At 35.9% G+C, this 137,677-nt stretch overlaps 2 protein-coding genes across 2 annotated transcripts; one reads left to right on the forward strand and one right to left on the reverse strand.

Moving 5' to 3' along the window:
• Window positions 1-5,476: 5,476 nt before the first annotated feature.
• On the forward strand, window positions 5,477-18,189 carry Gjb7 (gap junction protein beta 7). The gene is made up of 3 exons (XM_047558517.1): window positions 5,477-5,606; window positions 14,243-14,318; window positions 15,404-18,189. The coding sequence occupies exon 3, from the start codon at window positions 15,431-15,433 to the stop codon at window positions 16,211-16,213; it is 783 nt and encodes a 260-aa protein (XP_047414473.1). The 5' UTR covers window positions 5,477-5,606; window positions 14,243-14,318; window positions 15,404-15,430; the 3' UTR covers window positions 16,214-18,189.
• A 12,578-nt stretch (window positions 18,190-30,767) lies between these two features.
• Znf292 (zinc finger protein 292) lies at window positions 30,768-107,814 on the reverse strand. Its single transcript, XM_047557956.1, is given in 11 exon segments — window positions 30,768-33,640; window positions 33,643-38,866; window positions 42,028-42,169; window positions 44,749-44,885; window positions 51,437-51,639; window positions 64,347-64,482; window positions 66,873-66,951; window positions 67,140-67,216; window positions 67,218-67,295; window positions 107,208-107,404; window positions 107,605-107,814. Coding segments are annotated over 10 exon segments (8,163 nt in total). The 5' UTR covers window positions 107,376-107,404; window positions 107,605-107,814; the 3' UTR covers window positions 30,768-31,721.
• Window positions 107,815-137,677: the final 29,863 nt, after the last annotated feature.

The following is a 137,677-nucleotide window of genomic DNA, read 5'->3' on the forward strand; positions in this document are numbered from 1 at the left end:
GCTCTGCTGACAGCCAGCTGCCTTGTGGGGCAAGTCCCTTCATACCACTGTGCTGCCAGGAAGGGCTATACTGTAACTAAAATCAAGAGGACAAGTCTTACATTTTCACTTGAAAAGGACTGACAACTCATTTTATGTACAGAAATGGTGCTCAAATGTGACCATTCCTATGCCCCTTAGATATTTTGTACTCACAGAGTGTTTTTCCTCAATCATTTCCTTCATCAGTCAGAAGATAGATGGATCATCTTGGCACAGAGGCCCTCTATCTAATCTTACCAGAATAGGATACCTAAGAAGCACTTGTTATTTGACAGACTTGATGTCACAAATATCAGTCATTTTTGATTTTCCATTTCATTCTTCAGGTTTGGGAAATTTTCTGATATTATTTCATTGAATAGGTTGTTCATTCCTTTGGTTTGTATCTCTGTGCCTTCCTCAATCCCAATAATTCTTAAATTTGGTCTTTTCATGGTGTCCCATAGTTCTTGGAGATTCTGTTCATGATTTCTTACCATCCTCTCTGTTTGGGCAACTTTATTTTCAAGATTAAATATTTTGTCTTCATTGTCTGAGGTTCTGTCTTCCAAGTGGTCTAATCTGTTGGTGATGCTTAACATTGAGTTTTTTCTTTGGTTTATTGTTTCCTTCATTTCAAGGATTTCCATTTGGTTTTTTTTTTTTTTTTTTTTTTTTGAGAATCTCTATCTCTTTGTTGAAATGATCTTTTGCTTCCTGCAGTTGCTCTTTCAACTGCTTATTGGTATTATCATTCATTGCCTGCATGTGCTCTCTTAACTCATCCTTTGCTTCATGAATCATCTTAATCATGTATAATCTGAATTTTCTGACATTTCTTCTACCATACTATCTCTGGATTCTATTAATATAGAATCTTGATTTGTTTGGATCATTTTTTCCCCTTGTTTTCTCATGTTGTTCATGTATCTTCCCCTCTAGCAGTGCAGATCTGGGGTATTGCAGTTTCCTCCCTATGGGCTTATGGTGACCATATAGGTTTCCAAAACCTTTTCGTTAAGGGAGAGATTGATATTAGCAGTGCCCAGTTCAGACAGTATGCAACCCTAGACCAAATAACCCCTATGAGGACATTAACAATATTGTCATAATAAACAGAATGAGTTCAATTACTATCTTCAGTATTACAAATTTGCAATAAGGTCTGCAGTTTCTAATAGAGGAGAAAGAGGATGCAGAGGGGTGTAGGATGTAACTGTGAATAGGATGAGAAAAGAATATATAGAAGTTCTAGATAATAGAAAGAGTAAGAGTGTAATCAAAAGAAGTTGGTTGTTAGCATGCGAAAAGGGAGAAAGAAACTCTGAGGGAACAGGTAAACAAAAGGAAAAGAAAGAGAGGAAAGTAAAGAAATAAAACCAAGTTTTTTCAATAAGGAGAAAAAAGAAAATCTACCCTATAACAGTAATAGAGTATTCAAACCTTCCAGTCTTCAGTAGCCTGATGTACCTGTGTCAGGTACCTTCAGAGGTACCTGACAATGAACCTCCAGTCTCCAGCAAGCGTCTCAGGATGGGATTTGCCCCACCTAAAGATCGGAGCTACAGTTTCCAGGATTATCCAAGATGGCCACTCTGGCTTCCAAATGTGTTGGCAAATGGGGAGCTACAGCTTGGGGTATGGGCATGGTCAGCTGGAGGTCCTGGAGGCAGGGTGTGGTTGGTCAGGCAGGGGTCCTGGAGGTGGGGTGTGGTCAGTCTGGTTGTCTGGGGGGTCCTGGTGGCGGGGAGCAGTCAGTGAGGGCCCCGGATCACAGTTTTTCCACTTGCAGTCTACGGTCAGTTTGCTGACTGCTGTCAGACGATTGGGATGTGACCTTGGGCGGTGGGTGATGGATAGGTGAAATGCAGGTGAAGGAGAGGCAAGAGGCAGGCAAATGGTGGATGATAGGTGCCTGACAGTGAGCAATCTGCTCAAAAAGGTCTCAATATGCTAGCAGACTGCAGGTGATCTCAGTAGACAAATGGGGTAAACAGCAGGGGATCGATAAGCAGCAAAAACTGCCTCACCAAGAAACAGATATCCTCTGCTTGAAACTCGAGTTACTGAGCTACAACTAACGCAGCCTCCTTCTAGTCCACCATCTTGGATCTCCCCACCAATATCAGTCATTTTTAAAGAATGCTTATTGAATTCCTGGAATTGCTTTAGCTGCTACAAAATTCCCACAAACTTCTGGTATAACTGAGAAATGCTGTTCCACTTAGAGACAGTTAATTCTTTCTAAGTGTTCGTATCTTGCATTTCCAAATTGTACCAAAAAGCTATTGCTCTGAGATGTGGGGGCAAGTTCTTCCCATAAGCGTTTGGTTGCCCAGAAGAACAGGTGGTTTTGTTTTGTGTTTTCAAATCTAACACACTTCTCTCATTTGTTGTGTCATTTAGGGTGGGGGGCAGGAAATTTCACAATTCAGTGTGAGTGTTGCTTTCAAAGATAATGGTAGCTATAACATTTACTAAGTGGCTATTGTTTCATTTAACCATTATGAGGACACTATGAAATAGGGAATACCTTTCCCATTTTGCAGACAAGAAAATGGAGAATCAGGGAAGTCAATCATCTTGAGCAAGTCCACAAAGTTAAGTAAGAAACAGGTCTAGGATTTTTACACTGAACTGAACTCAGCCTATTGAATATCTATTGCAAAAAGTAAAATCTTGAAATAAAGATGACATCAAATTCTAATAAGTAACTCCCTTATACCTTGTTTCTCCAGTCTAAACATCTTACTCCCATTCTTCTTTTTATGATATGGTTAGGGACATCCTCATCATCCTGATCACTGTCTTCTAGAGTTACTTCAGTTTGTAAAAGGCCCTTTTAAAATCAGAATGAAGCACAATGCTCCAACTGCTTCTAACTAGAACAAAACATATCAGAACCCCAATGTCTCTTGAGAGGGAAAGAATGGTGAGAAAACATAAAGGCCAATTTCAGAGCACAGTGTGATATCTGTATGATTCCAGGTGCATGGTAGTGTTTATCCTTCTTTCACTGCAGCCAGTTGTGGTGTTAATGCTTAGAACCTTGATGATGATGTTCTATGGTACCAGCATTCAACACAACTCTGGTCCTTCTTTACAGAGTGATCACTAACATGGGTCTTCCTCAGCCCTAGCCTTGTGTAGTTCCTCTAGGGCGACACATTGGTCATTTGAAGGCACTGGCTTACCTTGCCTCATTCTGCTCCTGGTTGTGCTCTTACTGATTCTTACAGGGGTACATTCTCACACTGAAGAGGCAGCTATCAAAACTGAAATCTATCAAGCACCTCAAAGCAAACAAACTGAAATCAGAAAGAAGTGAAGAACAAATTTGTATTATTCTTCCCATCCTTTTTTCTGTTCTGTCTTCTCTTAATTCTGTTTACTCTTAGCTTTCTGATTTCAAAATGATATTAACTGTATTATAATACGCCACTATTTTTGCAATCTTTATTATATTTGTTTCTCCCAAATTAAAAAAGGTGGAAGATTCAAATCTGTGTCAAAAGTAGAGATGTTGTATCAAGAACACCTAATTCTAAAAAGATCTGACTTGCATCCCACCTCTCTACAGAGCCTCTCCCAATTGCACTCCACCCCTTCTGCATAAAGATCCCTTTCCCTGAAGGAATCTTTGTCTAGAAAATGGCACCTCTGCAATTCTGAATCGCTGCATTCTCCCTTTGTTTGTTTGGTGCTTACATTACTGGAAGGCTTGCACCCTCTGAATCATCAGTGCTCAGGGATCCAGTAAGGTCACCTTCAAGGTTGTCCTAACAACAAACTACTCCAGCCCAACTGTTCCTAGCAGGTGTTTCAGCACAAATAGGTAATGGTGTAAGGTCATGGCTAAAGTTTGGCAAATGCTAACTATAAACAAAGGTGTGGAAACTGAAAGGGGTGGACAGTTCCAGAGATGAGGCCTTGTGGTTTCACCATGAGAGTAACCTTTTGGGAACTGGACAATATTCTGGGATCCTTGGATCTCTGTAAAAACAAAACAAAACAATTAGTTATCCAGTATAACTAATTATTAAATGAGTTTTAAAAATAAACTGCACTTCTTTTTGAATTTTGGATTGAATATATGGATATATGGAAACACTTTTAAAGGCTGTGAACATTAAGAGCCACTAGAACCTGCACTGAAACTCTCATGGTCTATGATGTGAACCAGAGAGTCAAGGAAGGAGCTCTGAGACTTGGGCTTCACTCATCTCCTGCTCTTTTTCTTTTCCTTCTTTTCTTTTTCTTTTTTTCTTTTCTTTTGGTACTGGGGTTTGAACCCAGAAGCACTTAAACACTGAGCCACATTCCCAGCCCTTTTTAATATTTTATTTAGAGTCAGGGTCTTGCTAAGTTGTTGAGGCTGGTTTTGAACTCCCAATCCTCCTGCCTCAGCCTCCCAAGTCATAGGGATTATAGGCATGCTCTACCTTGCCCACCCCACAGCTCTTTTCTATTCTGGTCCTGAGACATAAAGCAAGCCACTAACTCTGTGGTTGTTTGCTTTTTTAATGAAGGCATTAAATTTCTTTTCATCTAATATCATCTTCAACTGTAAAATTCTGTTTCTAAGCTCTTCTGGTTCTAAGGGAAATCATTTCACTTTCTTTTTCACATATTTTTAATTTTAGATAAACTCATTCCTACAAATGTTTCCAGAAAAAGATTAAGTACTTTAGCAGGGTGCAGTGACACACACAGGTATTTCCAGACTACTTGAGAGAATGAGGCAGGAGGATCACAACTTTGAGGCCAGCCTGGCAAGTTAGTCTGTCTCAAAATAAAATGAAAAGGACTGAGCATGCAGTTCAGTGGTAAAATGCCCCGGGTTCAACCCTCAGTACCTGGGGCAGGTGGGGGTGGGACTGGGGGGAGTACTGGGGAGGGATAAAGTATTTTAAAATCCACTCCCCACACCATATATGTTCATTATATACACAGAAAATATTTGTTATCATTGATTCCTGTGTTTGGGAAAATGTCTTTCACTTTTATTCCTATTCTATTATTAGTTTTCCCCTCAGTAATAGTAGATATTGAACTTAAAAAAATGTTAACTAAAAAAAAACTACATCTTTCTACTTTCTGAATTTCTAAGACTAGGACATATGAAGTTAAATTAAACTCATTATAGATAGATTAACTAAATAGTTATTTTACTTATTGAGTTTTCATAGATAACTTTTAATAAAATCTTGGAAGATCATTTGGAGAGATGAGACACTCTCATTGTTCTAGTTTCTTTGTGTGGATGATGGCAAGGTTTTATAAAAAGGATTATTCAATGAACTGCATACATGAGTGACTTTGAATTCTTATTTCCAGCTTCAATTCTCTTTTAACATATGTTGTGAACAGCAGGACCCAAGAATCGTCATCTGAGTTATGAGTCAAAACAAATGATCAGGTTACACCTGTTTGGATAACACTACCTTGGAAACCACTAGACTCCATTTTCCTGAGCTTAAAGCACTAGATTGTTCTCAGGGAAATAGTGTAATTGACTCATGCTTTTTAATATCAAATGAGTAACCGACTGGATTGCTTCTAAATATCCACTTCTGTATCAAGAGGTAAGTTTATTTTCCTTCTGATAGAATTTGTATATTTAATGAGGAAATTACATTTCTTATAATTGGTCATACTTCTTTAAGTAATAGTCATTACTTCTTTCCAGAAAGTTTCAGTGAAAGTCTTCCTAGTTGTTACAAAACTTAACATACTGACATTCAGCTTTGTGCCATGAAAGATGCCCTTTTTGGATAAACTACCATGAAGCAAAATCACTCATTTGGAATGTGTGATTGACTTGAGGGCTTTGGTAGGCTGTGGCCAGGGGAGAACTTCTGGCCTGAGCACACAATATATGATGTAATAAGCAGGACAACAGGGCACAGAACAGCCCAGGGCCTTTCAGTCACCTATTTCATGTGTTCTGAGAAGTTTAGCACATTCCTAATGGGGGCTCCTTTAAAAATGATAATGCCCATATTTATACAGGGAATTAAAATACCTTGCAAGTGGTGTGTGTGTGTGCATGTGTTGGCCTGTGTGGGTCTTGATCTTTCTACTCAGTGTTTTTCATGGACTACCAGTATTGACAATTTCTTTTGTTACTATACTGTTGTTTACATGCCTAAAACCTAAAACCTAAAATCATAAGTAAAATCCTTAGACTTATGGTTCTTATGCATATATATTTACAAGAGAAAAATCAAACATCACAAAGCCAATAAAATTAAAGTTGAGTGAAATGATACTGTTTTGTTGAAATTAAATCACTATTCATTAAGGGAATCCACAACCATTTGCAGAAGCCTGAATCTTTTGAAACTGGACCTGCCATGGGCCAGATGATCGCTTGTTTTCCCCTCTTGTCCCCATTTAGACTGCTAGCAGGCTCCCTTCGTGCTGAAGACCAATCCATCATGGCTTCATTTGTCTTTATCTTGAATACTTCCCATCATGTATTATTTTTCATAGGTCAAGATAATTAAAATCTGGTACTTGGTTTCAGTATGATTTTAAGCACAATGTAAATATTTTGTGCAAAAGGTCAGGTAGTGAAGACTTTAGACTTTAAGGGCCATGCTGTGTGTGTCATGACAACTCAACTCTGCAGCTGTAGCATGAAAACAGTGATGAACAATAATATAGGAATTGGCATGGCTATCTCCCAAAAAAATCTTATTTACAAAACAGGAGGTAGGCTACTCTGGCCTGAGGGTTGTGTAGTTTGCTGAATCTTCATAAACATGAGTTCAGAAATGTTGAAATTTGGGGCTGGGGATATAGCTTAGTTGGTAGAGTGCCTGCCTTGCATGCACAAGACCCTGGGTTCAATCCCCAGCACCCCCCCCCCAAAAAAAAAAGAAATGTTGAAATTCTGTGGCAGTCCTTGGGTATGAGCCCATCATCCAGGGTTTTTGCTTTTGTGTGTGTGTTTTAAAACCATACAAATAATAACACACATATAAACCTCCTATAGATCCTTGAGAATATAACAACAGACCCTCAGGGGACTGTAGATCCCAGTTTATAAAACATTGCTTTAGGGATTTTCCAAGTAAGCAATCTCCAGAAATGAAAATGCCTTGTATTTAAACAGGGAATTATAGGGCTTGTGAGTCAAGTATGCAGGGCAGCACAGAGGTGGAAAGAAGCCCTCAAGAGGAAACTCTTTAGGGGTTAGATGATTTGTGTGCAAGTTAGAACAGAGTTATACATCAGCTAGAGAACCCAGCACTTCAAAGGGAGGTGGAGAATACCCATGCAGGACCTGGGTTCTGTTGCTGACTCAATAGGAGTCTTGAATGAATTTCTTACCACTCTGAGCTTTCATTTCTTTATCACTAGATTGGGGGTGGTACCGCACACCCGCTTACCACACACCTGCTTACCACAGAGGATGGAGGTGAGGGTTGGACTGAGATGTAGTAAAGTGCTTCCAAAATGGTCTAGTGCTATTTGAGGATGGTGCTGGTTTTATTGTTACTTACGTGAAAGGAGCTAAGTGTGAAGGCTGGTGGCTTTTGGCGGGTCTGTTATTGGCAGTCTGCAAGGCAATTGGAAATCTGGTGCCTTTCAAACATGAGTTACAAAACAGCACTTCCTGGTAATTACAAATCAGTTTCATGGCTCCTGGCAGTGCAAGGACTTTTTGGACAGTATTTGTGCCCATTCATAGTTCAGAGAGGGTACTTGGTAGGGTAGGCAGCTCCCAGAGATCAGCTCACTTGCCATTGATTGAACCACAAAAGAGGTGAAGCTCCTGTGTAGGAGAGAAGCTGCTGGTGTGGCAAAGGCTCACCCTGTAATAAGGGAAGAATGAAAGGGCTGTTAATAGGGGTGTTAGCAGTGTCCCCATAGTCAGGGGCTGTTGCTCAGTTCCAAAGGTTCAGAAACTTGGGGGTATAATTTACCTAGAGTTGAGTCTGCTCTAAGAAACCTATATCCATATTAAGCAAGCCCAGGTGAGCATATTTATTGAGTGCATCTCCAAGTTGGGAGTAGTGGCACATACTTGTAATCCCAGTGACTCACAAGGCTGAGGCTGGAGGATGGCAAGTTTGAGGCCAGACTCTGCAACTGAGGGAGACCCAGTCTCAAAACAAAAAATAAAGGGGCTGGTGGCTGGGGTTGTAGCTCAGTATAGTACCCCTGGCTTCAATCGTTCAATCCCCAGTACCACTAAGAATAAATAAATCGAGTGCCTCTCCAGTAACTAGAACTCTGCTATGTAGCCTCAAGAAAACTTCCTGTGCAGCATAAAGAATCTTGGCAAGAAAAGTATTACTCAGAAGGTTTCTTGGGAAATTGGAGTAATAAGAATTAAATAATTGTTATGCATGTTTAATCCAGGATGTAAAAAACAAACAGATGAATGAATTCCCTGCCCTTACAGTATGGTTATTGTGACTCATTTTCTGTACCTATATGCTATCATTGGATCCTGTTTTTGCCTGTTTTCCCCATGAATACTGACAGATGATGCTCTCTTTGGGATGAATTTCTTCTCCAAGTGGCTAATAGTTCCCCCTTACAGTCCTTATCCATTTCGTGACAGTATTCATGAAATTCCAAAATCTGAGTTGAGTGTGATTGTGCCTTTACTCCAGAATAACATATTTTGTAAGAGCCCATGACTGCATTCTTAATTTCTCTTGATCAGTTAGTAGAACTTTGGAGTAACTGGTGGAGGTGTTTTGGCTGAATTTTGGAGAGTCCTTCCAATTTTGCTGGTTTGATAAGTGTGATGATGATGATGGCATTTATATTGTTGCTATTTTCTATGTTCCAGGTGTTTTCCTAGTATGTCAGATGAACTTTTTGTTCTATTTATATACATGACAGCAGAAATGCATTTTGATTCATTGTACAAATGGATGTACAACTTTTCATTTCTCTGGTTGTACACCATGTAGTCACACCATTCATGTAATCATAAATGTACATAGGGTAATGATATCTGTCTCATTCCACCATCTTTCCTTTCCCCCCTGCCTCTCCCCTCCCCTCATTTCCCTCTGCACAATCCAACGTTCCTCCATTCTTCCCTTACTTCCTCCCTGCATGCCCCCATTATGTATTGGCATCCACTTATCAGAGAAAACATTTGGCCTTTGGTTTTGGGGATTGGCTTATTTCACTTAGCATGATATTCTCCACACAACTCCATCCATTTACCTGCAAATGCCATAATTTTATTCTTCTTTATGGCTAATATTCCATTGTGTATATATACGACAGTTTCTTTATCTATTCATCTATTGAAGGGCATCTAGTTTGGTTTCACAATCTAGTAATTGTGAATTGAGTTGCTATAAACATTAATGTGGCTGCGTTAATGCAGTATGCTGATTTTAAGTCCTTTAGGCATAAACCGAGGAGTGGGATAGCTGGGTCAAATGGTGGCTCCATTCCAAGTGTTCTGAGGAATCTCCATACTGCTTTCCTGAGTGGCTACACCAATTTGCAATCTCACCAGCAATATATGAGTGTATCTTTTCCCTCACATCCTCACCAACACCTATTGTTGCTTGTATTCTTGATAATAGCCATTCTAATTAGAGTAAGATGAAATCTTAGGATGGTTTTAATTTGCATTTCTCTACTAGAGATGTTGAACACTATTTCATGTATTTGTTAAGCGTCTGTATATCTTCTTCTGTGAAGTGTCTGCTCAACTCCTTAGCCCATTTATTGACTAGGTCATTTGTAATTCTGGTTTTAAGTTTTTTGAGTTCTTTATAAATTTTGGAGATTAGCACTCTATCTGAAGTGCATGTGCTAAAGATTTTCTCCCACTCTGTAGACTCTCTCTTCGCATTATTGTTTCCTTTGCTGAGAAAAAGCTTTTTAGTTTGAATCCATCCCATATATCGATTCTTGCTTTGACTTCTTGTGCTTTGGGAGTCTTGTTAAGGAAGTCTGGTCCGTCCTAAGTTGACGTGATGAAGATTTGGGCCTACTTTTTCTCCTATTAGGCACAGAGGCTCTGGTCTAATTCCAAGGTCCTTGATCCATTCTGAGGTGAGTTTTGTTCAGGGTGAGAGATAAAAATTTAATTTCATTTTGCTACATATGGATTTCCAGTTTTCCCAGCACCATTTGTTGAATAGGCTATCTTTTCTCCATTGTATGTTTTTGGCAACTTTGTCTAGTATGATAGAAGTGTATTTATGTGTGTTTGTCTCTGTGTCTTTTATTGTGTACCACTGGTCTACCTATTTTGGTACTAATACCACGCTGTTTTTGTTACTATTGCTCTGTGATATAGTTTAAGGTCTGGTATTTTGATACCTCCTGGTTCACTCTTTCTTCTAAGGATTGTTTTGGCTATTCTGGATCTCTTATCATTTTTTCAAATGAATCTCATGATTGCTTTCTCTATTTCCATGAGGTACGTCATTGGGATTTTAATTGGAATTGCACTGAATCTGTATAGTACTTTTGGTAGTATGCTCATTTTGACAATATTAATTCTGCCTAAACAACATGGGAGATCTTTCTATCTTCTAAGGATTTTAAAAATTTCTTTCTTTAGTGTTCTGTAGTTTTCATTCTATAGGTCTTTCATCTCCTTTGTTAAATTGACTCCCAAGTATTTCATTTTATTTTTTTTTTTGAGGTTCTTGTGAATGGGGTAGCTTTCCTAATTGTCAGATGAACTTACTCATTTATGCTTATCTGCTGATGCTATGTTTATGTAAGCTCCTTCCAGGAGACTAGAATTTGACCTGTATAAAATTATTTCTTCTAGATTTTCATTTGGTTTTTATTCCTGAATATACAGCACACAGGAAATCATGATTTTAAACTCTGCATTTATGCAATTCTTCTACTCCAAAGTCCCCATTCTGATTAGATAGTTACCTCCTATGAAGAGGAGCATTATAACAATTAGTAATTATTACTGGAGGATTGCACCCACATGCCCTCTATCTTCATTTCCAAGATACATTCCATTTGATATTTTTAATAAAATTATGAAATATTTGAATCAACATTTAAAATAAGCTATTCATTACTGTAATTCATCATTTAAATTACTCAAGTAATTAACCAAATAGTTAACTAGTCATCAATATTAATATCAGCTATGACAGCAAAGAAATGCAAGAATTATATCCCCATCTTTTAACTTTTAGTGTGGTTAATAGGAAGAGCTAAGGATCCAGTCCTTCTTCAAGGGAAGCTTGTGTGAGTGATTTATTCTGTGGCAAAGAGCAAAGAAATCAGAAGCTGAATACTTCACCTCAGGATCAACTCTGTTGCTTCTTTACAAATTTAGTTAATAAATATTAAACAGTCATATTATGCTGAATACTTTGGAGAATACAAAGAGAAAACATGATTTCTGACTTCAAGCTACAGATAAACTGCTTTGGAGAGAAAACACAAACACACACACTCAATACTTTTGAACTTTGTGTGTATGTATGGTGCTGGGACCTGAACCCATGGCCTTTATACATGCTAGACAGGTACTCTACCACTAGGCTACACTCCAGCCCCTTACATTTAATGTGTATTAAATTATGTGTAGTTAATGTGCATTAAATTTATGAAGTGCCAAGCCTTTGACACCAAGAAAAAGTTTTCAATGGCAAAATAATAATGATTATGCATTTCAAGCATGTACCATGTGTCAGACTTGTTTTGAGGACTTTATATGTACTAACTCTTGAAAGCCTCACAAAGCCACATAAGGTAGATAGATTCAATTATCATCCATGAACTTGGACTTCAACCTAGAGAGTTCAACACTGTGCCCAGGCTCTTGCCATTATGCTAAACCATCTCAGTTAAAAGTAAACTAATATTAGGTCACTTCTCTATTGTGAGAAAAGTCATTGTCTTCCATCAGCAAAAAATCTGAAAATAGGATGGGCATTATCAGTCCAATGAAAGTCATAATCCTGACATTGGATGGTGCCAGTTGTCTAATTCTAGTCAAAGATCAATTGCTTTCTTATTGCTTTTCTTTTATCCATCCATCCATCCATTCATTCTTTCATTTTTGGGCAGTGGGGTTTACAACTGAGGTATAGCTCCAATCCTTTTTGTTTTATGTTTTGAGACAGGATCTTGCTAAGTTGCTGAGGATGACCTTGAACTTGCAGTCCTCCTGCCTCAGACTCCCAAGTCACTGGGATTACAGGTGTGGGCCACCATGTGTGGTTCTCACTGCTTAACAATGCAGTCTGGATTTACTCTTATCTTCCTTCCTTCTCTAAAATGTCCAACAGGACATTTTCAAATGTTTTGTAACATTACATAAATATCCTCTTGAGCAATATGGACAAATGCCCAATGACATGTCATAGGAAAACATAATACTTTTTTTTTTTTTACCTTTTTAATCTACGGGGTTTTAATAATTCATAAAGACACTGATCTTTCGGTAGATTTAAGGATACTTTTTATTTAATGTAATTTTGCTTGTGTTCTGAAAACCAAGGACATTAAAGTATACATTCTCTGTTGAATAGAGCACTGTGTACATGTATCTTTGTTCTATCTGAAAATAGCTCTTTAACCTTCATCTTCTGGATGCTCTAGTTGTGTGGACTTGCTCTGTATTGTTCCCTCTGTGAGAGATAATGGGATTGGTTCTAACACGTGTGCTATTGTAACAATATCCCAATTTTCTTAACTCCCTGACTCTCATCACATCATTTCCATGATACTCCTTTGAGTCTATGGTGTTAACAAAAAAGTAATTAATTTTGCAATAGGAAATGGGACTTGAAAAGGTCTAACATTTTCACCAGAGAAATCACAAAGTTTTCACCTGATAATTTAGTGGCAGGCCTGGAACTCTAGCCCACATCTTCTACATTGTAGAAAGCTAAAAGCAGTGATTCTCAACTAGGGAGACTTTGCCCCTACCCCCCTCCCCCGGTACATTGGAAATATGCGAAGGGTTTTGGTTGTCATAAATGGTAGAGAGGAGAAAAGTTATCTGGCATCTGGAGGCCAGGATGCTGCTAAACATCCTATAATGCACAAGACAGCCGCTGAAACAGTTATCCATCCCAAAATGTTACTGCCAGTGTTGAGAAGTATTATTCTAGAGTAATGGAAACTGAACTTGAATCCTGGTTGGTATCTTACTCTGTGTCCTTGGGAAGTGACTTCATTTCCCAGACTCTCTCTTTTCATCTGAAAGAACATCAGACAGACAGACAAAACAAACAAACAAACAAAAAAAAAAAACAAAAAAAAACAAAGCATACATTTCAAGGTGGCTGTGACAGACTGCTTCAAAAGCAATGAATAGTGTGGAGCATATGATAGGCCTACTAAATAAAAACCAGGGCCCAACCCATGGAGTTCAATCATAAGACAAGATGGAATCAGTGACAGAAAGACAATGCCACTAAAATGAAAAGGTGGCTCCCCAGCTTCCTGTTGCCTTTTATAGAGAAAAAGTAAGAGATCCTGAAAGATTTAAGAGAACCAAACAGCACTGAGGGGGAGGTGAGGGAATAAGACTGGAAATAGAAAATAGTGAGAGGACTGAATAGGTGAGAGACTTCAGCAGTGACTCGGAGATGCATCTGAGAGATGTTTAGGTTGAATCAGAACTTGGTGAGCAGTTTTAAATAGGGTCATGAGAGAATAGTCTAGGATAAATATGAGATTTCTGATGTGGGTGCTTGGGTGTTGGTGGTACCACTCAATAAGATAATGAAATCAGAGGACAGGGAACATAATAAATTCATTGTAGACATATTAAGTTTGGGATGCCTGTGGGCCATTCTGATGATAATCAGAAGGTAATGGGGTATGGAGGTCTGGGGAAGAGCCAAATATTTGAGAGTAAGGGACTTGAAAGTCATTGTTGAATCCACAGAATGAATGAGTTTTCTAGGGAATGCATGTGAAATGAAAAAATAGCAGGGGACAGAATTTTAAAGAGTTAGACAAAACAATCAAGGGAAGCAGAACAACAGAAAAGTAGAACAGAGCTTCAAGAACACAAGTGCAGCAACAGTGTCATATCACACTGAAAAGTTAAGTGACCTCCAAAGCATCCAGATTTAAAGTGAAGTGTTAGTACCAATTGGTAAGTACAATGGCAAGCAGAAAAACTAGACTCAGTGAATTGAAGAGTAACTGTTGAGAAAGTAGGAATAAGGGATAAAGGAAGAAAGGTTGACAGATAATGGTATGAATATTCTCTTCCCCCAACTAAAAACAGAAAACACAAGCTTATTTGTAAGCTGAAAGGAGGACAGGAGAGGTTGAAGACACATAATATACAACAGAGAAAACAGGTAAGAATGGGATGCAAATCTGATTATTTTGGGGTGAAAAAAAAGGAGACTGCTCCCTCCAAACTAGGTAGAGAAGGTAAGTTGGTTATTTTAGTTAGCTTTTTCATGGCTGTGACCAAAAGACTTGACAAGAACAATTAAAGGAACAAAAGTTTATTTGGGTATCACAGTTTCAGAGGTCTCAGTTCATAGATGGCTGATCCATTCCTCAGGGCTTGCAGTGAGATTATACATCATGGTGGAACTATATGGTGGAGGGAAGCAGCTCAACACATCACAGTAGGAAGGAGGGAGAGGGAGGAGGAGAGGGGAAGGAAGAGGGAGAGAGAAGGAGAGAAGGAGAGGGGGAGAGGGAGAAAAACCAAGTCACCGGATACAAAATATATACCCCAAAGGCACAGCCCCCAATGACCCACCTCCTCCAGCCACACTCTACCCACCTTAAGGTACCACTCAGTTAATCCCTATCAGGATAAGTTTCTCATAACCCAAAAATTTTATCTCTAGACCTTCTTGCATTGTCTGAGATTTGGCGGGATAGCTCACACCCAAACCATTACACTGGGTGTAGATGTAAGTCTGTCTGGAGAGGGAGGAAGCAAAAGTTTCAAAGAAGTTCATATTGAATATTTTCACTTTGCATGTTCTATTGCAGGCAAGCTTGTGGAATATAGGAAGCAAGAGCATATAGGGGCAGGGAACCGTGCTTAAGGATTGGAGAAGGGCGCTAACAAACTAGAGAAAGTGAATAGGTTCAACAACCTGGCATGGGAAGGACATGTAAAGTTACCAGTTCACCTTGGGATTCATATCCAGATCTTTCCTGATTAGTAATATAACCCCTCTAGTTTTAGAGAGAAACAGTAGAGAGATTTTTGCCAATCAGAATTGTTTTAAAACAGGGTTGAGTGAGGGTAAAGCAATAAAACTAAATTCCAAATTAGAGTAGGCACAGGATCTCAGTTGAGCCTATGGATTGCATTATCAGTTGCATTATCTCCTTTGGGAGTTTGTCTCAAATAATTCCTCAAATAATGAACGGAATAGAAATATATGAATCACAATGAAATTGTTTTCTTTTACAGAGTCTTGCCTTCTTGTGAACTTAAGTCATGAGTTGGATGTTCCTCAGAGACCTCCTAAGTGGAGTAAATAAATATTCAACTGGGATTGGGCGCATCTGGCTGGCTGTCGTGTTCATCTTTCGTTTACTGGTCTATATAGTGGCGGCAGAGCATGTGTGGAAGGATGAGCAGAAAGAGTTTGAGTGCAACACTAGACAGCCTGGCTGTGAAAATGTGTGCTTTGACTACTTCTTCCCTGTCTCCCAGGTCAGACTTTGGGCTTTACAGCTGATCATGGTCTCCACTCCCTCTCTCCTAGTAGTTCTACATGTGGCCTATCGTGAAGGGAGAGAAAAAAAGCACAGAAAGAAACTCTATGACAGCCCAGGCACCATGGATGGGGGCCTATGGTACACCTATTTGATCAGTCTCATTGTCAAAACTGGTTTTGAAATTGGCTTCCTAGTTTTGTTTTATATGCTGTATAAGGGCTTTAGCATCCCCTACATTATGAAGTGTGATTTGAAGCCTTGTCCCAATACTGTGGACTGCTTCATCTCTAAACCCACTGAGAAAACCATTTTCATCTTCTTCTTGGTCATTACCTCGTGCTTGTGCATTGTGCTGAATTTCACTGAACTGAGCTTTTTAGTTCTCAAGTGCTTTATTAAGTGCTATCTCCAAAAATATTCTAAAAAGCTCAAGTCCTCAGTGTGTGAGTGCCACAACCTCAGATATGTTAAATATGGTGAGATAGGGGTCCCTCCTCTACTCCAGAATCATGATGAAGGCTTGGGCATAGGCACACTCCAGCAGCCTGAAGCAAAGTAGTTTGCCATACACAAGAGAATTAAACAAAGAAAACCAGCATCCCCCCTAAACAAGACCTAAACTAGCTTGGAAAACTAAGGGTGCGGGTTTTGATATTATCTGAAATTAAAGACTGCTTCAATATGTTCTCAGTTGTAAGCACTACACACAGGACTCATTGTTTTGTGGTAGGGGTCTCTTATGTGTATACATAAGTTGTTTTCAGTTAGTTAATTGCAAATTAGTCTAGAGAAATACAACCAGCAACATTCTTTCAAAGTTTAGATCTATCAGAAAAGCAACTATGTATTAGCTTTCTATTTTTCTGTAACAACCTCACTACAATTCATGCACAATGAAAAATAAAAAAGTGGCCTTTCTGACAAATACAGTGGCCTTTGAGCTGACAAGACACTGGCAATCCCCCAATTGGCAGCCAAGGCTCCACTCACTTGGTCCTATTTAACCTCTGTAGAGAAGGACTGTGGTATAGCAGCTGTAACGGGCACACAGAGGCACACCTAATGAGAAAGCCCAACCTGAGAAAGCTGAGAGCCCACAAGTCCGCAGTTTAGGTATCCTTGGATAAAAGTGGACCAGAGGAGAGGTGAGAAAAGCCATCATTTAAGAGATCTCCAAGTGAAGCACAAATCCTACTGGAAAATATCCTACTGAAACCTTCAGTCATGGGGAAGGAAGTACCATAGCAGTACACTGATAGGGAGCAAGGGAAGTCACAAAAAAAGAGTATGCCCACTTGATAATCATTTAAATCTTTTCTTTAGTCACAAAAACACAGAATTACTTTGTAAATTTCCATATTGTTAGAACTTTTTATGACCAGAAATTTATGATGTAAATATATATATGACACAATTTGCTTATAGTAGCACATCTTTAGAATAATAAAACATGTACTATGCTATGACAGTGGATCAAATAATGTAAAAAAGAAAATGCACTATCATTTGTTTTGAAGACTGGAATTTTTTTCTTTTTTCTTTTTTAATTCATAATATATTCTTTGAATTTGATACTTTAACATATGTGCATTGCTCAAGAACAAAAATGTTTTGCAATGGTATTTGGCTGCCATTGATATCTTCACTTGACTTTACTGAGTATTATTCTATGAAAAAATTTTTTTCTGAGAATTTTAGAACAATATTTTCAACACTGCTTTGTAAAGACAGCTCAGAAATCATTCAATTCTCTTCGGAATTTCTTAATAGAAATTATAAAATGTAATTTTAACTAAAACCAATTATTCATGTCTTCTATGTCCTGACAGCCTCAGAATAAAATGTCTCCTTAAAATTCATGTGCAGTGAAGGTTATTTGGGTTATTATGTAGTCTACAGACCATCTGACCAATAGTGGTCATAATGTCTATCTTAAAGTCTGTCTTGGACAACAGAAAGATGAACTTTGTGGTTTCCCTCTTTCTTCAATTTATACCACAGATCACTGGGACTTAAGAACTTATAACCCCTTGCAAGCACAAGGCCCTGGGTTCAATCCCTAGTATCACACACACACACACACAAAACAAAAACAAAAACAAAAACAAAAAACTTACAACCATATGCCTTACCATTTAACATGAAAACATCTAGCCTTCATAATTGCAGGTAAAGGGCTGGGGATATATCTGTTGGTAGAGTGCTTGCTTTGCAAGCACAAGGCTGTGGGTTCAATCCCCAGCACTAAAAAAAAAAAAAAAAAAAAAAGGTCTACATAAATGTAGGTAACCATGGGTTCTTTTTTTCAACCATAGGCAGTCAAGAGGTTTAAGATTTTGAGATCTGAGCCTGACACAGAATCTAGAAAACATGATTGCAGGAGAGAAACTGAATAAAGACAAGGAGCTTTTTAACTCCCCAAATTTGACATGTGTGCACAAACATTTGTATAAACAGGGGGGAAACTATGAAGAGATCTTAAGACTAGTTTCAACAAGAGAAAGAGCTTTTTTTTTTTTTAATTCTTACTGTTTTACATGTTACTTTTGTTCTTATATTTTTATTAAAGAATTAAAAAGCCCACAGTGCCCTGATTCTCCTTGTTCTAGCTTACATCCTGTCACACCGTTTAACACTTTGCTTAATACTGATGTCAACTTATTCCTAGTTTAATTTTGTTTGCATATTTTAATACTGCACAGAGCACAAAAGAGGATATTTCAGGTTTTTCTTTTTGTAATTGATGAGGAAAGAAACAGTAGTGAAACGTGGAGGGAAAAATGTCAGCGCACAAATGAATTATGACAAAAACCTCAGGGATGTGTCGGAGAGGCCTACCTGAAGATCTTTCTCTAAAATAAAATTGGGAACCAGTTGTGGTGGTGCAGGCCTGTAATCCTAGCCTGTTGGGAGGTTAAGGCAGGAGGATCCTAAGTTTGAAGCCATCGTTGGAAACTTTGTGAGACCCTATCTCAAAATAATAAATAAATAAATAAATAAAAGGACTGGGGATGTAGCTCAGTAGTAAAGTGCTCCTGGGTTCAATCCCCAGTCAGGAAATTAAAACAGGGATTTTTCTCACAAGGAAACTTCCTTCATCTACAAAAGATAATGGGGACTGTGGGGAGTTCAGAGAATTAGTCACAGATCCATCTTGTGTCTACTGTGTCAAATAATCTGACCAACTTTCCTATTCGGAGATGATTTCCTCACATATTGCTTGAAAGCAAAGTGAAATGAGTTCTGGTGCTACATAGGTCAGCATTTCCACCTATTTTAAAGGAGAAGTTTCAGATCCTTTCCCAGCTACAGAGATTAAATTTTCTATTATTATTTTTTAAATTAAAAGAAGCTGGGTAAGGCAGCACACACCTATAATACCAGCTACTCAGAAGGCTGAGGCAGAAGGATTGCAAGCTGAGTACCAGTTTGGACAACCTAGTGAGAGCCTGTCTCAAAATAAAAATAACTGGGGATGCAACTCAGTAAAAATAGGAGGGGGGCATTGTTAGATAAAAGTTTTATATATATTTATATATGATATATACTCTTTGCTGCAGTTTGGAGCCCCAGGAAACAAATATTAAGCAATACAAATGACACATTCTTGTGATAAAAATGTCATTAACTAATTTGATGATCATCGACCCTCTGTGACTAAAAGAAGTATTAATCACTAGAAAAACCAAGAGCTTTCAATTGTAAAAAGTATTTACCCCGAAAAAGAGTGGAGTAATTTGAGATTTAACTTTCTGAGGAAGATAAGCAATCCTGATAAACCAACCTTCCTGATGATTGCTCCTAATTATATTAACATGAGAACATTTTAAACACTATGACTAAGTTCAAAGACTTGGTCTTATATTCATCTCTTCATGCTCCTGCATCCCCACAGGTTAGGTCCCTGGTACTTAAGAGCTCAATGTTTCTTAGAGAAAAACTTTGTGCTTCCCTTGCATCACCCATATCTCATCTACCTAATATTTTCTCCTCTCCATGTGAAAAAAAGAACCTTGATTTTGTTGGGATGGCAGTGTGCCTGTTTAAAAAGTACATTTCCAAATCTTTGCATATTGAAGTAGCAATATGACTATCTTCTTGCCAGAGCAACAAGAGATTTTTTTGGCTGGTTCTTTGGGGAAAGTCATTAAAAACAAGAGGTCGATGCAGCTTGCATATGTCTTTTCATTTCCCACATTTTCCTACTGAGACATCATAGCTAGAGCTGCAGTAAACATCTGTCATGGGGTGACTTTGAGGATGGAAGCAAGAACTGATGAAGGAGCAGGATGATGGGCTCATGGGACATTGATGCCATTATAGAATTACCCTATTGACCCTGAACTGCTTATCTCCTGTCTAATTATTTTGGTATAAGAGACAACTAACTTCTACCTAAGTCATTGCATGTTAATCTTTTACTTTAGCCCCCAACAATTCCTGATGAAGTCTTTATTAATGACTATGGTAAGACCCAGAAGGCATGCATATATCTACTGAAGGCACAAGAAATGGCTGAGTAACAACTGAACCATGATTAAAAAAATCTCAGTAAGGTAGAATTTTGTGAACAAGTTAGGTGAAATGGAACAAACAATCATTCTGCATCAATCATTTCGGTATGAGACCAGGACTGATATTTCACAGCATAATGTCCTTGGAATTTAAACTGCCCACTACCTTAAGATAAGCTAAGTGTGGCATGAGACTAATTTTCTGAAAAAAGATTAATTTGAACCCATATTAGCAGATGCTTGTATGCAGACTATAGGGAAATTACTTTTCAAATGGTTATAAGTCAAAGAACTTATTTTATGTTCAGAAGTCATAATGGGTGAGAACCAGGACTGATGGATAAAAATCAGAGATACAGATTTTTTTTTAGTCTAACACAGGAATGCCCTATTAATTCAAAATGCCCCAATGAAATTATCCCCTGATAAAATAGTGAGATCACCTATACTTAAAGGAATGTTGAATATTTCTGGATTGTATGGGAGGGTTAGTTAGATGATCTCCACATTTCCTGCAAGAGCCTATGATTCTAGTACGTAGAATATATACTGGGAAATGGCAAATTGAGACTCTGTATTGCCTATATCACTACATAAACCTGAGTCCACTGAAAGATCTCTGATTTGTAGAACCACCTTTAAAGAACAAAGTTCATGTATAAGAAGACATCTCATTACAATAAATGATTTAGGCAGTTCCATAAACTGGTTAAAATATTTACCTTTAGAATCATGGCATTACAGTGACATGCAAAATACTCACTCAATATTTCATGAGATTTCATTTTTCTTTTCTCCATCTTGAGAAATTCTACTTCAATCTCTGGATCAAATATTTCTGCTTGTGAGCAAAACATAAGGTAAAATGTGAACAGGTAATATCTATCTGATAGGGCTTCAGGATAGGTTAAATGAGATGAGCTATGCAAAGCATGGCACGTTGAGGTTAAACAATGTTAGATGTTATAATTAGCTATACATGAATTTATTATGTCAATTATCCCTATATTATTTGCTTATACATTTGTATCTCCTCCTAAATTGTGAGCATCTTAAATGCTTGCAAGAACCACATCCTTCATCACTTTACCTTCAGGGCTTAACCCACAGTGGTTGCTTAGAAACAATGAACATATTCCTGAAATGACAGGAACTAACTATATTTTATAAACTCAAGTGTCATAATACTCTGGAATTGAAAGAAATCTTAAAAATGCTTACAAATGAGATGACAACCTAGAATAATAGTGACTTGCCCAATGTTACATGAACTGACAGCAACAATGTAGATTTTAAAAAACTTCCAAATAAGTCTTCCAGAGTTTCTTGTACATAACTTTTTCAAAGTGCTTTGTAATATTGACCTCTCCATGTAACAACCAATTGCGTTACAATCATTTTATTAGATAACTGAACATGTACAATCAATACGGAATGGCCCTAACTTGTTTCTATCATTTAGATTGGATTAATCATCTTAAAATAGATCAACAGCTAATGTGTCATAGACACCTCACAATTTTTCAACAATATTTTAACTATTCAACTGATCATAAGTAACTTAATATGACTATTACATATTATCCCATGTCCTTATAATGCATAAATGAAAAATAATGGAAAGATAACTGCTGGTTAATTTCCAGACCTTAACTCTATACATTTGCAGTGTTACCATGCCATCTTGTGGTCTCTTACTCCTGTGTAACTCAGTACTGAACTGTCATGTAAGGCTTATAAAACTGATATTCTTGTACACACTCACATCTTTAAAACAGATTTTTACATGTAGTGTATAAGTTAACTGTACCTTCAATGAAGCCCAACTTCATTAGAATCAACGAAGTGTGTGTCTACACCTATTTATATCGACTACTACAAACATTTTCCTTCAAGTAATATTCTTGGATTGTTAACCTGACTCAGGGAGAACACGTAGGTCTCTTGGAATAGTTAAGTCAGGTGGCACCACACAAATAAAAACTGAGTTACCTCCAATGCCACCTAATTGTTTAAAATTTTGTGACAGGGTCTCATTAAGTTGATGATGCTGGCCTTGAATTTATGATCATCCTGCCTCAGTCTCCTTATTGGCTGAGATTATAGGTGTATACTACTGTGCCCAATTTAGCAAATTCCTGACAGTTTTGGTTAAATGAGTTGGTGTGTAAAGAGCTCAGAACAGGCTTTCCAGGCATCTCAGGATCTGTGGGGTTGGGTACTCTGCTACTGCACTCAGTGCCCACTTCTGTGTACATGTTTAAGTCTTGAACTCTGTTAGAGCATTTCTGTCCTTCACTTCCAAGTAGCCCTTCTTGGAAAAGGTGCCTATACAGATGTTATAGCTTGTTAAAAAAGAGGGAGGACTGCTCCATGGCAAATCACTTGCCTAGCTTCTGTGAAGCCTTCAGTTCAATTCCTGGTAGCAAGAAAAAAATCAATAAAAAGGGGAAGAGAAAACAAATTAAGTAGGCCACAAAAATGCTCAGTTCCAGCCCAGTTTGTGTGTGTGTGTGTGTGTGTGGTGTGTGGGGTGATTGAACCCAGGGTTTCACATGTGCTAAACAAGTGCCCTGCTGCTGAGTTACACCCCGGGGATCAGTTTATAGTTTTAAAATTAATTTTCAGGTTTTCTCTTGCTAGGGATATAAGCTTTGAGAGATGGGGAAAGAGTGAAGCTTTGTAACTTCCACCTAAATCTCAAATATTATACATGACCAACTACTATTCTGTGCTGGAAAGGACCACATCCATCATTATCACACAGTATTCTTGGCAATTCTGATTTTTCACTTCTGGCCCAGCAACTGTTGCCTTTCAAACTGCTGACTCATCTGCTGTGGCTGGGAACTGGTTTGGGATTAAAATCTTACTGGAAAAAACCTGAACTGCTTTAATATCTCATTTTATACTGGTAACATGCACTTTTTTTTTAAAGACATCAACATATGCCATGATGTGACATAACATCTTATTCACCAAAATGAGATGTATATTGCACTGCCTCCAATATTCATCCAAAAACCTTTCCCTGTGATCCTGACACTCCTCAGCGTTGAAATGGCAACTCTATCACCAAGCAGGGTTGTAGAAAAAGCAGTCTAACCCAGCAGTCAGGAGATTTACTTTGTAGGTTTGCTGTTATAAGTCATTAAATTTCCCCCATTTATTTTTATAAAGTCACAATTCCAATTTTCCTCTTCTTCCACAGGGCAGGGGTTTTTGTAAGGATTACATTTTAGAGTGCACAAATGAAAACCCAATTACCATCATGGGATTAGAAAATTTTTGTGGATGTATATGCTTGCCAGAACATTATGTAATTCTGCAGCTGAGATGGTTTTGTATTAAGTAGGTTTAGTAAGTATATATACACATACACATACATGCATGCATGTTTTCACAGTGTTGGGTATTAAGCCCAGGGCCTTGTGCATGCTAGGCAAGCATTCCACCACTGAGTTGTATCTCCACCCTAAATACATTGTTTTTTATGTTCTGAAATTTCAGTAAGTAAATGTAATGAGATTAGTTGCTTTTTAGGGTTGGAAACAAGGACTGCTAAGAATTACTTATATGGACATTTGGATTGTATGATTGTCAAAATGTATTGGAAGCAAAATTAGAGGTCGAACTCCCTGTATACCCACCTCCCCAGCAAACCTTAAGTGTCAAGGTATTAACATCTAACTTCCACTTAAAAAAGGGCCAATGTGACCTGGCAAAAAGGGGGCATTTCCCTCTGAGGATGCCTCACAGCCTCCTCTTTCCAATGAAGAATTTCCTGGGGAAATCTGCTCCTTAATAGTTTGAAATCCATCATGTGACCACAAAAGTCCGATTACTTCTTGAAAATCCCCTGCTACAGTGGGAACTTGGCACAAGTGGGCCATTGTTGCCACCATTCCTCTTATCCAACCTACCACCCTTGGGGGATCTAGGAATAGTAGAATAGCAAGTAGCTGTGTACAGGCTACTTGCAAAATTAACATTTCTTTTGCCATTATCATAGCTATTTTGGAGAAAAAGAACCTGGTAGTTATGATGACAGCAAACAAAACTTCTGGATATAGCTTTTAATTACAGCCCTCCCATTATACACTGACCACAGCCGAGTGCCTGTCAGAATCCACTCAGCTTCAGCAGTTGCTTCTCATTTCCACTTTTTTCGCTACTTTTCTGGTTTAAGCATTCACAATTGCAGTGCAGATCTCTAGCAGACAGCTCCTTTGCTCTTCCATGTTCCCTACCTTTATCAACACAACCACCTCCTTCTTGGTTTCAGAAGTTCTTCCTTTTTTCCTTTGAAATCAATATTAAATAATAAACAAAATTCACATAAAATTAAATGTGACTTTTAAAGAATATCAATTACAAATAAGCTCCTAATACAAATAAACTCCTAATACATATAAGCAATCTTCCTAGTCACCTAGAATTTTTTTTAGAAATCAGGACAGTATTTCACAACACTTCTAGAAGAAAACACCAAGCAAACTATTCTCTCACTTGAGGACCTATATTCGTCAACTCAAGATATGTAGAAGCTCTGGAGTCAGTTTGCCTGTTTCAACTCTTGGTTCTGCCACATACTATCTGTGGAACACTTAGGTAAGACACCTACCGTTTCCTCATGCTTCATTTTTTTTTATCCTAAAATGTGGATTAGAACACTTAAGTCTTTGATTTGATACAAGAATAAATGGAAATAAATACAAAAGTTCTAATACCTAGTAGTCAACAAAAGTTAACTTCTTATTATCATTAACAGATTCAATACATGGGACCTATGATCGGGAAGGCCAGGCATAGCAGATTCACTGCAGTCCTGGATGTGAAGAATTCAATTGTAAAGATTATATTTCTTGTTGGACACTAAAGAAAACACCTTTCTACTATTTACACTTTGACTCCTACTATTATACTTTCTCTCCTCTGTTCATTATACTCCCTACATAACTCTTGCCTTTTTCTTGCTTCACAAATTTATATACAACTTCCTTTTAACTGAACCTGGATCTGCCAAAACAATGATTGAGCCAAGAAGATACTGAAGAAACTGCCTTCACCATCTCCGTACATGTACCACACAGCCTGGATGCAATGTCTAACTGTGTAATGCAATACTCTCACTTTTGTTCTTGGGTCAAGGTTCCATCTACTGCTCTACTTCAAATTCTACCTCTTTAACAGGTAGAAGTACACTATTTTCTATGTTCAACTAAACCTACCTAGAAAATGAACTGCCTTCTTAGGATAAAGTGCTAAGTTATGTCTAGGACATGATGTGATACTTCCCATTGACTTTTAGATCTGTCCATTTGACTTTCTACCATTTTCCCAAAAGCTACCAGCTTTTTATGTATGCATTTCTCCTGGCCTGGAGTTTGCTTTCTCTTCCAATTTCTCCTGCTAGGTTTGTTTCATCAGCATATATGGTTATATCTCATCCTACTACATATTCTTGTAATACCCTGCACACCATTTCCTTACAGCAAGGCAATAACTGTGTAATTCAACAAGAGCTTGAGTCAGAATCCTGTGCTTTATTACCCACTTGAACATTGAAAGAATATATACTATTGCCAAGTACCTATTATGTGCAAGGTACTGTTATAGGCACTGGGTAGAATGGCAGGTGATCTAACTAGATTCTGTCCTTGCACAGCCTATCATTTAGTGGAGGGCAAAGACAAAGCAGAAAAAAAGGAAATTCTAACTTGTGAGAGATGCCATGAAGGAAATCAAGTTTTTTAACACAAAGTCAATCATGAGGCCAGACCCAATTACCTGAAGAGTAAATTGTAACACACAGCATTCCATAAAAAGAATGTATAAGGGCCCTGAGATGTGATAAAGCTTGACCTGAGGATCTCAAAGGAAACCAATATGACTAGAACATTATGGACAATGGAAATTTGAGTATTGATGTTTAGAAACAGGCTTGAACCATAGTTTAAAAAACCCCATTCTATTCAAAGTGTGGTATGAAAATGGGAATTAACTCCTCAAAATTACTTTAACAGCCAGGAGTGGTAGAAGGATCACTTGGTCTATGAGGTTTGAGGTCAACTTGGGTGACACGGGAGAACTCCATTTTAAATTAGATAAAACAAAAATGTAAAGATCAAACAAGTTACTTGGTGAGAATATTCTGGAAAATAGGGAGAATGTTAGAGAGGTGATGGTGATTTGTAATCATGTCATGACATGGGGAGAAGCAACATTCCATTTGGAGGTAGAAGTGATCATAATTGTGACTAAATATAGAGAAAAGACATGAACTGGTTATTAATTATGGCAACTTTAAACAGCCTAGCTTGAGAAACACAGGCAAGAGACGTCACTTCTACAGAAAAGGAATACTGGTAGAGGAATAGACTGAAGGTGGTTGGAGATAACTGTCTGAACCTAATGTGCTCAACTCTGAGGTAGGCAGTTGCATATGCAATGAAAATTTCAGTCTTAGAAATGCAAATCTGAGTGTGATAGGTTCATTAATATACTAACCTTCACAGAATGGACAAAATCATCCAAAAAGAGGGTAGAAAGACACAATGACTCAGAGGCCAGGTACTGGAAGATAAAGTAGGGATGAAATCAGAGCCAGAATAGCCAAAAAGGGTAGAGAAAACTAAGAAAATGTTAATGAGAATCATCAACCCTATTGAATTCCATCAAGGCAGTGAAGGAGGGCATGAAAAGAACCAATAGATAAACAGCATAGAAGAGGCTGGTGATCCTGGTACTGAGGATTGAACCCAGTACCTCACACCTGCTAGGCAAGCGCTCTACCACTGAGCCACAACCCTAGCCCAGCTATAAATTGTTGAAAAGAATCTGGTAATAAAGATAGATTTAACTGGGTGTCTGGCATGCGGCTCAGGAGGCTGAATCAGGAGGATCCTGAGTTCAAAGCCAGCCTCACCAACTCAGCAAGGTCCTGAGCAACTTGGCAAGACTCCATCTCAAAATAAGAGATTTTTAAATTTTCAAAAAGGGATGGGGATATAACTCAGTTGTTTAGCACTCCTTGGTTCAATCCCTCATACAGGGGAATAAAAAAAGAAAAAGGTTGATGAAGCAAGAGAGTAGTTAACTGAAAGTTCTTGAGAGGTTAGGATGGGGATGGAATCTAGAAGAGGGGATTGGTTTTTTTGATTAAAAAGTAGAGTGCAAATAGGTTTGTATATTTGGTGGTGAAAAGAAAAAGGCATTGCCAAATTATTAAAAATTTTCAGTAAAATGCAGTTAAAAGATCAGGCAACATGGGAAGCATATATCATTTAAGCTTGTGGAAGCAATTTAAGAAAACTAGGAAAACTGCCAGGCAGTTTTCAGTGTATTTGTTTTGAGACTATCAACCTTCCTCTCAGAATAATTTTCTTCCATTCAATTGCTCAAGAGTAAACAAAGTTTTAGAATTTCTCCCAGGAGTTCATAAACGAGAGCGTGGGGGGCATGGTTTAAGGACATTCACAAAGGAACGTGTAGAACAATAGGATCTGGTCTCCAAGCAGAGAACAGGAGTGTGATGGTGAATTCTCAGCAAGCTACAGTTTCAATGAAGCAGAATGATTTTTTAGTGGGGGGATAACTTGAACAGGTGAGCTAGAAGTTTATAGAGAAATGGACTCCGAATTCGTGATGTGAAAGTGATGTGGGTTTTGATTATGGCAAGGGATAGGGCTCCCATTTGTGGAGGAACAGATCACTGCAATGAGCAAGGTCAGTGAAAAAATATGGTAGTTACTTTCTTCATGGAGTGGTAGTGATGGGAGGTGAAGACAGTAAACAGTAACAAATATAAAGATTAAAAACACTTGTAAAAAGTGGGTGTGTACAAATTTATTTTTTTATTTTTTAATTTTTATTTTTTTGCGGTGCTGGGGATTGAACCCAGGGCCTTGTGCTTGCAAGGCAAGCACTCTACCAACTGAGCTATCTCCCCAGACCTACAATTTTAATGTAGAGTAACTCTGGGTGTCTGATAAGGTGGAACTTAAGCTAAGTACTGAATTAGTCATTAAAAATACAGGACTAAGCATTCCAGTGACACATAGTAGGTGTAAAGGCTTTGTAGTGGGGAAAACAGCCAAGTATGTGTTCAGTGAAATGAACACACAGCAGGAAATGGTAAAGTGGGGTAAGGATATCTGTTGGCAGGGGATTTAGGCAAACTGTGAGACTTGATTTTAATCAAAGGTGAGTAAAGGATGATATTCAGAATATTAACAATCAACACAGCACAGGAATCAACTGGAGTTTGGATAAATACATCAATCAGAATAATCACCATTTGTAAACAGATACAGCCGAACTGATACACAACTATTCATCATCAGTCCTGGCTGCATGAAAGTTGTTTGGGTCAGCATTTTCCCCAAGTCTGTTCGAGATATTAATTCAGTGGGATATATCTAATATTAATTAACAGCAAAAAAATTTTTTTTTTCATGGTCCACTAAGACTGGAAAATTTGCAACAGATAACATACTTTTTTTTAAAAAAAATAAGGCTTTTCAATATTTAATATAGTAATGTGCACTGGAATTTTTAAGAGGAAGCTATAATTATGTAGTTTAGAAAACTTCTTTGATCACATAATTTACTAGCCATGCCCCTGATATCATACTACAATAAACATTTTTTAAAAGGCTTAGACTGCATGACATTTTGCCATCTCTCATAAACATTAATCTATTTCCCCGCTCCATTTACATTTAACAATACTTATCTTCTGGTTCCCATCATCTTTTTTGGGGGGGAGGGACAGGATAATTTCCAGTCTTCCTACTATTAATCTCCAGTTTATGCAATCTTTCCTCTATACAGTGCCAAATATCTTTCAAAAATTAGTAACATTAAGTTGTTCAATCTAAATGCATTCAGTAACCATTTTTTTGGGGAGGATTAAATATCTGTGTCTGTTTAGCCCTTTAAAATAATTTAACTATAGTGAATTTAGCAGCTGAAAAGTTCCAAAATAGTTACATTTAACATAATGATGTACTGAATAATATGGTTTTTAAGTGTAGTATTAAAATTCTTTGAGTTGAGAAAAGGAAAAAAATACATTTTAAAATGATGAAACCTTGGGAAAATTTAGGTTGCAGAAAGAAAATATCTTAAAAGACAAAAGATTAAGGAAAAGTATACCATGAAAAATATACACTTTATGATTCCTTTTTTAATACTTAGGCATTACATTCCATATTGAATTTTACCAACATGCTACTCTACAAATTCATATTTATTTTGTATAATTTGAATTTTGTTTCATGCTAAAAAGCCCACTCTTCCATAATTACTTTCAACATACAATACCTGAAATTAGGAAAAAAAAAAAAATCATTCAATGTTGGCAAACCCTTTCCCCTAAGATGTAAGGGAATAATTACAGAAATATCTAGTGGTCCATCTTCTTAAGCTAATAAGCAAAAGAAAAGCCCCAATACATTGGCATTTTCACTTAACAGTGGCTCATCACTACGATTATCAGAAATAAACTTATTTGTTACTAAATCAAGCAATTTTACTAAATGCCCACCTTTAAGAGCTCGGTCAGCTTCTAAGAAAACTATGAAAATATTCAATTAACAAAAAAATTAATATTAAAATTATTCAGATAAATTATCGTATAGAAAAAAACATGTATTAACCACCCATGAAAACAATTTTTATTTTAATAAATAACAGTGGGCTTACCAAAGGGTAAGGATTTTAATGTGTCAAGTTTTATGCATATTGATAATAAACCTTAAGGTAGTGAAACCAACTACTCAATATAATCCACTAAGCCCTAAAAATTAAACTATAATACTTTAATGATAAAACTTAAAAAAATATTTTCCAAAAGAAAATAGTTCACTCCTTGACCATGCTTATTTATTCAGAGTACCAGCAATTTCAGTTAAGTGCTTCATTTTTCCTGCAAATCTGATGCTGCACAGGGAATATACACATTTTTTGTATCATCACAATATCATCAATATCTCAGGCCAGTAATATTGTGAATGCAATTGCTTTATAACAAACACAACATAAAAAAAAAATCAATGCTAATATTTATGGCAAACAAAAGTAATAGTAAAGAAGGATGTCTTTTTTTTCCAGTACTGATTTTAGTTGGACTCTAAATGAAGGTCATTAACTCTCCTGAAATAACTTCTACCTCTGGCTGTGAATCCACAGTATAAATATGGTGAATAAAGCTAAAACTATAAGAGATAAGTATATACTGAATAATCAAAATAATCAATTATAACAACTAATACTGCTCTTGAAGAGTGATCTAATGAAAAAAGTATCATTAGATATGGTGAGAAAATACAGACAAATCTGTACAATCTAATGTCTATAAACAGTAAAATCAAAACATCCAACTTCCTTATAGAAAGTGTTTCATCTATGTAACTATAAATGTTAAGATTCTTGCATTTTATAAACACAAGATGGGCTCACTTTGATGATACCAATTTTAAGATTTATAAAAATGTTTAAAAAATTATTTCCACAAAAGTTTATACAGTTTAAAGCTATACACCAAGCTATAAATCTCAGAAAAATGGGAGGAAAAAACCTTTATAAGATCACGTGTATAAAACAAGAAATGAAATGTGATTTTATTTAAGGCAATACTGGGCTACTTCACAAATCACCACCTCAAATATTTACACTGCTCCACACTACTAGTTTCTATCACATTCACAAAGGATTTTTAAAATACCAATGTTTAAAATCTTCAATGTAGCAAATTTTTAAATTCACATTTCCATCATATTTCATGGACTCATAGTAACCATATCCAATTAAAAGTCATGGGGGAAAAAAAAAAAACCTGTTGCTATAGGAAACCACTAAAGAATCTGCTTTAATTTCACACAAATACCACCCAAAAATCCCGGATGGCAAATTTACAAAGCAGAGCCAAGTGCTGATATAATGTGCCCACTTTGTGAAACATTGTCTTGAGATCATCTTGTAAATAAACGTTTCATGTAAAAATCAATGAACTATGGCAAAGTTTCTAGTTTTAGTTCAAAAAGTTCTTAATTTAAAACAAAGAAGTTTTAAAAATCTGATCACTTAGTTAAAAATTAAAATTCCAAATATAAATGTATCATTTAATAGTTTAGACTTACAGACTGCTGGTGGCAGCAAATGATTTACAATAATAAATATATACAAAAAAAAGGTATCTACAAATAAAGAGTACTGTTATACATGAGCAGTGACCTGGTGAAACATACCAATCACACAGATAATTCAGTCTGGTTCATGAAAAGGGCAACTGGGAGATAGAAATTTGAGGTTTAACTCAAATATTTACAATAACTGAAGTATTGATTCTGTTCCTCAAGTCCCATAGGGATAAAAAAAAGTTTTACATGACAAATGTCATGTGTTTTTTTTCTTTTGTTTTGCTTTTTTTTTTTTGGCCAGATTAATTCACATCAACAAAAAATAATAAAACTTTCACAATTACAGCATGCTTGATGGCTTCCTATTTAAAATACAACTATAAATGATAAATTTATAGTACATTAGTTATCAGTACTGCCCTCTGCCTGTGGCTTTACCTATACTGATTTCTTTCACTACAGACATATCTGGATCATTTGAATGTACTTCAAGTTTTTTCAGACTGACGGTAGGTTTCATTTCCTGAAGTTGCTTTAGGACAAGCTCAGTGCAATCTTTAAGAGTCTTGTCTAAAACGATTTTTACATTATCACTGCACTGAAGCTGCGACGGATTGGCAAACTGTACAAAGATTTCACTTTCTTTACAAGAGCACACATGATTTCCACTAGACGTAACTGTCTTATCAGTATTTTTTCTTGAATTTGAATGGGCTCCTCTTTTAGTTCCACTACTTGGATGGTCTTTGTCAGTACTTTTCTTCTGCTTCACTGCAGACTCCTCAAGAAACTTCAGAAATGATACTTCAAATCCCATTGGTTTAAAGGAGCTCCAGTCAAAGGATGCAGGATGCTCCTCAGTGGTTTGAATCGCAACAGCAGTTTCTTCTTCTTTATGCATGTTACTTAACTTAACTGTTAGTTCTGGTTCAGCCTTTTCAACTCTCCTTTTCTTATTTTGTGAGACATTTTTTTCTTTATTAACTCTCTTCAGATTACTTGCTTTTTGTCTATCTGACTGGGAGAGGTTATTTTCTTGAAAATCATTATTTACATTTGAAGAGGTATTAGCCTGGTTCTCCACAGTTGTGCTGTCTTCGTTTATTAATTTTGTAATAAACAATTCTGTTAGCTCATCCATTTCATCTTTTTCATTTTTTTCAACTTCCTTCTGTGGAACAGTTGTTGCTCTTGAGTTATCATTGTTCTCTGATACACATGTGTCAGAATCTTTCACATCATTTGCAGCACCTTCTTGCTCAGAAGTTTCCTTTATTTGTGAGTTGCCACACTGTTTGAAGACAATAAGAAGATTGCGGTGTTGTGATGTAAAAGCCTTAGATAATTTATGACACTTATAATGCCTAATTATATTGCTTTCACTTGTAACAACTGAAGTACATCCCTTTATCATACATGGATACTGGGTTACAAACCTGCTTGTACACTCAGATAAGGCATCATTTCTAGCCTTTATAGAATACACATGCTTTCCGCGTTTCAGAGAATAAGGTTTGTTTTCTTCAATTTGCATAATCTTTGTATTCTTGTTTTCTAAATTATTTTTTTTCTTTCTTTTGGTCTTAGTCATTTTGATTCCCTCCTTTCCACATCTGCTATGTTTTGTTCCCCGATATTTAGATTTTGATCTTTCTTGGTTTGCCTTGCTTGATATATTTTCCTGGCCAGGTGTTAATTTTCTTGGCCTAATCAAATGAGCTTTATGTTTGTCATTATGCTTGTTAAAAATGTGTCGGAGGAGATTAGACCGAGTTGCATATATACGGTCACAGCCTTCACAATCACACTTGTATATGCCATCTTCTTCAGTTTTATTTGTCCTTGATCCAATTCCATGGTCTGCCTCAAGATGAACAACATAGTTCAAATACGTTGTAAATGAAGATTTACATTCTGATTGGTCACATGGAAATTTGCCAACATCCACAGAAGCGGTCATGCTTTCAATCTCCTCAGGAGTCATTTCATGAAGTTTCATGTAGTGTTGTATTAGGCCAGTAATTGCTTGGAAAATTCGAGAACAGTCACTCACCTGACATCGAAATTCTTTCATAGTTTGTTTAGTTTCAGTTTCTTCAATTTCTTTACCAGTTTCATTTTCCTCTTCAACCTCTGCAGAAAATGCAGGAAGATCTGACTTGTGTACAGCCTGATAATGAAGAATCAAGTTTTGCTGTATTGTAAAGGCAGCAAAGCATCCCTGGTGAACACATCGATACGGTCTGTAAGGACTATATCTTGTTGGAAATTCAAGGGACTGGGAAACTGGCTTCTTCCGTTTTTTTCTCCTCCTTTTCTTTTTATGCTCCTAATTTTTCGTCCTTTAGTTTGTATGTTTGTGAGAGAACTGATATTATATTGGTCAGAAGTAACTGCAACCAGTTGTGAAGAACTTTCTGTTTTTTCAGGACTTTTTTTTTCTATGAGTTGTTTTTCTGGGGTCACTGCTACATTACTGATGGCATTTTCTGTTGCTGATCCCAATTCTAGAGCAGGCTGGCCTTCCCTTTTGTTTTCCTCTGTCATACCTGGCTGTTTTTTAACTTGTGTAATTCGTGGGGCTGACAAATTTTCATTCTGAGATTTTCTTCCATAAGGTCTTTTTATTTTTAACTTTACCATTTCTTCTGTTGTAAAATGATGTACCAACTGACAGTGTGCCCGGAGATTAGAGTTTCTTGTAAATGTTTTTGTACATGTAGGTACTACACATTTAAATGGAGCAAATTTCAACTGATTCTTCTTGATTTCAAGAATCATCTCTGGAGTATATTGATGGATTTTCCCATAGTGCTTAAACAGTGCATCCTTTGTCATAGCACTGTAGTTACAGCCCTGGTTTTGACACACAAAAGGCTTATTAACTTTGTCATTAAACTGAATGTGTATCACTTCAGAAATTGGTTGAACAACTGTGACAGTTGGAATTGGTTTAACAGGAGCAGGAGTCAGTGTCACTGATGTATTTATTAATATACACTGGGATGGAGTGGACAGGTCATTTTCTAATTTTAATTTTTGTAAGCCTTCTAAAATTTCCTGTATTTGATCTTCTTTATGCAATACTTCAGACTGCGGAATGTTACTTTTGGTTGGTATTACACTTACAAAAGAGGAAAACTGAGAAGAATCAGGTAATTTGTTATTTTGTACAGGATTCACTGAAGGAAGCTGAATGTTATAATTAATTTGAGTATTCTGTGATGTTTCACCAGTACCCTGAGACCCACTTTTTACCTCAAGTATTTGAGAATTCATAGCAGTTTTAATAATTTCAAGAGTCTTTTCAAAGTTCTGTATAACATTATCTTCAGATATCTGCAAATCAGAATTCACTGAAGTTGTGCATGAATTCAAAGCCATCATTTGGGAATCACCGTTTTCAGTTTTTATTAAAGGGGCTAACACTGAATGGGACTCAAGATTGGTTTTGAAGTTCTCTTTTACATCAGTCATAAACAACTGATTGTCAACATTATTTAATTTCTGTGTTAGATTTTCCACCAAACTCTGAGGTTCACAATTTGGAATTACATTTGAATGAAGATTAGTGGCAGGGATCTCAATACTCTTTGCTATAAGTCCCATTGTTGTTAAGTCACCGGGTACTAAGTTTGGGGAAGCATTAGGTGCAATTAGTGGAGGAGCAACTTTCTTTCTTCTCTTAGAAGCACTATTTCCCTTTTTATTTAAATGGCTGGATCTTGTGTTCTGAGGACCACTTATAACTGACACACGAGAACTGTTACTGGTAAAAGTTTGTGATGGACCAGAAGAATTAGGATACGAACTAGAGCACAAACCATTTTCAACAGTCTTCAGTAGTAAGTCGTTTGTTGGAAAAACAGGCAAACTGCTACACTCTTCAACGGTGGAAGTTTTGGAGTTTGGTGTCCGATTCGGGTTTGTCAGCAGGGTGTTTGGATGGCACACAGTCTGCAACAAGGGTGGTACAGTTGGATTTGGCATCACTGTTGCATTTACTTGTGCTGTATCTGAGACACAACCTGTTGGAACAACCTGAGAAAGCATTTCAGCACCCTCAAAGGTACTGGGAATGCCAGCAGTTTCCAAAGCCTGTTTAATAATTTCACTTCCTTCTTGACTAACATTAGTATTAAAGTTATTCACACCAGATCGAGGAAATGTATTTGGTAAAAATGTTGATGAGCGATTTTCAGCAGCAAGAAGTTGTAGGAATGATGGATCTTTAAAACATGCTTCTGGATTGAAGGTAGACTGTTGTGGCTGCTGCAAATTTACTGCATTTGTGGACAGAATCATGCTGGCAAGAAGAGAAGGCTGTCCATTACTCTGTAGAAGTTCTTGAGCAATTTCTGCTCCATCCAGTGGTTTACAATAAGATCGCTTAGATAAGTGTCCACCCAGTGACCTTGGATTAGTAAAAGCCCTGTAACACCTGCTACAGATAAATTTCCCATCTCTGATAATTGCAGGCCATTTAGCCCTTTTGTTGTGCTTGGGTTTTCTTTCCTTCCCATTTGGGCCACGCCCCCGGTCTTTTTTCACTTTTTCCGGTGTAGACTGCTGGGCGCTGGTGTTGCTAAAGTCATTTGCAACATTTACTTGTGAAGGGAAAACTGCATTTTCACCATTACCCCCCTTTAGAAAGGAGGAATTAGTGTTTCCTTCAATCTGTGAGGAATAATGATTTGTATTATTTTCCAGCTGGGAAAAAACTGAATTTGTCCCACTATCTGCTGGTGAAGGGAAGAGAGACATTGAACTACTTTCTGCAGGTAAAGGAAGGAAAGGATCTGAACCACTGTCAATATTCAAAGGCAAAACTGTTTTGGTTAGATCTTCCATTTGTGCTGGCAAGGTTGAATTTGATAAATTTTCCATTTGAGAACATAGCATACCACTTTGTTCACTTTTATCCTGAGAAGGTATATTTGGATTTATGACACTTTCCATCGAGGGCAACAATGGAGTTGACACATTTGCTAAATGGGCTGGAAAAACTGAAGGTGAGACATGTTGCAACTGGGCTGAACAAGCAGGATTCCCATTGGCTTTGGTCTGTGGTGTAAAAAATGCATTATTAGAGCTCACCTGTGATGGTAAAAAATACACAAACTTTCCATTATTAGATGTATTTAAGTTATTAGATTTTTGACCTTTTTTACTTTTTCGCTGCATTTTAAATGCAGCATATTGGTCAGGGTGTGCAGTCTTCATGTGTTTCCCAATACTCTGTGAAGAATTATAGGTTCTCGTACATCCCTCGACCTGGCAGCTGAATTTCTGAACTGGAGGTTTTGGAGGCACTGATGGAGTTCCTATTGAACTACTTGAGTTAGGTGTTGATGGAACGAATGTGATACTTTCTAATGTCTTAAGAGGTAAGTTATAAAGGTTGGGTGGTGTTTTAACATTACCTTCACATTCAAACTTAGAAGCTGGTAAACCGTTTTGAAATCCTGCCTGATTCTGCACAGAAAAGGTCATCAAATTGTTCACTTGTCTTTCTAAATTTTGTGGATTAAGGTCGCCTACTTTAAGGGTTTCTGAATTTACTAGATTATTCTGAGCAATCTGGCCTTCATTAAAGCAATCCTGTTCTTTTCTCTCTTGGAAACCTGGATGACACAAATCATTACAAGTATCTTCAACTGGTGTATTTACATTTGTGACCAGTGGCTCACTGGTGGCTTCCACAGTTGAGTTTTCTTGCTTCCCAAAGTTATCCTCCAACCCCTGATTCAGAGATACTTTGATGGACACAGCAACTTCACTGGCTTGAAGAAGAGGAGTAGGGGCAGGGTTTTCCAAACCATTTGGTAATGGTCCATTAGCTTGCCTGAGGTCAGAGGAAGAAATCTGGTTTTGTTTGGTCACAACTGACTCTGCTTTGCTTTTATCCCAAACATTACTTCCATCTGCTGGTAAGCTGTTTTCAATGTTATTCTCTGAAGGAAGCACAGATCTTTCTTTCTCAGTATTCTCTTCTGTGTTCTGATTCACTCTGGAAGGCTGAACAGAATCTCCAGATGAATTAAGCTGGTCTTCAGGAGGCAGTGTTTTTTCAGGAGTACTATGATCATCCAGATGCTTTTCCAGCTCGCTCTGAGAACGATAAACTTTACCACAACCTGTGAATTTACAAGTGTAGGTATTATAATGTTGTGCTTCATGATCATATAGTAAATAAGCTTCTGAAAAAATTCTGCCACATTTAGGAAACATGCACTTTGCTCTAAAGACTTGATGTTCCTTTCGATGGGTTAAAAGCTCTGCATAACTATTAAAACCAGCCTTACATTTCATCTGAATGCAAATATATGGTTTACTGCCACAGTGCATTTGTAAGTGATCATTGAGATGAGTTACACTTACAAAATGTCTTCTACAGTACTGGCAAATAACTTTTTTGCTTTGCATTTCAAGAAAGCGCTTGGCATCTTCATTGTCCTTATGCCCCTTTACATGAGCAATTAAATTTTTAAAGTACTTGAAGCCCTTTTTACAAAAAGTTACAGGGCAATTAAATTCATTAACAGGTACTGGTTTCTGAACTGGGATTACTTCTGGCTCGTAAGACTTATCTTTGTCATCATTCTCATCATCTGAGCCATCATTATCATTAAACACTATGAAATCTGTTGAATAGAGACTATTCTTTTTTATAGGCCGCTGTTCCTGCTTAGCCACAGTATTAGTCTTCTGATTCTCATGGGTGGTTGCAATCTTAGGAGGCCTTCCCAGTCTTCTTAATGGTTTCATAGCTGCTAGTCTCTCTTTACTAGATTGTTTAACATGCAATGTGACATGAGGGACAAAAGTATCTTTAGAATTAAAGTTCTTTGCACATATAGGGCAACTGTAAATTCCATCTTTGTAATGTTTCTGAGCATGTCGTACTATTCTGTGACCAAGGAATTCTTTGTCACATAGCACACAATACTGCATATAGGCTTGCCAATTCCTAAACCTAGCAGATATAAATCCCCTTTCTCTTAATTGCTTTATCTCCCTCTTCTTCTGTTTTTCATCACCAATGTCTTTAAGATGGCCAGAATTAGCACCAACTACACCAGAAAGTCCATTCATAGAAGTTTCTTTACTTTCCTCCTGGTAGTCTACTACTTTCTCATATACTTCACTATCATTTAATTCATCGATTGAAGACACAATGGATGCTTCTTCTCCCATTAGTGCAAGACATTGTCGTTTTAAAGTTTTCCAATCCCAGAATTCTGGATCAAAGGGCCATTGAGTTTTCAAAACAAGTAAGAGTTCACAGCGTAGAGAATTTGGTATTGGAAGATTTTCTTCATCATATTTCTGGTCTGGCTGGTTATATAACATTTCCACAGCATAATATGCATCTACTGTAGGTTCAATAAGAAATTCACTCAGTTGACAAGCACGTTTAACTTCCAGATCATCAGGCAACAAACATGAAATGGTCTTGCAAATGGATATTTTCACTTCAGTATTTTCTGTAGATTCTAAGCGAAGAGCTTTTACACACAGTTCTATACAGGTAGCAAGTCCAGCTCCTTCAGTCTGTGAAAAAGCAAACAGGAAATGTTAACTTAATTAACACCAAAGATTTATTTAATTTAGTTTTTAATAACCAGATGTGCTTTTCTCAAATCTGGCAAAAGCAACATATGAAAAGATGTCCCTTATAAAGTTCTGCAGCTTAGTCTAGTGTGTGTGTATAAAATGAACTGCATAAAAAAGCAGAAACCACCACCACCACCTTAAGTAAAGCAAACTAAGAAAAGACCTGGGTATGAAATCATCTACTCTAGGCAAATTTGGAAGTTATTTAACTTCTATGACTTTTCATATCCCATTTATGAAATAGGTCAAAATAGCACTTAAACTTCATAAAATTGCTGCTATGAGTTTTAAATGAAATTAAATATTTAACGTACCTAGTACAGTTTAGTGTAAAGTTTGGTACATAGTAATAATAAATGTCATCTTTATCATAAATCTTACTTTCTAATTTTATACTTGCAATCCTTCTGAAACAAAAACCCTCTTAATCCAATCACAAATGGAGAATGTCCTCAGATCCCTAACTTGTTAGTAATGAAAGAAAAATTTCACTTCTAGCAAAGTGATCATTAATAGGGGATTCCTACTGCTAGTATAAATCTGAATGTCACATCACTTACCTTATGGCTGACCCAGCTTGAGAATTAGGAGTAGGAGAAGACAGAGCTCAATAGTTTTTTCTTTTGAATTAGCATCCTGAACTGTTATTAGATAGCAGTAATGAAGAAGGTAAGAGTCATTTGAATGATACATAAAGAGATAAAAAATGGATTTTAAAGACTAAAAGGAATACTTACATTAAAAAAAAAAATGCCAATCAGAGGACATGGTCACATGTACTGGGAGAGAATACATGACATACAGGATCAAAAGGCATGAAGGAAAAGTAAAGTGATAGGGTTTTTCTTTTTATAGTTCAAGAAAGAATATATATTAAAATGAAAACTCATCCATGGGGCAAAAAGGGCATGATGGAAGAAGGCTAGGACACTGAACTGGTCTTGATTTTAGGGAAAAAAAGGGGACAAAGATGAAGAAGAAAATAGACAAGAAGGATAGATATAAACAGACCTATTTTATAAGTGATGGAAGAAAGGGAAACTGAGAAAGAGACAGGAATATATGGGTGTTTCTACTTTCACATAAACCTATATAATTATTCTATAATACTCTGAGATAGAGCTGAGGTATATAATTCTTATAGTAACATCTGCATCTATTTCCTGCCCTATGGACTGGTAATAATAGACAACTGTTATGATCGATAAGAAAAGAAGATGATGTGTGCTCAGTGAAGCTGCATATGAGAGAGGAGGGCACAAAGAAGTCTTGGAGGAATCAAAAGCCAACCTAACCATTAAGATGATCTGAAGGGCTACTGAAGGCATAAATGTCAGAAGGATTGGTATGTACATAAAGGATGACAATTTCAGTTTTCCAGAGCTGTAAAGAAAATTTAAGAAATGATGGAAAAAAGAATGAATTTAAGAAAGAATTCAGAGATCAGAGGACTTCTGGATGCCTCGGGAAAGAAAAACTATTTTTTTATCATATGAATGCCAAACCCTTTATCCATTCATGACAAGAGCTAATTAAGAAAATATACAAACCCAACTAAAATTATCAGAGGGGAATCCCAGTGACACCTCCAGACTGGTCTGCTACTGAATTCAAGGTTGATTTCAACTCATTAAAGGAAATAGCTTTCATAAATTTGCTTTCAAAAACATCTTAATTCAATCTGAAACCTGAACAAATAATGTCAACAACAAAAAAAACTATATCAACATTTTTATGCTTTTCTGAGTTTTTGTCTTTGTATGTATCCGTACTGGAAATTTCAGATTATAGGAAATACTGGTTATATAGTTAGTATGTTTTTAAGGCTGAGTTTGACTTCTTAACAGTTTTCCACAATACAATATGATTACAGTAATTAATCCATAAAAATCATAATACGAGCTTAAATTTATGAGTCAAGGGAGCAGAAAGCTAAGTGGAATGAATTTAGAATAGCTTCAACTTCCTTTCTGGCTCTAGAATAGCATCAAGCAAGCTTCTGACAAAAGCAAAGTTTGTCTTCGGTATCCCCTTCCATAGCATTTTTTGTTCATTTTCTCTGGGTGCCTAATATCTTGACCTAAAAAGTTACCCAGGGTTTTCATGTTGCTTTTAGCTCCCTATAGGACATTCCTTTCAGGCCACCCATAGCATTACGTCTTTTAAAAAATTTTAAAGGTTACCTAGGCATTTCAGAATTAAATATAAATTTAACATGCAATACAAAAAAGCCTTCACAATCTGACCTCTCTATTTTAGCGGTTCTCTGCCCCTCCCCCAACCTGCCTATATTCTAGGCTGTAGTTCCCAAATATTCCATTCTCTCATTTGTCTTGATAGCCACTTCATATGCTTTTTATATGACAATGAATTGTAGTGCTCTCTTGTCTAACCATTACTATTTGAATATCAAAACACACAAATGGGTTAAATGACCCACTTCTCTAATTCATTCTGCACCCACTTTATATCAGGGACTGCTCAACAATGTGCTCTCAGGAGTCTCAACATTTCACTACAGCAGAAAGGCCTATGTTACAATGTAATTGTTGTTTGTCTTCATCAACAGACTATGAAATCTTTAGGGACAAGGCTGTATCTTTCAAGTCTGACTTCAAGGGGTCTAGGAAAGACTAAAATTTGCAAGAAACTATCTGCTCTGATTCTTTTGCAGAACAATTAAGATTTAAAAAGTAAATAATTATTTTTAAATTAGTATCTGAGTGGCTACCTGACAGTCTTCAACAATTCCTGAAATTTTGAAGAAAGAGGGTTCCCAGTTAACTCAAATCACTCCTCTTTATACTTTCTGAATTTTCAGAGACTAGTAGCATTAAGAACTAGAGACAAAATAAAAGAATGAAAAAATGCAGGTATTATGTATATTACTTTTTCTATAGGCTAGCAGCAAGTGTTTCATTTTCAATTGCATTTTTAAGTTTCTCTGGATCAAATGTGTTGAAAGATTAATAAAAAAAGTCCAAAGTACTAAATGAAAGGAGGAAAAAAAATCATTGAAGTGACAAGATAATAAATTAGTCTTTTATTAAAGATGATTTATATATTTGAAATTAGGAAGAGAGCTAAATTATTCTTACCTCTGAATTAATAACTTTAATGAGGAAGAAAATGTGATATACAGTCTTCGTTAACAAAGAAAGTTGACGACACCGTTCCAGGTACACTTGTATAGATGGTTCTACCCTTTGCTGTAATTTACTCCAAAAGAGTGTGAGTTCCCTTTAAAAAAAAAAAAAAGTTCAAAAGATAATATTAGATCAGTAATATAATAATCGATGGAGTACGTCATTGCAGTCATTACATTTGAAATGAAAACTAGTTTTAGACTCTAATTATACAATTATACATGTGGAATTAAGTATAAGGGCAAGATTAATAGATCTTCATTTTCTAAAGACTAAAAAAAAATAGGATATAATTTTTCATTTTATTGATCAATATTTTTCAATGCCAGAGTAGTACTTACCTTTTACTTGGAAAGCACTTAACATTTAAACAAATTTTATAAATGGGAACTTTGAGCCACATCCGAACCTTAACTATGTAATATGAAAGTGCAAAAGGTGTGTGTGTGTGTGTGTGTGTGTGTGTCTGTGATTGTACAGATAATGTATCAGGGGCATAATGACTTTTTAAAAAGCATTCATCCAAAATTAGGGGTGAAATGGCTCAGTGATAAAGTCTGTCTAGCATTTGTGAGGCCCTGGGTTTAATCAGACCATCACAAAAAAAACAAAAATGAAAACATTTATCTTCTAACAAATTTAAAATCAACCAATAATGCTTCTATTATTAATGAATAAAAGACATTCTGTCATTTTGTCATTGATGACAAAGAACCCAGAAGAAACTAGTTGGTTCCAGTAAAATAATGAAATTCTGAAGATAAAAATTAACCTTGAAATTTATTTCAAATGCGATAACAATACACTTTTCATAGAAAGTCCAACTATAAATTTGTCTCTCTTTTACCTTTCCCATGTCTCTTCTGTCCTCCATAGTTAATTCCACAATGATTTTACTTCAATTTTTTTCACCAGATGATCTCAAAACAGTTCTTTCCTATTATAATTTCCTCTTTTTCCAATCCTAAGAACTCTACTCTTTTTACTACCCACTTGAATGATTTGCTCACTTACTGGATTTTCACATACATATCAAGGATTTAGAAAATTATATAAATGTTAACTTTAAGCCACATCTGAACTTTTACTATATAAATTTTAACTTTGTGTAACTTTGTTTCTCCAGTCTTGTAAGACAAAGTAAGACGTTTTCACTTGAATCTCTTTGGAAACCTTAAATTGTGTATAGCCATGTATCTTGCAATGATGTTTCAATGACAGGTCACATAAGGAACTGTGGTCCCTTAAGATTACATAGCCATGATGTAGTACCACTGTAGCCTTCTTAATGAATAAGTACACTCTATGATATTCAAACAATGCTGAAATCACCTCCAACCATGCATCTCGTATCTCGTTGTGAGCAATATGTGACTGGATCTGAAAGGGGTGACAGACATTCTTCCCAGTTCACCATCTTCTTAATTTAATGCATCATTATTATTGACTCTATTAGTCTCTGCTTTAAACATCCTTGAGACTGATTCATTGGTATTTCTTTCACCTCATGCCACATTAATAAGGAAGCCAACAACACGTACCAGCTGGACAATTTACTGGCTTTCTAGTTGATTTTCTATCCCAATTCTGTACTGCCACTTCCTTTCCCCTATCTTTTCTCACTGTTCATTCTCCAATTGCCAACTGCTTGTTTTCAAGTGTTTCTTAAAGATAAAATTCCAGGTTGCCCTTTTACTCAAGAGTTTTTGTTAACAGGCTGTTTTTGCATATCACATAAAATTCAGACTTTAATGCCTTTTATAAACCAATAGAACATATTAATTTCTTAGTTATCATTGATTTTCATGCTTTATTTTACCTAGGAAATCCACATATCCTGCACATTTTATTTATTATCCCTTCAGAATAGTTCTGCCTTTAAAAAAAATCAATTCTCTGTATTTCATATATGATTTTACCTTTATAACAAAACTACACTGCTCAGAAAACCATGATAATTTTGAACTTTAGTATCTTTGATTTCACAACCATTTGCCTTGCCTGTTCTATATTCGTTTGTATGTCATGTGTCACTTCATAAATATTCTTGAATGTCAGAATGTTACAAACAATTTTTCTTTTGTATTTGTACAATACCAACACAACACTAAAGACTATGCTGTTGACTAGATAAATTGTCAGTCTTGGTTAACACAAAGGCCACTGGTCTTCTTCTACGTTAACTTCAGTAAAGATCTTTTTAACTTACAGCCTGCCTCCCAAAGGATTATATATTAACAAGTTATGCCCACTTGTAAGTGCACCATACCAGGCAGCATGTACTGAAGGGGAACATGAAGTTAGCAAAGCTGAATGATTTCTCATATACAGAAAATGAACTATTTCCATATATAAGAGGTAGCAAGGAAAAAAATACATTGAATCACAGATTGTTTTATATAGCTAAATTTTTTTAATGGTGGCATTAGAACAAAATAAGCCTTTCAGAGTTCAATATTTAAAAGTTTGATAACCAGACGGTCATTACACATATGCTTGCTTAAGGAATTGTGTGGTACTTAACACAAAAAAGTTTTAAAAGTTAAAACATGAACTATTTGATGATCAATTTGCTAAGACAAAAAGACTTCAAAAATAATCCTATCTGAATTCTTGATACCTATTTTGTAGTCTATTTAACAAATTTTTCTTTAAAAAAGAAAATCAACTCACCAAGCACAGTACATATCTCCTTGTTGAAGCTGACGTGATAAAAATGCAGTACATAAAACAAGAGCACTTTTTTCATCACCTTCAGATTCTAAGTTACAGATCATTTCTAGTGCATCTTTGCAATCAACTTCTGAAATCTACAGAGAAAGGAAATAGAAACATGAAATAAAATGGCTTTCTATTAGGGGACACACACAAGTATGTATATACATTAAATATAAAATACACTTTAAATTTTTCATTAGGTATCTACAAATAATTTTCATTTACTCATATACTATCAAGTCATAATTGGTCATTACTAGGACAAAAATTGGGCTGTATTAAAAAAAATCTTTCCTCAGAGTTAGTAAAAACTAATGCAGCAATTCTGAGAGAGTATTAAACACAGGAAAATAGTTATTTTAAGAATTACTATGTTTAATAAACAAATAACTTAATTACAAGCACTTTTTAACTCATTAAGTCAGATCCATGATACTTAAAAAGAAACACTGCAATACTTTCACTTTTATTCACTGATCTAAATAAGCATTAGACCCAGTAAAAAGAGAGGGTTATACCAGATACAGACCAATAAACTTAGGGTCTATTCAGCTAAGAGAGGGGGATATAATACAAAACATTTTATAGTCATACTACTTTTAAAATAAGTTCACCTCATTTTCCTCTATATTTTCTATAAATTTCCAATATTTTGCTTTTCACATAAACTTCCTCCATTTCTAAGTTTTCCAACAGCCATACATATATACATATATATAATATATATACCTTAGACAAAGGCAACTTGCTTTGTTTAATGATACACTCCCATCTATAAACAATTAATACTACCTCATTACAATGATATGGACCTATGATCTCTACAGGCATTTGCTATAAGACAAGGGGTATGATGAACAGCATACAAGCCACAAATCATTGTGTTCTACAGAACAGAAAGATTAATACAGTTAGTATCAGATTCAGAGTGAAGACTGAAACTGTCTTGGTACATCTTGGTGCAGTGATCTTTCCAGTACTTCTCTGTCAATTTCTAACAGATCTTCATCTAGAAGCAATGCCATTTAATCAAAAAGAATATATACGTTTATACAATAAATATTTTAAAACAGCTACAATATTAAACACATTGTCAGACATTTAACATACATTATATAATTTTAACTTTCCCACTAGATATTTTCATTAGTATTTTATATGTAATGAATGTGGGGGTTAAAAGTTATACATAATTTGTGTAACTTAAAACAGTTAAAAGGTACTGCCATAAAACAAACCATGCCTAACTCACAAAGACCCAAGCTCTTGCCATTTCATCACATTATCTTTTATTAAAAGTTGTATTGGCTGAGGTTGTGGCTCAGTGGTAGAGTACTTAGGTAGCATGTGTGAGGTACTGGGTTCGAGTCTCAGCACTGCATATAAATAAATAACAGTTCATTGACAACTAAAAAATTTTTTAAAAAGGTTGTATTAACTTTATGATCTAATTATTTTTTGAAATTTGAAGCTTCCTTCATAGTCTACTATATCATGTACTATTGTCATTACTACTTTTGCAGGGCTGGGGGTTGAACTGAGGACCTTACATATGACAGGCAAATGCTCTGTCACTAAGCTGTACCCCCAAGGCCAAAAAGTTGTGTTAAACTTTAAACAGTTACCCTGATATATGTTAGTTAAGTCAACCCCCAAAAGTTTATATTTTTACTTTTTCATAAAATGTTAACAATAATAACTACTATTTATTAGTGCCAATTACTTCAGAAACAGCACTGCTATTCCATACAAGAGCTTGTGTGGAACAGGATGAGTTGTCCCTTATCCAGTTTAGATACCTGGTGTCCAGTTTGGAATCTGGAGTGTTTCAGATTTTGGATTTTTAGATATCTGCCTTGGAGTTAGGAATGAAATCTGAATATGGAATTTCTTTATGTATCATAAAAACGTTATACACATAGCCTGAAGGTAATTTTCTATAATATTTTTATAATAACCTGTGTTTGATCTGTCACATGATCAGGTGAGGAATTTTCCATTTATGTTAGTGTTCAAGAGTTATAACAGATTTTGGAGCATTTCAGATTTAGATTTTCTGATTAGGGATAACTATACTACTTTTAGAAAACAGGCTTAGGGGTTAAGTTACTTGCTCAAAGTTATACATTTAATGCCAAAGTCAAGTATTTCAACCCAGGTTTAGCTTCATGGTCTGTACACTTTCCCAAATTCTATATGGACAAGCATACTGAGGTCTTATATTGCTAAATATAGATTTATTTGTTCAGATTTAAAACAAATCCTTATTTCTTAAAAGTCTGATTTATTATGAATGATCAGTTCTATTGTTCTTCTCAAACCTAAGTAATTTCTGTTGGATGTTCAGGTGGCACCAAATGTGTATACTATTTATAAGAAAATTTTATTTCTCCAATGGAATTACCCTCATTAGCTTATTATACTATTTAAAAGTAGTGTGTGATCACCAATGTGTACTTATTTATGTGAACACGTACGTGTACATGTGTGTATATATAAAACCCCAAATGAAAAATTTGCCATATTCAAATACATAGAAAACTTCATTTTTTTTTGTAGCATACTAATGAAACAACTTTTACAGTACATTTGAGAGCATCTGCTTCCTTGATTTACCACAAGACCCTCTTGAAAATAATATGATAAAGATAATGGCAAGAATGATGAAACTATATTTAAACTAATGAATGGATGGATTTAAAATGATAAAAAGTAAAATATGGCCAGCAATAAACAAGAATTGTTTTAAAAAATCTAAGGCAGCACAATTCATGAATTGCCAATATATTAAACTATATAGGTAGGAACTATCCTGTATTGTTTTGGGAAATGGGCAAACTTTTAGATACCAGAAAATTTAGAACTCCAAATTAAATATTTAAAACCAATTAAAATAATCTATTTGTTATAAGACATACTATGCTCAACCTCTTTGTAATACAGAAAAATCATTTAAAAATATAAATACCTTTTATATTTAAAAATATAAATAATACCTTTTATAAATATGGCTATTTATAGAAGGTATTAAAAAATATAAAACACTTGGTAATATTTTATATATCCTTATCAAGTGTACTTTAAGATGTTTTGGTTCCAATCACATTTCAAGAATAGTTTTAAGACTATTTGATGTGCTTATCAAAACAAAATCATTTTCAGTATAGAAAAGAACAGTATCATAACTAAGAAAATGCAAATGAAACCATGAGTTATTATTTTTCAACTCTTGGGCTAGCAAATATTTAAAAGGCTAAAAATCTCTAGTGTTAGTAAAGAAAAAAAATGTCATAACAGTTCTTTTTTTAAGCATAAATTGTCATTATCTTTTTTTTTTTTTCCATCATACATTCAATTTACTGTTTTTTTATATTTGAGCATTACTTGAGTTAATAAACCATCCATATTTTTTTTTTTTGGCTTTTTTTTTTTATTTTTTTATTTTTTTTTATTATTTTTTTTTTATGTTTACATAGGGTAATGATGTTTATTATATTTTTCCCCTCCCCCCCACCCCTCCCACCTCATTATCTTTTTTGAATGACAGTTTGACCCTACTGATTTAAAATGCATAGATTTTTGGATCCAACAATTCCACTTCCAGGAATTTATCCTACCAGTATACTTCCAAAAAGGATGTAAGAATGTATGTACAACACAAGCTAAGTGTCCAGCGGTCTGGTTAAAGATACTACAAATCCATATGATAAGATTATGCATCCATGAGAAAGAATGAGGATGAAATGAAATGAGAAGATGTCAATGAAAAGGAGGAAAGTGTCTAGCAGCCAGGCCATGAGTACGTGGTCTTAAGTACATTAAAAAATATGTACATGCATAGGAAAATGTAAAAAAACAAAAACAAAACAAAACAAAACAAAAAAACCTCCCACGATACTTTATATATCAAATTTCAAACTTAATGATTATCTTGGGATGTGTTAAATGAGAAAATGATTAGAAAATTAGACCAAAAAAAAAAAAAAAAAAGGAAAAAATAGATGATTAAAGATAGAAAAGAGAAAAATTTACTTTTATGTTTATTTTAAAGATAAAAACCAACAGAAATATTGGATCTAAACTCAACAAAACACTGCCAACTTTACTTTTAAACTACCTATACTAAGCATTCAGACCAGAACTCTTTTCTTCCAGAGAAGCCAGATGAACACTCACTTCTCCCAGCCCCTCCCTTTGACATCTAGCTGCTACTTCTATCAAACTCAAAGGGTCCTTGGGAATAGTCAATCCCTCACCTACTGGATCACTTGCATGAGGATTCCTCAGAAGGACCTTCAATCCCTTCTAACAAAATCTGTCCCCTGAGGAACAGGTTCAAAAAAAACTCAAATGCTTACAAGACAGATTAAAAAACTCATGCTTATAGAACCAGTCAAAAGTAAAGCAAATGAATAATATGGAGAAGAAGGGAGAAAGGGAAGAGAGAACATATATGTGTAAGTATACCCATTCTAAAAGGGGCAATGTCTTTGGGCAACTGTTCTAAAGTGCAAAAATAATGGGCCTCAGAGACAGCCAATATTAATTCACTTACCTCACGAGGTACATTTAAGAGCAAGCTTCCAGTATTTGTAATGCAAACATAAAAGAGTAACCAAATAATCTTTAAGGAAAGGGGACTTTTAAGCAAGAAATTTATTCATACCCTAACCTGTTCTGCACTATCAAGCTTTTTTTTCCTGGATGAAATACTCAGTAACCTTAGCGATTTTGCTTCAGAACATGAAAACAATCTTAATTTACGTGCTTAACAAGAGAAGGGATTTAAAAACAAAAGTTCTTTCGAATGACATTAGAGGAAGCTATGGTCCTCACACAGAATTTCCTAAGTATCTCACAGAGCAGGTTGGGTTGCTGCTACTCAACTCTGGATAATTAAACCAAAGGGGAATTGAGGTTTAGTATTTCAAGATCTGATTATTCAGAGAGCTAGAAATACAAATTTTTACTTGAACTTACAAAATCACAGACTTCAACTTCAAAGTAAATCCAACAACCATCTGTTTGGATACTTTCCTACTAGAAGGTATGCTTCTTTAGGGCAGGGTCTATCCCTTACTCACCTTTACTCCCCAGTGCCTACAAAGCACACATTGTGTACTTAACAAAAATGATGCTACATACATTTCAAAGACTTTTTCAAGAAATTTTATGAATCTGTTTATTTGTCTAGTTACTTTGAACAAAAAAACCCTTCAATCTTCAATTTTGCTCTGATGTGTCTGTCTATCTATCGTTCATTCTTTCTTTCTTTGATGGTACTGGGGATCAAACCCAGGGTCTTACACATGCCAGGCAAGTGCTCTACCACTGAGCTGGATCCCCACCTGATGCACAGAAATTTAAAAAGCAAATTACCTGGAAAAATCATAAGAAAGAAAAAGAAAAATCATAAGAAAAAACAAATCCATAGAATAGTCAATGCCCAAACTAATAGAATAATATCCTAAAGAATACAGTTCTACTCCATCCAAACACTAGAAATTACCAAACATAGAACTCATCCCAGTATTCTCAATATCCTCACTACATCCAACATCCGTTCTTATTTTGATCCAAGCCTATTACCTGCTTCCTCACTTTCTCAAGTGAGGAAGAAAAATTTCAATTTTTCTCAAGAAAAACCATACATCCACTATATATTTATAATGTCTAACCTCACCCAGGCATTCAGTTTTCTGTTTGAGGTTATCTTACTTCTAAACTTTGATTATAATCTCTATGTCCTCAGGGGATCATACATGCTCTAATTGTCTTCTCTGCCACATACCTCAGCAGTACCCTTAATACATCTTAAGTCTATCCTACAATCCATTTTTTGTTCTCTCTCTACTGCTCTGGAGGCAACCAATATATCTATTAGAGATACAAGACATGTACACAATCAGAGCTCACAGAATACTGTTTAGTGTAGTATTTTTTTTCTTTATCTAAACTCTTTAAATACAAGTTGTTATACATCAACTTTTAATTCTCCTACTATACCTCCAACTTCGTTTTCAAGTTGTCTTTCAAAATGCAAAATTCCCATTTGGATAATGAGTCTACTCTCAGTTATAAAACATAAATAAATTAATATTGTGACCTATACCAAACTAAAATATAGGATCATGTCTCACAAAGAAAATATAAATTTTTACATTAAATATGCAAATAAAATATTTACTTTTAAAAAGATTACATCTCTTTATATATTATATATTCTATGTATAAAGAGAACTTATGATTTCTTTTAAGGAATACTTTCCCTGTTAAATTAGTCAGTTAAAAAGATCTGCAAGTATCCTGAAGCCAGATAAACCTGAACTTATGGTCGAAATACTGCCAAATATAAATATTCTACTAAACTATTAAGCTACACCATCTTTTTCTTAATTTAGCCAAAGCATTTAAAAGATCCACATTATTTCAAATAGAAGCTAGAGGCAATCGGTTTACATATAATTCTGAAAGTTGCTTCAAAGAAAGTTGCTACTACCAGGGAGTATACAACACAACAATAAGATAGACAAATAATGGTCCCTTAACTGTTTACAAGAAAGGGAAGTCAAAGACATCTATTCTAATTAAAAATTAATTTCTCCACTTCAAAAAATAATTACTAACAAAAAAATATACTCACCTCTTCGATTAACTTTTCATTTGGTGATGATGTGCAAAGACAGACAAGGTAAGTTTGCTTAAAACTACCTTTTGTACCAATCTCTGGATGGTCAGAACACAGCTTTGCTAGAGCAGTTGCTTGACTTAACTGATTTGTTTTGATTAGATGTTTAATTCTCATATCCAACAAGATGGGACCCTCAAAAGCTAAAAATTCATTCACTTTAAAAAACAAGACATAATAGATTATTAACATTTGATAATAATTCGTTTGCAATACAAATACTTTTAAGGAATATTTTTTGTAAGATAGAAACTAAAACTCTTTTTCTTGCGATTTTTCATTACTGCCAGTAAGGCTATCACAAAATACTTGACCTTATAAGCAAGAAGAGATTATACTGCTAACTTTTTAAAGTTGCATTCCATTTTTTTGCCCCTTGGTGTATCATTTGGAATGAGTTAAATAAACTTCTTCATGATAAAAATAATTGTGCATTAAATTCTAATAGCTGGTATTATTAAAATCATACTAAATTCTTCTTCCCATAGCAGTTATTCTTTAATAACCGAAGTTAGTATCCCTAAAATTTGTAATACTAGGGCATTACATAATTAGTCGGGCAATCACAAAGGATATTTGGATATTCTAAAAGAAGACATTCAACTAATATGTTGTTCAGTAATGATGATGTGCTTTTAATTTTACAATGATGAAATCTATCTTTTCTTAATAGATGTTCTAGAATGAATTTAAGTATTTTCAGAAAATAATAAGGAAAAGTTTGTCAAGAGACAAATCCCTTAAAACTTCAGTTTGTGTTATTTTTAAAATAACACAATTGATAAACCTCAATTGATAAACCTCAATATATGCCCGAGATTCACTTATGCATAATAGATTTCCATTCAAATCTGTGAATTTCCTAAAGTTTTCTTGGTTATCTACATATAAGAATTTTTATTTTTTCAATTTATGAAAGAGAATTTAAGTTTCAACAAGTATAAATTTTAAAAAATTTCCCTAAGTTTTCTTTACCAGGATGGAAATTATGTTGAAGTATTTATTTGGTGATGGCTAGTCTGAAATGTTTGGAAAGCTTTTTGCAATAAAACTTAAAATGCCCTATAAATAAAACACATTATTTTATCTTCCTGTGAACAGACCAGAAGATATCTCTAACAAATCATTTGCCAATTAACAGATGGAAAATGACAGATGATTTTTTCTTCTTTAAACATTCAGTACTCCTCTCTATTACCTTTATTTTTCTATCTAATTGTACTCCATTTTACTATGAAAAAAATTTTTGTATAAAGTACAATCTATAATCATGGCTCCTCAGTATTAAAACCATGAGCCTATGAGCAATTTAACACAGGATCTCAAATTTCATTTCTTTGAAGTCTAGAACTCTGTAAACATCTTCTACTCTTTTACATTAGACTAAACAAAACAATTTTAAAAACTCAACACAGACAAACCAAACACCTAAATTAATGGGGCCTCTAGCTATATATCTTATTGAAATAAGAAGCAATACTTTTATTTTTTAGAATCACATGATCCTATCAGAATAAGTATATTAAAAATATCTTTTACAATTGTTTCACTATTAAAGCAAAATCTGTGAAGATTTTAGATGAAAGATTTAAGAAAAACAACATTAAAGTATGGTTATTTTGGCAATGAATAAGCAATTGACTTTTTAAAACAAAACACAGCTTTAATTTCCTAATACAATTCTCTCAAAAGGAAACTCTACAGAGATGAAGTATGAGAATTATTTAAAATAATCTCATTAAAAAACTCATAATCAATCTGAAAGATCATGGCAAATAAATGTGAAAGGTGACAAGTATCTAACAAAAACTGATGGCATACAGTCTGTAAAAATCTCATACAGCAGCATATGTTAGACTGACAAATTGCACCTCATAATTTTTGTGCTAAACAATGAATTCAGACTATAATTAATATTAAACATTTCAATCACAATTTTTTTTTTTTTTTTTAACTGATGGGAAACCACTTCCACACTTAGGGCAAAATGAATTCCCAAGAAATACAAACTATTAGAGCAGAAGGGACTTTACAGATCATTTTGCCAGCTCCATCATTTGGCAGATGAGTAAACTGAGGCTCACAGAAGGCAAGTGACTTCCTAGAGTCTTAAGGCCATCTAATGACAGAACCAGAACCTGAATAATGGGTCTTTTGGCTTTATAAAATGTGGAACCAGAAAAAAATATTCTGACTACTGTGTTAAAGGTTCATTATAGCAGTAAAGAACTGTGAAACAGAATTAGCCTTTAAAGGGAAATAATTACATGTTCTAAAGCTCACAATTCAAACGAACCAAAAGATTACCACTCTAATACTCAAATCAGTCTCATTAAAAGCTCACTTCTCTCCCTCCCTTCTCTTCTTCTCCCTACTACTCCTTCACTGATTTTCTTTTTGCTATTCTTCTGCATCTTTCAACACACTCTCAAATCTAGGACACATTTTTTCCTTACAGTTCCTTTGCAACAAAGATTACCATTTTTAGTGCTTGCCAGACTTATGAAAAAGTTTTATGATCTTTATAGTTGAATAAATAGATGCATCAAATTGCACTCTTAATCTGCTTTTCCCACTCTCACCCCAGGTAATCAAAAAATATTTTTAATTTTATTCATGTGTGCCTTTCTATCTACTTTCTCTACATGTATGTGCTTCATGAGAAAAGCAGGTTTTACTATATTCAAGACTATCAAGAGGGCTGGATGACACAAAATGGCAACGTAAATACATGTAAAGTAAAAATAGCTTTTCCCCCATAAAATACCACTTTTATACACTAAATAAGAAAATATTAGTTTGTACATTAAAGCTCAACAATTAACTTTAAATACACTACAATTTATAAATTTTTGAGATAAATAAATCATTGCATGAACACTGTGTGCTATGTAACACAGCTCATCCTAGACTCTTGAATTCCCCCCCAAAACAAAGACAACTTACTCAGTGTACAGTTCCATGACCAGATTACATATAACTGCCTTTCTAGCAACTCTAGAAAGCATACAAAAATCTCTATACCACAGGATGTGTCACTTCTACATTCCAATCTACTTGGTTGTGTTTAAGTCACTAACTTAAGAACTGACTTAAAAATGCTCTCTTATGAATACATCAACCTATATATCCATCCCATTATCTAGTTCTGCCATTCTACTTGATATTCACTTTTCCTCTACTGCCCCCTCTCATTTTCTCTCCAGACCAAATCCCTAATCAGACCACCTAGTAGCTGTCTGCTAGTTTTCTGCATCAACTCTTCCCCCTCTACCACTTCTCCACTAGCACCCATAGTACTTAGATCAGTTTTTAAAGTACGTATTTGATTGTTTTCTCTTTTAAAAAAACATTTGAGTGGCTTTCCCTTGCTTTCAAAGGTAAATTTCCAAATTCTCACCATAGCCTATATGAATCTTCATCAACTATTCCTCTAAAAAAATATATAATTAGTACTTTCTCTTACAAACCATTTGGGAATCAGTTGAGAAAAGTAAATAAAAGGCTCCAAACTGGAAAGGAAAAAAGAAAATTGTCTCTTAGCAGATGACATGATCTTACAGGTAGAAATCCCTAAAGATTCTATTAAAAAAAAAAAAAAAAAAAAAAAAAAAAAAAAAACTACTAAAACTAACAAATTCAACAAAGTTGCAGAATATAGAAACATACAAAAATAAGGTGCACTTCTATATGCTAACAATGAAAAATCTGAAGTGTTCATTTACAATAGCATCAAAAATCATAAAATACTTAACAAACCTAACTATAACATGAAAGACTTATACAAAAAAGACTATAAAATGCTGCTAAAAGAAATTAAAGACAACATAAATAACTGGAAAGATAGTCTCTGTTCACAGATTGGAAGAATTAATAATGTTAAGATATCCATACTATCCAAAGAATCTACAGATTCAACACAATTCCTATTTATATCTCAACGGTAGTTTTTCATATTCAATCACAAGAAACCCCTCATAGCCAAAATTACTTGTCAAGGAACATCAAAGTTGAAGGTACCACATGTTCTGACTGCAAAATATAAATATGGAGTAATCAAAAAATGTAACACTGGTGTAAAAATATACATTGAGACCATTCAATAGAATAGAGACCAGAAAGAAACCCTAGCATATTTGTTCAAATGATCTTTGAGAAGACTGTTAAGACAATTCAGTGGAAAAAAAGAGAGTCTGTTCAATAAGTGGTGCTGGAAAAACTAGGTATCAAAAGATTGAAGTTCATTCAAGTGCACTAAAGACCTAAATGTTAAGACCCCAAACTGTAAAACTTGTAGAAGAAATCAGAGGAGATACTTTATGACATTTAACTAGACAATAATTTCTTGTCTAGTTAAATGTCAAAAGGCTTACTCAACAAAAGCAAAGATTAGAGAAGATCATGCTATGTGAAATAAGCCAAACCCAAAAAACCAAAGGCCGAATGTTTTCTCTGATATATGGATGGTAATTCACAATGGCGGGGGGGAACGCTAGAGAAGAATAAAGTTACTTTAGATTAGGTAGGAGGGAGTGAAGTGGGGGGAAGGGGCATAGGGGTAGGAAGGATACTAGAGTGAAACAGACATTATTACTTTACGTACACATATAACTGCATGACTGATGTGATCCTACAATATGTACAATCAGAAAAATAAGAAATTATACTCCATTTATGTATGATTTATTGAAATGCATAAATGTGTTCTGTCATGTATAACTAATTAGAACAATTTTAAAAATTTTTAAAAAGACAAATGGGATGATATCAAACAAACTTTCATGCAGTGAAGGACACAATGAACAGAATAACATGGCAGCCTATGATATGGGAGAAAACATTTGCAGATTATAAGATAGGTATTAATATCCAGAATATATAGAAAACTTTTGTAACTCAAAGAAAAAAAAATGATCAAAAATTATCTATGGACTTGAATAGGTATCTTCCAAAAAGATGATAAAAGATGGTTAACGAATCATCAAAGAACTACAAATCAAAAGCATAATAAGAAATCATCTTATACTCAATAGAATAGCAACTGTGAAAAAAAGTGTTCTTGAAGATGTGGAGAAACTGGAATTTTATGCAATGTTAATGGAATTGTAAAATGGTATAACCTCTACAGAAAACAGCAGAGCAGCTCCTCAAAAAAAATAAAAAACTTAACTACCATATAATCCATCTATCCCATTTTGGGGTATATGCCCAAAAGAATTGGTCTCAGAGATACCTGTATTCCCATGTTTATAGCTGCACTACTCTTGACAGCTAACAGGTGAAAACAATGCTTAGACAAGTTTTAAGTTTTAGAAATTTCCTTTGAAAGGCAAAAGGTTCTAAGGGTGGGAGGCTAGAGAGAACTGCAGGGTTCAAGGTTCGAGAAAGGATTAACAGAATTCAATTTATGCAACTACAAATTGTCCCAATACAGAAGTAGAGGGGAAAGTGCCTAAAAAATTCAATGTGACCATCAGAGGGAGTGCTAAGTTTATTTGCTTTGTGGTGCTGGGGACTGAACCCAAGGCCCTTGCACATGCTAGACAGGCATGCTACCACCTTTTCAAAATTTTATTTTGAGACAGGGTCTTGCTAAGTTGTCCAGGCTGGCCTCACACTTGGGAACCCCCACCTCTGCCTCCTCAAGAACTGGAATTAAAGGCATGTGCCACCACACCCAGTTGTAAGTTAATATTTTAGAATGACATATATGATAGAAGGAATAGCCGACTCAGGACCAAGGATCCACTTATGAGTGTCAGAGACCTGGTACTAATACATGTAAAATGTTAGTAAAGCTAAAACCTAAAAGCTAAATACCTGCCCACCAGAAATGCTGAGAATATTAAAACTACAGGTGGTGGTACTTGGGAAAGACCCACTCCTTAGGCTTATATACTCTTTATGGTGGCAGAGAACAGGAGAATTCTTCTCATTCTCAGTTTTAGATATAAAAGAACACAACAAACAACAAGTGGAAAGCGATGGGAAAAGTAATTTTCAAAATGAGGTTGATGGTACCTTTGCAAAACTGTAGAATGAGGAGATATAATCCTGGATAAAAGTTTTAAAATTAAGTATATTAAAAGGAGGAGAGGGAGAATGGAAATACTGGGATGTGATATTGGCTAAAATATACTGTTATACTGTGTGCACACACAAATATGTAACAAATGCCACTATTATGATTAACATAATACACCAATTTAAAAATATGGAAAAATAAGAAAAAAATTGCTTGTGACTGTTAAGAAAAATAAGTTACTAGTAAGAGCCAAGAGAGATTCATTAAACATAAATTAGGTTATACTTTTCACAGAAATTATCTTAAAACATCATAAACCAAAGATAAAATGGAAAACCATAAAACATTTAAGAAAAAAATAAAAGAAAAATCTATACGATGTTGAATTTGGTTGTGAACAAAATCATGATTTATAAAATCAAAATTGATAAATTGGATTTAATTAAAGTATAGGATTTCTGCTTTATAGGTCACTATTATGAGAAGGGACAAGCCAGAGTGAAAGAACAGATTTGCAAAACATATCTGAGTAGGACTGCATCCGAAATATACAAACAACTGTTAAAACTCAATAAGAAAACAACCCAATTAAAAAATAGGCAAAAGAGCTGAACATCTGCTTCACTAAAGATATACAGATGGCAAATATGAGTATGAAAAGATGTTTAATATAATTTATCATTAGAGAAACAGAAAATTAAAGCAATCTGCTACCACTATGTGTGTATAAGGATGGCTAAAAGACCAAGAAACAGACACTACCAAACACTGGTGAAGGTCTGGAGCAATAGGAATTATTCACTGCTGAGGAGGTTGGGACAGTTTAGGAGACTGGGATATGGGATAGCCTTGGGTGGAATACAGAATGTGACCAAAGAATCTAACTGTATTCCCTGTATGCAAAAAGTCTCATTGAAAGGGAAGAGAAAAATAAAATAATTTCTAATAAATTTAGAAATGAGAGGATTCTATACAAAACAGTACAGGCACTTTCAAAGATAGAGAGTTTCTTAGAAAGTTAAGTGCAGTCTTACCATACATAGTAACCCTACTGAAGTGAAAACTTAACATCCACAAAAAACTTGCAAGCAAATGTTTATAGCAGTTTTATTCATATCACCAAAAATATTAGCAAACAATATATCTTTTAATATGTGAATGGATAAACATTCCTACAATGAAATACCATTCCATATTAAAAACAGATGAATTATTAACCCATATAAAGATACAGATGAACGTTAAATGTATACTGCTAACTAGAAGAAGCCAGAATGAAAATGCAAAACTACAGAGATGGCAAATAAATTAGTTATTGTCAGATTTTGGGGGGTGGGATACTGGGGATTGAACTCAGGGACACTCAAACACTGAGTCACATCCCCAGCCCTATTTTGTATTTTATTTAGAGACAGGATCTCACTCAGTTGCTTAGCATCTCACTTTTGTTGAGGCTGGCTTTGAATTCAAGATCCTCCTGCCTTGGCCTCCCCGAGCTGCTGGGATGACAGGTGTGTGCCACTGCGCCTGGCTATTGTCAGATTTTTAAGAGAAGGTTGAATAGGTGAAACACAGTTGATATGGGTGGATGCATGATACTATGCATTTGTCAAAACCCATAGAACTTTAAAGTATAAAGGGGAATCTTAAGGTATACAAATGTTTAAACTTTAGGAGGTTGGGACAGCTCTGGATGGAATACAGACGAAAAAATCTAACTGTATTACAAATGTATGAAAAGTCTCACTGAAAGGATAAGAAAAATAAGATGTGGACCCAAATGATTTTAGAAATGAGTGGACTGTGCTTGAAAAAAGGAAAAGGAACTTTACAAAAGCACTGTATTCTAAATGACAAAACTGTTTCTCACAAGGGTACGAGTTATCAATTCTGAAATCACTCTTCTCGTACTCTAGGATTGAATGGATGACCAATGGAAGGAGAAGCCAGACTGAAAAGGCTTCCAATTACACGACCTTCTATTGCTGTTAGTGGTTAGAGATAAGCAAAGTGGGAAGGCTAGAATGATCCTTATGGTAATGGAGTGCAGTAGGAAACAACAGAATGAACTAAAATTTGATTCAACATAGGTAATAGCTGGTAACTCTACAAATATTTATAGATATGTATGTATACATGGTAGTACACAAACATATTTCTTTGATCTGTCCACTGAGAGAACCTAGAAGAAATGACACCAAAATAGAAAGAAATATACTCAGGTACCATATCTTGGTTTCTAATACCATTCTCCAAAAAAAGGAACCAGGGTTCCTTGGAAAAACGGCCAATTCTACAACTGAGTCAAGAAATGTGTAAGACAAGCCTGCAACATCTTACAATGACAGGAAGCTGGAAAATAATTATAACAAAAACCATGAAAATAGAGTTATGTCAATGGGATTCAGGAGTCAAATGAAGGAGCTCCCACTAGGGAAAGCTGAAATAACTTGAATGACGAAATAAAGTAGTTCAGGGTTATGACCAAACTATAAAATAAATTTCCATGACTCCATATTGTTATAAATAAATAATTGAGTAAATAAATAAATGTGTGTGGGGGAATCTGTGTGGAATTCTATTGATGTTGATATATACTACTCCCTTAAAAAGATGGAAGATAACTTCCCACCTTTAGGTGTGGGCTGACATAGTAACTTCCTTCAAAGGGCACAGCATGAAAGGCAGTGAGGAAGAGTAACTTACAGTGGAGAAATCTGACACGTACTACCTCACTAGGTAGTCAATGTTCACATCAATGGGGATAAGTCATGTTGATAATATGTACCCTTGACATAATGTGAAGACAATGGCACTTTACCTCTGTGGTCTTTCTTCCCAAACCCCAGTCTAATCATAAGAACAATATCAGACAAATCCCAACTGAGGGACACTCTACAAAATACCTGACCAGTACTCCTCAAAACTGTCAAGGCCATCAAAAACAAGGAAAGTCTGAAAAACTGTCACAGCCAAGAGGAGCCTAAGGAGACATGACGACTAAATGTAATGTGGAATCCTGGATGGATCCTGGAACAGAAAAAGGACATTATATAAAAAATAAGGAAATATGGATAGTAAGGACTTAAATTAATAAATATCAATATTGGTTTATTAATTGTGACAAATGTACCATACTAATGTAAGGTATTAAATAGTGGAAACTGGGTGTAGGTTATATAGGAAATGATTTATAATTATTTTGCAACTCTAAATCTATTCTAAAATAAAAGGGTAAATAAAAATAATAAATTAGGTCAAACTAACTTCCATATTAAACATTTTTACTTAAGAGAACTTAATCAAATACTGGTTATGGTCTTTCTGCAAATGTTTATTTAAAAAAAAAAAAAGCAGCACTTACGGGCTAGATGTAAGAAAAAACAGGTACATTTGATAAAATAGTAGTTAAAGGGTAAAAGGAATGAAAGAAAGTGAGAGAATTCTATAAGTATCCAAGAGCCTATTTCTGGATATGACCTTTTTATGGTTATAATCAAAGACGTGGATGCCAAGAGGGTGTAAGTAGTAAGGTTGCTAATAAAAGGAAATTGGGAAGGACAAAAACCTTGAATAACAAACAGGATTCAAAAGAATCTTGACAAACTGGAGAGACAAAATGGATAAAATATAGTAAAACTTAACAGAAAAAGTAAACTTGTGTACTAAAGGTAAACAAATAAAAATAAAATTAAAATGTGAGAAATATGATTTAACAGTAGTATTTGTTTAAAAAAATATTGTGTATGTGATTTTAGTAACCTCTTTGAGTTGTGAGAATAACATGGTTACCCAAATGGTAATGTTGTCTAACTTAAGTTTAAATAGGATGAAGGGAGTGAGGTATCACTGATATAAAGCTCACCAAATCATATTTAAAATACAGAGTAAGTGCTGAGAATTACACATTAAAGAAAATAAAAAACATAAAACGTACTTGAAGATAAGAAAACATGACTGTAGGTTTAAAATCATGCCACATCAGGAAGGTTTTCAGTCTACATTAAAAAAGATAACTAGGCATGTATGATGGTAGTCCCCAAATTGATCAATATGATTTTATTTTTCAGTGATGCCTTTTTAAAAAGGAGTTAAAATTGGGTAGGAAATAACTGAGTACTAATACCTTTTCAATTCAGAGACTATGACTACAGAAAGACACGTTAAGTAAACAAAAAATTTCTCAGATATTCAAAACCATCTACTTGACTTATATTGGTTTAATTATTAGTTACCTCATTTAAGGAATGCTAAAACATTAAAGTAAAACCAGCATCTTTAATTTTGAGTCCTACCTACTCACACTTTTCCAAACTAAAGAGCATTTTCTTAGTTTAGATGGAATTTAGCAAGTCCAAATTTAAACAATTAAAAAAACTGAATTAAAACCAAAAGGATTAAGTGGATTATCCAATGTTCAAATACTACCTCAAAACATCAACGGTTTCACTAGTAACAAACTATAAGCACAAGCTTTATAGGCAGACTCATTATTCTGTCAACTCAGGGGTGCTTAACCACTGAGCAACATCCCCAGCCCTTTTATGTTTTTTAATTTTGAGACAGGGTCTCACTAAATTGCTTAGGGCCTTGCTAAGTTTTTGAGACTGGCTTTGAACTCATGATCCTCCTGCCTCAGTCTTCCAAGTTGCTGGGATTATAAGCCACCATGCATGGCTTGCTCTTAACTTTTAATTTAGATAGGCTAGATTTAAGCTAAATCAAGGGGCAAGATACAGAATACAAGAGCGATAAGTTCCCCCATTCTTGCACCACCAAATTTGAAAATGTAAATAAAGTGGTATGCAGACACAAAAAGTTAATTCCTTCAATTTTTTCCCAGAAGGAAATAAACATATGCTTCTGGTTTATGTAATTATTCACCAAAGAAACATTCTAAATTAACAGAGAACCAAGTAAAGATTATGGTTACAAAGTCTCTCAAATAACACTCTCTGGTTGCTTCAAAAACTCTGTTAGAATCTGGCTACCTATAATCTGCTTTGTAGAAACCCCTCCTGGCTCTAGAGTTCAAATTATTCCAGTGGCTATGTCAGATGAAGATCAAGAAACAAAGCAGCAAAGAGACAGGCAGAAACATTTGTTAACAGATACAGTGTTAGGTACATTCAAAACAAGTAAGGAAATTAAGCAAGTAAGTTTTAATCTCTGATAAGGTAAAGGTTCCTTTTTCCTGTTTTAGTAGTAATGCTATTTGGAAACTGACAAGGGAAAAAATTACTTAGGTTAGGTGCAATTTTATTTCATTAGGCTAGGTGCATCAGGTTGAAGCTGAAGATCTGGTTCTGCATCTCATCACTACAATGTGATACTGAAAAGACAACTAATCTTTTTGAGCCTCTTATCTCATCTATAAAATACAGAAAAGAAACAATAAAGATCCTAACTTTATCACAGGATTATTGTGGAGATTAAATTAAACCTTGCACATAAAAGCACTTTCCAAACTGTTAGAAACTATACAAAGTAATTTGACATACTATCACACCCAACACTTCCAAAAGCTGAGAAGATTAGAAAGCACAATTTGATGCTAGAAATAAAACACACTGGTGTTAATCTCTTAGGGATAAAATCTAAAATAGCAAAGGCAGCAAAAAAAAAAAAAAAAAAAGCAAAAAACAACAAGAAAAAAAAACAAACAAAACCCAACTAAGAGTCTTTTTTTTAAATCATTGTTACTGTTATTTTAAATAATCAAGATTGATTTTTCATTTCTCCAAAGTCTTAAAAACACTATAGCAAATCTGTGAATATTCATGAAGGAAGGAAATGTTAACAATAAAGTTCTAGTGAGAACCAAGAAACAGGTACCACTGCTAGAACTATTGGGATAGCATGCGGAAAATGGTAGAAAGGGAAGATGGAAAGGAATGACTTGCCTGAAGAAAAGTTTTCGACATAGGCTGGGATTTTTTTTGGTAAATATCAAAGTACCAGAAGAGTTCACAAGCAATTAGCTTAACACTCCCTTCTCCTGGCCTTCATAACTTGCAGTCACATCATAAAATTATATAGAGTTTGCAATCAATCAACAAGAAAAACAGCAATAAATAACAGAAGCAGATAGTGTTAAATATAGGTTTATTCCTGTGGATGTGTTAATTTCTTCTTACTTATTTCTCCAAATACCTTGAGAAAGGTTAGGGTGAAATCTGGGCACACTTTTCTAAATCTCAAGAAAAGTACCCCGAAGACAACTGTGCTTTTTCTTCATGATATATATAATTTAAGTATATAATGTGTGTATATATGTATGTGTGAGAGCACAGGCATGTCTGTATATTTTAAGTAATTTAGCCATCTACTTCTAATAGGAGGCCTAACAGTTTGAGCTTAGCTGGAATCCAACAACAAAGCACCATAAAATGAGAGTAATAAACTGTGAATGAGTACTAATCTTAGAGACAGAAGACCTGAGAATTCCAGCATTGATTTCTTATTATACTCAGGAAAACCATTTAACTACCATATTTCTCCTTTCTCCATCAGTCAAATAATTTATCAAATAATTTATGTAGATTATAATTTATCAAATAATTTATGTAGATTGCCACAGGTCAGGATGTTACAGAGGGAACAACCCCTCTGTTGAAAAGACACTGAGAAAAAAACTGCAGTTTGTCATTCTAAGAGTCTACAATCCTATAAATACATCTTTCCCACAAATAAAATAAAGGTGAAGTGCCTTGAGTACCTCAGATGAAATTTAATTAATGGACCTTTTTTTCGGACATCTTGAGATGAATTATATCCAACCAAACTTTATTTATTTTCTCTAGTCTGTAATTCTTTTTTCTCTCTCTCTAGAAAATTTACCTTTATCCTTATCCAATGGTTCCTGGGAAAGAATAGTGCACAGTACCGGGTTTTTCCACACCCCAGTCTCTTGAGCTAGAGTAGCTAAAAAATGCAATTCACAGCTGCCATTCTCCATCAGCTTTTCATGAGCTACCTATAAATATTAAATAAACATCCAAAGAATTACAACAGATTTTTTTTTAAAGCAAGCTTATCAGGTTTTAAATATAACACTAAACTTTTGGAAAATAAGAGTTGTATTTTAAAAATTTCATGTCACATTGCAAAGTTGTGAATGCCTTTACTTCTGACATTTAAAGATGAATCACAAAGATAAGAAATCAATTGTATATCTTAAATAAATATAAAGTATTTATGGAAATAAGCCCACGTAATTGTTCTCAAAATCTAAACCAAAAGTAAAAGTTTATTCTCAAGGAAGCTATCAGAATATCAACATAAAAGACATTACACATTTTATATCCCTTTTTTTCCTCAAACCTCTTCTACTAGTAATAGAAAGATCTGTGTCATGGTGTAAATGACAACATATACACACCATGAAAGGAACTTATGAAAATAACTAAATTCATGATTTTTCATGTATTCATTACATAGCCTTGGCAATTTTACATTAAAGATGATACTGAACCTTGCTTACTAGTTGGTCCCAAGTGTTCATGCACTCAGCATATCCTTCAATCCACAAGACCAATTGTTTTTATTCATTCAGAAAATGTTTATTGAGACATTCTATGAGTAAAGTATTGGTGAAGAGAGCGATTAGTTCCTGCCTTTATGGGGTTTATCCTCTGGTGGGATAAAGAAGTATTTGAACAAAATAAAACACAGGGAAAATAAAATAAATGCTGTTAAGCGAGTATAAACTAATCTTGAAAAAGTCTTAAAATGAGAGCAAAGTGTCATGGAAACTCTTAAAACTTCATGTTATATTCAAACAAAAATAAGATTCCTCAAAATTATAAAAATCTTCTCATTTTGACAAAGTTCAAATACTTTAAGAAACTTTCTTTGAGCAGTAGCTGAATGTACAGGGTTTTTAAACATTTATTTCCTGGGGCTGGGGTGTAGCTCAGTGGCAGAGAACTTGCCCAACATGTGAGGCCTTGTATTTGAACCCCAGCACCATCAAAGGGGGGGGGGAGTGATTTCCTTCTTAATAATCACTATATGAAAAAGTAACAACTAGTACTTTTGTTTCAAAAGAGAAAAGTTCAAAAGTTTATCTTAATTTGGCAAACAAAATTAGTAACATAAAAAAATTTAATAAATTTGGTGGTAGGGTATATCTATCTGAATGTCAAATAAGGAAAAGTTATGAAATAATTATTTACCTAAAAATAAACACCTGGAGGTGGGGTTATGGGAAAAAAAAACAAAAACAAAAAACTAAGACACAAGTTACTAAGTACTAATATGCCAAAATAGAAACTGCATGATCAAAAAGTTAGTTGCAATATGACAAACAGGACAAGACAAAGTCATTTCAACAAAGTTATTAAGCATCTATTATGTGTAAGGACACCACGTGGAATGCTACGGTATTAAATAAGATGAATTCTACCTTCAAGGAGCTTGCATTGGATGTACATTTTAATATTTAATGTTTAAAATAGAAAATTTTATTTCACTAGTTTATTTTACATGCTTCTAAAATGTAAGGCTAATCCTCTTTAATATACTTCATTATGTTTAAAGAAACATAATGCTAAAAAAATATTTTAAGAACTTTGGTTAGAGGAAGAGGGAGAGGAGGAGGGAAAGAGGGAGGAGAGAGGGAGAGAGGGAGAGGAAGGGAGGGAGGGAGAGAGAGAATAAGAACTATACCTTTTGAAACCAGCTACCAAGAACATACTTTTTAAATTAAGTAATTAATCAAAATTCACTTGAAGCAATAATATAGCCAGCACAATCTAGTGCTTCAAATAAAATTTAATGTTAAATTGTGTAGTATTATACATAAGTAGAATAACAACATTGAGGGACAAAGCATATGTTTTCACATACACAAGGAAAAGCATGAACTTTGAAGGAAAAACCTTGGTAAAACTATGATATAAGCTGTATAAGTTTGGAGCAGATAAAACATTTTAGAGTATGAGCCTCAGTTTCCTCACCTTTAAAATGGGGAAAAATACCTATTCCCACAAAGGTTTCCGTAATAATTAAATGAGACATGTTAAATTCCTTTAAAGCATAGTTCATATTTTTGGCAAATAGTCAAACTGTTCTAAATCCAAATAAGAGTATTTTTCTTTTGTCTTCCTTTACTGCTCTGGTAAAGTCCTAATTATGTGATTTAAAGATTTGCGCAATAATCACATAATCTATCTAATGTATATATTCATTTAGCAAACATTTATTGAGCATCTATAGTATGCAAGACACCAGGGTTAATAAAAGCAGTAATTGATATATATCACTACCTATATGTTTTATAGTTCGGGCCAAATAATTTTTTAAGAATAAGGAAAACTGATATAAGATACACTCATATTAAATTTCATAGGTTAATATTCTCACCTGTACCAGTGTTTGAAATTGTTCCCACTGTTTATCTGATAACTCAACAGGCAGACACAATAAAAGTTCAACACAGCTTCTGAAAAACAAAAGGTTGGTAAAATAAAAATAATTATTAAAATTCATTGTGAAGTAATACCAGTAATTCTAATATCATCAGTGGACTCCCTACAGATAATCTATTTAAATTAAGTTATAAGACCTGATGAAGTTTTTTATTTAAAAAAAGCTAAATACAGTTTTTTATTTACTCAAAGGTCTACTCACAATGCCAAGCGTTCCAGAACCAATGCTACATTTTCACATTCAGAGGTAAGATAAGGTCGGGCGTTAACAAAACTTTGGTATAGCCACTGTGTATACCTCCAATAAAGGTAAGGGGTCTTCTGAAGTTTTCCATTTCTCTGCATATTCAAGGAGTGTCTGTTTTGGAAAGAATAATAAAAAGTATTCAAATGTACATCAAAACACACATTGACTCCTCAATGTGTTTTTTTTTTTTTTTTCTCCCTGAGAAATCTTTAAAACAATAGTTTATGCTAATTAAAATATTAAAGTAAATAAAGTAGTCTTATTTCTAGTAGCTCTTTGTAGGAGAAAAGATTAGTGTTAATTCCAGCAATTGCCTCATTTCATCAAGGCTAGTTTTAAATAGTGCAAGCATTATCATCTACTTTCTTCCCTGGTCAGAATGTCATTTTTCATCCCAAAATTGCTAAGATTTAACTTATTTTAAAAAGAAGATACCTGGGAAAGCAACATTTGACCAGACATGCAGTGAAGAATTTAAAAGAACATTTGTTTTCTATTTTTTGTGTAGTGAGCAATAGATCCGCTACCTAACAACAATTCAACCACATATGGTCAATGAAGACATGTACTTTTTTCGGTCAATTAAAAAAAAAAAGTACACAACAAATTTTTGTTTGTTTTTGGCAGTAATGAGGATTTAATAGGAACCCCTTCTCTACTTCTGAGCTATATCCCTAGTCCTTCCCCCTCCCCACTGCCCAACTTATAATTTTAAGATAAGTCCTAAGTTGCTCAGGCTGGCCTCAAATTTGCAACTTGTGTCAGCCTCCCAAGTAGCTGAGATTATAGGCATATGCAACTGCACCTGGCTAACACAACTTTTTAAATGATAAAGCTTGTCAAAAGTAATCTAGAGGCTGGGGTTGTGGCTCAGTGGTTGAGCCCTCACCTAGCACACATGAGGCACTGTGTTAGATCCTTGGCACCATATAAAAATAAGTAAATAAAATAAAGGTATCGTGTCCATCTACAACTGAAAAAAATTTTAAAAAAAGGAATCTAAAGACCTCACATATAAAGCCAGTATTAAAGACAACAAAGAATGATTATAAGGTCAATTGGTTTTTGTTTATAGTGTTGAATTTTTAAATTGAGAACATTCATCAGCTCTCAGTGAAGTAAATATTTCAAATTCTACTTAATTTGGATCATCGATTGATTCTGTAATACTGGAGATAGAATCCAGAGGTACTCTATCACTGACTTATATCACCAGGCATTTTTTTTTTTTTTTTGAGACAGTGTCTCACTAAATTGCTGAGGCTGGCCTTAAACTCAGGATCCTTCTGCCTCAGCCTCCTGAGTTGCTGGGATTATAGGTGTCCATCACTGTGCCTGGCTCATAAGAAACACTTTTTAAAAATACGTTTGTTTTACTGAACAAAGAGAAGAAATTAGTAACAGGAGGTATACAGAAATATCTGTTAAGACACTATAGCTATTAAAACCATGAGTTACTGAAAACTATGTAATAGGTTCTCCGGTTAGGCGCTAAATGAAGTAGGACTCAGATGGATTTTTTTGAAAACAATAGAGAAGGCTGCTATAATTGGTCCTCTTCATATTTCAGGACTTAAAATACATTTAATCAAACATAAGGAAACTCATGTGTCTTTCCCTTTAACGACTGGGTGGTAGTAAGGGGCAGGAGGAGAATATCCTAAAGGGCTTGTATCCAGAAGGGTTTGTATCCTCCAGCATATAGAAATAGCTATTAACATAAAAGCATGGAAGAAGGTGGGAAATACATTCTACTAGCAAACACTCAGAAGAAAGCAACACTTGGTGTTCCCTACTAACTTCCAAATAGCAGTAGGAAAAGATCAAAGAGAATAAGGAAGAAAGGAATAGATAAATCTGGTTAATAAAGGGCAATATAGTAACAACTCAATTTATCAGTGAGATCTGATCTCTCCTTTTGTTTCCCCCTAAACAGGTGAGAGCAAATACTGATAACCAGGATAATTAGAAAAAAGAAAGAAAAGCTGCAGCCACAGTGTGGGATGTAGAGTTGGGTGGGGCAGGGGACATTCAATTAGATCCCAAACCAATTCCAACAGCAAAAATTTCTGGAAAAGTTGAAGTGAAAAAACTCTCTTTTTAGGGAAAAAACAAAAAACAAATCTTTCCCATTTGAGCCTGGAAACCAAAATGCTTCAGAGCCATACTTTCAACCTCACCTCACAGTTCCACTAAATTCAAAACCTTCATTGTACAGAGTAAACTCTTTATGGGGATAAAAAGAACCAGGAGTAAGTTCCCTAGTTTCATCCAAAATTGAAATACCCAGAAATCTGAAGGTAAATTCCTTTAGGAACTTTAAAAAAAATAAAAAAAAATTATTTGTTCTTCTTATATACTACTCCCACCCCTGTAGAAACCAGTGAATCTCCACCTCCGGCCCCCAACTGTGAGTCAACAACTGCATATCAGGGAGAACATTTGGCCTTTGGTTTTATGGAGGATTGGCTTATTTCACTTAGCTCATTTCACTTAGTATGATAGTCTTCAGTTCCATCCATTTACTGGCATATGCCATAATTTCCTACTTCTTTATGGCTGAGGAATATTCCATTGTGCATATGTACCACATTTTCTTTATCCAATCATCTGTTGAAGGGCACCTAGGTTGGTTCCACAGCTTTGCTATTATGAACTGAGCTGCTATAAACATTGAAGTGGCTGCAGCCACTGTAGTATGCTGATTTTAAGTCCTTTGGGTATAAACCTAGGAGTGGGATAACTGGGTCAAATGGTGGTTCCATTCCTACTTCCATAGTGGTTGCACCAATTTGCAATCACCAGCAATGTATGAGCGTACCTTTCCCCCCAACATCTTGCCAACATTTATTGTTACTTGTATTCTTGATAATTGCCATTCTGATGGGGGATGAAAAATCTCAGTGTAGTTTTAATTTGCATTTCTCTAATTGCTAGTGATGCTGAACAATTTTTCATATATTTGTTGACCAATCATATTTTTTGTGAAGTCTGTTCAGTTCTGTTGCCCATTTATGATTTGTTGTTATTATTTTTTGGTGTTAAGATTTTTGAGTTCTTTATATATCCTGGAGATTAATGCTGTATCTGAGGTACAAGTGGCAAATTTTCTCCCATTCTATAGGCTCTCTCTTTAAAAACTTTAAAAAAAATATTTTTAGTTGTGGATGGACACAATATCCTTATTTACTTTTACATAGTGCTGAGGACTGAACCTAGTGCCTCACGCATGCAAGACTCTACCACTGAACTAAAACCCCAGTCCCTCTTCATGTTCTTAATTGTTTCCTTTGCTGTGAAGAAGCTTTTCAGTTTGATACCATCCCATTTTTTGATTATTGATTTTACTTCATGCACTTTAAGAGTCTCGCTGAGGAATTTGGTTCCTAAGTCAACATGACGGAGATATGGACCTACTTTTTCTTCTAGTAGGCACAGGGTCTCTGGCCTAAGGCTTAGGTCCTTGATCTACTTTGAGTTGAGTTTTGTGCAGGGTGAGAGATAGGGGTCTAATTTCATTTTGTTACACATGGATTTCCAATTTTCCCATCACCATTTGTTGAAGAGGCTATTTTTTTTCTCCAATGTAGGTTTATAGAGTCTTTATTTGAGACAACTGTATTTATGGGGGTTTGTCTTTGTGTCTTCTTTCTGTACCATGGTCTTCATGTCTGTTTTGGTGCCAGTATCATGCTGGTTGTTACTAAAGTCTGGTATTGTGATGCCTCCTGCTTCACTTTTCTTGCTGAGGATTGCTTTGGTTATTCTGGTCCTCTTATTTTTTCCAAATTTTAATTTCATGACTGCTTTTTCTATTTCTATGAAGAACATCATAGGAATCTTATTAATAGAAATTGCATTATATCTATACAGCACTTTGGTAATATGGCCATTTTGACAATATTAATTTTGACTAAGCACACGGGAGCTCTTTACATCTTCTAAGGTCTTCAATTTCTTAGAGTTCTGTACTTTTCACTGCAGGTCTTTCATCTCTTTTGTTAGATTATCAAAAAATTTTTGAGGCTATTGTGAATGAGGTAGTTTTCCTAATTTCCTCTTTCGATTCATCATTGGTGTATAGGAATGTAACTGATTTACAGGTATTAATTTTATATCCTGCTACTTTGCCGAATTCGTTCATTAGTTCTAGAAGTTTTCTGGTGGAGTTTCTTGGGTCTTCTAAATATAGAATCATGTCATTGCAAATAGGCATAGTTTGAGTTTTTCTTTTCCTATTTGTGTTCCTTTAATTTCTTCTAATTACTCTGGCTAGAGTTTCAAGGACTATGTAAATAGAAGTGGTGAAAGAGGGCATCCCTGTCTTGTTCCAATTTTTAGAGGGAATGCTTTCAATTTTCTCCATTTAGAATGATACTGGCCTTGGGGTTAGCATATATTGCCTTTGCAATGTTGAAATATATTCCTACTATCCCTAGTTTGTTTAGTGTTTTGAACATGAAAGGGTGCTGTATTTTGTCAAATGCTTTTTTTGCACCTATTGAGATAATCATGTGATTCTTACCTTTAAGTCTGTTGATGTGATGAATTTTCAGTTTTCTTGATTACCCTATGTTGAACCAACCTTGCATCTCTGGGATGAACCCCACTTGATCACGTTGCACTATCTTTTAAGTATTTTTGGTACATGATTTGCCAGTATTTTATTAAGAATTTTTGCATCTCTGTTCATCAGGGATATTGGTCTGAAGTTTTCTTCCTTGATGTGTCCTTGTCTAGTTTTGGTATCAGGATGATAGTAGCTTCAAAGAATGAGTTTGGAAGGGTTGTCTCCTTTTCTATTTCATGGAATAATTTGAGGAGCATTGGTGTTAATTCTTCTTTGAAGGTCTTGTAGAACTTAGCTGAGAATCTGTCTGGTTCTGAGCTTTACTTTGTTGTTAGGCTTTTGATGCTGTCTTCAATTTCATTGCTGGAAACTGATCTGTTTAAATTTTCTATGTCCTCCTGATTTAATTTGGGTAGGTCACATGTCTCTAGAAATTTTGTCAGTCTTCAAGATTTTTCTCCTTTATTAGAGTATAAATTTTCAAAATAGTTTCTGATTATCATCTGTTATTTCAGCAGTGTCTTGTAATCTTTGTGAACTTTTAATGAAGGGCAGGGATCTAGATGTTAGAGGAGTGAAAAATCACTATTTCTGTAAGGGGGGGAGGTTCTCAAAGTATTCTCTAAGTAGGTATGAGGTTCCTAAAATGTAATTCTGAATGAATGACAGACACATAGCTGGACAATATGGAAAATTATTTAAGGCTGCCTACCCTATTCTCAAGATGATTTAGTTTCATTGTGAACAGAGAAATTAAAGGTTCATACCTATTTAGTCAAATCATTATTTTACATACACCAATCCACATTCACATTTGCAAGAGAATTCTAACTTTCTTCTAGGTACCCCTCAAACAAAGAGTAAATATTTCTCACAGATATTAAATGGTTATACTCTCCAATCTTTCTGACCAGCTATATCATTCAAATGACAGTGACGGCAACTCATGAACTGCAGGAAGATGAAAACTTGTATTAGCACTATTAGTTCCTGGTTGAAATCAACATGAACCAGAAAAGAAAATACAGAATCCAATGATGCAACCATTCATTTCAGGGATGTTAAATTCATTATCAGTCTTTCAGGTTTGTGACAAAAACATAAAGGTATGGCATTAAAATGCAAAAAAAACCCAATCCTTGATTTTTATATTCAGTTCCTAGCACAGAGCTCTTGAAACCCTTGAAATGAGTCATAAAGAGTGCCTTTTATATGTTGATGAGATAGCTTCTGGCTGAGGAGCACCCATATAGCTTCAGATGGGACCAAGCACCAGCATGATATGATTAGAAGCTTGGGACTTTCAAAGAAAGGGGCTGGGAAGGTGTTCAATCCCTAATGAACTATGATTGATTCAATAATGCCTATGTAATGAAAACCTTATAATTCCCCAAAACAATAGGTTCAGAGGGCTTCTTAGCTGGCAATCACATCCATGTGTCAGAAAGGGTGCATACACTAACTCTAGAGGCACAGAGGCATTTGTACTTGGGGTCTTCAAGTCTTGTCCTATACATACTTCTGGCTCTTTTCATCTGTATTCTTTACAATAAATTATAATAACAAATATGGCATTTTTATGAGTTTAGTGAGTCATTCTAGCAAACTATCAAAACTGAAGAGGAGGTTGTAGGAACCCCCAACTTTGCAGCCAAGTGGGACAGAGGTGCAAGTAATGTGGGGCCCTGATTATTTCAACTAGAGCCTGATACAAGGGTAGCCCTGTGGAGGAAATGGGCAAGGCCTTAAGTCTTTGGGAGTCTCATGTTAGCACCAGGGAGTTAAGTGTGGGAATTGAATTGAATTGTAAGACAATAATTTGGTTTTGCAGAACTAGAATTTGCTGGAAAAAACTGTAGTTTATGTCAAAAGTGAAAACTACAACAAAACAAAACAAAAACCAAACCACACACACACACACACAAGAAAACTCTTAACAGAACTTATTAGATACAGTGGTGCATTCCTGTAGTCCCAGGTACTAAGGAGGTTGAGGCAATATCATTGCACAACCCAGGAGTTAAGGGTCAGTTTGGGCAACACGATGAGACTTTGTCTCAAAATTAAATAATAAAAAAAATTTTTTCAATTTAAAAAACTATGAATTGTGGGGCTAGGGGTGTAGCTCAGTGGTAGAGAATATAGTTGGCATGTATGAGGTCCTGGGTTCAAGCCCCAGCAGCAATAAAAAATTAAGAATCTGAATTGATTAGAAAAATAGTTAAGTCATGGAATACAAGAACCAGAAAATACCTTTAAAATTATCTTCTTTCACCTCATTTTATAGATGGAGGAGGAGGGAGAAGCAGATACTGGTGAGACAGCATTTACGTGGTTACGTGTATGTAATCTAGAAGCAATGCATACAGGAAGCTGGCAGAAGGATGTTGAGAGACGGTATAAAGAAGACAGCTGATGATGCACTAATACTTATTAGATGTAGGAGAACAAATTACCAATATAGGTTAAAAAGTGAATATCCATAATCAGTTTGAAGATATGACAGTTGACATTCATGCAAGTAAGTAGGTCGACAGTAGAGCTTCCCTTATTTTAAAGGCACTAAGATCAGTAGAACCCCTGTGAAACAGAACTCACAACACAAATGGTTAAGAAATTGTGCTTTCTTCAATTAAAAAAAGAAGAGTTACTAATTTGTATCTACTCTATTGTCTTAACCTGTACATGACTTTCAGGCAAGAATCCAAGAATGATTACTTATTTCAGAGTAAGTATAGACTTTAAAAATCATTTAATTAGCCAGACGTGTGGCACACACCTGTAATCCCAGTGACTCAGGAGGCTGAGGCAGGAAGATTGTGTTTGAGCCAGCCTCAGCAACTTAGCAAGGCCCCAAGCAACTTAATGAGACCCTGTCTAAAATAAAAAAACTAAAGGGGGATGGGGTGTGCTGGGGATATGGTTCAGTGGTTAAACACCACTGGGTTCAATTGCTGTTCTACCATTACTATTATTAGTACTAAATACTTTAAAACTTTTACAGTGCAGTCATTAAAGGGTACAGTGACATGTACAATATAAATAGGTAAATAGCAAACACAGGCAGCCTCATTTGCTGTGCAACATTCTGCCCACTATAAACAAAAAACCATTTGTGGCAATGTAACAGAACTATAAATCTAAGAAGTTACTTTATAATTATAAAGTACCTTTCACCTATAATTTTTCAATTATTCCTCAAAATTTTGTGAGGTAAGCACCATTTTCAAATTTGCTAATAACTTCAGCAAAATTAAACAACTTCAAATGGTTAGACTTTTACTTGAAAGGAAGAAAATGCAATTCAAAGCAGAAAAATAATAAAAAAGGTTTATCACATCAGAAATTAAGAGAAATAAACTGGGTGTGGTGGTGCTACTTGTAATCCCAGCAGCTTGGGAGGCTAAGCAGGAGGATCTCTAGTTCAAAGCCAGCCTCAGCAAAAGCAAGGTGCTAAGCAACTCAGTGAGACCCTGTCTCTAAATAAAACACAAATAAGGGCTGGGGATGTGGCTTAGTGGTTGAGTGCCCCTGAGCTCAATCTCTGGTAACCCCCTCCCCCGCCCAAAAAAAAAAGAAAGAAATTAAGAGAAATGGCAGATTCCAGGATTGGTTAGTTTAGTAGCTTAACAATATAATACCTTTAAGAATCCACCAATCTCTTTGCCTTGCCACCATTACATGGTACACTCTCACTGTCACACTGGGTGTCAAAGAAAGGAAGTGTAATAGGCTTTTAAACCAGACTCAGCAATAATCAGAGACAAGACCATCTCTACAGGTAACTTTTTTAGGAATAAGAAAGCCTTTCCCAGAAATCCCAAACCCAACTTCTATCAATAGGTTTCCCTTCAGGTCTCACTGACTATAAGTACATCACACACATATGTCAAAAATCACTCAGTCATGGTCTGGGAGTGTAGCTTGGTGGCAGAGAGTATGCTTAGCAAGCGCAAAGGCCCGAGTTAGATTCCCAGCACCAAAAGTAAAGAAAATTACTCAGTCATAACTAAACCCCATGATTGACTTTTAAGCAAATTAGAATCCACTCTCCAAGGCTGGATACTGCCTAGGGCCTGCTTCTCCAAAGTGCAAAGTCATGTGAAGGGAAGAAAATGTGAGAATAAAATCAGGACTCTATTAAGAAAGGAGGAGGAACCAAAGTACCACACCCCCTCAAAGAATGAATAAATAAATAAATGTGCATCTATTTACATTTCCACACTCATGAAGATAAAAACTTTGGCAGGAAAACTGAAGCTGCTATATGAAGAATGATTGGTGGAATTAAGGATGCTTCATCTGGATAATAGTTATTAATACTTACCATGTGTTAGGTACTGTTCTGAGAGCTTTATATGTATTACCTATTAACAACTAGGTAAACTATAGTAATATACTTAATATTAAAAATGAACAAAATGAGACCATAAAAGGTTAAGTAACAAATTCAAAGAGCACAGAGTTTAGTAAGAAGGGCCCTATTAGACTTCTACAAGCTCAAAGCCTCTGCCCTCTAAGTGTATTACTGGGCAAACCTGGAATAGAAGAAAGAAATACAAACAAAAGGGAGGTTTAAAGATGGTGTTTTATGCCTACCACAGTGTTTGCTCAACCTCTTTTTCGTTATTTTCTACTGACTTTCCCCCCTATGTGTTTTCCATTCCCAATAAAAATGATAACAAAGACAAACTTGTGTATCTGTTTATAGGGCACAAACCACTCTGTATTTGAAGTTTTTTGCTCCTTAAGAGTCCATTTTTACCCATTTGGAAACAAAAATTCACACTTTTGGCTCTTAAGTTGACTTCTCATTATTTTTATCAGCAGAGACTAAAACATAATCTCTGGGGGGGGGTGAAGATAGCATAGATTAACTTTCAGTAGCTTCCTTTAGTTCCCCTAATGATTATTAGGAAAGAAAACAAAGAGAAGACCACAGAGGTGTTTAATTTAATGAACACATGGATTAAATTACATTATTGTCCTATGTAAAGTAAGACTAATGAAGCCTTGGCTATGTTTATAGTGCTCGTGCTACAACTTACATCTAGGATTCTTGAGAATATAGGTTCACAAAGGTTCTGATCTCATGACTGCTCTTTACTGAGGATTTCACAGAATTTTTGTCATTTATAACCATAGGTATTCACCATATTAAAAATGAAAAAGGACACTCCATACAAATGGATATAAAATAATAAACCCATCACATTAACACACACGAAAAGGTATTTTAAATTAAAAATGTGTTTTCTGCCTGACATGGTAGCGCACACCTGTAATCAATCCCGGTGGCTCAGGAGGCTGAGGCAGAAGGATGGCAAGTTCAAAGCCAGTCTTGCTAAATTAGGAAGACACTGTCTCAAAATGAAAAACAAAAAGGGCTGGAGATGTGGCTGGGTGGTTAAGCAACCCTGGGTTCAATCCCTGGTACCAAAAAACAAAACATGGGGCTAGACATGTAGCTCAGTTGGTAGAGTGCTTGTCTCACATGCACAAGGCCCTGGGTTCAATCCCCAGCACCACAAAAAACAAACAAACAAACAAACAAAAATAAATAAATAAAAGTGTTTCACAAAAATAAAAGAGTGAGGAGAATGGCATTGTTTTACATTTTTCAAATCTCTTCAATGTCTAACAACAGAAATGACTGAGATTTTTGTGCTTCATCTTTTGCAATACCAGGCATTATGTAACTTTTAGAAAACCCTTAAAAGAAGGCAAGTGATGTTTTATGGTTTTGACCTTTTGAACCTGAGCCTTTGATGGATAGGTAAATTAAAAAAAATTTCTTTTAAAGTTTTATATAAAAATGGTATAGTGGGGTACCAGGTAATTCTGAAATGGTGTCTCTCCTCCACTTAAAAAAAATGGCATAGTGGGCATACACTTTGTACTAGGCACTTCCCAAACCTCACTAAAACTATGGTAATTTTTAAAGTGGCATAAACCCACAAGAAACAGGAAAAAAGGAATGGAAGAAAGAGACACAAGATTTCAAAAATTAGGGGTATAGTATGCGCAGAGCCGTGGATTCACAATTCCCATGAACAATCCCCTCCAACAAAACAAAACAAAACAAAAATCAAAAAAGCCTGGAAAGCATATGTAAGATTGGCACTCCAAGAAAAGTGATTCCAATGTAGACTTATCAGAATTTAGAAGATGCCTCTGGAAATGGGGGTGAAGGTGGAGCTCAAAATGAGAGCAACTGGTTGAAAAGTCTATTTAAGAAGTCTGCCCTAATTTCTCTCTTCACATCGTGGAGACCTAAACTATGCACCTACTACTCTACACCTCAAGCAGAGAAGTTTTTAAAGAGATGTTCTGGGCACAGCTAGGGGAACTATGTCTTATCTTCCCGGCATTAAGTCAACTTTACATGCGAACCACAGAGCCATCTCCCTTCTCAACTCCTGTTCTCCAACTCATTGCCAAAAAATGGTTAGTCTTCAGGTGTGAGCTCAAGCTCAAAGAAAAAAAGACCTAGATTCTGACACTAGGTCTTGGCCACCAGCTAGATCTCCTTATGGTGAAGGTCACAACAAACTCCACATATGGTCTTGGAGTTTTCAATTGGTTCTTTAATGGTATACCTTTAACTGTGAACATCCTAGGACCACTAGACAGTTAAGGAAAGGTTCCCATACGTGAAAGAGATCCAAACAAATGGGAAAAAAGCAACTTGGAGTGAGTAGAGACTGACAAAATTTCAAGAAACTATCAATATCCTCAGAGAGGTGAGAGAGCATATTACACCTTCAAACAAAAATATCACATCATAAGGAATACTTATAGGAAAAAAAAAAAGACAAGGGAAAATAAAAAACAATATAATTAAAATGAAAATTTCAATTAAGAGAGCTAGAAGGTAAATTGAGGAAATTTTTTAAGAAAGCAAGGTAAAAGTGATAGAAAAAAAGGATTTGGAGAATAATCAATAATTCCATAATTAATGATAGGAGTTTCAAGAGGTCAAAACAGAGAAACAGAGGGGAAGAATAAAAGAATTAATTCACAATGTTCAAGTTAGACCATAAGAGTATCAATTTCAAGAATGACAATACCCACTGGGTATTCATCAATTACTCAAAGTTAAACTGCACCAAGTCACTTTTTCATAAAATGTCAGAGTTCAAGGACAAAGAAAATTATCAAAGTAAGTCTGGCAGTGAGGGAATGGCACCTTCCCAATGGCAACATGGAAGCAAAAGGAAAATAAAGCACTGCATTAAAAACTGAGGAGAAATTATTTCTATCCAACAATTATAAGTACCAAGACAGAAAAGTCATTTTCAGACATTCAAGTTGCAACAATTTAACTTTCTAAGAATATCCCCCACCCTCCAGGATGCTACTGAAGGAGAAATTTCACAAGAAGGAGGGAATAAGGCAGGAAAGGAATGAGAATGGTATTCACAAAAAAGGAAACTTAACATAAAAGAGAGTTAAGGAAGTAAAACCCCCAAGCAGTAGCTGTGCAACGAACCTAAAGAATTACTAGAGCTTTAGTAAAAAGATGACTTTAGAGAAACCTGCATTTGTACATTTGTACATTCCTTACAAACACAAAACATTTACAAAAACTGACCACAAACTAGTTGTTACATGAAATAACAATATATTTCACATTCTCTGAATGCAATGCAATAAAGCTAGATACTATTAACAAAGAATACCCCTACAAAGAAAAACACAAACTTGAAAAATTTTAAAAGTAATTCTAAGTCACAGATAGAAGTAATCACAAATTGGAGAATACTTAGACCCAAACTACAGTAAAACACAACATATCAATGTGAGTAGGCTGTAGCTACAGAAATTATAATAGGGAATTTTACAGATGTAAATTCGTGCATCTATCAGTTAATACTATCATTTCTGCTATTCTTAAAAAAAAAAACCAAATCTGTTTCAACACAATATGAGCAAAACATGAATTTGTTTGCATTTTTTCCAAATGTCTGAACATGAAGCACATAGTTAAAAATGCAATGGTTTGGTTAAGGTTGAAATTTTAAGCAAATTACAGTGTCATTTAGGACATAAATCTCTAGCTGTCTGAATGTTCTCTCTGATTTAACTCCTCAAATTTACATAATCAATTTTAAATCAATGAAAAAAATACTGATCAATATATATTAAACATTGCTTAAAAGAGCAACAGTTCAAATCATTTTACTTCTTCAGGAAAAATTAACAATTCAGAAGTACTTATTAGAAAGATAGTTAAAATATTCTTAAAATAGAAATGATCTGAAAACACTCAAAACCAAATTGAAGATGGAAAATATTACAGTTCAAAGTTAGAAATGAATGTGTAATAGTTTCTCCAATGTTATTTCTTTAACTCCTAATGAATCTAATCTCCTCTCTCATTTGTTGGCCATCTAGTTTTGTTCTTCCAAGAACTGTCTATTCTTCTGCCTAATTCTCTATCAGATTATTTCCTTTTTGTACCTTCAAAATTTTCTATTATAGAAATTAACCTTTTATTCATCATCAGTTTCATAAATAATTTTCTGGATCTATTGTTTTGCCTAATGATTTTGTTCATTTCATCTTTAAATAATGAAATATTTTCATATTTCCTTTTTATACCTACTGGGTTTCTAGTACTCCTTTGGATGCAGTCTCAGACTCCTAGAGAACGCTTAAATTCTCCCAGACTATCCTGTAAGGTTTCTGTTGTGTCTGAGCATGTGCACCATACAAAGGCAGCTTTTGCTTTTACATAGTTCCGATAAGACAAATTTTAATCACCACAGTTTAGTTAAACTGAGGTTCAACTATTAGTTACTTTGGTATATTACTTGAGTAGTGGCATTTATTAAAGTTTATGGCTAGATGTTCCTTCCACAAATCACTATGTAATTTAAATTAAAAGACGTCCATTATGACCAGTAACTAATCACATCTCTTTTTTCAAAGTCAGTCAGTGGACTGGTCACTGATTTGTTAACTTGGTACACACACACATACACACACACACACAGCAAAATGTGTAGCTGTTTGTCTTCCTATCTCCCAGGGACAAGTTCACATTTTACAAAAATGAACAAAATCAAACAAAGGAATTAGCCAACAAAGATGAAAGTAAAGCAAAGAAACAAAAAAATGATAAAGTTGGAAATGAAAGTGGAAAGTGGTTGTGAAAGAATGAAGATGTCCCAGAGGAAATATCTTCACATTAAAGAATTTAACAAAATTGGCAATCTAAAAATGTTGGGCATTAATAGAAACTTAGAAAAAGATGTAACTTTGGGGGTAGGTGCCGGGGATTGAACTAGGGGCACTCAACCACTGAGTCATATCCCCAGTTCTATTTTGTATTTTATTTAGAGATAGGTTCTCACTGATTTGCTTAGTGCCTTGCTTTTGCTGAGGCGGACTCTGAACTGGAGATCCTCCTGCTTCAGTCTCCCGAGTCACTGGGATTACAGGCATGTGCCACCACAACTGGCTGGATATGATAATTTTGGTACTGATGGATGAAATTCTTGCTCAATACTTTGAATTACATGATGAGAAGGCACACACCATTGAAACCACTCTTCATAAATTATTTATGACATATATGATTACACAACCAGTGCGACTCGGTACTATGTACAGCCAGAGGAAGGAGAAGTTGTGCTCCATTTGTGTACAAAGTGTCAAATGCATTCTATTATCATGTATAACTGATTAGACTAAATAAAAAATAAATTCTTTATGAGATAGCATGACTTAATTTTCAATTTTTCTAGTGTTTTCAATTATTTAAGTAATTTTAGGATTGGGGATGTAGCTCAATGGCAGAGTGCTTGCCTAGCATGTCTAAGGTTCTGGGTTTTATCCCCAGAACTACACAGAGAAGAATATCCAAATAATTTTAAATATTAAGCAATGTGCTATTTTATAACGTGTATTTTCAGTGTATAATTTTACTGTTTTTTCATATCTCTGTACATTTATGCCAGTGGTAAGAAAGTTTTAATAGTTTGATAAAAATATTAAAAGTCATAAGAAAATCATAAAATTTCCAATTGATAACACTAAGATCACTTTGTAGTTTCACTTCTCAAGGTCATTTTTATAGTACCTCTGAGTATCCCTAGCAGTGTCAGTATTTTCATCTTTAAACGATCCCAAAGAGTTCTGTATGTGTTATAAAGTGTGTGTGTGGGGAATCACTATTTTTGTTTATTCTTTGGACAGATTATACCAAATATCCTTTTCTCTTAACCTTCTCCCACTGAACTGAACACTATTTTGGCATACACCAACTTCCTAATCTGTACTAGAATTTGAATTCTTATCCTCTACTTATTCTATTTATATATTTTTCTATTCCTATAATTGCTGACATACTGTAATGCTCTAAAATTTGGTAAGGCAAATTCCCGTTTCACTATTCTCCTGCATAGCTTTCTTATCTATTCTTCTAATACTTCACTTTGTCTTAAAGCATTCAAACAATGTTACATAATAATAGGAATAACAGGTATCCCTGCCTATATTTGGTTTTCAATAAAGGGAATTTCATTGCTTTGTCATTTAACATTACTTCCTATTAGTTTTCTTATAATTTTTAGATCATATTCTTCTATTCCTATTTTACAGGGAGTTTTACAATTGGGACTAATGGTTGAATTTTATCAACTGCCATTTTTAGCATCTACTGAATGGGGTTTTAATTTTTATATATTATATAAACATTTTCAGATTCAGAACCAACACTGAATCTAAGCAACAATATCTGCTATGGTATAAAGAATTTTGGAATTGTTTTTCATATATTATTGAATTCTATTTCCTATGTCTTATTTAAATGTTTGCATATATAATGTTTGCATCTGTTAGGTTTCTATATTAAAGCTATTTTGGCTAGGTAAAATGAATTTGGAGCTTTCTATTTTTATGGATAATAACTGTTTTAAAACTAGAGTTGTCCCAACTACTCAGGAGGTAAATGCAGGAGGACAGCTTGAGCACAGCAGTTCCAGACCAGGCTGGGCAGCAAAGCAGGGAGGGAGGGGTACTAGGATCTACTCAAATATTTCTTTGTTCAATTTTTTGGTAGTCTGAATTTTATATGGAAATCCACTATTTCTTCTAAGTTTCAAATTTGCTGCTATAGAACAGCATATAAATTTTCTTATAGTTCTTTCAGTGTGTTCTGGATCTCTAATTAGTGTCTCTGTGATTCTATTTTTATTGCCTTTATTTTTTTTAAACTTGGTCAGACTTGCAACTTGTTTTCTTAAGAATGCAGCGGACTCTGGATTATCTAACTTCACACACACACACACAAAAAAATCACTACATGTCATTTTTTTCCACTCTTTTTAGAGTGTAAACAACAACTTTAATCTCTAAGAATGAATTCAGGCCAATATTTAATGAAATAACTGATTTTATTCCTTCCATATTTATCATTTATTATACTTTACCTTTTTCCCTATTTGCACTACCAAGTTTATTTTTCTTATCCACACTTGTTAGAAGTTCTGAATTCTGATGATAAATACTGTGTTTTTCAAAACACAAGGCTAAAAGCAAGAGGACAGCAAATTCAAGGCCAGGCTCAGCAACTTTAGTAAGACCCTATCTGAAAATAAAAAATAAGAAGACTGGTATGTACTTCAGTGGTAAAGCACCTGAGTTTAATCCCCAGTACCTAAAGAAAACACAAAACCCTGGCAACAAAGTATGTTCATAAAGAATTAATGAGTAAACTCTATACAGCTACTGTATGGAATATTACAGAAGCAACTGGAGTAAAATGAATCATTTAGTAAAATATTAAATGCAATAAAGTACATAATTCCATTTTTAAAAAACATAATTGGCAAAGGCATCTTCTGCATATGTTTATATGTGTGTGGGTGCAGGGCCACAAGAGCTTAAAAATAATTACAGAAAGGCACGAACAGTTAGCAAGAGTTTCCTAGAGGGGTTAGTGAGTATGGAGTAACATCCATAATAAAAGCATGTAAAATGATCTTTTTGTGAAAAATTAAATAATGCATATATGAAAGCACAGATACTAGCTGTTATCAAATAATGATGGAATTCTAAGTGACTTATCAAAAAAAAAAGCTATTTTCACTTGATGGGAAGGGAATCTAACCATTAAAAAAAGCATCTTGATTTATATTTACTATTTTAAAATCACAGAATTGTTGTACTGGATCCAGACTACTAAGATATCAATTTTACTGAACCTCCTCATATATAGCAAAAGTTTCAAGGAGAAACTACTGCTCATCCTGTGATGAATTAGGTCCTCAAACCATAGAAACAACTATGCTGCAAACATTTTCACCCAGTCTCTTGCCTGCCTTTTAATCATACCATAAAGAGATTATAATTGTCTTTGCAGTCAAATATGTTAGTACCTTTCTGACCTATGAATTGGCAAAAAAACTATAAAACTTAAAAAACAACCTGTGCTGTAGAATGCTTATCAATACAGACTTCTAGAAATTAATCCAAATATTTCATATGGGCATACCCTTTAAAGCAAAACTCTGGTTCCAATCCCTAACCAAACATTGTCAATATGTGCAAAAATACCGATAAACTGTAAACCTTTTTATCTACAAAGAAAATATTTCAAGCCCCCAGTGGATGCCTGAGGCTGCTGATGAAATCAGTGTAGCAAAGTATGAATTTCTGTTTGCATTTTTCTAAATGTCTGAACATGAAGCACATAGTTAAACAGGCATGCTATGTTTTTCCCAACATATACATGCACAAATTTAATGCCCTTTTCACCTTAACCAAGCACTTACCACACACTGTGGCCACTGTCATGTGAGATATGACAGCAAAGTCAGCACAAATTTCTTTTCCCTTTTCACAACCTTGTGAATAGAATATTGTTCTTAGCATTGACTTTAACAACCTCCACATATGAACTTTTTTTTTTTCTTATTACCTAGAGAGATTTTATCTTTCTACTTAAAACAAGTACTTTTTGGTTTCTCTCTGGCAAACCCAAATTGTCAAAATTGCCAGCATTACTACTCTTGCATTTGGGGGCCATATTAAGTACAATAAGGGTTAACTGAACACAGGCACTGCTTTACCATGACAGTTGATCTGATAACCTAGACAACTACTAAGGGACTAACAAGTTGGTAGTATATATAGTGTATACACTCGACAGATGATGCACATCCTGGTGGAACAGAGAGGGTGTAAGGTTTGATCAGGCTATTCAGAACAGTTCAAAAGACTTATGGTTTATTTCTACAGTTTTCCACTTAATATTTTAAATCATGGGAAGCAAAATTATGGATAAGGAGTGACTACTATAAGGGTATAGTGACACTATCTGTACTTCAAAACACTGTGTATGACTAGTAGAAGATAACTGAAGTGTGACCAGTAGGAGATCATTTAAGAAATTATGGCATGTGCATTCTATGGAATGTTATATTGAAAAAAGAATGAGGTTGCTTTAAATATATTGCTATAGAATGATGTCCAGGATAAATTATTAGGTAAAAAAAAATTATGGCACAGAATGTACATGATCTCACTATTCAAGTATAAGCATTTAAATGAATCATATTTATATGACTACATAAGAAAAAGTGTGCAGGGCTGGAGTTGTGGCTTGGTGGTGGACCACTTGCCTGGCATGTTTGGGGCACTGGGTTTGAACCTCAGCACCACATAAAAATAAATAAATAAAATATTTAGTTAGTTATTGTGTTCCATCTACAAAAAGTGAAGAAGAAAAAAAGGAAAGAAAAAGTCTAGCATAGTCAATTTTGTAACTAGTTACCCATGAAGTGAAAAGTGAAATAGGATAAGGAAGACAGTACCTCTGTATTACTCCAATATTTAACATGAACAATGATTTAAAGGAAATAGTTAAAAAAAAAAAAAAAAAAGACTATCAATAGTAAACCTAGAGAGCGATTACAAATGCTTTGGAAGAATGTTAATGATTAAATCACATTTCCATGGATATGTTAGCACAGTGACCCTGCACCAACCAATGACTTCACTGGTTTCTAATATATCAAAAACTCTATATCAGAATCCAATTTCTAAGGGCTGGGGATATAGCTCAGTTGGTTGAGTGCTTGCCTCGCAAGCACAAGGCCCTGGGTTCAAATCCCTAGTACCGCAAAAAAACCAAAAAACAAACAAACAAACAAAAAACAAAAATAGAAAGTTTTATGTCACAATAAATAAATAAATAAATAAATAAATAAAAAGTAAAACAAACATCCTTCAGAGATTAACTGGAATTTTTCTGCTATTTTCTTAAACATGTATATCCACTGACCTAAGAATTCATTTCCTGGTAACTCCACCATACATAAGCACAAACAATCTTCACTGATGTAAGAACTTTAAAATTTAGGATTCCTCCCAACCTCTGTCCTGGGGCTTAAATGTGGGGCTTTGTGCAAGCTTAGGATATACTAAGCTAATTCCTCAGACCAAAATCCAGACTCTCTCATATCTTGGCAGTTTTCACTACTAAGACAATGTTTAGCTGTACCTGTGAAGGTACCTGAATGAAGAAAGCTGAGAGTTAAAAAAAAAATGAAAGTTGAATTTATTTAGTTATTATGAAGTATTACAGGTAGAGAGTCTATAAAAATGGAGGGACTGTCTATATCTGAAACCTAATATTTATTTCACAGATTTTCTTCTAGATCCAAAGACTTGCGCTGACACATACGTACATGCATATACACACGTGCACACAAGAATGTGGAATATATCAAAGGAACATGTATCTACCAAAAGAGCTCCCAATGGCCAAAGCTTAGGAATAACTTGAACTATAAGAGTACATTATGACAGTAAAAAAAAAAAAAACCACTGAATGAGAGAATGAATGAATGAATGAATGAAGAGAAAGATCACCCATATAAAAGAATTTCAAATAACTTTATCTAGTTTCTCTAGATAAAAGAGCACAGACAAAGAGCACAATATCCCATTCCTCATCTCTGGGCTAAACGTGATGGTTTCCTTTCAAAAGTACAATGTGGAAAGGGGGCAAAAAAAAAAAAAAAAACCTGTAGTGGAGAAACCTGACGACAAGCATACTAAATTAGATGATCAAGGGTAATGACATGCTAAGTCATGTTGGTAATATGTACCCTTGATCTGATGGTATGACAATAGTTCTTCACCTCTGTGGTCTTCTTGCCAAAAACCCATAAGCCTGTTTAACTGTAAGGAAACAAAAAAATCAGAAAAATTCCAATTGAAGAATATTCTACGTAAAACATCATCAGTACTTCTAAAAACTGTAATGTCATCAAAAACAAATTTAAGAAATCATCTCAGTTCAGAGGAGCCTAGGGAAACTGACAACTAAATGCAATATGTGCAGTATCCTGAAAAGAAGAAAACATTAAAAAAAAAAATTAAGGAAATCTGAAACTGAGGATGTAGCTGAGTGGTAGAGTACCTGCTTATCATGCTCAAGGTCCAAGATTTAACCCGAAACAATGAACCAAACCAACCAACCCAACCAAAAAGCAGAACAAAACAAAAAACACAAAAACCTAAGGAAATCCAAATAGAGGAAATCTATTAGAATAGAGTATGAACTTTAGTTAATAATACTTCAACACTGGTTCATTAGTTGTAACAAATGCTCCATAAAATGCAAGGTGTGACTAATGGGAAACTGGCTACATATATATAGAATTCACTGTACAATATGCTTGAATTTCAAAATACATTTCCTTATGGGGGTCAGTCTACAAGGAGAAAACATATTTCATAGCAATATATATTTTAAATTATTTTAAAGCTCTGTTACTTTTACTGTTGGAAAGCATCCCATTTTCCTTTAAGATTATTAGATTTGTCTCCTCATAATCATAACTTTTTCTAGTACATCACACCCTTACTACAACTTGAGTGTCAGAGACTTGGATAAAGCACTATTATTTTAACTGCAAGGGGAAAAATTCCTATTCGTAACTTTTTTGAAAAGCATTCTTTTCCTTTTCAATAACATTCACTGTATACATAAATTTTAACTTAGGTTTAAGAAACAATCAGTTCCTACATAGAACACATCATTTGCTTTTAAAATCTGACTTACAATATTAACTGAATGAATGTTTCATTGAGAAGATTATCAATAGGCCATCAGTTTTATTTTCAACAATGTCTACCCAAGGTTGTACCAAGAGTAAAATTAAAGTAGCAGGACAGGAGGTAGGAAATCTCTCAAAAAGATTCTGTCGTTCTGTTGCTTTACTGGTGTGTGTGTGTGTGTGTGTGTGTATGTGTGTGCGTGTTTAACCAGGGATTGAACCCAGGGTGTTGCTAACCACTGAACCACCCCCAGCTCCTGTTTTTTTTTTTTTTTTTTTTATTTGAGACAAGGTCTGTCTCACTAGGTGCTCAGGGCCTCACTAAGTTGTTGAGGCTAGCTTTGAACTTGTGATCCTCCTGCCTCAGCCTCCCGGGATGCTGGGTTATAGGCATGTGCCACAGCACCCAGTGATTTTACTCAAATTTTTATTATAATACCATTTATTTAATACAATATGCCAATTCATTAGTTATTAGTATAAATTGAATACTGCAAATTTAACAAATTGTGCCACAGAATTGATAATTTGATTATTAATTTACTTTTATTCTTTTCTCTTTTGACTTCTAGAAACATATTCATTATCCACTTTAAATACATATAACTTCAAAGAAAAGGAGAACTAGAATGCACAAAAGCTAGAAGTTAGGAATACAGTAAACACTCAACTGAGAAAAATTCCTGAAAATAAAAGTAATAATTACTGCAAATATGATAAATATTATTAAAATATGAAAGAAATCTTAAAGTCTTAAAATTAGCAAAGTTAGGGATTTAAACATCCACAATAAAACTCAAATATAAATGATGAACACAATCATATTTAGGTATCTACAAATAAATCACTTAAGTTAGTACTAACAAATTAACACAATACCTCTTCTGTGCCTGCTTCCCCAGTCCTACATCTTCTAAGAGTGTGGGTATGCATTTGTTTTAACTCAACCTCTTATTTAGGGAAAAATTTTAAAGATAATTCACATGACTATCATTTGATGATTTTTTTTCAAAGGAAACAACCAGGTGGAAATTCTCGAGTTACCTAATGTACTAATAACTTTAAGTTCTTGTTTAATGTTTCCTGATTGTTTAAATTATGGTATAATAGACATTTAACTATAAAAACATACATAATTATTCCATTTCTCTCATTACAACTATTTTTGGGATCAATCACTTTTAAGAACCATTCTTGCATAGCTATAATCCCACCAGAGAGGATAACTACATTTACCACTGTTTTATTCTTTTTAGAACCAAAGCTAGTGTACATGGACCAGATCAAATATGCCATGTATATGGGGAGGGGGACAGAAGTACATACTAGTATGTAGTTTTCATGCAAAAAATGCACAATTTAACTCACTTTAGCTCACTGCATCTATCTGTAAGGACCAATAAAAAATAAGAACTAAACAGTAACTGAACAGGGTAAGTTTCATACAAAGAACTATTAATTGTAATAGGGGAGGGGTGATTATAAAAATGTAAAGAGAACTCTGAAGTATACCCTAGGGCTCACTATTATATATAATTATAATGCACCAATAAAAATAAAAACAATACCTGAGGGCTGAGTGAGAGTATGCAAGGAACAAATTTAAAAGGAACCTTCCCCAAAGCTAGGGTTATACAATTTGGTTGGAGAAGTCAGGAACTTCCAGCAAGCCACTGGATGGCAAAGTTCTCCCTGTTGAGTTACCTGGGGCAAAGAGGCTGGTGGTTGAGCCCATAAAGCAAGTTATGACACTGAGAACCTAATTACCAGGAAAGCTTGAATAGGAAGGGTCAGAAAACCTCAATACCTTAACACAATAAGAGGTATTGTGTTTCCTGGGTGCAAGAAAACACACAGAGGGGAATTGTGGTGTTATTAGTTGACTCTCCAGGCAGGGAGGTATGATGCCTGGATATGTAGAGTTGTGTCTAGAAAATTGGGTGAGGAAGACACTAGGATGAGGCTGGCACTGTGAACCTGCCAAAGATCCATATACTCTGGGTATACATCTACAGTGGAGGACCACAAGACATTTCCATACCCAAGACAATAGCAAACCACTAAGGAGGACAGAGAATAAACAGAATCCTTTACTTACGCATTGTCCCTCTAACACTCTCTACTGACAAAGCTTAAGATCATACAAGACAAACGCTTGGGAGGCTAAGGTAAGAGGATTCCAAGTTTGAGGCCAGTTTGGGAGACTTAGTGAAAAACTTGCAAAATATAAAGGGCTAGGGATATAGTGCAGTGGTAGAGGCCCCTTGAGTTCAATCCCTAGGACAACATATACACAAGTGGAGGGTAGGGGGAGGGACAGAGGGAGATGCTTAAAGGATCAAGCTCCATCACTACAGACCGAGCAATGAAAAGTACATTCAGAGCAGATAAAGGAACATGGTTATGGGCACACATAATACTAGAGTATCTTCATAGAGATCAAAGTATCCCAGAAGCAATACACATTCCAGATTAAATGTGTATCAAAACAGAAATACACATTACATTAAATTAAAAAAAAAAAAAAAAAAAAACACCTAAATGGGCCACTGATGTTCTTTCTCCAGTATACTGTGGAAATCAAGCAAATAAATCAGGCAGTTATTTGATAATACAGTTCAGAAATCTTAGCTAGTCACACACAGCACTGTAAACTAATGGTTTCCAGAGACCGTACAATGAAGGATAGTAGGGGAAAAAACAAAACAAAAACTTCTATTACATTTGTCTAGAACATATAAAACTTTTATTATTTAATAAATGGACTTAATACATAAGTTGAACTAGTACCTATGTGTATGAATTTGTATATCTGAGATCTACAATTAGATACCCTTATATTGAGGTTTCACATTCAAATGTTTGCTGTTAGGGAACCAATTTAAACATCTGAAGACCACTGTTGTACATATTGACCCTACCTTTTTAAAAAAAATTTTTTTTAGATGTTGATAGATCTTATTTTATTCATTTATTCATATGTGGTGCTGAGAATCAAACCCAGTGCCTCACAAATGCCAGTCAAGTGCTCTACCGCTGAGGCACAATCCCATTGACCCTACTTTTCTCCATGGATTTTAGATACTCTTTTGTACCATATAAAAAGGCCAAACATATCATCAATGCAGGCTTGTTTTCTGTTTTGCAGTACTGGAATTGAACACAGGGCCTGCTGCACATTTAGGCAAGCAGTTTACCACAGAGCTACAATCTCACCCTTTTCTATTTTATTTATTTTTTTTGAGACAGGGTCTCACCAAGTTGTCCAGCTGGCTTCAAACTTGAGATCCTCCTGCCTTAGCCTCCCAATTAGCTAGGATTACAGAAATACACCAACATGCCCAGCAGGCTTGTTTTATCTTAATCCAAAATAAAAGATTGATCTTATATTTGAAGATGGGAAACAAATTTCTTCAATAAATTGCTCTCATCATAGTTAACAAATATGTACTGTTTACTTTCTAAAAGACCTATCTTTAAAAGACCCGAAATTACACAAATAAATGCAAAACTAATTAAATTCCCGCTAGTGCTAAACAAAAAAAGTCTAATGCATTCTTAAATAGTTATTATACAAACTCAACTGCTATAGTAAAATGCTTATATTTACTGTTTGCTTTACTAAGGCTTAGTTTCAAACACTTTAAAGTTTAAATTTCCTTAGTGTCCTAAGACAAATTTCAACAATCATCACTTACATATTCCCCCTAAGAGAGAGAAAAAAAGCCTCTACTACTAGCTTGAGTTTTGCTTTTTTGTTTTTTGAAAATTAAATCCTAGCTACTTGACTTGGGCAAATTATTTTACTTCTCTGTGTTGCTAGTCATCTCATATAAAAATAGGTACACTGTTCCTATTTGTACCTATTTCAAAGGATTAAGATGAAATGAGTTAATTCATTTTCTCTCTCTTGCACACCCACACACATAAACTGGCATGTAGTTCCTGGCATGTAGTCTTACTAAATGTAAGCTATTAAGAGTACTATCATGTATTACATACTCACACATTACTTATAAGAACTACACACATTTGATCAAAATGAATCCTTGCCCCAAATACAAATACTCCATGTCAGAACTGAGATGAAATAAGAAGGGTCAAAAGAAATCATTTTAGTAAAGAATGGCTTCTGTTTTAAAATTTTTGTTTTAGTTGTAGATGGACACAATACCTTTATTTTATTTTATTCATTTTATGTGGTGCTGAGAATCAAACCCAGTGCCACACACATGGGAGGCAAGCACTCTACCAGTGAGCCATGATTCCAGCCCAAAGAATGGCTTCTTAAAGGCACATAACTCACTCTTCTCCTAACAAACAAAACCAACCACTGAGAAAAGGATAAAACCCCTCAACAAGATTTAATTACAATTCAGTAAATTATAGTCCCTGTTTTTAAGGAGCTCTAATGTGGGAGACAGTCACAACAGAGAAACTATGTTAATAACAAAAAACACACATGTTCAATATAAAAAATGAGGAATGAGCCATTAAATTCATTTAGTATTATAGAAAAGTTCATGGTGGAAAATGTAGTGTTTGAAATAACTAACAGCCTTATCATAGACTGAGAGAAAGAGAAGTGGTAAAATGAGGCTGATAAAAGAAGAAAACACAAAATGAGAAAGTAAATGCACAGAAATAAGGGAGAATATGTAGACTGTACTATAAGTATGTTAAATGAACCAAGTCATATGAACTACTTTTTTTTTTTTTTTTTTTGAGACAGGGTCTTGTTATGTTACCCAAGCTGGCCTGGAAGTCTTTAGCTCAAGTAATGCTCCTGCTACGTCCCCTGCCTCAGACTCCTGAATATATGAACTACAGGCATGTCCCATCATGCCCAATTACGAATTGCTTTCTGATAAGTGAGAATCCTGGGTATGTCTGTGAGGTTGTTTCCAAAGAAGATTGGCTGTAGTTAGCAACTGAGTGAAGATTCACCTTCAACGTGGGTGGCACCATCCAATAGAATGGACACCTGGATGGAGTGGAAGTGGGGAGAAACCTGTTCTCTCTCATTTTCTAATCCAGAGTGGGGTGCATTTGCTGCTGCTGCTGCTGCTGAGTCTGATGTCTCCAGGTTCTTCATCTTTGGACTCAGACTTGAGGATTCTGAGGGCAGGGGCGCAAGGGGGGCAGTTTTTTTTTTTTTTTAATATATAAAATATATATATTTGTGATAGGGGCAGTTTTATTGAGCTTCAGTTTTTAACTGGTGACTGCATCGTCAGTCTCTCTTGTTCTGAGGCTTCCACCTTCTTGGATTGAGCTGCTACTGATATCTCTGGCCCTCCAGCTTGCACACAGTCATCAAGTTTTTTGGTCTCTGTGATCATGTGAGCCAATTTGATAGAACCCCTCCTATATTAATATATATGCTATTGGTTGTTTCTCTGGAGAATGTTGACTAACACAAGAATATAAAAGAATTCTCTGACTTTCCTCTAAAATAGGTCAGAAGACCCTGACTCTAAAGGTACCCTCCCTATTCCCAGAGGAAAAAAATGCTCTTATCTCTGAAGACATGGGGACTAACAGAAGAATTTAAACAAAAACAGACTTTGTTAAATTCTTCTAGATTCCACTCCCTTTGTCCATACTTCCCTGTGACCAAACACTCTTCATCAAACCTAACCATAAAATACAAATGTTTCTGTTTCTTAGGCCTTCATTTCTGAAAGATTTTGTGTTAAATAAATCTTACAGATTTACACATAATTAAATGTGTATGCTTTTTGCTTGTTAATCTGTATTTTGTTATAGGTGCCTCAACCATGAACTAGGGATGGGTGAGGAAAAGATTGTTTCTCCTCTACAAAAGAAACTCACACACACAAAAAAATTTAAAATATCCTTTAACTATCCTTTTAAATATCCTTTACTGTGAAAGGAATACTGAGTAGAGACAATTAAGGGGAGGTCACAAAAGTATAAATAAACTGAAAGAAGATAAACTTATATAGAGTCACACATTTTAAACTGCTAACCAACACAAGCTGGAACAAACAGCCACTTTGGTCCCTGTGGCCATGCATTAAGCCTAATACCATCAGACCTTCTAATTTTCCAAAAGAAGTAAAAATAAATAAATCTTCATTTTAACAAGAAAACATGATTTTGAAAGGCTGAAAATTTTTCTTAATAACAAAGGTACATGAAATAATCTTTGGGTTGCTAGACTGCTATTCAGGTCTATAGTTAATATGTACTATAGATTTACCCAAGCAAGTAACTTTTAAAGAACTATTTTCTTTAGAGAGATAAGGGACAGAATTCAAACTACAGAGAAAGATAAATGAAGATAATAAATTGGTAACTTTCCAAAAAATCTCACAACAAAGATTAGAAAACAATAAGATTTAAAGAAAATTGTCAGGATAGGAGAAATAGCACATGTGGAGAAAAGGTCAAAGGAAGAGGTAAAATCTGAAGACAGATAACCAATGCATCAAAACATGAGAAAGACTTGCCCACATCTGTAGGTTAAAGGACAGAAGTGCAGGAAAGAAAGGAAGATACAGAGAAGTGGCAAGGTTAATGGTGATCAAGTATACAGATGAAAAGATGCACTTTGGAAAGGGAACAACTACCTCCTCGCTGGAACCTAAGGCAGATTAAAATCTAGAGAAAATTTGAGATTAAGAGAGAAGGGATAATGTACAAGACAGCCTAGGTCTTCTCAATGAATTTTCACAAAGAATTCAACATCAGCAGTGAGCATTTTCAAGGAATTGTTTTAAATTTCATTATCCTCAATATTTATTGTTTCTCTGATAAAGCACAATTTCTATGTTCATTCTACATACACATCAGTGCCAAGGTTCCAGAGAAATATAATTTATTTAAAATATTAAAAAATGAGCTTACTCATTGTGCCATAGTAAGATAAGAATAAACAGCACGATTAAGTCTTTAAAAATTAAAAATGCTAAAGTCTTGAATGATGGTTTATGTTTCTAAGATAATAATATTCATTATCTTTTGATAGTACCTAGAAGGAAGCAGTAGAATGAGAAAATATGAGGGGAAAACATCTGTTTAGGAAAAAATATGTAAGAAGAGAACTATGCTTGAACTCCACAACTGAAGCCAATGATGTGTTTATATTCTAGACTACTAACTGTCAAAACTGTTCTGCAGAGGTAATTCTTCTGTTTTATACCAAGGTATCAGGGAAGACTGAGAAAGTGAGTTTTTCTTTATTAATTTGAATACCACTACCTAGGCAAGAACCTAAACAGTATTTTGCTAAAATTAATGTTTTATAAGAAATTGTAAATCTACTCCTTTTAACTATAATAAAAGATAACATTTACTCTATTTCTAGCATACCATGCAAATACTATGTCTTAATCACAATAGATTCTTTAAGATAGCTATTATTATCTCCAGGCTACATGTGAGAACAGAGACAAAAAACAAAACAAAACAAACAAAAAAACCCCAAAAAACCAGATGTCTCCACCAAGTTGGAATGCAAACCATAAGTTCAAAATTTATACTTTCAGTTACTATGAAATCCTACCTTTTCTCACATTCCCAGCCCCTCAAATCCTAGGTTTAAAAATTTTGGACAGGCTGTTATAAAACCTAGGTTTAAAATTTGTGTATAGCTCAGTAATAGAACAAGTGCTTAACAGGCATGAGACCCTGAATTCAACTCTCAGAAGCACCAAACAACAAAAAACAAATAAACACACATAAACAACAAAAAAAACCCCAATTTTTTTTTTTTTTGATAAAGGAAAGGTATCAATTTGTAAAGCCAACAATCTTCTCCTGGCACATCCACATATATCAATGGAAACCTGCTCCACACTGGAGAAATTATCTTTTATAACTTATTATAAAATCTATTCCTACCGTCTCTAAAATATAGGATTTCAACAAGTTGATAAATCAGTAATTTAATGTCATTTTCAAAGTGATAACAACTGACTTGATAATAGTGGAATTATCAATGTTTTAAAATTATGCCAGATTGTTAACATACATAAAAAAACCAAGGTATTGCCACAGTAGCCTAAGGGTAAATGGGGAACTGTCACTTTATATTACAACAATCATTTAAAGTAACTATACCTTTGATCAATTCTTAGAACAAAAGGTCTCCATATCAAAGATAAAGAAACAAAGTTACCATCACCATTTCAAAAGAAAAAGACTGTAAATGACATGCCAAGAGTCACAATAAACGGTTACGTGAAAAATAAAACCAGTGTTCTTAGAATCTCAAGACTTTAATTTACATTATCTAATGGGCTGTCAAATAAAATATATAGGTGGTCCTCCATATTTATGTTTCTGAGAAGATGGATGAAACCAACCAAGGACTGAAAATAGGAGGAAAGAAAAACTGCATCTATATTGATCATGTACAGTTTTTTTTCTAGTAATTATTCACTAAACAGTAAACAACTTTTTTCAGAGCATTTATATTGTATTAGTTATAATGGGTAATCTAGACATGATTTAAAGCAGATGAAAGATGTACATGGATTATATGGAGACATTACACACCATTTTTTGTAAAGGACCTGAACATCAAGGATTCAGGTATCCATAAGGGGTCCTGGAACCAATTCCCTAAGGATACCAAGAGACATATGTCTATTAAAGTCTAAACCTAGGATGTAGTGCATTTTCTTTGGCCAAAAGGAACAACATCTATAAAAGATTATTTTTGAGGGAAAGAAAGTTAATGCCACACCACAAATATCTGCATCCAACATAGATTAAGTTCTCAGGCTAGAGGTACAACCCAGCCCAAGAGCACTTGCCTACTACGCACCACAGGCCCTGCGTATGACCCCAGCACCACCAAAGACAGATATATAGGAAGAGATATATGTAAACCCTCAAAAAAAGTAATTTGGTGTTAAAAATAATTTCTCCTTAGGCAGCATTTACAATATCAGGTCATCTTTTCAGAAATATTTTACAAATATGTCAAAATACTGAATACACTGTCTAACTAATCTGGCCAACAGGTTCAACTTCACATTCTAGGGTTCTTAATTACTAAAGCAGCAGAAGTTAGAATACAAGCTTTACATTTGGTGCTAGGGACTGAACCCAGGGTCTACTGCTACCACTGCATCACAGTCATATCTCAACACAAGCATTTTTGCCTATATTAGGAAAAATACAAATGTGACTATGTTGAGCTTTAAAGTACACCTATTGAGAAGAATGTCTCAAGAACTACTTGCTTATAATGTCTTGTGCCAGACCCTGTGATAGGTGCTTCAAACTACTACCCCATATGAGTTTAGAATCATCTATTTCCCTTAGCCAAAGCAATCATGACTTAGTTAACTATCTTTCCCAGATCCTAGTGGAGGCCCGTATGTGAACTGAAATCCATTTTGTTTTCCACTTCATAACATTAATAAACAGATACACGTGTGAGGAATAGACCAATTCAGATGAAATAGAAAATTCCTGTAAAGAACACTGAAAGTTAATAGAGACTGAAAAAGTAAACAGTGAGAGCACTGGTTGATGCTTAAATTCAGATTTAATCCTGTGCATCAGAATTTCTCCAATTAGGTTCTATGGACATAATGATGGTTTCCTCCATTCATCTATAAGAAATTTAAAATTGCATTTTAATTTGATGCTTCTCCTAAATTAAGTATAAGAGCGTTCTGGGTCAACAGGACTAAAAAACCAGCTTAAATTTAGGGATGGTCTGGATTTGTGCTACTACCAAACTAAAACCTTAAGATTCCCTAAAACTATTTTCATGCTACTGGCTATGATCTATTAATGGACCATAAAACTAAGAGTAACATTTTATTTCTTGTGGTGCTTGGGACTGAATCCAGATCTTCTGCATGCTACCACTGAGCCCAGCCCTGGAGCAACATTTTTAATTAAAAGAAAACAGAATGCATTACATATATAGTATTGTTTTATAATAATTTTGTTTCAATGTGGTAATTAAGTGAAGTGAGAAAAGTTAGTTTTTTGAGTGTAACTGAAATTTGTAACTGAGATATCTACATCCATTGTCTGGGAGTTCCTACAAACTGAAATTAACACAAACACTGTTAAAAGTAATGGATTGCCACTAAGGCAGAAAGACAAGGAGGATTTCAGGAATTTTACGAACTGAAAGAAGTAAGCTCATCAGAAAAAAGGCTTATGATCAGGCCAACAACTAGTATGCTATTATTAGAATGTACAGGGTAGAAACAATACAAATCACTGAATTCAAACTGGGTTTAATAAAAATAAAGAACCATGGTAAATAAAGAGGTCATTTTAAAAAGTTTCCAGCATCACCATAATGGGACAGAACACCTTTCTTGTAAGAGACTGAAATTAGAAGGCCAACCTAGGACAAAAGGGGTAGTTAGATGTGCTTTATTACAAAAGATGACGAGAAAGCAAGCAGAGGCAGTATTATCAGGAGGAAAAATTTAAATTTGACCTATAAAAGAGGCTGGAATCGCAGTGGGACACAAAGGGAAATGAGATATGTGGTAGAGTGTTATAGAAATGATCCTTAAAAAAATCCTATCTACTAGTACCCATAACACACTGTTGTCTTCCCCTTCCCACAAAGATGGCTAATTTTGTGCAACTTAAGAGTAGCCAACAGGACATTAGCAAACATGAGTGGCTTCAAAAGTAAATCACTAGTGCAATAGGGCTCACCCTCTTCCTGTTACCATGTTAACAGAAATCCAGGTTACCTTAATAGAAGATAAGGATAAACCTGGAAAGAGAAGGCAAGTCAACTGAGGTCCCTAGACCAACTCTCCTAACAACCATCAGACACAAGAGTGAGAGTATCTGGGACCATTTAGCTCCAGACATCATGCCACTGAACTTGAGAACCACACAGGAGACCCAAATACCTGTAAACAAAAATACAAAATGGTTGCTTTTCTTTCCACCCAGATTTTTCTCCAAATACTAGTCTGAATGTGTTATTGTTTAGATATGAGGCACGCCCCAAAAGCTCATGTGTGAGGCAATGAAAGAAAGTTGAGAGATGAAATTATTTGGTTATAAGAACTTCAATAAAATCAGTGCATTAATCCACTGACAGAGATTAACTGGGTGTAACTGTAGGTAGGTGGGATGTGACTGGAGGTGGTGAGTTGCTAGGGGCACGCCTCTGGGCTATGTATTTTGCTCTCGGTGAAGGGAATCTCTCTGCTTCCTAGTACTATGTCCAGCACTGCTTTTCTCCTCCACATCTTTCCAATATGATGTTCTGCCTCACCTCAGGTTCAGAGCAACAAGTTGGCTATCTATGGGCTGAGACCTCTGAAACTGTGAGCACCAAATAAAACTTTTTCTCCTCTAAAATTGCTGGCAGGTCTTTTGGTCACAGAGGTGAAAAAGGTGACTAAAACAGAATAGTTGTTCCATTGCTCTGAGTTTTTATTCCCATCCTTTCCCCTTCTCTGGTTATTCAAATCCCTTTCAGATACAAAGCAGTGTTTTTCTTTTTTTTTTTTTTTTGCGGTGCTGGGGATTGAACCCAGGGCCTTGTGCTTGCGAGGCAATCACTCTACCAACTGAGCTATATCCCAGCCCTGTTTTTCTTTTCTGTTCAATTTTTGGCTAAAATAATTTCAAAACACTCTATTTCTCTTAAACCAAGCTCCAATTACTGTATTTATCCCTAGATACTTTACTATCTAATAATGTTGCTTAAATATTTATAAATGCCCTAGATTTTGTAAACTCTTTGAGGGCAGACACCTATTCCACATTCTCTATAGCTCCCTTAATGCTCCCACATAGAAGAATTTAAATAGGTGGCTATAAATAAATTAAGAAAAGACATATGTAATTGTCTGAATAACAACAAGTCTTCTTGGGAAAGTACACATACTTTGAAACCATTATTTTTACTTAACTAAAGTTAAGGGGGGAAAAGAAACATTTTTATTCAGAGGTTTAACAAGCAACTCTTAATGCCAAAAAGGAACTATGAATCAAGAGGCACTATTGAAAAACAAGTGGTTTAAAGATTCATGGCACATGTGACAAAAACATGAATGAAAGCAAACTTTCCATTTATAATGTAAGAGAATACTTTGAAATTGGGTATTTTTTTAATAAATAGAATTATCCTGTGGGAGTTGAGAAAAATCATCTCTAATGTTTGACAGAATCTCAAGAAAATCAGAATGGGACTGGGTGGGTAACTCAGTGGTAGAACACTTGCCTAAGATGAACAAGGATCTGCTTCAATGCCCAGTAGCACAATTACAACAAAACAGTTTTTTCAAAAAACCTGTTCTGGAGGTTATAAATAAATGTTATGAGGATCTGGGGTTGTATCTTAGTGATAGGGTGCTTGCCCAACATGTATAAAGCCTTGCAATATGATCTTCAGCACCATCAAAAGAATGAATGAATGAATAACATTAAGAAAGGCAACTGCAGAATGTATCTTCTTTTCACTCAATTTTATTTAGGACCAAAAACAACATGCAGGAAAGGTAAATTTTTCTCTTTTGCTAAAATGATATAAACATATTCTGGAAAGTGGAATTTAATATCTCCAACTGCAATCATACTAATTATGAACATTTAAAAAATTATTTCCCATGAGTATTATCTAAACTTCTAAAGTTTAAATGACTTATTACTCCCTCAATACCTAAAGTAATTATCACTAATTAACAAGCAAGTCATCTTTTCTTTTGATTTGATGTGTCCTACAAATTAACCTAAGATAGCCTCAAATAGTCAGAGTTTAATTTCTTAAGGAAAATGCTTAAGCAGTTTCAAATACTTTGCCCCTATAATTACAGCTAAGTAAAATGTGCAGCTAAATACAAGAATCAGCTTGCATCAAACTGATGAAACAAAGAAATGTTCAAATAATTTAAACAGTAGCTCACCTGAGAATTTCAATTTTTATTTCTTAATACTAATAAGTCACTAACAATGTTTAATAAGGGTTATTAAACATATCTTACCTCCTCAATAAAATATTCCCTGAAATCCCAGGCTGAAGTGCTTACTACCTATTTGAACTCTTTATTGAAATGACTGTACACAAAATTAGTTTGTTGTCCTAAATATTCACCAATAATTAATCAGACACAACCACAGACCACAACTATCATGCAGCTGTAGAACAGAAAGCCACAAGAATTACATGAACAGCTACTGGATGATCTTGAAAATGGGAGAAAAAACAAACAAAAAATAAAACAAACAAACCCAGCAAGATGGAATTGGGGATGTAGCTCAGTGGTAATTCCCAGGACAGCAAAATAAACAAAATGAGCAAAATATTTCTGAAAGATGTACAAAAACTGTAGAGGGTTGTCTTTGTGGAAGGAGACTGGAGGTCTGGAGTAGAAGATCGAGTTTTCATTGTACACCCTCCCTTTCTTTGCATCTAAATTTTAAGAATTTTAATGTATAGTCAAATATCACCAGGAATACATGACAAGAAATTCATCACAATGTGGTATATACCACCTTACACAGAGTGTATTGTGCAGTGCATGACTATATTACATTTCAACAAGCAGAGAATCAGCTAGTCATGGTGGACACACTTATACTCCCAGCAGTTTGGGAGCCTGAAGTAGGAAGAGGGTTTGAGTTCAGGAATTTAATGAGACCAGCATGGACAACACAATGAGACCTTTTCTCAAAAAATTTTTTTAAAAAGTAGAGAATTTAAAATAAAGCAAATGTTAGTTAACAATACACTGCTTTTTGACATCATGTCAACCATCATCATGAAGTAATATTTAAATCTTACCTTATTAATTTACATCCTAGTGGAGTCTCCTGTATCTTATATCCCCTGTAACATATAAACCTAGGTCACTGCATATAAATGCTTTCTTAAAAGTAATGACTTAATAGTTAAGTACTGCTCATAATTCTGCTTTAAAAATAAACAATTTCTTGCCTTCTCATGCTCAGTATGAATTATTCATTTATTTGTACCTTTCCAAATTGATATTCTGAAGTTTAGGTATATTAATATGAAAAAGCATAACTAAAAAATAACCTCTTGAATATATTACTTTTCTTTCTCCTCAGTATTTTTCAAAAGGGCACTGTGGATATTTAGGCAGAGGGATAAATTTCCAACAGACTGGAATGTCCTGGTCACTTCAAAAAATTTAGCAACCACACTTGAGAGCACTATGCCTGTTACCATACCCCTGGGTCACTGCAATAACCAAAAAACTGAACCTGCATTTCCAAATGTCCTGAAAGAGAAAACTGGAAGTTCAAATTGAGAAGTGCTGATTATATATGAACTAAGAAATTATAAATATATAAGAAACTACTTAGATTTATATACGACACACATTTCCACTACTGTAGTTCAACCCTTGTGTCAGGCTACGGTAGGGGGTAGCTCCATGACAGAACACTTGCCTAGCATGCCAAAGGCCCAGGTATGATCCCAGGCACTGTTGAAACAAACAAAAACAAATAAATGACCAGTAATAGTCACAATCGACCAGTCATCCTGCCCAGAATATAATACTGTCAGCAAACATCACACCCCAACAAAGCAGTGTTCAATTATTACAATGGTTTAATTTTTTCAATGAGTCATTATTTAAAATCCTTTCAGAACAACTCTTCTGTTGGAATATTTCTATCTAAACTCCCAAATTAATAAATTTCCACTGTACTATACTCAGAGATAAAAGATACAAATTACATTTTACAAGTATTTGTCTTCTTTCAGAGACTGTAAGCTCCTTGAAGCCAGTGACCATGATCATGCCTGGTCCATATATAGTAGGTACTTGACAAAAATGCTGAATAAGTAATACTAGCCCAGCATAATACAATAGTTCAAGAGGTTTTTATAACCAATTTTTATATACAGTAAATATAGCAACGATTCTGAAACAAATGCAAGAAATTAATTCTGGATATCGTGTATTCAATGTTAAGAAAATTAAAAGTTACCTGTGGTATCCATATTAAAGCAAATGTTTAAAAGATAAAAGGAAATGAAATTTATGACAGGTATTCTCACAGGTGTTTCTCTACCTTCCACTTACGTTTTAAGCAAACGTTCATCAAAATAAACAAAACTGGGGTTTCCAGGAAGCAACTCAATATAAAGAGCAAAACAACAATTAACAATTTAAAAAGTTAATGCCTTTCATTTCTATTCTACTTTTCAGAATTCAAGAACTCTGATACTATCCTATATCATTCAAAAGAGAGAAAATCGACAAACTAAGGATCAAAAGCAACTTCTATTTTTTGTTTCAGTATTTTCTCCAGCTCTCCTTTTGCTGAAGTAAAAATACAGAATATAAACTAATTCATTTGTAATTCACACATCTATAGCCAAATGATCTTCAACAAAGGTGCAAAAACATACACTGGTGAAAGAACAGTTACTTTAATAATGACACCAGGAAAATTGGATGCCCATCTACAGGAAAAGGAAACTGGTCCTCCATGTCCTACTATATACAAAACTCAAAATCAATCAAAAACTTAAGTATAAAACCTGAAACTATGAATCTACTAGAAGAAAGCACAGGGAAATACTACATTACATTAAACCAAGCAAAGGACTTTTGGAATATGACCTCAACAGTACAGAAAACAAAAGCAAAGTTAGACAAATGGGATTATAATCTGGGATTACCAAACTATAAAGTTCCTGCACAGAAAAGGAACAACAGAGTAAAGAGACAACCTACTGAAAAGGAGAGAAAATATGTATGGACTATAAGTCTGACAAGGAAGGAATTGATATCCAGAATACAGAAGGATCACAACTTCATAGCAAGAAATAAATAAATAAAAAGAAAGAAGTGATTTAAAAATGGACAAAAGACTGCAACAGAACAGAATTTTCTCAGAAGACATACAAATGGCCAACAGGTATATGAAAAAAATGCTCAACTTCACTAATCATTAGGGAAATGCAAATCAAAACCACAATAAGGAGGCTGGGCATAGCTCAGTGGTCGAGCATGTTTGTAGCATGGAAAGGCCTTGAGATGAATCCCCAACACCAAAAAGGAAAGAAAACAAACACAATAAAATATCTCCTCACCCTAGTTAATGGCTGTGATCCAAAAGACAAAGTTAAAAACAGAATTACATATGATCCAGCAATCCCACTACTGAGTATACAACCAAAGGAAATGAAAGCAGCGAATGGAAGAGGTATCGGTGCTTCCATATTTCAGGTAGCACTATTCACAATAGCGAAGATAAAGAATCAACCTAAATGTTCATCAGTTGATGAATGGATAAAGGACATATGGAATATATAACATACACAATGGAATACTCTTCGGCCATGAAAAAGAATGAATCTGTCATCGGCAACAACTGGAGGACATTCCGTTGAGTGAAATAAGCCAACAGAAAAACAAATACTGTATGATCTCACTCATACGTGGAATATAAAAAGGCTGTGGCTACCAGAGACTAGGGAAGGCAAGAAGGAGTGGGATGAAAGGAGATTAGTCAATGATACAAAGTTACAATAGATAGAAGGAATAAGATCTTTGGCACATGGTAGGGTAACATAGTTAACAAAAATGTATACTTCAAATAGCTAGAAGAGGGATTTTGAATGGTCTTACCAGAAAGAAATGAATGGTTTGAGCTGATGAATATGCTAATTACCTTGATTTGATCATTGAATAATATACACATGTCCTGAAGAAGTACGTTTATCAAACCCAGAGACTCACTCATAGGAGGCAAGTGCTTTACTGCTAAACTACATCTCCAGCTCTTAATTCATTTGTTTTAAATAAATCCAACAGGGAGGATTACATAATCACCAAGCATCAACAATGACAGAATATTAACTCTGGAAGCCCATTAACTCTGACAAAAGTTTGTTCATTTTTGCCTTCTTGAAGCATGTGAATATCCGTTTTATAGGAAAAACAAAAAAGTTAATGATAATCTCAAGGTTAGAAATGAAGACATAATCTTTAGTTTCTAATATTTCTAACACTATATTTAGATTGCTCCAATCAATTATATAATTGTTAACCACTACTTTGCTCAACTTGCTATCAAGATACAATTTTAAAGAAACTGTTTCATGTTACCTTCCTTTCTACAGGATTACTAAAATAGGTTATGTTTTTTGAATCTAGCAAATGCTGTAGAAGGAATCAAAATCAAATACACCCTTTTAAAATAATAATCACGTGTAAGTGCATTTGAATTATTGTGGGATTGAAGTGCATAACGTATTTTATAATTTTTGAAATCCACTCGTGGTTATTTCATTACTATTTTGTCTTTTGTCAGCACCAGTCAATAAAAACAATTTATGTGTGCTAAGACTAATCACTTAACAAAATTAAAACCAGAAGTTACTTTCATACCAATTTTTAAAAACTGTCTCATTGGAAAATAATTTTAAGGTATGATTTTATCTTGTCACACACCTTCAAAAGTGCAGCCTTCGTGAGATCCCCTTTTCCCAGAATTATTAATACTGCCTATAAATACTTTTGGTCAAGAGTATTTATAGTAATTAGCCTTAAAGTCATCATTGGGCAGTATTAGGAGGAAATACTTTCAAGCAAAGCTAGACTTAAGTACTTTTCACCGGTTAAAAAGGTGACCATACTTACAAAAGACTTTCTACTGTAGCTATCTTATGAGATAACTTCCTATATTTGAAATAAATCTTTATAACCTAAAGACCAAATAAGATTAAGTAGCTACTTCCAAGACAGAGAAACTGGCAATTTTAAATGATTCTTAAAACTAAGATTCAAAGGAATCCCTGTAATTCAGGAGGCTGAGGCAGGAGGATACTTCAAGGCCAGCCTCAGCAATTTAGGGAGAAATAAAAAGGACTGGGTATGTTGTTCAGTAGTAGAGCACTCCTAGGTTCAATTCCTGTATCCCCCAATTACCCACAAAAGAAGGATTCAAAGGAATGGCAGAATATCTACTCCAGACCTGTTACCTTAAGTGGAGAACTTTCTGATTGCATATACTCCTAAACAAGCCACCACTTGATCTCACAAAGTTCCTTTTCAATAACGAACAGCTATCAAATAAGTGGTGACAATAAATGCCTACTGCAATTGAGATTCTTTTGTAAGGATCAAGTATCCCTGATCTTATTCTTTACTGGAAGAAAAGATTTCAGAATTTGGAGGTTTAAGAATAGGTGAAAATGTAATTACTCTAAAATGCTAAAATGGTCCACTATTGTTTGAACTTAAGCTCAATATTTCCAAGACAAATTCTCCATAAGAACATAATCTCAAGTTAACTAATGTGGCCGGTAAAAACTATCTTTTCCCTCCTCAACTATACAATCCAACCAAAATCTTCACCATAATCAGATGCAGCACCCTGGAATTTCAAATGTAACTGGAGGGCTGATGATAAGTACAAATGTAGACCCAAACTCTCCAAATTCTGTCATGAGCAAACAGTATTTTTAACATTCCAAATCCTAGTTAGAACGCATTCACTGGTAAGCAGGGTCCTTGGGCAAGAAAGGAAGCAAAGATCTGAAACTGACCAAAGCAAAGATCCACATGAACCTCAGTCCTCTGCCCCTTCACCAAGAGGCCAATAGGGAGAACTCCAAGAAATGCAAGATGAGTGGGGGTACAGAGGGGAAAGAATCGTACTCCTCGAAAGAGAAGCAAAAGAGAGGCTCTGGAAGAGGCGCTCTAAAGGGACAACCGACTCCGGGATAGGTGTGCACAGACAACTCTTCTCCACCTTTATCATGGAAGCAGTGCACCAAGCAAAAAAAAGACTGGAGTGGACAACGTCCGCCGCCACCACCTCGCTTTCCGAACGCCTCGCGCAGCTAGAAGGGGTCGGCAGGGACTGCCCCACAGAACATCAACAAAGACCCCTTAAGTCGCAAGGCAAAACTCGAACAACAAAGGCCCGCGACAGACTGGACGCGGCCCGTGTCCGGGCCGGGGGCGGGACGGATAAAAGCAGGCGAAAGCAAAGGACTCAAACCGGGGGGGCGGAGGCCCCGGACTGGGAAGAAGAGGCGCAGAGCACGGTAATCCCCAGTGCACAATAAGAAGAGGAAGAGAAGCTGGCCTCCATTCCCCTCTTACCCTATCCCGTCCTCGCGCTCTACATCTCGGCTGCGGGGACCGCGCAGTCCCGAGTTCGGGGAGGGGAAGAGGAGGGGGAATTTCCGCCCTGACCACAACTCCCTTCCCCAGCCGGGAGGTGCAGACAACAACAACCGCCACTACGGCAGGCACACAAAGGCGCCTTCCTCGTACTCCTCGCTCCCCGCCCCGGCGGCGGTGCCGACGATGCCAAGGCAGCGACCACCACCACTCGGCCGCCTGGCGCTTGCTCGCCCTCTTCCCCCTCTAGCTGGGTAAAGGGGGAGGGGACCCCGGGCGCCCTCACCTGGCACAGCTGCTGACAGTACTCAGTGGCCGCTTCCACGGCCGGTACCCGACTCTCCCGCAGCTGTCGCTCCAGCTCCTGGAGCCGCTCGCCCAGGCGCTGCAATTCCGCGACGCAGCCGCCTCCACCGCAACTCAACCTCTCCTGCTCGGCCTCTTCGTCCGCCATCTTCACACCCCGCTCCGTCGCGTACGCACCTGGGTCACGTGATAACACAATGCCACGTTCGGCGGGGTCACGTGCCGGGCGCGCTCGCACGCCGCCGAGCACGTACAAAGGGCCCGGCAGAGAGCATGGGGGGCGGGGAGAGTGGCGCGAGAGAGCCGGAGGGAGGTGAAGGCAAGGGGACAGGAGAAGGGCGGGGTTGAGGCGGTGCGGAAAACCGCGGTTTACTTACCCCAAGCGGGAAGTGGGCTGCAGCGGCCGAAAGGGGCGGGCCGGTCAGGCCTGCTGTTGGTCACGTGGACGCCGCGACGGGAAAAAGCCTGGGGAGGGGCTGCCTCTCCCGAGTCCTGGTCCTGGCGTGGCTCTTCTCAGCCCCCGAAGTCTACTACGATCGTATGCCCCAGTCCTCCAAGAGTACGGCAGGAGGAGAGCTCTGGGTATGCAGCCATTTGCGGTTGGCCGGTAGGCAGGCCAGAGTCAAGAGGAGAGGGAGAACGTAAAGCCCACCCATGGACCACAAGCGTGAGAGTCAAAGCCGGACTAGGAACTGTCAAAATTGACTTCCCAACAGGCGGGGCGGAGGAGGGATCCAATGCGTGAGGTAGCAGCTCTGGTTCCACTTGACTCTCCTCTTCCTGCCCAAGAACACTTCTCCCCTGGAAACATATTCCCTAGCGGGGTGGAGGCAACAAAGAAAAATAACAGTTGGATCAAAGCACAATGAGGTTTAATCCCTGTGCTGGAGAAGGAGCAGACTCACGAAGAGCAGAGTTTTGAAACAATTTAAACAGACTTAAGTTATGAACCGTTGTAACCAGATGATTTTTAAACCACAGAAACATTTAAAAACTATGTAACCAACTAATCTGTTTCTCGGTGATTTAAGACTCCTCACTACAGAAATCACCAACACTGGGAGCAGACTATATATGAAAGCTCTTGAAGTAGGTCAAGGGAAAAAAAAAAAAAAAAAAAAAAAAAAACAGCAACAAGGACTCCATTAAAATCATAATGGAGGAGAGAAAATTGATGCTAAAATAAAAGAACAAGGTTGTCAAGAATTATTATAAATAGCATTTTTCCCCCTTGTGCTACAAATAGAGATGGCATTCTGAACCATATTTAACTTACAGCTTGAAGTATGAAATTCTTGACATTAAAGGAGTAGAAGATGGACTGGAGAAACAGCTCAGTGGTAGTGTGCTTGCCTAGCATGTGTGAGGTTCTGTGTTCAGTCTGCAGTACCCCCCTCAAAGCAAGTGCTTAATCTTAAAGTTCATAATAAAACTACTGTTTTGTTAATATCAGCCTTAAACAAGAGGCCGTGCTTGCATCTGAATTCAGAAATTCAGAAACAATGATGCAGATGAAGTACCTAGTCTTTTCACTCTTAGATTCTGTTTTGTTTAGTACCAGCATCTGAAATAAAAGAATACCTACTGTGTGCAGTGTGCTTTTCAAGAGATTGTTGATGTTCTATAAAGTATGTTGTCCAGGATGAGTGTTTTATAATGTGTCTGTGATGGTCATGTTTTAAAAATGGCATTATATAAAGTGAGCAGGCACAACTTAATCTTATGAAAAACACTATCAGTATTACTTATTAAGATGGAATTTTTAAATGTTTACTTGTGTTAGACACTGGGGAGTACATTTAAAGGCTAAGGAGAAGGATATAATAGTATCAGAGCTGATAAAGCAACACTAAAGGTGACTAAACTTTTTTTTTTTTTTTTTTTTTGCCTTACTGTGGGGTAGAATCCAAAGCCTAGTGCCATGTGCATTACCACTGAGCTGCATTCTTAGCCTGCAGCTAATGATTTTAATACTTGCAGCTCACTTTTCCAAGTATTTTAGACATCCAAATGAAGTTCATCAGTTTATTATCTTAGAATTCCAGTGAGAAATGAGAAATATGAGATTAACCAAATATACCAGTAAATCCAAGGAGATCTAAGGTATCAAAAGTTAGCAAAGTGCATTTGCACTTCAAGTGTAATGGCTAATTACCCTTGATATATAGAATTGTACCTAATCTATGGCAAGAAGGAAAAGGGAGTAGGGGAGAGAAATATCCAGAGAGAAATATACCCAATATTGTTTTTTAAATTTTTTTAAAAGAATTAGGGCTGCCAGTGTACCTCCATGGTAGAGTACATGTGCAAGACACTGGACTCAAACGCTAGCATTGAGGAGGGGAAAAACAAATACCCTCTAGCCCATGATAACCCTAAAACTAAGGAGACTTGATAAGCAAATTAATTCTAAGCACTATTAGAGATACATGTCCATCAGAATGGACTGTTATATCCTTCCCTTTTATTTGATGCCTGTGAACTCTACCTCTCTGTTCCTCTATTCCTTCCCTGTTTACATACATGTAAAAAAAATTTAGCACCTCCAGGAAATCTAAGGATTGGATGTGAATGGTGTCAATAATACTCACTCACTGATTAATATGCACAGGCAGTATTCAGTTTGGGAAAATTAGAGGTGAATAATAACTATTACTGCCTTGAGTTTCATGGAATAGTGACCTGCAATGGCAATATACACAATATAATGAGCTCTTTTGTGAAAATGCTTATAAATTTAATTGAGAACATCAAACTACTCTGACTGAAGTGCTATCTGGTTGGACTAGAAATCCAGCAACGAGTCTCTGGAGAAGTGGGGGTTTTTATTTTTAATTAAATGAGAAGGATTGGAAATACTATCTCTTGACAGGCAAACCCTCTTGGAAACCTCAGAAGTCTCGTTTTCCCATAGAAAAGATGTATCAACAAGTATACAAGACTTGCTATGCCTCCGTCCATTTTCAAACACACACACACACACAACCCTTACTAAGTTCCTGGGGAAATCAACGGCCCTTTCCAAAAAACCAGGATAAGCCCCTGGGCCAAAGACAGTCCTGGTCTCCAGAGAAGTAACTGCGTAGAGAGTACCCGCCCATTTTGAACACCGCGCGACTGCTATGGGCGTGGCATAATCATGTGGGCCTTCACTTTCAACAGACTCGACTTGAGGGTAAACCTGGGAGACAGATACCGACCAGTACCCTCACCTCTGCGATCAATAAAACTGGGGAGACATTTGGAGGAGGGGACAGATGTGCCTGCTTCCGGGCCGCACTTCACTAGTTCTCCAAGCCACCCCCCAGGCTGCACATGCTGATGCACTTTTTCTAGAATTCTTCAAACAGCAGGGCCTAAGGACAGGAAGGGAGCTGGTTTGCGCCTGCTACAAGTAGGCGCCGCAGAGCCCCGCGGGCCGCTCCAAGTACACAGCGATCGCGCATTTGGAGACTACGCATCCCTCGGGGCTGAGGCCAGGCAGGTCCTTTCTATCGCAACCCAGAGAAACTGGCGACCCGGCACTTGCCCCAGCACACCAAGAGAAAATGAAGCCCGGGGCTGGCGGAGAACGCGCGCCACTCTCCGGGCGCTGTTTCTTCCATTCTCGGCCTTCACCCTGGACCCCGGGTACAGAGAAGCATGAGGCCACAAGCCTGAGTTCAGAGGGGTCACCAAGTCGCTCAACCCTGCTCGGCTAACTTTGTCTGCGCTTCCCCATCCCCTGATGCCAAGCTTGGTTCCTCGGGCCGCGGCGGAGCGCATCACAGCCCCGCAGCAGCGCGAGCTCTCTTATCGCGTCCCCGGCCAGCCGGGTCGTTGCAACCGCGGCTCTTCCACCCAGCGCCGCGGACCAAACCCACAGTATGACTGTGGCTCCTGACCTGGGAGCACAGGCTTCCTAGGGTATCCAGACCGAGGGATTTTGGAGCCTTCCCAGGGCATGGCGGAGGGCTGGGCCTCCGGAAGCCGGTCGCGAGAGGAGACTCAAATCTGTGCAGCGGAGGCCGCGATGCGAACACTGCGATGCTGGCTCTGCTGCCTGGTCTTGGGCGGATTCAACGTGCTTTCTTCCAAAGGGCGGGCGGCCGGGACCCAGACAGGCAATCTTTGGATCTCAGACTTGAGGACCGAAGTCTATCTGAAGTTCGGTCCAATAGAAAGTCCCTCCAGAGTCTGGGAATCAATGCTGTGCCCACGGACGCATAGGGCGAGAGTGTATTGAAGCGTTTTGTGCATTAAAAACACACCACACTTTTCCAAGGAAGACATTTTCTTTAAGAGTAAAGGAGTCGAAATGTTGAAAACATTGGTCAGGTGCTGGGCACGTAGTGAAATGAGTCAAAAAGCACAGGAAACATTAGGTTCACATTTAAGATGACTCATTTTAGTCCCTCAGTTTTTCACAGTAAAAAATAAAAAATAAAATAACATAAATTTATATGAGCACACAATTAAATATTGAGAGAAATTTATATTGTCTGTTTGGATTTCCATCCAAACATCCCCCATCCATGAGAGCAAAAGCTAAATGCAATGAAAAACAGTAATAATATTTAAAGAAAACGCTTTTAGTAGAGACTCAATTATACAAATTTCTAAATTAATCAAGATTAAAATAGTCATGAAACGAAGCAAAATAAAACTTTGGAAGGATAAATAAGATTTATGAGTGGTCTCTGTAGAATTCTTGAATTGATTTACAGCATTTCTCCAAAGGAGCAAAGAGAAAAACATAGAAAGTGCCTTTACTTTCTCATATTTCTAAATTTTAATCATTGTATTTTAGTTACCTCACCATAAATTTTGTGATGAAGGATGGGGATGTCATTGTCAGAGCACTTGTCTCTGATGCACAAACCCTGAATTGGATCCTCCAGAACCCAAAACAAACAAGCAAACAAACCAACCCTGAAATCTAGTGTTAGTTAAAAAAAAAAAAAAAAAAAAAAAAAAAAAAAAAGTATTATTTTTGATGGCATTTGAATTTTTTAAGAATAGGATTGTTGAGGTGCAGTGAATTTGGAGATGCACAGGTCTCCTTATTTTAGGAGACTCCTTAGGAGTTTTGTTGATTTACATGATACTAATAGAAATATCCTTCAATATATTATCTTTAGAATATTTTGGGAGACCTATGCTTCACCAGTAAATTATCTATGATCAAAAATTATTGCACGAGGTATCTACCTAAATGGTAGAGCACTTACCTATTATGTATGAGGCCCTGGGTTAGACACCCAACAATGGGAGGAGGAGGGAATTTTACACACGTATAATCAAAAGAAAACATGATATATGCTCATTTGTTATACTGTAACAGATGAACCACAGAGGGGTGGTTTCTAGCTCTCTTACAAACTCTTTGCTCTTATATTTTGTCATAATATCAATTTAAAAAATCATCCTTTCAAGAGATTCTAAATTTCTAATTCAAATTTTTCTTAACATGCTTGATTCTTTTCTTAATTTCTTTACTTTCTGTCTTATTTGCAGTGCTGGGGCCTAGGGCCCAGGCAAGTGCTCATTAAATTACACCTCCAGCTCTTCAATCTCTTCACTGTGAGTTTACACTAACATATAGTGCACTGTTTAATATGAACCCTTACTACCTTCCTAGAAATCTAAGAAAAAAATAGATATTAGGAGGTTATTTCTGACTCCGGTAGGACTTATTCTTTAGAGTGGAAATCATCTTAAAGCAAACCTTCTTGAACTTTAGTTTGTGTAAGGAGTACTTAAACAATTTGACATGCATGTAGAGTCTCAGGCCACACATCTGAAAAGTCTGATTTAGTGAACTAAGATTGGGCTCTGGAAACCTGCATTCCTGATCATAAATCCAAGTTCTTTCAAATCATGCTATTTTAAATCTGTGTTTGTCTAATTCTGTCTTCTTCCCTCCCTTCAATGCATGCCCCTTTCACCAATTTTATTTAAAAAAATGCCTAAACACTGTCCTTCCTACTCCAATTACCAATGGGCAGAAACCACTTTAAAACAATTTTAGTACCAAGTGCCGTGGTCCATGCCTGTAGTCCTCAGCAGAATGATGAAGGGAAAAGATCACTTAAACCCAAGAGTCCAGGGTTGGCATGGGCAACATAGTGAGACTCCCTATCTCAAAAACAAAATAACCCCACAATTATAGCTCTTTCTTCTAACCATTTTAATTATTCAAAGTCTTTGTTTTGTTAATCATTCGTTCTAAGGTTTAGCCTGGCATGTAATAGGTAGGTTCTCAATGAATATACATTTTCAATCTCTTCCTCCTATATTCTCTAAGGAAGTTACTTTCTAACTTTAGAAGTTTCTTCTATTACCTCTTAGCCTTATCAGAGGGATGTGCAGGAATAGGAGGAAGAATGTTTAAAAATATTCTTTGTATTTATTCACTGTAATAAAATGCACTTTTTCCTCTTATACTTGTAGGGATCAGTGGCGAATAGACAAAGATAGCTAAAAATTGATGTGAATTCCAAATGTCCATAGTTCCAATAGTTCTGTAATTGAAAACTAGGTGCCATTAATTTTTAAGTTATAAATATAATTCATACTTGTGGTCAAATTTTCAAAAGTAAGAAAAGACATGATAGGAAAAATAAAAATATTTTCCTCACATTCTTGACCTCTAGTCTTACCCATCACTAAACTGAAAAACTATCAATAGGTTTTTGCTTGTCCTTTAGAATTTTCTTCTGCATATATAAACATTCATATGTATAACATCACCCCACTTTCTTAAACAAATCAGCTTATACCACTCATTTGGGTTGTTCTCTACCTTGTTCCTCCACCTCCAGGCCTTTGTGCTGGCTGCAAGCCCTCCACCACTGAGTCACAATCCAGACTCACCTTTTTTTTCTCCTTAATAATAATAGAAATTGATCACTATTATTTTTACTGGTCATATAGATGCCATCGTAAAAATAGAGGAAATTTAATTATTTCCTTGATGCTCATTTAGGTCCTTTGACTTTTCCTGTTTTTCAATGTGTTTCTTTGCAGCACAGGGATCAAAACCAAGGGTTCCAACATGCTAGGTAAAGCTCTACCACTGAGCCACACTCCCAACCTGCATTTTCCATTACTGTGAAAAAGTTTGCAGTGAACAGAGAAGCGTGGCATATGCCTGCAATTCCAACTGCTCAGCAAGCTGAGACAGGAGGATGTCATTAGTTTGAAAAAACAAAACAAAACAAAAAAACAAAAAAACAAAAGAAAATCTGCAGTGACCTTCCTTGTGCATATATCTGATTATCTGAGCAAGTAAATACCCACAAGATAAATTTCCCAATCAGGAATTACTGGATCAAAACCAATATGTGATAATAAGTGATTGTAATTGTCATATGGCCAAATACCCCTTCCAAAGTTTTGGACCAATTTATATTTCCATCAACATTACTCTTTTTTTTTTTTTTTTTTTTTTTTTTTTTTGTTTTTTTGGTTTGGTTTGGTTTTGCAGTGCTAGGATGAATCCTATGACCTCCACATGTTAAATGTGTACTCTACCACTGAGCTACATTCCCAGCTCCAGAAATTCTTAGTAAAACTGGGATTTATCAAAATTTAAACTAACATAATTTGGACTGGGTATATAACTCAATGAATGGTAGAGCACTTACCTAGCATGCACAAGGCCCTGGGTCACATCCCCAGTTCCCTTTCTCTCTCTCTCTCTCTCTCTCTCTCTCTCTTAACCTATCTCTCTCTCTCTCTAATTTCCAGGATATACAAAGAACTCAAAAAACTTAGCACACACACATGCAAACACACACAACACATGCAGCTACACACACACACACACACACACACACACACACACCCAATTAATGAATGGGCAAAGGAATTAAACAGACACATAAAGAAAAAATATAAATGGTCAACAAATATATTAAAAATGTTCAATATCTAGTATTTAAGAAATGTAAACTAAAACTACACTGAGATTTTACCTCATTCCAATCAGAATGGCAATTATCAAGAATACGAGTGTTATGATTTGGATAGGAGGTGTCCCCCAAAAGCTCACGTGTGAGACAATGTAAGAAGGTTCAGAGGAGAAATGATTGGGTTGTAGGGGTCTTAACCTAATCAGTGAATTAATCCCCTGATTGGGATTAACTGAGTAGTAACTGAAGTGGCAGGGTGTGGCTGGAGGTGGTTGGAATTGGGGCATGGCTTTGGGGGTATATATTTTGTGTCTGGAGAGTGGAGACTCTCTCTCTCTCTCTCTCTCTCTCTCTCTCTCTCTCTCTCTCTCTTTCTCTGCTTCCTGATGATGTGAGCTGCTTCCCTCTGCCACACTCTTCTGCCATGGTCTGCCTCACCTTGAACCCTGAGGAATGGAGCAGGTCTTCTGTAGACTAAGACCTCTGAAAGCAATAAACTCTTTCTTCTCTATAGTTGTGCTGGTTGGGTCATTTAGTCATAGTAGCAAAAACCTGACTAAAACAACAAGGAACAATAAATGTTGGTAAGAATGTGGGAAAAGTGTACACTCATACATTGCTAGTGGGACTGCAAATTGGTTTAACCACTCTGAAAAGCATTATGGAGATTCCTCAAAAAACTAGGAATGGAACCACCATTTGATCCAGTTATACCTCGATATATACATATACCAAAAGGAGTTAAAATCAACTCCTTTTGATTTTAACTTTTGATTTTAACTCCTTTTGATTTTAATCAGTGACACAGGCACATCAAACTTATAGCAGCTCAATTCACGATAGCTAAGCTATGGAACCAACCTAGATGTCCATCAGAAGATGAATGGATAAAGAAAATGTGGTTTATGTACACAATGAAATATTACTCAGCCATAAAGAAGAATGACTTTATAGTATTTGCCAATTAATGGATAGATTTGGAGCCTACCATGCTAAGTGAAATAATCCAATCCCCCCAAAACAAAGGTCAAACGTTCTCTTTGATATGTGGATTCTAACACACAATGAGTGGAGGAGGGGAAGAAATTCACTGGATAAGACAAAGGGGAATGAAGGGAAGGGTTGGGAAATAGGAATAAGAAAGTGGAATGAATCTGACATAACTTTCCTTTGTACACATATGAACACACCACAGTGAATCTCAACATTGTATACATCCACAAGACTGGGATCCTATTTAGAATAAGGTATACTCCATGTTTGTACAAATATGTCAAAATGGACTATACAGTCATGTATAACTAAAAAGAACAACAACAACAACAAATCTGGGAGCTGAAACAGAAAAAAAAATAATAGAATAATATAAGACATCCTCATGTTTCTTTATTCTTTAATGTTTCTGCCAATAGAATATCTTTCTAGTATATTATTCCCCTCTTGAATTAATGACACAAGGGAAAAATGACTTGATTCCTAATCAGTTATTTATTTTATATAAAAATATAAAGAGAAATGATGCAACTTCCTTTACTATTGCTTCATCTTTCTGTCATTTCTGTTATACTACAGAATTTCCTTTCTTGGTACTCAGCCCTATTTCAAGCACAGAAAGTAACAGAACTCTCATAAGCACTCAGCTATCTGTAGCACTGGTGCATCATTTAGGAAGTAAGAAACATTTCTTGCCAAGCACTGACTGGCACAACACAGCAGGGGTATAAAGCTGAAAGAAGAAAACATGAGAAATTTATGTTTTCTTTTCCTGTCAAATACATAAAACTAGGACTTCAAAATGAACCAAATGTGCTTCTAATGCACTTTCAAGATTAAAGTCAAAACATTATTTTTTAACTTCCAAAGGATCAGTATGTCTTGCTCCTCACAGATTTACTAGAAGTTGCTCTATACATATTTATTTGAAGTTATAAGACCATGACTATGAAAACCAGTTATATGACAAACTGTCTTTTTGAGTATTTTGCATCTTTCATATACTTGAACTATTTATATGGGAAGCAAAAGATATTTTTTAAAAGGATAACTGGCCACCATTACTTACCCTGTATAAGTTTTTGCTTTAAGTTTTTGGTCACAGTTACTCCAAATACTCTCCCTTCAAAGCTTAGTAAAAACAAAGTACCTTACTCTGGTAGAGATGACTATAGGTTTATACATGTGCTTTGCAATGCTCAATGTAGGATACACAGAAAATCTGCAGTGAGGCTGTCATGAGTTAAAGTCCATGCTTATTACTTCTACCTTTGATCTCATAAAGCCATTTTCTATAGCATTACAGTATTTTGGAAAAGAACTTCCTTGTCACACATTTACTACTGTTTGTAGAACTTTTAAGTTTCTATTTGGGGGTGCATATCTTCTAAGATCCTTAGGCTCTGAATTTGTATTTTAGTTGCTCAAGATACATTTTCCCCTTGTTTTTGTCTTTAGTGATATAGTGTGTTCTGATTACATTGAATCTTTGATATCACCACAGGCTCCTTCTGACTGCTAAATGTTTTTCTAAGTTTTGCCATCAATCCTCTGTTTTGGCAATCTCATCTATTTTCATGGTTTTGGTTTCTATTGTTATGTATCTCACTCCCAAATCAGAATCTCCAGTCTCTACTTGAATTTTGGACAGCTCCACTTAGATATTTTGCCAGCATCTCAATCCTAGTCAGAATCATCAAGGTCCCCTCACACTGTAGCTTTCAACCAGGCTTAGTTGTCTCCTCATTGTCCTAGTTCTATTCAGGCATCACTGTCTTTCCAAATTTTAGGTCCTAAACCTTGATATCAGCATTGACTCTTTCTGTGCCATCTGTATTCACACTGGCCAATGAAATCTTCTTATTACTTTCCCTCACTTCCAATGTCATCTCTCAATGGCTGTTATACATTTTTCCTAGGGAACGTTTTCTTAATTGCCTCTTTACCTTTTGTCTCTTCCTATTTTGTACTAAGCATTTCCAGCTAGAGCTTTCATTCTAAAGGATGGCTTATTTTGGGGGCAGCACAGTCTAGAAGAGTTGAGCCTCCCTATATCTATAGCTAAGTGTAGGGGATTGGGTAAGCTATTTTATCTCTCATTCCCTAATTGCTTATTTGTATTGTAGATAATAATTCATATAACCTATAGTTGTGAATGAATGAAAATATGCACATACAAAGCTCATCCCTGTCATTTAGTACTCAACAACTATGTATAATTGTTATGTCACTCTGTTACTCAAAACTCTCACTGGTGGGTGCACACTTGTAATCCTAGTGACCAGGGAGGCTGATGAAGTACTGCAAGTTTTAGGCCAGATTGTGCAATTCAGGAAGATCCTGTTCTGAAATTAAAAAAAAAAAAAAAAAAGTAAAAGAGCTAGGAGTGTAGGTCAATGGTAGAATGCCCCTGGGTTCAATTCCCAGCACCACAAAAAAGAAAAAAAAAAAAAAAACTGTTACTGAGGCTATAATATCCACTGAATGATGTAGCTTTAACATATCTTTCTAGTTCTCAATCCAATCTTAAACTTTCTTCAGTCATGGATGCTTAAGTATTCTCTATCTACATTTCACTTATTTAGGATGTTTCTGTTTTTCTAGTTTGTCTTACAGCTATTTATTTAATTTCCTGTGTCTTAGCATACTGTTGGTTACAACTGATTTATTACTCTTTTCATGATAAGTTAAATAAAAAGGAGGAAAATCATTACCTCTCATGTGAGGGCTCACCAGAGACTGGAAGGCTCTCAGGAAGCACAGAAGACAATGCCCAAGTTATTCATTCTGGACTCTTCTTCTCTCTGTACATCAGTTTTATTTTCTGCCCTTGTATTTTGTCTTTTCTGGTTATCCTATGCCTAGAAGAGATGTACTTCTCAAATTTGTACCTCTTTATTTTCTTCCAGTTAGTTCCACACACAGATCCAATAACCTTGCACCCCAACTCCAAATTTCAGAGAAAGAGAATGAGTAATGTTTCGAGTCTAATACACTCAGTTATAGTAGCAAGGTAGGTTGTATCACACAAGAACAGCTGTCAAGGACCCATATTTGTGTGCTAGTCAGCCTTCAGAGAAAGTCTATTCAGGGTAAGATGCTCCAAAGATGTCTAATGTATCAGAAAATAAGGTCATTAAAACATGAGTAGTGTTTTATCATCTTCATATTTTTTGCATCATTCTTGCAACCATGCCTTGCATAGACATTTACAGAAAGAAATGAATGTTTCTGTCAGGTTGCTCAAAGCAATATGAGTATCAAAAATGAAATTAAATGTATAATTTATTTAGCTTGCCAAGAATGGTATATACTTGATTAGAAGGTATAAAACCTCACAATGGGATCCAAGATGGCGGCCTAGAGGGAGACTGCACCCCCAGTCACTCCAGAACCCAGGAGTTAAGAAGGGAAGGCATTGAGAGACTCGGACTGAAATAGAGCCACGTGTGAGTCTGCCCACTGGGTAAAGCTTGGCCCGGGTGGCAGGCCCAGATAGAGGTGGCTTATTGGAGCCGGGCAGGGCAGCTAGAGTCATTCACAGGCAGCCCTGCGCACTCCGGCAGTGGGCCCCGCCCACACAGCCAGCTTCTCCAGGTTCTCGGAACGGAACTGGCCCGCTAGTGAGAGCCTTTCTGACCAGAACAAGCTCCGAGTCCCGGAGCCACTGCAGCGCAGCGTACTCCGGCAACGAACCAGCGGAGAGCCGCGATCAGCAAGCAGCCTCTGGGATTAGGGCAGGGCAGCCAGAGACCTCTTCAGGCGTCTCTGCCCACTCCGGCTGCAGGCTCTCTTCACGGGGCGATCCAAGATGGCGGCCTAGAGGGAGACTGCACCCCCAGTCGCTCCAGAACCCAGGAGTTAAGAAGGGGAGGCATTGAGAGACTCGGACTGAAATAGAGCCACAGGTGAGTCTGCCCACTGGGTAAAGCTCGGCCCGGGTGGCAGACCCAGATAGAGGTGGCTTATTGGAGCCGGGCAGGGCAGCTAGAGTCTTCCCAAGGTAGCCTTCCACACTCCGGCAGTGGGCTCCTCCCACACGGCAAGCTGCACGGTGCAGGCCCACAGTGAGAGCATTTCCGCACAGAGCCAGTTCCAAACCATGGAACCAGTAGGGGGCTAGGGGCAGTTTTCTTCGGATGAGCCGCTTTATCAGATTCCTCCAAGACATCAGGCTACTGAAGGCTGGGAGGTGATACACTGGAAATCTACCGGGACACTATAAGCCAGTAGCGGAAAACTGCAATATCTCAGGGTCCCACTGACAACTGACCAATATGAGAAAACAAGGGAAGAAAATGTCCCAAACAAACCTAGATACTACATCAATAAAACCCAATGACTGCACAGCAGAAGAAATGTCAGAAAGGGAGTTCAGAATGTACGTAATTAAAACGATCAGGGAAGCTAATGAGAAGATGAAAGAGCAAATGCAGGCATTGAAGGAGGAGATGAAAGAGCAAATGCAGGCATTAAATGATCACACCAATCAACAGTTAAAAGACCAAATACGGGAAGCAAGAGATCATTTCAATAAAGAGTTAGAGATACTGAAAAAAAAAACAAACTGAAATACTTGAAATGAAGGAAACAATAAACCAAGTTAAAAACTCCATAGAAAGCATAACCAATAGGATAGAACACCTGGAAGACAGAACCTCAGACATTGAAGAGAAATTATTTAATCTTGAAAGCAAAGTTGGCCAAACAGAAAAGATGGTAAGAAATCATGAACAGAATCTCCAAGAATTATGGGATATCATGAAAAGGCCAAATTTGAGAATTATTGGGATTGAGGAAGGCTTAGAGAAACAAACCAAAGGAATGAACAATCTATTCAATGAAATAATAACAGAAAATTTCCCAAATCTGAAGAATGAAATGGAAAACCAAGTACAAGAGGCTTATAGAACTCCAAACATACAAAATTACAACAGACCCACACCAAGGCACATTATTATGAAAATACCTAACATACAAAATAAAGACAGAATTTTAAAGGCCGCGAGAGAAAAGAATCAAATTACATTCAGAGGGAAACCAATAAGAATATCAGCAGATTTTTCAATCCAGACCCTAAAAGCTAGAAGGGCCTGGAACAACATATACCAAGCCCTGAAAGAAAATGGATGCCAACCAAGAATCTTATACCCAGCAAAACTTACCTTCAAATTTGACGATGAAATAAGATCCTTCCATGATAAACAAAAGCTAAAGGAATTTACAAAAAGAAAGCCAGCATTACAGAACATTCTCAGCAAAATATTCCATGAGGAAGAGATGAAAAACAACGATGCAAATCAGCAACAGGAGGCGCTAGCCTAAAGGAATAGCCAAATAAAGGAGAAACCAAATCATGTCAAAAACAAATATGAGTCAATTGACTGGGAATACAAATCATATCACAATAATAACCCTGAATGTTAATGGCCTGAATTCATCAATCAAAAGACACAGACTGGCAGATTGGATTAAAAAGAAAAATCCAACAATATGCTGCCTGCAAGAGACTCATCTCATAGAAAGAGACACCCATAGACTAAAGGTGAAAGGATGGGGAAAAACATACCATGCACACGGACACAGCAAAAAAGCTGGAGTATCCATCCTCATCTCAGATAATGTGGACTTCAAACCAAAACTAATCAGAAGGGATAAAGAAGGACATTACATGCTGTTTAAGGGAAGCATAAATCAGCAAGACATAACAATCATAAATATCTATGCCCCGAACATTGGCTCATCCACGTACGTCAAAAAAATCCTTCTCAATTCCAGAAATCAAATAGACCACAACACAATAATACTAGGCGATTTTAACACACCTCTCTCACCACTGGATAGATCGTCCAAACAAAAATTGAATAAAGAAACTATAGATCTCAACAACACAATCAACAATTTAGACTTAACGGACATATATAGAATATACCATCCAACAAAGAACGAATACACTTTCTTCTCAGCAGCACATGGATCCTTCTCTAAAATAGACCATATTTTATGCCACAAAGCTACTGTTAGCAAATACAAGAAGATAGAGTACTACCTTGTACTCTATCAGATCATAATGGATTGAAATTAGAAATAAATGACAGAATAAAAAACAGAAACTTCTCCAATACCTGGAGATTAAATAATACACTATTATATGATGAATGGATAACAGAAGACATCAGGAGGGAAATAAAAAAATTCTTAGAAGTAAACGAGAACAAAGACACATCATATCAAAATCTCTGGGACACTATGAAAGCAGTACTTAGAGGAAGATTTATTTCATGGGGTGCATTCAAAAAAAGAAGTAGAAATCAACAAATAAACAACTTAACACTACAGCTCAAAGCACTAGAAAAAGAAGAGCAGACCAATACCAAAAGTAGTAGAAGACAGGAAATAGTTAAAATCAGAGCCGAAATCAACGAAATCGAAACAAAAGAAACAATTGGAAAAATTAACAAAATAAATAGTTGGTTCTTTGAAAAAATAAACAAAATTGATAAACCCTTAGCCACACTAACAAAGAGAAAGAGGGAGAAAACTCAAATTACTAAAATTCGGAATGAACAAGGAAACATCACAACAGACACGAGTGAAATACAAAACATAATTAGAAGCTATTTCGAAAATCTATACTCCAACAAAACAGAAAACCTCGAAGACATCAACAAATTTCTAGAGACATATGAACTACCTAAACTGAACGAGGAGGACCTACACAACTTAAATAAACCAATTTCAAGCAATGAAATAGAAGAGGTCATCAAAAGCCTACCAACAAAGAAAAGTCCAGGACCAGATGGGTTCTCAGCCGAGTTCTACAAAACCTTTAAAGAAGAGCTCATTCCAATACTCCTCAAACTATTCCATGAAATAGAAGAGGAGGGAACCCTACCAAACTCGTTCTATGAAGCCAATATCACCCTGATACCTAAACCAGACAGAGACACATCGAGGAAAGAAAATTTCAGACCAATATCCTTAATGAACATCGATGCAAAAATTCTCAACAAAATTTTAGCAAATCGCATACAAATATATATTAAAAAGATAGTGCACCACGATCAAGTGGGTTTTATCCCAGGGATGCAAGGTTGGTTCAACATTTGGAAATCAATAAATGTCATTCACCATATCAACAGACTTAAAGTTAAGAATCACATGATTATTTCAATAGATGCAGAAAAAGCATTTGATAAAATACAGCATCCCTTCATGCTCAAAACACTAGAAAAAATTGGGGTAGTGGGAACATTCCTAAACATTATAAAGGCAATCTACGCTAAGCCCATGGCTAATATCATTCTAAATGGTGAAAAACTGAAAGCGTTCCCCCTAAAAACTGGAACAAGGCAGGGATGCCCTCTTTCACCGCTTCTATTCAACATCGTCCTTGAGACTCTAGCCAGAGCAATCAGACAAACCAAAGAAATTAAAGGGATACGAATAGGAAAAGAAGAACTCAAACTATCCCTGTTCGCTGATGACATGATTATATATTTAGAGGAACCTGGAAATTCCACCAGAAAACTTTTAGAACTCATAAGTGAATTCAGTAAAGTAGCAGGTTACAAGATCAATGCTCATAAATCCAATGCATTTTTATACATAAGTGATGAATCTTCAGAAAGAGAAATTAGGAAAACTACCCCATTCACAATAGCATCGAAAAAAATAAAATACTTGGGAATCAATCTCACAAAAGAGGTGAAAGACCTCTACAATGAGAACTACAGAACACTAAAGAAAGAAATTCAAGAAAACCTTAGAAGATGGAAAGATCTCCCATGTTCCTGGATAGGCAGAATTAATATCGTCAAAATGGCTATACTACCTAAAGTGCTATACAGATTCAATGCAATTCCAATTAAAATCCCAATGATGTACCTTGCAGAAATAGAGCAAGCAATTATGAAATTCATCTGGAAGAATAAAAAACCTAGAATAGCTAAAGCAATCCTCAGTAGCAAGAGCGAAGCAGGGGGTATTGCAATACCAGATCTTCAACTCTACTACAAAGCAATAGTAACAAAAACGGCATGGTATTGGTACCAAAATAGACAGGTAGATCAATGGTACAGAATAGAGGACATGGACACAAACCCAAATAAATACAATTTTCTCATACTAGACAAAGGTTCCAACAATATGCAATGGAGAAAAGATAGCCTCTTCAACAAATGGTGCTGGGAAAACTGGAAAACCATATGCAATAGAATGAAATTAAACCCCTATCTCTCACCCTACACAAAACTCAACTCAAAGTGGATCAAGGACCTCGGAATCAGACCAGAGACCCTGCATCTTATAGAAGAAAAAGTAGGTCCAAATCTTCAACTTCTTGGCTCAGGATCAGATTTCCTTAACAGGACACCCATAGCACAAGAAATAAAAGCAAGAATCAACAACTGGGATAGATTCAAACTTAAAAGCTTTCTCTCAGCAAAGGAAACTATCAGAAATGTGAAGAGAGAGCCTACAGAGTGGGAGAATATCTTTGCCAACCATACCTCAGATAGAGCGCTAATTTCCAGAATCTATAAAGAACTCAAAAAACTCTACACCAAGAATACAAATAATCCAATCAACAAATGGTCTAAGGAAATGAACAGACACTTCACAGAAGAAGATGTACAAGTAATCAACAGATATATGAAGAAATGTTCAACATCCCTAGTAATAAGGGAAATGCAAATCAAAACTACCCTAAGATTTCATCTCACCCCAATTAGAATGGCGATTATCAAGAACACAAGCAACAATAGGTGTTGGCGAGGATGTGGTGAAAAAGGAACACTGGTGGGGTTGCAAATTAGTGCAGCCACTCTGGAAAGCAGTGTGGAGATTCCTCAGAAAGCTTGGAATGGAAACACCATTTGACCCAGCTATCCCACTCCTTGGCCTATACCCAAAGGACTTAAAATCAGCATACTACAGAGATACAGCCACATTAATGTTCATTGCTGCTCAATTCACCATAGCCAGATTGTGGAACCAACCTAGATGCCCTTCAGTTGATGAATGGATAAAGAAACTGTGGCATATTTATACAATGGAATATTACTCCGCAATGAAGAATGATAAAATTATGGCATTTGTAGGCAAATGGTTGAAATTGGAGAATATCATGCTAAGTGAGATAAGCCAATCTCAAAAAACTAAAGGTCGAATGATCTCGCTGATAAGCGGATGAGGACATATAATGGGGGGTGGGAGGGGCTAGCATTAGGTTTAGGGTTAGGTTTAGAGTTAGGCTAAGGACAGCGGCAAGAATGAAGGAAAGAAGGACTGTGTAGAGGGAAAAGAGGGGTGGGAGGGGTGGGGGGAGGGGAAAAATAAAATAAACATCATTACCCTATGTAAATGTAAAAAAAAAAAAAATAAAAAAAAAACCTCACAATGCAATGAAAAAATTTATCAAAAACTGAAGGAATTCCTTGAACACATCTAAACAAGAGAACATTGAGGAAATGCTGGAAGTCATTTTAACTTATCTTTGATAAAACTCAGTTTGTGTAAAGCTTTGTAAACTTGGGAGATTATTACGAAAAAGACACTGATGGACTATGATGAAATTATCTATACAAGGTCAATAAAGGCAATAAGAAGATTAAAGAGTATGCATGAGTTTCCTAGGGCTGCTGTAACAAAGTAGCACTAAAACAACAGAAATGTATTGTCTCAGAGTTCTGGAGTCTAGAAGTTCAAAATCAGTGTGTTGACTTGTCCATGCTCCTTCTCCAGTAGGGAGAATCCTTCCTTATATCTTACTAGCTTCTGGAAGTGGTTGTCAATCCTTGACATTCCTTGGTTTCTACCTACGTGGCTCCAGTTTCTACCTCTGTCACCACATGGCATTCTCCCTGTGTGTCTATGTAGTATTTTGTCTATGTGTCACTTGGCATTTTCTTTTTTTTTTTTTTTAATAAGCAAACTAGTCAGATTAGATTAAGGACCCATCCAAATGACCTCATCTTAACTTGATTGCATCTTCAAAGACCCTATTTCCAAATAATGTAACATTCATAGATATTGGCGATTACTATTACAATATATCTTTTTTGAAGGATTCAAGGCAGTTCATAACAAATTATGACCTAAAAGGAGACCTTTTAAAGTTGAAATATATTTTCATCCATAAATGAGTCTGGGAGGATATGCTAAACTACGATAAATACCAGAGTGCTATGTTAGTCAGAATAAAATAATGACACCCTGCCCCCATAAATGTCTATGGAATATAAGTCCCCAGAACCTGTTAATATGTTAGGTTACATGGCAAGGAACATTAACGTTGCAGATGAAATTAAGGTTGCTAATCTAAGGTGATTTTTCTGGAGTATCTGGGTGGGCATAGTGTAATCACAAAGGTCCTTTCAATGTGGAAGAGAGGCAGAAGAGGATGTCAGTGGATCTATGTGAAAAAGACTTGACCAGCATTGCTGACTTTGATGAGGAAAGGGGGCAACAAACCAAGAATTAGAGCAGCCTTAAAAACTGGAAAACCATGCACATGACTCCTTTTTTAGGGCCTCTGGAAGGAATGCAGCTCTGTGAGACCTTCATTTTAGCCCTGTGAGACTCCTCTGGGATATCTGACCTCCAAAACTGAAAGATAATAAAGCAGTTGTAGAAAACTAATGGTAATGTCAGAAAAGGAAAAAAAATATTCTTTAAACTGGCTAATTTAAATGTAATTAAGAGTAATAACAAGATCTTAAAATAGACATACTTGAGGCAGATAAGAGAAAAAATAAGAGTAATTTGACATGTAATAAAAAATTGTATCAAAATCAACTGCTAACGTGTTGCTCCTGGAGGTAAAGGATGCTACATTAAATAGACAAGAGATTCGTGGTGCAGAGAATATTTCTGTATTGATTTAGTAACTCATACTTGGAGGCCGACTAAGCCTTTCAATCATGTTATTTGTGCTTTGTTTCCCTTTATTAAAATAAAACTTGCTAAAATTATGTGTATGCCCATTAGAGTATGCTGAATTCAATCAACAGAGCTGGATTTACAATTTCAATTTCACTAGCAGTAACAGAAAGTTCACCTGTGTAAGCAGCTTCCCCTGGGGAAGATTGCCTTCTTGTGTAATTTGATTTCCATAGTTACATAGCATGAGAACCTGGCTCCTTGAAAACAAGGTATTGATCTGGTAAGAATCTGCCTTATTCTTATTCATAAAAGCTGTTTTAGTTGCAAGCGTGTAAGATTCTGAAAAATCACCCTATTCTACAGGAATACTAACTAAGGCTTGGAGTGATAATCATTACCTGTTTTAGTCCGTCTTAACGTTGCTGTGACCAAAAGATCTGATGAGAGCAATTAGAGGAGGAAAAGTTTATTTTGGATCACAGTTTCAAGATCTTAGTTCATAGACAGCTGACTCCACTGCTCTGGAACCAAGGTGAGGGAGAACATGATGGCAGAGAGCATGGAGGAGGAACGCAGTTTAGGACATGGAAATCAGGAAGTGTAACAGAGCTGCACTCACCAAGGACAAAATATAAACCCCAAAGGCACACCCCCAGTGACCCACCTCCTCCAGCCACTCCCCAACTGCCTACACTTACCACCCAGTTAATCCATATCAGTGGATTAATGGACTGATTATGATAAAGCTCTCATAACCCAGTCATTTCACCTCCAGGTTTTCTCACATTGTCTTACACATGAGTTTTGGGGGAACATCTAATATATAAACCATAGAGTTACCCTAATGCAGCTTCTAACTTTTGATGGGTTACCATACATTCAATTTGTGTCACATTTTGCAAAAATATTAGCCACAGGGAAGTTAAGAAGTCTGTGGCCTTGACCAGAGGTCCTGACTTCACATCAATAGCAAATTTTAAATGGCCCTTATCCCCTTTTTGTTTGTTGGTCTCTGTACTCTTATATACCAAAGGGCAGAAGAAGGGAGGATAACTCTTTGAGAACTACTATGGAAGAGTCAAAAATGTCTATGGAAGTTTGTGAACTCACAGAGTTTATTGTTAATCCTACACATTCCCAACTTCTGCAGAGATATGTTTCTGAATTGTTAAATTTTATTTTAAAATGTTTATTACCTCCTTTTTTTTCCCTTTACACTTTTATCAAAACATTCTTTGGGAAATTTTCTTTATAATGACACATTTACTGTACATCCAACATTGATATTCTAATAATACTGAGTTAATTCACTGTGAGTAAGGTATAAAAATCATTGCTCCAAATTTCTCTTTCTCTCTCTCTCTCTCTCGCTCTGTCTCTCTCTCTCTCTTCTTTTATTAGTCAAGGGAGAGTGCTTCTATTCCTTTAATGTAGTTAATACAAGTGAGCATTATTCCTTTGGAAAAATTCAACCATGAAATTCCTCGCAGGTGAGAGAAACCTGAAGTTGGTTTCCAGAAGTAGGGCAGGTTGGACTGACAGGCTAATATAAAGGAGTGAGTACCTATATTAAGGAGGATGGTACCACATATAGGGACCAAGAATTCCCAGGCACTTTGAAAACAAGCAAACTGATGTATGAAAAGTTTGGCATGTTCTCATGGCAGGAGTTCATTTCTCTTGTCTCTATATACTCCATACCTGGAATTTTCTGATTTTTGTTACCAGGACCTCAATTGCTAGTCATATTCTTTTGATAGGTAGGCCCATCAATAGCCTTGTTTTCTACTTTCCTTAATTTTAGCTATTTCCCTTTCTACTTCTAATATTGATTAGTAACATATTTTAATTCAGGTGTTATAATTGCTTTAATAACTTGGCTTTCAAGTTCATAGCTTATCTTACTTTAGTCTTTTAACTTATTGTTTTCCTGGAAAGCAAAGTCCCCTGCCTCTAACCCATTTTTAAGTGAATGTGTTCTGTGTAAAAATCACACAAAAGCAAGATAGTCTCAAAATATCCGACTGTATTATAATACCAGAGGCAGAAGGAACATGGGAGAAAAAGCTTATAAATGTTCTTATTCTACTATGTGTAGTAAATAATTTTTTTCTGAACTGTATTTCTTTAAATATCTTAGTCAATTAATATTAGGAATTGCATTATTTTCTAACAAAATGAGCCAAATCCTTCTTAAAATTTTTACAAAATACAAAAAGAAGGATAAACTCATACTTGATTTTACTATGTTTGGTGTTAGGTCCTTGAAGTTTTTGATTGATGATAAATCCATGTATATGACTTGTTAAATGTGTATTGATTTAAGTCTTATGGTAAGAATCATTGCTTAGTGCAAAACAATAGCTGTGTAATGATAAAGTGGAAAAGCAATATAATACTAACTTTAAAAATATTAATGGGAATACAATGAATGTAATAAATTTCTCTTGTAATATAGTTGACTAGCAATAATAAGAATGTAGAAATATTGGAAGAAGAACATAATATTAATCACTTTTTAATGAAAAGTCTTATAACATGTATCTTCAGCAACTAAATTCATTTTCCTTCAGTTCTTTGTATATACAGATAATTTTCATTCACACAAACATTTGCATTATTTACAATTAATTCCTAGTATTATGTGGTGATGAATTTAGCAAGAAAATTTAATTTCCTTCTCTAAATCTTCCCTGAGATCAATGGCTGCAAACACATTCTTTGTCAGAGACTCAGTCTCCATTTTTTTGACACTAAGATGGCAGCTCCTTATAGCAAGCACTATTCTCTTACTTGATTAGGGGCAAAATGTCATCTTTGCTGAAAGCAAACCATTGCTTTTCACAGCAAGCAAATGATAAAAATTTCATGTACAGATAAAGGATTGTTAATGGATTTCCACAGGGGAAAAATGAGTTAAGAATTGGGAAAACCTGAAGGAATGGGAGTAACAATTTATGATTCATTTAACAATAATAATTTAAATGTATTTGTAAATACTGTTTCTCAAAAGTATTATTTTAATAAGTACTTCAATAATTATTAGGCTATCTTTGACATTGAACCAAACATTAATGGTTGTGGTGCCCTTCCATTTTCTTTTATTCACTTAACCTATCCCCTAACTGGATGGTAGGCCACCATTGCCCCAAAGACAAAGTCATCACATTAGAGCAAGTCACCAAGGCAATGATTTCCTGATTTTTCTTTGCTTGCTTGCTTTGTAACTTCAAAGTTTCTGGTCCAATGATAAGGCAGAAGGATTTGAAAGATACTTGATAAGTGAGTTCCACTCTGCCCCACTCTTACTCTGTTAAAGTGTTCAGGGGTTGGGAGTGTAACTTACTGATACAGCACTTGCCTAGTATGAGTGAAGCACTGAATTTCATCATCAGTATCATAGGAAAAAATTATTTAATAACATCTGTTAATGCATGGTAAGGAAGACTTATTCAGGATATCATGATAGGCATTAGGACTACTATAATATGATTTTGAAGTGGAGGAAAATGATTGAACTCAGCTCCAATTACAGGATTGGCAAGTGGGAATCTATAACCAAAGACCAGGGTAAGGTGTTCAGTGGATGTAAGATTGCCGAGAGGAAACATCAGGGTAAGGGAAGATTCTGGTTAAATGGACCTAACAGGAGTCTTGCTAAAGACAGGCCAGAGTGAGCAGGCATTACCTGGTGGGGAAGATGAGAAACCTGATCAGATATGGAGGGTGATCAAATATCAAGGAGGGCATCCCTGATATTTTTGGGAAGACTGAATTTTATGAGGAACTGCACAGATGGGTCTATAAAGAGGTCAGAGGCCTGAATAGGATTTGAACCAACGAATAGTTTGTCAACGCCTGAGAGCAAATTAAAAGACACCCTTTTCTGTCTAAGAGAAGATTGGGAAAAAACCCAAAAGAGTGAGATGCTAGTGAGTGGTCCCTAGACAGGTCTGGACTTCTCTAAACCAAACCCTGTGTTGAGAGAGGGATGATCATGATAGACTCTCCAGATAAATTTGGGCAACTAAGAGTGGATGTGTCAGGTGTCCTACTTCTTGTCAGGTGCCCTGTGGATTAGATGAAATGATTTGTCCTTTTTCCATTTCTTTCTTTCTTTCTTTCTTTCTTTCTTTCTTTCTTCTTTCTTCTTTCTTTCTTTCTTTCTTTCTTTCTTTCTTTCTTTCTTTTTTCTTCCCTTCTTTTTTCTTTTGTGTGTGTGTGTGTGTGTGTGTGTGTGTGTGTGTTTGTTTTGACACTAGGGATCGAACCCAGGGCATTGTGTAGGCTAAGTACATGCTCTACCATTGAGCTATACCCAAACATGAGATGAGGTTCTTTGGTTAGTGCAGACAATAAGGGACTGCTAAGAAGTCCAACTGTACACATTTTGCTCTCGCTTTCAATTCCTCTCTTATAAAACTGTATATAAGAGATACATAAGTAATGAATTAGAGCTATTTATAAAGATATCCATGAATCAAACATTTTTGAATGTTTTGCATGGCTATCTAAGAAGACTATAGAGCGAATTATCGCACAGTCCATACATAATCAATGTTTTAGGAGTCATAGAAAGGCCATGCATGGGAGCATATACCTGCTATTCCAGCTACTCAGGAGGATTTCAAGTTTGAGACCTATCTGGACAATTTATTGGGACTGTGTCTCAGAATAAAAATGGAAGGACTGGAGAGGTAGCTCAGTGGAAGAGCAATTGCCTAGAATGCATGAGATTCTGGTTTCAATTTCCAGTACTTCAATTAAGAAAAAAAAAAAAAAAACAGTTCATAGAAAGGGAAAAATCAGAGTGAAGTGAAGCTAAGATTCATGGAGGACGTAGGTCTTAGGCCGGAGGAAGCATATTTGGTTATTAGTAAAAATAAACAACCGACAAAAATCAAGTCAAGGAAGGAACAGGTCTTCAAAACAAAAGTCTTTTACTTTTGGAATCCCCTCTAGTCCAAACTCAATTCTGAAGAATGGAAGTATAGAATATGAAAGAATTAAAAAGCATAATAAATAGCTCCTTTTCCTCTTAGCTGGTTCCATCCAGTGATGGGCAGAGGAGTGTTTCTTGTGAAGTCTCCATTGTGATTACAGGCATACTTTGCTTCATCAGGTCAAAGAGCCAGGAGAAAATTACTGTAGTTCCTTATTGTTTCTCTGGTTAATCTTCAGGTGACCTTGTTAAAAAACAAAAAAACAAAAAAACCACCAAAAACAACACCAAGATTACTCTGAAATATACATTTCCCTAAAAGAATAGACAGATAGGTTTTGTTTGTTTATTTTGTGGTGCTGGGGCTCAAACCCAGGCACTTGCCTATCTGTATCGCTTCTTTTGTTAGAGTTCATTTGGGGGAATTTCTCAGATGTCACACCATGAACGTGTGTGTGCGCGCACGCGTGCCCATAGAGCCCTTTCACCTGTACTTCTTGGTTGAGCCTCTTTTGCTTTATCTCTCCTTCTAGATGCCTTTCTTACAAAACAGACTCTGCATAACTACTCATTGCTTTCTCAGAAATGGTATTACAAAGTTGCTATGTACTGAAATGTACCTGTCCCCACCTCCACCATAATCCATATGCTGAAGCCCTAAACCCCAATGTGATGATATTTGGAAATGGGCCTTAGATGATGTTTTAAGAGTGGGGCCCACATGATGGTATTAGTATCCTGGTAAGAGGAGACACCAGAGTGCTTGCCAGAGCTCTCTGTCTCTCTTTTGTGGTACTAGGAATTGAACCCAGGTGTGCTTTACTGCTGAGCTACATCCCCAGACATTTTTACTTTCTATTTTGAGACTGGGTTTTGGTAAATTGCCCAGACTGCCCTTAAACTTAAGATCCTCCTGCCTAAGCCTCCAGAGTCACCGGGATTATAGGCATGCTCCACTGTGCCTGGTTTCTGTTTTACTTTCTCTTTCATTCTTTCTTTCTGCCACAATCTGATTGCACTGGTACCTTGACCTTGGACTTCCAGCCTCTGGAACTGTGAGAAAATAAATTTCTGTTGTTTAAACCATGCAGTCTGTGGTATTTTGTTTTGGCAGTCTGAGTTGACTAAGACAAAAACATTGCATTTGTCACCATGAGGATGTTTTTTTGAATGTGTCAGGTGGTTATTGACTTTTAATCTACTGGAATGCATTATGATGGACATAATCCATTGCTTCTTACTACTTATATATCATCATGTCTGTGCTGGAGCTGGTCTAGTCACAAGATGCTATTGCTACTACTTGTGAGAGTATCACTTAGCAGAACTAGGCACAAATAACAGAGAACCTCTGAATGCTATTTCAGGAATTAGGAAATCTCTCATCTTCCTCTGTTAGGGCCATGCTTTTACAATTTGTACAGATCACGAACTTTCTCTGAATTTTGCATAAGAATAATTCTGTATCTCTAATTAGTATCCCATATGGAGAACTCAAGAGATTTTGCTTTTCAGGTTTATGCTAGTGTAATGTTTATGATTTGAACCACCTACACAACAATGGCAGACTATAGCAATGTTTTCTTGGGAAGTGTGCTGTGGAGAACCTTCAATATATTCAAACTGAATGATTCGCCTAATTCCAGATTGGTCAATGACTTGAATTGCATGGGAGGGTATGTACGGGAGAGAAAGTGCTTGAGTGATTTAAGTCATTCTTAAACCAGATCCATGTATTGTAAGTGCTACCATTGGGGGAAAAATGACATTAACCCATATATTAAGGTGTGTTTTATATTCAGAATGAGGTAATGCCTGATGACAATAATGGCTGGAAATTATTCTTGAAGATTTGTAAGGACAGTTATCTTTCCCTAGCTGCAGGTTACCTTTATATGAAATTCTAATATATTTGACTTCATATCTGCATGTATGTCAATAAACATTTCCAGAATAAGTCAATTATTATGGGGGGATTAAAAGAGAGAGTTACCTAACTTTCCTATGTTCATATATGAATATACAACTTACATCATGTACAAACATAAGAATGGAAAGTTATACTCCATGTATGTATGATATGTCAAAATACATTCTACTGTCATGTATAACTAAAAAGAATAAATAACAAATAAAAAATTAAAAAATGGAGAGTTATAAATAGAAAAGAGAAAAATGATGAAGGTTTTGATGGCAGATTAGGAGAACAATATTTTAGAAACCTTTACCTAGAGAAAGCAAGATGGAGGGGAAAAACACCAACCCTCCAAACCTCTGAATCACCCTGTTACATCTATTAGAACAAAAGAACTGGCATGCCCCTAGAGGAGCAGGTGAATGAGGACCTTGTTCAGGCCTATGTTGGCCTTCAGGGGACAATAGTAGAGAGTCCTGGATAACAAAAACAGAAAAGCTATAAATTTTGGATGAAGGAGCTGGTACACAAACATGATAACTTTTAGGGCATGCAATATCTATAGAAAGTCAAACAAGTTTGCCAGCATTTCCTTGAAACTGCATGGGAAGAACATTCTAAAAAGTTTCAAATAAGCAAGAAATAGAGATAAAATTAATTGTATGGTGCCCATTATTACTTATTTGAAATGTTTTTAGACCCAACTTGAACCTCTTCCCCTACATAATGGATCAAATGACAGCAAAAAGAAGACTGCCTTTTAAAGTTATTTTTCTATCTGCTCAGGCTCAAAATCTTATATGTAAAACCTGTAGGTTTCATATCTGCCATAGAATTCGGGAAAGTAACCCATCATCAGGCATGCCAATATTCCTCAACAAAATGTAAAGAGTCACACAAGATGGAATAAAGATTATAAAACATCTCCTCGTATTGGAAAAGAATTTGTTGCTAAATGGGTCCAGATTGGGTCAGGGTTTACTGCCAAGTGAGTTATGAATTAAGTTTTAGTTTTAAGAGATTTTCAGATTTCAGATGTAGGACTGTGGAATTATGAACTTATATTACTTTTTTTTTTTTTTAAAGCCAAACTCAGTTCTGACTAAGAACTATAAAGTGCATCAATTTACACTCTTTCTACTATCCCTGAAGCCACAGAATCTGAGTTGTACAAAATACAGAGAGCACAGGAGCTGAAATGGCATCCCTTATGGGGTCAATTTGTGAAGGCATTTCCCAGGGACCACAGGCACAGAACCACTGGAGTAATCTTGTCTTCTGATGCTTGTTAAAAGGACTTGTTCAAACTTTCCACAATTTTTTTCAAATATTCCTATCTTTGGTTAAGGAGCAGAGTTAAGTAATCCTATTAGAACACATTTTGGTGCCCCCAGATGCTCAAAAGACTCTATGACCTGCTTAGCCTAGAATTCTAGAATGTTAACCCACTTCATCAAAATTCTAGTTGGCCCTCTAAACAGTAAAGAACATGTTTTGCTCAAATTTTATATTGACGTGTATACATTTATTTTTTGTCTATCAGTAGCATTCTCTCTTTCTTTTTCTGTTTTTCTCTCAGTGATACTTCAACTTTGCTGCATAGAAGAGAGATTGCATTGGCTATTAAAAGTCAGATTGGATATTAAAGTCAGATTAGGCATAAGCATGCCTTTAACCATATGCCACTTTATTGCTTCAAAAGTTGCAACTAAGCCTGCAATTGTTTTAGCATGCCCCAACACCAAAGCAAAAAAACCCAGGAATCTCAGATACACAAGGAAGGGGTCTTTCAGGAACAAAGAACCAAGTAAACAAAAGAGAGAAGCAGAAAATGGCAAGCACGGAGAATGTGGGAAAAAGTAGATGACAGCTTCCCAGACTAAATATATGTTGACTGATTACAGAAAGTAAAGCTGGAAAGGTAGTAGGGGACCATTCACAGGCTAAAATTCTCTCACATATTGTCTTTATGGCCTTTGTGCCTTGCTTAGAGGGAATTATAATAATAGTAATAACGTGCATGGAACAGTTTGTATGTGCCAGACACTGTCCTAGGAAGAGGGTACTATCACTACACACATTTAATAGACCAAGAGACTAAGATAAAGAGTATAAGAAAACATGCCCAAATTACAGAGATAGTAAAGAGTGGAGGATGAAATTTAAACCCAGGCTGTCTCCGTTCTTTCTCATCATCATATTCTAGATGAGTATGACCCTCAAACAAGAGTCAGAAGTCATCACAAGAAAAGCAATGATACAATTAGCGAAGTGTTAAACCAGGTTGAAGTGGACCCCTGAGTTGTGACCTGGCATGGAGCTGCCTGGTAGCGGATAAAACCCTTGAGTCTTTTGGTGGAGGGGGATCTCTTCCTCTGGGAATGTCAGTCTGTGTATCACTAGTGTATCTGACTCGTATGTAGAATGACCTCTGAGTCAAGTGATTGAGTCTCGGCCAGACCTTCTGCTTCTTTGGCTTCCAAGATTGGTTTATTGATGGGGTGACTGACCCGAAAGTAGCCCATAGACCCTAGGAGTCTTTTGCTGAGGTTTCTGGGAGGGAGGCAGAAGTTCTTGCCTGCTGAATTTAAAGCTCAGAGGTTGTTAAACCTGCCACTGCGGCAGCCATCTGCTATCCCATGGAATCTGACTGGCACCACCAGGGTAGAAAAACCAGCTCCAAAGAAGGGCAGCCCTGAATCCAATTATGACCCAACTTTCTCTCTTACTCAAAGTTCCAGTTATATGAGTCAATAAGATCCCTTTGAAAAAAATCTCATTCATATTAGTTTCTGTTACTTCAAAAACCAAAACTCTGAGCTTGGCAATGGGTAGCTCAGTGGCAGAGAGCTTACCTGCATATGTAGAAAAGTAGTATGGATCCCCAGCACTGGAGGGAAAAAAGATACTAATACAGAGTAGGAGTTTCAAAGAGAAATAAGCTTGGTTTGAATAAGTTCATGTCTGAGGTTGTAAGGAGAACAGTAACTGGAGTTGTTCCAGAGATACTTGGAAATAAAAACTAAAAAGCAAGGTCATATTTAAAGACATTCATTCAGGGACTCCTCCTCTTGCAGGTAAAGTTGATGATAAAGAAGCTAATTGGATGAGGAGTGTGGGAAAGCTCTGTAACTAAGGTGGTTGTATAGTTGAGTGGAAAATCAGAGACAGGGTTTCAGGGAAGTGCTCTTAATATTTTCATAATATATGTACCCCTTCAGTACAGTTGTTCTATTGCATTTCTCTACAGTGTAACTTCAGTCTGAAGTAATACAGTTTAATGCTTGAAAATCTTTGATAAATAATCCTGTCATAGTTCTCAGCCACAAAAATGTGTATAAAAATTGAACTTGAAGCACTTTTATTTTCTGATTATAGAGCTGAATGTTAAACATGTTCTTCTGGAGTGAGGAAGCATTACAGTTATTTAAAGTACCCATTTACCAAAACAACATGCATATATTATGATTTGATAAATTATTAACATAAAACATTTTGGAAATGCATGAGGAGATAGATATAATTCATATGATTGTCACCTCTATGCCAAGTGTAGGAGTAATAGTGATAATAATAGCAGTAATAGTTGATGTGATTTAGCATTCTTTATGTGCCAGGCATTGTCTAAGTCTTTTCTGTGTTAGTTTATTTATTCTTCCCAGCAATCCTATGATGTGGTGATTCTTCCCACCCATTTTAAGTCCATCTGTGGTTAACTATTACTTATCATTTCTTATCACTAGAAGAAGATGGGATTTTCAGCATCAATTCTATATTTTAAATTTAATTATTGAGCTGAGAAATCTTTATTCCCACATGTA

Source organism: Sciurus carolinensis, chromosome 7 (assembly GCF_902686445.1).
Source record: "Sciurus carolinensis chromosome 7, mSciCar1.2, whole genome shotgun sequence".
In the NCBI taxonomy this organism is placed as follows: Eukaryota; Metazoa; Chordata; class Mammalia; order Rodentia; family Sciuridae; genus Sciurus; species Sciurus carolinensis.

What these genes read in the sequence shown, in the direction of transcription:
- Gjb7 (XM_047558517.1), top strand. Translation starts at nt 15,431, where the DNA reads ATGAGTTGGATGTTCCTCAGAGACCTCCTAAGTGGAGTAAATAAATAT.